This window comes from Sabethes cyaneus, chromosome 3 (assembly GCF_943734655.1).
Source record: "Sabethes cyaneus chromosome 3, idSabCyanKW18_F2, whole genome shotgun sequence".
NCBI lineage: Eukaryota > Metazoa > Arthropoda > Insecta > Diptera > Culicidae > Sabethes > Sabethes cyaneus.
Genome location: NC_071355.1, coordinates 90,627,176 through 90,771,354, shown reverse-complemented (window position 1 = coordinate 90,771,354; position 144,179 = coordinate 90,627,176). Strand labels below are relative to the sequence as shown.

Below are 144,179 nucleotides of genomic sequence, written 5' to 3'. Positions count from 1 at the left end.
CTTTGTCGTTTTTTAGACATTTAATTATTTTAAGGTAGGAGTCGTGCGGGTAAGACCGGCACAGGGGATAAGACAAGCACGCATAGAGTTTTACTAGAATGCATTAATCAATTGTGTTATTAAAGACTCAACATATTTGTATTTATTATTTCAGATGTTTTAAAACAGATCGAGCTTACTATAAATCGTAAAATATCAAAATAATAAACAAAATAAACGCGAGTGTCGCTGATGCGCAGCCCGTTGTAACTTTTCGCGAGTAGGTTTTAAGCTTTATTTCTCAGAAGAAGTTTCAAACTAAATTTTAAGATTTTATATATTCTAGCTAGCATTGTTTTTCATAAGTGAGATTTAAGTAGAAATATGATTAATAAATGTATAAAAATCGTCTTCTTAAAAAACGTGCCTTGGGAGTAAGACCGGCACCTTTCGAACGGGGTAAGAAAGGCATATTTGCAGGTCGCCGGCAACAGTCACAGTCTGCGTTTGTCTCGCCCTGAATCATTTCACACACTCGTTCAAAGTCATTTATAGAGAAAAAGATGTTATTCAATGTTACGGAGAACCCTCATTATGGTTACCGTACATGTACCGTATTAATGACTATCGTCCGATGGTCAGTAAACTGACCACTTTCGTGGAGGTTAACGGAAGTTATTCGGCTCTGGTCATTAAGGTATATGATTTGACTTCTATTGGGTTTGCCATCGACTTCTAGAGTGATTCGAGAAAGTACATGATGGGCTTAGTTAATTTTAAATTCCTTTTATTCTCATAGTATGCATGTTTAAATTATTCTTAATAAAAAACAATATACTGTACTAAATAAAACTTTGGTGGGAAATTTTCAAGAATACAATGCAACAGAGATGTTTTGAATAGACTTCTGCTTAATTCGGATCCATTGCTTAGTAGCTCAAGGCCGATACCAAGAAAAAAAGTAAACCTTTTTCGACCGAAACGTTGAAGATGTTGGAGGCAAATCAATTTCAAACTGAAGAATATGAGAAATGCAGCGACTATGAAACAGAAGACTAGAATGTGATGCTTCTATACGTATACGTACACACCCAGGGCCTTTAATTATCACTGAATTTCAAACAAAACAGAAAATCTTTTTTCTTAGCATACATTGTTTTTTATGCCTCTGAGTTTCGTATGTACAACTGCACAGTGATTTTCATCATAGTATACAAGTTCAATATATCGTGAAAATAGAACAGCAGAAAGTGATTTTCAAACCCAGAAGGTGATATTCACTTCAGGAAAAAAACAATTTTAAATGCAGTAAATGAAAAGAAAAATCTTATGTCCAACAGCTGAACGCAATAGATGCTAAATAACAACATAAATTTTTTTTATTGATTTTCACTGCTCAAACGTGAATATCAGTTTGTTACAATATCACAGGGCGCTGATATTCTATATTCTCGTGCATGAGGTTCATGCTTGCTGTATATAGTTATTATGTACGTTTGATCAAAGCAAGCAGATTTTCAATGCAAGGTAGACTGATAATCCAGAAGTTTGAACGTTATGCTGATGAATATTAACAGCACTGTACACACCTACACATTTACATACATACATACACTTTTACATCACACATACACCTGTACTAGCTCACATACATACATACACACATCCCAACACCTAATAAATCGTTATGTTCTTAATCGGTTTTTTATAAATATAAGAGAAAGATACGAATTGAACTTTACAGGGGATTAGTTGGCAATTTCTTTAACTTCATATGCAGAGTTGGGAAATATTTAATTTCTGATCATGTTTTATCAATAACGACTGGAAAGAAGCAATTTAGAATTTTGGCCAGCTTTTTGGGGCAAATACTCCTATGTGCGGCGTGTGCTAAGAACCATCTTTGGCGGAGTGCAAGAGAGCGGTGTATGGAGGCGAATAATGAACCACGAGCTCGCGCGTCTCTACGGTGAATTCAGAAAGTGGTTAAAGCTGGACGGATACGCTGGGCAGGGCATGTTGCTAGAATGCCGGACAACTATCCTGCAAAAATGGTTTTCGCATCGAATCTGGTAGGAACAAGACGAAGTGGGGCACAGCGAGCGAGATGGCAAGACCAGGGGTGACATTGCGATTCTCGTTTCGAGTGATTTTGGTTCGTTTCGACCACGTTAAACAAATGGGCGAAACGAATCAAAATCACCCGAAACGAGAATCGCAATGTCACCCCAGGTGTAGCAAGCTGTTTTAAATTGAGTCAACTCGACCCCTGGCAAGCTGATGGCAGATTGCCTAACATCCATTATGCCTTTCATACATTATGCCTTACGCCCGTATATGCAACGTCCATATGCCGGTTTCTATTTATTCGAAGACTAGCTGACCCGACAAACTTCGTATTGCCACAAATTAACCTGTGTTGTACATAAATCATGAATCTCGGATGATCTTTGTCACAATCTCGAGTTTTGCCATCCCCCCAGTGGGCGGCGCTTCCGACGGCGGGTCACCGGCAACACTCGCGACCGTCTCGTCCTGAATGATCTAGTGCTACTATAGATAGTTTTTGTGGTCTTGTATTGACTAATGTCTCGAGTCTCGAATTTCTCGAGTTCGATTAGTTTTTGAGTTTCGCAAAAATTTCTGTTTTATTTGTATGAGAGTCCATAACCCCCTACCACAGGGGTGAGAGGTCTCTAACTATCGTAAAATAAATTCAAGACTCCAAAATCTCCCACATGCCAAATTTGGTTCCATTTGCTTGATTAGTTCTCGAGATAAGAGGAAATTTGCATTTCATTTGTATGGAAGCCCACCCTCTTAAAGGGGAGATGGGCCATAACTCGCTTTCTAAAGAAGAGAGGGGCTCAATTCACCATAGAAAAAAATCTTGCGTCCAAAACCACTTACATGTCAAATTTGGTTCCATTTGCTTGATTAGTTCTCGAGTTATGAGGAAATTTGTTTGTCCCCTCTTAAAGTTGGGAGGGGTCCTAATTCACCATAGAAAATATTCTTGCCCTCGAAAACTTTCACATGCAAATTTGGTTTCATTTGCTTGATTAGCTCTCGAGTTATGAGGAAATTTGTATTTCATTTGTATAGGAGCCCCCCCTCCTAAAGTGAGGAGGGGTCCCAGTTCATCATAGAAAAAATTTTTGTCTCCAAAAACACCCACGTGTCAAATTTGGTTCCATTTGCTTGATTAGTTCTCGAGTTATGAGGAAATTTGTATTTCGTTTGTATAGGAGCCCCCCCCTCTTAAAGTTGGGAGGGGATCTAATTCACCATAGAAAATATTCATGCCCTAGAAAACTTTCACATGCCAAATTTGGTTCCATTTGCTTGATTAATTCTCGAGTTATGAGGAAATTTGCATTTCATTTGTATAGGAGCCCCCCTTCCTAAAGTGGGGAGGGGTCCCAATTTATCATAGAAAAAAAATTTGTCTCCAAAAACACCCACGTGCCAAATTTTGTTCCATTTGTTGGATTAGTTCTCGAGTTATGAGGAAATTTGTATTTAGTTTGTATAGGAGCCCCCCTCTTAAAGTAGGGAGGGGTCCTTATTCACCATAGAAAATATTCTTGCCCTCGAAAACTTTCACATGCCAAATTTTGTTCCATTTGCTTGATTAGTTCTTCAGTTATGAGGAAATTTGTATTTCATGTGTATAGGATCCCCCCCTCCGAAAACGGGGAGGGGTCCCAATTCATCATAGAAAAAATTTTTGTCTCCAAAAACACTCACATGCCAAATTTGGTTCCATATGCTTAATTACTTCTCGAGTTATGAGGAAAATTGTGTTTCTTTGGTACAGGAGCCCCCCCTCTTAAAGTGGGGAGGGGTCCTAATTTACTATAGAAAATATTATTGCCCTCGAAAACCTTCACATGCCAAATTTGGTTCCATTTGCTTGATTAGTTCTCGAGTTATGAGCAAATTTGTAAGGAAGCCCCCCCTTTTAAAGAGGAGAGGAGTTATAATTCCCCTTATAAAGAGGGGAGGGGTCTCAATTTACCATAGAATAAATTCTTGTCACCGAAAACACCCACATGCCAAATTTTGTTCTATTTGCTTGATTAGTTGTCGAGTTATGCAGAAATTTGTGTTTCATTTGTATGGGAGCCCCCCCTCTTAGTGGGGGGAGGGGTTTCTAACCATCACTAAAACCTTTCCTGGCCCCAAAAAACCTCTATATGCATATTTTCATGCCGATTGGTTCAGTAGTTTTCGATTCTATAAGGAACATACGGACAGACAGACAGACAGACAGACAGACAGACAGACAGACAGACAGACAGACAGACAGACAGAAATCCTTCTTTATAGGTATAGATTACAGAACTCCAGACTGGGCATAGTATAGATGGTTCTCATGTACACAACAAAGGACGATACTACTAACGCCATCTCTGAAAAAAAATGCGTGTGATATTGATGACGATGTCATTCAAAAATGTCGGTGTGGTAGTGATTTTAGAATGATAGCACATCACATACTAACAGTTGCCACCGTCGTTCGTGGAGGATGTACTAACCATGTTTGTCGAGATTTGATGGAATGCCTAGTATTGGGTTCTATAGTCTTCGATTATTTTTTTTTTTCATATTTAGAAAATGCAAAACATTAACATGAACATAAAATAACATTCCATACTCTTATCCAGCCTGCAATGGTTTCTACACTTCACGCTTCGTTAGCTTCTCTTATATTGGTAGTTGTGCGTACTGCTTCGGGTGCAGGATGCTGCTCAATCACGAGAAAATCGAAGGTTACGAATAACACTCCTGGGACGCATATGTACCACTATGGCGAATGAAGTGTAAACAACCGATTGAAAGCTTTTTTTCACTTGTACCTACCCGCCCGACTAAATCCAAACCTCCCAGCCGATTCCACTATATATATAGTGAGCCATCATTGTGATACGCGTCGATCGTTTCGAGCACCTCAAATCTGCACTGTGTAAGGGAGGCTTTTTCAAGTCTAATGCACGATTCTGTTCACTCATGCGTTGAAAACCGAGCAACAGCATGGTTTCGAAATGTACTGGTATGTAGGAAGATTCATAGCAAATGGTGAAAATTATCCAACCAGGGCCAGTGGCTAATATAAAGAAGGGGGTGATCTCATGAATACGTTGCTACAAAATATGTGTGAATGTATGTGTAAAAATCAACACTCTATCTTTACTCAGCTTCAGAAACAAAAAAAAAACGAAAAAGCTCAACGATTCTGTTTGGCTATACGAAAATCTAATGCCCGTTGGTTGACAATGCGCTTACTGCGTTTTTCTCCAGGGTTAGGAGTCATGGCCACCCAATACCTAACAATTGTTGCAATTTTGGTACCCCTACTGAGATTCTTAGTTTAGAATGACTATGATGATAATGTTCACTGAAGACCGTACGCCTCCATTTCTGCATTATCGTTCTTCGCTGCTTCATCGAAACTATCTCCAGTCCAGCAGAGGCGTTGCCATGTGAGGTCACGAATCGATCGCAAGTCGGGTTACTAGAAAATTGAAATTTACAATAACTTTACTGAATGATGTTAAAAAGATACAATAAGAATTTTCGCAAGCAGTTAGTTTTAATTGATATGCATACCTATTTATATAGAACAAATAAGTCAGGCAATTGCAATTTATTTTTCAACCGAATCAGAAGTTTTAGCTATGGGACAATTAAAATTATTTAAGCAAACTTCGTTTTAGAACGGGACGAAAAACATTACTCATTGCAAAATCCAGCTCGGATGTTCCTCCCGAAAAGGTTATCCTATTTACGCTGCTTAGCCGAAAACAAACCCGTTCACATGGATCAGTTTGGTTAACACAAATTCCAGCTTTCTTGTTCCTCGTTCAGACTCAGAGCATTGTTCAAACCGTACATGTCGTCTCCGAAGAGAATAAATTTACATAACAATTACACTTTGTTTTCCTTGGTGAAGCTTTTGCCGCTTCTTACCCGGTGCTTTGCATTTCGATTCGACAGTTTTGCCTATAGAAGCATTGGAATTTACATGGTGTGCCATGTTGAACAGAGCCGAATATGCAAACGCCGGGAGGAGTTTATTGCTAATCTCTAGTGCCATCACCGCAGAGTTTCGTGCAATTCGGAGCGTATATAGTTTAAGTTGTCCTACCAACAACTATCGAAATATTTAGAGATGAAAAACTATTATTACCAAATACTACTACCCTCAGGTTAAGATTTTCAGCTAGAAACTACTGCCGACATGAACTAAACTAAAAATAAAAAAAATAATTCATAGAGCGCGGACGAATGTTTACGGGTAAACTCATTTAAAAGTGTAGATTACAACTTTTCGTTGTAATCAACACTTTAAACGAGTTTACCCGTAAATTGGTTGGATTTAGCTAAAAATTGGTTGAAACTACTCAATATGCCCTTAAAGTGTACAAACTCAGATTTTGAGTAGTTTTTCTACCAAATAATTGGTAGTAGGAACTTAAAAGTGCGTTATTTGTCACAGAGAATAATTCAATTATCAGTAGCAAGTTGCCAAAATTGGTTGAAATTTTTACCCAAAATTTAAGTTCATACACTTTAACGGCATTTTGAGTAGTTTTTACCAAGTTTTAGCTAAATCCGACCTATTTACAGGTAGAATCTTTCAAGAGTGTATCACAAAGTAGGCCCAACAATCATTAAGAATAGCTTATTCAACTGTTCTCCAGCTAATTCCTATGGAACAAGTGCTTGATAGGCTATTAAACAACAAATATGTTGCTTGGGAGGGTACCGGAGGGTATTTTCAGCTTGCTACTAAATTCAGCCTACATTCTTTTTCTTTTGTTGTGCTTTCCCAAATAAATACTTAGCCGCTATACAACAATTATAACTATTTTATAAAAATGTAAGTAATTTGCTAATTTTTATTCAAAACCGCTGTTTCTCCACTAGCACGTAATTAGGCTGAAAAATAGGAAATCTGCTCTCGATAATGGTTTGGAAAATACAATTATGTTCCTGTTTACTTATTCTAGAAATTAAACGGCTGTTAATACAGTATCACAGAACAATTCCACTTCTTTGTATCGAGAAGCATCATAAAAATTCTCCTCTGATATGAAAATATTATAAATCAATTTTCATTCACTAGCAATTTGCAGCATTTTGCTCTTACTTTCAGCCTAAAAAATTTACACTACTACAAATATGCGAGGCAGATGCGCCTGAAACATTTCAAGCATGTTGAAATACACTCAAATATTTTGTTACACGGTTTGTTTTTTTCGATTATTAACCGTTATGTGTGCAACAGGGTACCCGGGTACCTTTTCAGTTTTAAAATAGTTATAACTCATTCAATTTAAAACATACGTCATTGAAATTTTGCGACATCGTAAAACTCGTTGATCTTAAGTAATTGAGGTTTTTTTGGTGCATATCCATAAAGGGGATTACCAATGAGAGGCACTTGAATGTTTTTATTACGTAGGAGGGCGACAAGGGCACCCGGGTACCCATGATTTGCTATGTTTGTAACTTTGGCTATCTTGAACCGATTTGGATGAAACCAGTGGCATTTGATTCGTACATTTATCCAGTTTTGATTAGACAAAGCATTTGGCCATCAAATGACATGTAGTTCCCGGGAATCAATAATTCCGGAGCAACGTCCGGTAAAGCGTGGGAAGCCGCTTGTTTTGAAAGAATATCAGCTTTCAGCAAAGCTATTAGCTTTGAACTTGACATTGTGGATCCTTTTTTCATCTTATTATATAAATTGGTGACTTTAGATCGCATTGGCCATTCCAGAATTGGGTTCCTGTAGGGTTACAGATGGCCAGTTGGGTGCCTAATCCATTATTAGGATTGGTTTAGCGGATCTTTTAGATGTTTTGAACTGATATGGCCAGTTTAGTACTCATTAATAATTTCGGAACTGGTTCCAAATGTATAACGGATTGTTCTACGTTTTGAACTGTTCTGATAATGCTAAGCATTATCTTGAATCCTGCGGTATGATCTGTGACCCCGTAGAAACCGTTTTCGAAAGACCCAATCAAAATACATCAAAATGTAAAAAATATTACCTCCCGAACTAATTCCAAGAACTTTGATACCCATATTGCTAGGTTTTACCTCCAATCCTAGACTGGCCACCCATGACCCCACAGGAACCTACTCTGGAATGGCCAACCTGATTCATCTCATTATATGAAATAGTTCATTGTATGAATTTTTAGAGTTTTTATATCCGCATGACTGATTTTCCTGCAATACAAACAGTTCCCTACCTCACAGCGGACACTCTGTCGGAATTCCGGATTTTCGGGCCCCGTAAATCTTTTAAAGGCCAAATGGCCACATAATTCAAAACTAGATAAATTAACGAATCAAATGACACCTATTTCATCAAAATCGGTTTAAAATTGTTGATGTTATAACAATATCAATTTTGGGTACCCGGGTACCCTTGTCGCCCTGCTAAAGGTGTTTTTTTTGTCGCACACATAACGGTTAAGAACGAGGTGACATAGGGACCATTCAGTTATTTCTCAATACAGGCCTACACACTTAAATTTTTTTACCGAGCTCTGAGCAGCCGAACGTTCGGTAAAATTCAATGGTGCCAATCGACGTTTACGGATCATTAGTAATGTTTGGAATCATAAAAAAATTTTACCGAACGTTCTGCTGCTCAGAGTTCGGTAAAATTTATGGTAATTTACCGAACTCGGTACTTTTTTTTAAGTGTGTACACACTTAAAACGTTCGGTAAAATTTGGAACAGCTGAACGTCCGGTAAAAATTTCGATGGTGCCAATCGACGTTTACGGATCGTTAGAAATGTTTGGCATCAAAAAAAATTTTACCGAACGTTCGGCTGTTCCAAAGTTCGGTAAATTTTACCGAACTCTGTACTTTTTTTAAGTGTGTACGAATGTCGGGTCGGGCACGTAGTTTGTAAATGGTCCCTTAGTTGCACCGTTGTTCAGTAATCGAAAAAAACACACCGTGTAAAAAAAGATTTGAGGGTAGCTAGTTTTTGAGTGACAATCACTTACTTCTGGCGCTAATGGTCACTGCAAAACTAGTTATCTTCAATGAGCCGGTATGTAGGCAACACCGACACGTAAATCATCTGACTCTCTTTCGATCTACTGTTGAAGTACAGCAATCCACCGGATACGCCCTCGGGTGGTGCTGTTTGCTCATCGTAATTTCCCAGGTTTCTTCAAATAGATATAACTGGTTTTTGGTAGGTGATAAGCCTTTGATAAGCTCCAACAATATGCCAAAAATCAGTTTTATTGTTACTTGCGCAACTAAGAAATTATGGTGGGCGCACGCGCAGTACCACCGATCGAGTTATTCGGGAGATTGCTTTTGATTAACGTATATGGTATAAAGAATATGTTATGGTTTGTACCATAAAGACGCGTTCGACCTACCGGAAATTTAAACAAAACAGACACCACAATTAAAAATGGACATAAAATAATTGCAGCAACTTCATCATTTCTCGCGACTACATCTCAAATTTCAATATTCAGTAAATGTTATCCAACTTACTTACTTAATCAGCTCCAGGCCGAGGTTTCCTCTGCTGTAAGAAGAAGTCGTCTCCATTCCACTCGGTCCGTGGCCGCAATTCACCAGCTACGTAGTCTGCGTAGGGTCCTCAGGTCGCCTTCCACTTGATCGATCCATCTTGCTCGCTGTGCGCTCTACCATCTCGTTCCAGTCGGATCGTTATTGAGAACTTTTTTAACCGGGCTGTCGTGCGACTTCTCACGACGTGCCCAGCCCATCGCAGGCGACTGATTTTTGCAGTGTGAGCGATGGGTGGTTCCCTAAGCAGCTGCTGCAATTCATGGTTCGTTCGCCTCCTCCACGTTCCGTCTTCCATCTGCACTCCGCTGTAGATGGTGCGCAACACCTTCCGTTCGAAAACACTAAGGGCGCGTTGGTCCTCCACGAGCATGGTCAATGCCTTACAGGACTACCGGTCTATTCAGCGTCTTGTAGATTGTTAACTTCGTGCGGTTGCGAACTTTGTTCGATTGCAGCGTCCTACGGAGTCCAAAGTAGGCACGATTTCTTGCCATAATGCGTCTTTGTATTTCTCTGCTGGTGTCGTTGTCTGCGGTAACCACTGAGCCCCGATACACGAACTCTTCTACCACCTCGATTTCATCACCGCCTAAATGAAGCCGGGGAGGAAGGACAGCATTCACTTCTCTAGAACGTCTTCCTTTCATGTATTTTGTTTTCGATACATTAATGACAAGTCCAATCCGTTTGGCTTCAGCTTTTAGTCCGATGTACGTTTCCGCCATCCTCTCAAAGGTACGTGTAATGAGGTCAACGTCGTCAGCGAAACCAAGAAGCTGGACGTACTTCGTGAATATCGTGCCACTCGTGTCTGTCCCCGCTCTTTTTATCACACCCTCCAATGCGATGTTGAACAGCAAACATGAAAGCCGATCACCTTGCCGTAACCCTCTTTGAGATTCAAAGGAACTCGAGACTGCCCCTGATAATCAAACAACACACATTACTCGATCCATCGTCACCTTAACCAATCGTGTTAGTTTATCCGGAAATCCGTAGTAGTGCATAATCTTCCATAGCTGATCTCGATCGATCGTGTCATACGCCGATTTGAAGTCGATGAAGAAATGATGCGTGGGCACGTTGTATTCGCGACATTTCTGCAACACTTGCCGAAGCGCGAAAATCTGATCCGTGCTGGCACGGGCACCCATGAATTCCGTTTGATATTGCCCCACGAACTCCTTTGCAAATGGTGATAATCGACGACATAAAAGTTGGGAGAGTACCTTGTAGGCGGCGTTCAACAGTGTGATTGCGCGGTAATTACAACAATCCAACTTGTCGCCCTTTTTGTAGATCGGACACACGATGCCTTCCGTCCACTCGTCCGGTAGTAGCTCATCCTCCCAAATCTTGACAATGACCCAGTGCAGCGCTCTAGCCAGTGCGTCACCACCGTATTTCAGCAGATCGCCGGGTAACTGATCAGTCCCAGCCGCATTATTGTTCTTCAGCCGACCGATCTCTTCTGCTACTTCCTGGAGGTCGGGGGCTGGTATTCTGTCGTCTTCTGCACGTTCAAATGTTATTCAAGCAATTGGTATAAAAATCAGGTCTCGAATAAATATAGTTTCAACGTTATTCTTGAATACTGTTCACACGCACCATATGTTGGTGTATTAAGCTGAACGATTTCGTAATATAAAACCTAGATAATTTAGATATGAGCTTGGATAATCAAAGAACATAGATACGCCACTCCTCGGAGATTCAATTGTCAGTAAGGTGGCTCCTGACGGCACGAGGGTTTACTAACCTGAACACGTTTGATAATATCATCTGTCACTAACACTTGTGTAAAATGAGAAGGCGAAATAATGACTATGATAGTCTAGCGCCGCCAGTAGATAGCGCTGATGGCATGCTTTTTACTCATGTATGAGGAAATCGGAGACTGGCATATCTAGTTCCTTACAGCTAATACAGCTTACACGCAGCAGTTTTAAAATAGTTGCGATTCCAAAAAAAGCAATAATAACACAACAGTAGCAAAACTGAAATCCAGGAGTACTGAAATAGCAGTAGTACTCTTATTGCTTATGGAAGACTGAATCACTGCGACTATTTTATGGGATCCATTGCGGTATAGTACTAAACTGGTAGCAATACTAAAATAGAAGCAGTACTAAAATTTTAGCCGTTTTCAAATACCAGCAGTATTGTAATGGAGGCTGTACTAAAATAACTAAAGCGATAGTGCGGTATCAGTACCAAAATAGTAGCAGCTACTGAAGCAAAACTCCTAAAATTAATCCATCTTACTTGATAAACAGTACATAGATTGTCTGCTTTAATGGATAACTTTCTGACCTAGTTAAGGTAACATCCGGAGTTCCACATGGCTCTCATTTAGGTCCTTTTCTTTTTATTTTATTTGTTGATGATATGAAATTATACATGGAAATTGCAACTCAATTAGACCTTTAACCCTCTAACGGGCAACATCGTAAAAACGATGCGATCGAGAAAATGATTACTTTATCATGAAAGTACACTCAAAAGAAGCTCGAGTGTTAATTTTCATGGGAAAATATTTATCTGGAGGACCGCTAGGTATGAAATAGTCCAATTTCTCTTTTTAGTTTTTTATGCCTATCGCTCTACCTAAATATTTTTTCAGTTCAAATATCTCACAAAATTGAAAAAAAAAAACATGTAAATTACTCATTGGAAAAGTTTGAGATTGAACGTTTTGTTCTAGATGTCCTTTTTCTTCAAACATAAAATAGGGGATTTTCGCACCATAATTTTTTTCGGAATTTTTCAGAATTCTTGTTTTTGAAAGATGATAACTTTTGAACGCATGGTCAGAATGTTGTGATATTAGTATCAACATGTCAAGAAATCTATTCTGAACATATTTCTCATATTGTCAATTCAAAAAAAAATTCGTATGTGGTTCTGGAGCTGTACTAAAGTAAGAGATTTTAGGGTGATTCTCGACTCAAAACTGAAAAAACTGACATGACATAAGTTTTATTGAAAGATTTAGCTACCGCTTTGAGGACCCTTGTACTATAAAAACTTTCTGCGTTACATACGAAAGATCCATTTTAGAATATTGTAGTCTAGTTTTGTCACCTTACCAAAATATGCATTCCAGTCGTATCGCATTGATATAAAAACAATTTTTATTTTATGCACTCAGGAAGCTGGGTTGGAATTCATTTCTTCTTCCACCTTATGAATCTCGTTGTATAAACATCATCTACCAAAACATTTATGCTTTGCTCCTGTTTGTAAACGATATGGTTTCACAACGTATTAATTCTGAAAATATATCAGAAAACATTAAATTCTATGCACCGGTTCGTTCGCTAAGAACACGTAGTCTCTTTATGTTGAAGCCATTTAGAACCGATTATGCTAGAAACGGTCCTATTAATAGAATAATGAGCATTTACTGTGCTGCTAGTGTCAATAGGATCGTTGCAGTAGTGCCGTAATTGTCTTGTACTCTAATAACCGGAATGAAGATATATAGCCCATATAGTACAACTAGTTGAGCCCGAATCTTGCGATCCGGAAAATATAAATGTCTGTTCAGAAAACTGCAGATACATTTCATTGGACAGTGTTTGCGAAGATGTTTAATTTTTGTATTAGTTCTTTGGGTTCTGAACTTCTGATATTGCATAATATAGCTCTAAGATGTTGTATATAAAAGAGTCTTAGCCGGAAACTGAAACAAATAGTTTTTGTGCTCGCATTGAATTTTATTTAACTGAATAAAAAATTATCTCCTGATTCTATAGGTGGGCACAATGGCTCTTTTGTGTGCGAGGCTTTGAACCGTCCATTTCCTGCCGCGAGCCGATGCATATGGTCAGTGTTAAATCAGGCAGAACCAAGTGACAAAATTCTGACTTCGAGAAAAACGCATTCAAAGTTTGCTGCTCGGTATGGTTTATAACTATCAATAGTTCGAAATCATCTTATAACACTGGCTGTTTGCAACATTTATGTAGTCTGATTAGAGTAAAATGTTGCTTAGAAAATTCTTAATCGTTTGTTGTTATGTATGTATGTTGTTATAACTCATTTTTTAAAATTTTGCTGCTTGATCCGATCTGATTAAACAGCGACCATATGATATCGCGACAAGCAATCGAGTTGAGCAGGCGAGTCGAGCAGTAGAATCAAGCAGTTGAGTCAAGCAGTTGGGTGGAGCAGTTGGATCGGGCAGTCGAGTCGAGCAGTTTAATCTAGTAGTCCAGTCGAAGATTTGAATCGAGCAGTTGAGTCGAGTAGTCCAGTCAAGCGAAACCAACTGCTCAACTAGACTACTCAAGTGAATTGAGTAGTCTAGTTGAGCAGTTGTATCAAGCTGTTCAGTCGAGCAGTTCGACCGAGTAGCTAAGTCGAGCAGTTGAATCGAGCAGTCAAGTCGAGCAGTCAAGTCGAGCAGTTTAATTCAGCGGCCCAGTCGAACACTTTAATCAAGTAGTTTAGTCGAGCAGTTGAATCGAGCAGCTGAGTCGAGCAGTCGAATCAAACAGTTTAGTCGAGCAGTCGGGCCAAGTGGTTCAGTCGAGCAGTTAAGTTTCGCAATGAAATTGAGCAGTTGAGTCGAGCAGTGAAATTAAGCTGTATAGCCAAATAGTCCAGTAAAGTAGGTGAGTCGAACTGTCAAGTCGAGCAGTCGAATCAAACAGTCCAGTCGAGCAGTTTAATCGTGTAGTTAAGTCGTTCAGCCGGGTCGAGTAGTAAGTCGAACAAATGTGTCAAGTAGTCGAATCGAGCAGTAAAGTCGGGTAGTCCACTCGAGCAGTTGAATCGAGCTGTTCAGTCAAGCAGTCTAGTCGATTTGTCCAATCAAGAAGTGGAGTCGCGCATTCGAATCGAACAATTCAGTCGAGCAGCTCTGTTGAGGAGTCCAGTCGAGCAATCAAATCGAGTAGTCTAATCGACCATTCCAGTCGAGCAGTCTAGTCAATCAGTTGAGCAATCGAGCAGTCCAGCAGTCGACTAGTGAGGTGACTGAAAATAGAACTCATAGAACTCGTCCTGTCAGAGACCTGGTTTTGGCTACAGACAAGCCTTTTATATAAATAGATTGCAAGCCGTACAACTCATTAGGATATAAAGCTGTACTCGAAAGAAAATGCAACACTTATTTTTGTGTATCGCTTATTATTATATGGGTAAAAATTGATGAAATTTTGGTTCAAACTAGTTTAGAGTGTAATGTTTACAAGTGAAAAATTTCGTCACAATCTGTCAAGTGGTTATCGAAGAGGCTCTGTAGCCGCAAAGTTACCGAGTCTGCTTTGATAAGCGAATGATCGTGGGTTCGAATCTTAGTAGAATTAGGCCATTCGATGTCAAAGTGACTTTAGCATGGGTTTATTCTCAGGCCCCTAATCACCCTTCCTTCATGCTGAATTCTAAATTATCTCGATAAGGCCTATTGACAGTGAAAAAATGACCCTTATAGTTAAATGCACTAGTTAGCTATGTCAGGGATGGCTAAAATTGGGGACAGCGCTGTCATGTGGAACGAGGTGAGTAAAGTAGAGAAACCATTGAAGGAAGGGTAAAACCCAATTACACACAAGCACGCATAAGCATATCGCTCACTCGTGCAAATTCACTCAACACTCACTCAACAGCGATTATAGTAAAGAAATGCAGTGCGGGTCATACAACAAACACCCGGGCGATATCACAATAGATCACCGATACTGGTCACAGTGATGAGTTCATACAGGAAAAAAAAGTGGTAATCGAAATGGCTTCCAAGCATGAAGGGCTTTGCCAAAAAATTATGGGCGCGGTCGTGCAAAATCCACGCCAGTCACACAGGTGGATCGCGAAACAGCTGGGAATCGACCATTTGACCCTGTCCCATGTGGTAAAATCGTTCAAGGAAAGCCAGATAGCAGCGGAAGAAAAGCGAAGAAGACCGACCCCGAGAAGGCAAAGAAGGTGAGGGATTACTTCCAGCACAATCCGAACCTTTTGATTCGAGACGTGGCTAAGAAGGTCAATTTTTCCGTCTGGTTCGTCCAGCATACAATGAAGCGGACCGAACTTCATGTCTTCAAGGTAAGGAAGGTGCCCAACCGAATCGGCAAACAGAATACGGTGGCCAAATATCGCGCCAGGAAACTGTACCGATAGTGGTTGGTGCAGCCGAAATGCATCGTAATGGAAGATGAAACGTGCAAGCGGGTGCCAAATAAATCCCCGGCCTGGAGTTTTTCGTCAGCAAGTCCCGCCTGGAAATTCCGAAAGAAAAAGGTCGACAAATTTGTAGTACATACTGTGGCGATCTGTGGGTGCGTCAAATTCTGCAAACCCTGCATAACGACCGGCACCATCAATGGCTAAATGTATAAAGACGAATGATTCCTGCAGCGCCTGCTGCCCTTACTCCGGTCCTACGAAGTTGGTACTCTGTTTTGGCTGGATCTGGCATCGAGCCATTACGCGAAATTGGTGATGGAGTGATACGAAGCCAACGATGTTGTTTTTGTGACGAAGGAGGCGAATCCACCAAACTGGCCAGAATTTCGCTCAATATAAAAATTCGCCCAGTATAGTCGTTTTTACGCCTTGCAAAATTCATTGCTCTTTTCTCCCCAACTCATTGCACAAGTAAAATATTCTCAATTTTTGTGCTTAATTGCTTGTAATTTGAAACATAGCCTTAAACATATTGCGATAAGTTTCTCATTTAAATACCTTCATATAAAGTATAATTCTAATCTAGTTAAAAGAATTTTTTCAATATTCGCCCAAACAACTTGTTTTGTTTTACTTAATAGCGAAAAGAAATTTGACGCAAGAAATAAACAAAACTAGTTATATACTGAATGAATTAAGTGCATAAAATTGCAGCTCGGAATTGCCCTGCTTTACTGATGTAGTTTCTCTGCAATCTAAGGTTTCGAACAAATGTTGATGTTAAGCACCGTTTAATGTGTGTAATGTGGGAAAACGGTGGTAAATAAAAAGAGATATTAACCACGAAATAGCTGTCGTTTCCGTACGATACAAATGATAAAGTAGGATAACGTGAATAAGAGCATGCAGCAGCATTGACATCCCAGGCGACGGATGATTGCCTTCGCAACCATGCTGTCGATGCATGCTCACATTAAATCCCAGGTTAAACGCCATTATCCGTTTTGTGTGGCATCACAAGCCGACACTATGAGTGAAACACTGTATGTATGCCCCGAATTCCATATCCAAATTCCGTCGTCTTTAATGGCGATGGAAGCACGCTGGCTGCAGCTGACGGTTTTATGGCGCGTAAAACATGGCCAACATACGATGTGATCCGATTATCCACTCGACGTGAAACGTGAGCTGCAATCCTGATGTTCGACCAGAACTGTTTGTGCCGGTAACGATAGCCTTCGCCAGAAAGTGTTACGCTTTCTAATGGATTGTAAAATCGACATGCAAGTGAGTAAGTACAATGAAGTTTCATTATGCAACAGGGATGAGTGTCAGCTCTGACCCTTACCAAGATCTACTGGTACCTGAACTCTACTAATTTCTCCTATAATTCGAAGGCAGAGCACAGTACAATTGATTGTTCACTTTAAGCAGCAACATTTGAGTTGTTCTGAAGATCACAAAAAAAAAGAACAAAGCTGCATGCAACCGTCAAATGCAGAAGCATATTGCCACTTACTCCATCTCTCATTCCAATTCGTATCAAATCAGTCAACGTCAAATACTTCAATTCTTGCTTTCAATTTGTCAAAACACAACTTGCTTGCAATCGACATTGTAACTACAAGCAATGGAACGAATGCAGCCATCCTCCAGCCTTGAGTGATGGAACCATCGACAGCCGTATCCTGCCAGTGCAGTGCACCGTCATTGCTCAATTCCGAAAGCAGAATTAGAAAATTGTCACAAACCCCCGGACGTCGTTGTCCGCTTCAACGACGACTGTCTGCTACTGCAACTGAAAAGTGAAGATTCGAAATGACAATGTGAAGTAATGCGCAATTTTCCCTCGATCTGCTTTTTCGCTTTTACGATTGGCTCCTACTCGAATGCCGGGCACGGTCTCAATTCGCTAGTCCAATTTCTGCCAATCGGGCGCATTTTTTTTGCTCTTGTCAACACTAAGTACTCACTATTTCGACTATCGAAGTGATTTTTTCTATTCAGCTCATATATTTGTCGGATTAACGATGGCAGACTGTGTGTGTGAGTATGACCCATTTTCCCCACTTTCACTCTGTTAGATTGGAATATCGAACGGCAGTACCTACCAGTTCAGTTGACACAGGGGCATCGTTTGTAGCAGTCCTGGGTCGGCGAAATATGGCAAATTGTCTCGGTAAAGTTACTGTGTCAGTAGGTTATGCGTCCCCAGCGATCTGTTCGAAGGGCTCTTTCGCCATTGCCAAAGTTTGAACTGAGGACAGTAGAATTAACGGTTGCCTGTTTTTAAAGGATAACCGTAAGGATGATGCCGGATCTTATCTGCACGAATGGTTACTTTTGCATAATATATTATCAAAACAAAACCCATTTCAGAGTTGGAAAACGACCCTCGCCTCGACCAATGAAGTCTAGCGTACGGTTTATACTGTCATCCAGAGCAGACTCTTGAAAGCTGGACAAGTTATGATACGCGAAAAATGGAACAGCACTGTACTAGTATGAAAAAAAAAGAACCATTTTCCCCCGATAAGATGGAATATCTGCATCCATCCACCTGGCTTGAAAACAATATTCCTAGATATATTGCTATCTATCACATTCTATTCGATTGAAAGTAATAATTCAATGTGTTACTTTCTCATATTTCTCAAATATAACCGTTAGAACAAGGATCCTTGTTCTAGGTTTATTCTAAACAAAAAAATTCAGCTGTTGGGACGTTTTCGGGCCTCATTGTAGCACATGAATTTATAGATTTAAGGGGGGACCCTACTCCGGAAAGTCGGAAAAATCGAATTTGATTTTTATGCATTTTCGAGACGTTTATACCTTCAGAAATGCCATGACAAAAGGATTTTTTGATATCTGATCTCGTTGAAAACTTGTGGAGTCGCCTCAAGGGAAATCCATTGCTGTACGAAACTTTGAACGCATTTTCCCCAAAACCATGTTTCTTTAGCTGGCGGTACGTCTATCTCAAAATCTAGCGAACCGATTTGGCTGAAATTTATTTTCAGCATGTAAAAATGAATTATCTAAATTGTTACGTAGCCGTTTTTTGATATCTCAATTTTTCAATTTTTTATGAGCTCCTAATTGGCGATTTTTGATGAAAAAACACCTTTCTTTTGGAAAAACTGCTGCCATTTTAGTAATTTTTAGAATTTTCAAAAACCACTATGTAACAATTTAGGTATTGACCCAAAGCTTCAAAACCATCCTTGAAATGCGTTTTACGATACTCCCTTGGTTCCCGGCACGTACCGCCAGTATGAAACTATTTTCTAGAGGGCATTCACGCGCCCACCTGCCAGCAGCTAAATAATCACTATTCTGGTATCCAAAAAATACAAAATATATCTTCAAATATACCTTAACCAATAACCAAAATACCCCAACACTTAACTATAATTCTAGCATCTGTAGAAAATTTACGAAAATCTATTATGTTTCGGTCTTCCAGAGTAAGGTACTCCCTTAACGTGAGCTTAAAGCTAGTTTTATTGAAGAAGAAATTTTACTGTTAGAAGTGTTTTACAATATTTAAATGTTTCAGAGTTAATCAAAGTACGTAAAGTAAAGTATAAACTTACATTTAGTCTTCTACGGATGTTACGAAAATTAGCGACAACACGTCTTTATGAGGCAAAGGAAGTGTCGAAAAAGAGAACGATATTCAACACAATGGAACGAACGTTAACGACCTCGAATTGACGTTCCCTTCAGCTTCAATTATCAGAGTGAGGAGGATTTCGTCATCCGGATTTTTGTTTGTTGTCAGAGCGGAGAACGCAACCTTGACGGATCTAACAAGCCGCTCCCACGACCCACCCATGTGGGCGGCAGACGGCGGGTTGAAAATCCACTTGGTAGTGGCGCTAGTGAATTTATCAGACAGCTGGTAATTCATTTGAAGAATCATCCAGAAAGTTAGTGCCGTTGTCGCGTTTTATCTCCCCTGGTGAGCCCGCCGTATTACAAACCGCCTAATGGCCATCTTACATGTCTCTGTAGGAGGATAAGGAGTGCACAACCTCTAAGTGCACTGCGGGAGCAGAAACTTTCGAAATTTGCCAAGAAATACATTGGCAAATAAGATTGGCAAGCAATCTGTTCATTTGGCAAACGGAGTGCGCCGTTCCTAACTACCGGGACTGTAGACGGGCAGATCTATCTCAAGGAATTTCTATAGAAACATCTGCTTCCTCTGTTGATGTAACACAAGGGCCCTACAATCTTCTAGCCGGATCTAGCTTCGTGCCACTGTTCAAAGGATGTTCTAGAGTGGTACGAAACCAAAGGGGTCAAATTCGTATCCAAGGACATGAACCCCCCTAACGCATCGGAACTAAGGCCCATCGAAAAATACTGGGTTATTATTAAGCAGGCACTACAAAACAGGGCTTGAAAAGGGATCGCAAGTTGAATGTGACTGCCGTGAATGCGAACTTTTCGCATTCAAACTCCGCTTTTTGAACGATCATTTGACTGTTTTTTGAATCCAGTCAATCTGCCGCTTGCGCTGCTGCCGTCTTACAATTCATGTGGCGTCTCAGCAAATGCAAACAGTCGATCTCCCGTTTTGCTTTGCGCTTTGAGAATATAAACTGCAAACTGACTGAATGCATACGGTGATGTATTTTTTCGTTTCTCTTTTTGTCTCCAAATCGGCTGCTCACAGTAATAGTTTGTCACCCTTGCGTCGGTCCGACGCAAGCAAAATATTCGTTTGTATTGGACGGAGTCCGACCGACTTCTTCCATGCACATGTAGTGGTTGTTTTTTTGTAGTATTGAATCATACGTTTGTGCGGTTGCTTTTCGTTAGCGTGGTGACTGCCAGTCATTTGACTGTTTTGCAGTCATTCGCTGCTCCAAACGGCAAAGGCAACTTGATCAAAACGAAAATGTTAAAAAGCTTTAGAACGCGTTTGTTCTACTGCGTGCAATCGGCGTTTGACTAAGCAAACTGCCAGTTGTGTTAGGTATGCATAGCGTTCATATTCCATCACTAAACGGACGGTGTGAACTTGAATGCGCGTTGGTGTGACTGCGGTAGAAAAAAAAAGATCGGTCAAAGCCGTGCTACAAAACCATCCCATGGAGATCAAATCTGAGGAAGACATGAAGAAAAAGTATTTCCTCAGAGAAGAAGCTGCAGCCAGATGTTGAACAGAACCTTATGAGTGGAGTTAAGCGTAAGGTGCAAACACAGGGTTCTGCTATTGTAGTTGAATGAAATAAATATGCAAAAGGCTTACAATTATTATTTTTTATTTATTTGGGTAGCTTGACATCCTAAGATAAAGCCTGTTGAACAAAGTTTTTCCATGTAGCTCGGTCGAAGGCTACCGCTCTTGAATTCCTCGGACACCGAGTACACTCCGCCAGATCTCGCTCCACGTGGTCTAACCATCTTGCTCGCTGCGCTCCTGGTCGTCTTCTTCTTACCGAATTTAAGGCGATCACCATCTTTGCAGGGAAGTTGTCCGGCATTCTTGCAACATGACCTGCCCATCGTATCCGTCCAGATTTGGCCACCTTTTGGATACTAGGTTCGCCATAAAGCTGTGCGTGTTCATGGTTCATCCTCCGCCTCCATACTACGTTCTCCTGTATGCCGCCAAAGATCGTTCTTAGCACTTGTCGTTCGAAAACTACGAGCACTTGTCTTGTACAGGATGCACTTTGTACGAGGACTTAGTCTGCTCGACCGCAATTGCTTGTGAAGCCAATAGTAAGCACGACTCCCGCTGATAATACGTCTCCGAATCTCACGGCTAGTATCATTATCCGCCGTTACCAGTATGCCAAGGTAGACGTATTCGGTTCCGCTGGCCTACGTATTTACCTTTAACCCATCTCCCATAATCTTTTTCTCCTTCGTGCTTTAGTCTGGTGTACTGTTCAGATGTACAGAGGTTCTGCCGATAATACCCATGTCATCGGTAAAGCAGACGAATTGACTAGATTTGTTGAAGATCGTGCCCCGCGTGTTGATATCCACTCGGTTCATAACACCTTGTAGCGCTATATTGAACAGCAGGCATGAAAGACCATCATCTTGACGAAGTTCTCTTTCAAATAAACTTGACAATCCACCCGAAATCCGAACACAGCATGTTACAATGAACAAAATTAGGCGTAAACCGGAGATAACAATAGGTGGTTGCACCCTAAATTATTATGGCTACAGAGCATTACATGAAACGCAAACTTAGCGCAAACGCGTTACAATTGTCATTTGACAACGTCACATTTCCGCTCACTCGCTCGCTCAATACAGATCAGATACCACTGTATTAGACTATAGGAGAACTCAGTTTCGCAGTTAGTCTCCCAGTGTTTAGTCGGATAAACAAGAACAGGCGATCTCGTTCCTGATCTTCACGTGCACAGAACACCATAGTGGAGATAATCAAGTGATACGGCTATCGTTGGAAAACTGCGATAAAGCCGGACACGAAACGTTGGTGATGATATCTGGCTGAACAAGCTCCAAGACAAAAGGCTTGTAAGGCAAGCACGTGTAGCACGCACTTAACCTGGTATAACTCACCAGACTTTCCACGGGAAGAGCCACGTGCTGATGAGGCGACGACATCCATCCTTAGCAGCTAATACCATCCTCGGCTGAGGTAGGCACTTATCGCTTGATGGCATTTAAGATATTAATGCCACTTATTTTAGGGTGTTTTAAGGAGACCTGAAGTCGCGGTACCACGTGGGATGCAGTTATCAAATTCCTAATTCCTCGTTAAGCATCCCAGCAGGACGGATCGTATCCGCAGGAGTTGGCACGGAGTGCCGAAGTGAGTTCCGTATAGCCCTCGTCCCAGCAGGACGGATCGAATCCGAGTGAGTAGGCACTGAGTGCTGAAGTGGCATCTGTTTACTAATCGTCCCAGAAGGACGGATCGAATCCATACGAGTAGGCACTGAGTGCCGAAGTGACTTCCTGTAGATTTCGTCCCAGCAGGATGGATCGAATCCGAGTGAGTAGGCACAGGTATTGCTGAAGTAACCACAGTCGTGTGAACCGATACAAGTGAGCGAGCCGAGTGAAGCGCACATAGCGCTATCTGATGAAAGCGCATTCGAACGTAAACAAAAGAACAAATTCTTAACCAAGTGAACATCAAGCGTGAGGTGATAGGGCAACTTAGGTAGGCATAGGCTAAGCTGATAGAAATGTGAGAATAGATGTAAAAATACAAGCGCTGTTTAATATACTTCCATTGGCTGTTCGTGGATCTTAAAGACTGTTACATTTGCTTAGCCGGGCAAGAACAATGAATGCAACAGGTTGCGTCCACCCAATGAGTTACAAGCACTGAGAAAGTGTTACAAGCATTGTGTTCTATCCATCGTAGATTTAATCAGTTTTATGAGCTTCCTGGGGAAGCTATTCTCGTCCATAATTTTCCATAGCTCTTTACGACCGATGGTATCATATGCGGCTTTGAAGTCAACCCACAAATGGTGCGTGGGAACTCTGTATTCACGGCCCTTTTGCAGGATTTGCCGCAGTGTAAATATTTGATCCCTTGTAGACCAACCTCCGACGAAGCCGGTTTGATGAGTTCCCACAAATCTTTTCGTAATTGGTGATATTAGGCGGAAAATGATTTCGGACAGCACTTTATGGGCGGCATTGAGAACGGTGATCGCTCGATAGTTCTCACAGTCCAGCTTGACGCCCTTTTTATAGATCGGGCAGATAACCCCATCTTTCCACTCCTCCGGCAGCTGTTTCGTATCCCAAATTCTAACAATTAGCCGGTGCCTACAAACAGCCAGCTTTACTGGTCCCATTTTAATAAGCTACGTTCCGATGCCATCTTTCCTAGCTGACTTGTTGTTCTTTAGTTGCATGATGGCCTCCTTAACTTCGCCTATCGTTGGGGCTGACACCTCCGTCCTATTTTTTGCGCTGTCGAAATCGCTTTCCTTGCCGCCATGGTTCTCCACCTGGGCGCCATTCAGGTGTTCGTCGAAGCGCTGCTTTCACCTATCGGTCACCTCACGATCGTCCGTCAGAATACTGCCAGTCTTATCTCGATACATTTCGGCTCGCGTCACAAAGCCTTTGCGGGATCCGTTCACTTTCTGGTAGAACTTTCGCGTTTCCTGAGAACGCTGCAGCCGCTCCAATTCGGCATATTCCTGATCTTGCAGGTAGCGCTTTTTCTCCCGAAAGATTTGGTTTCACTGCATCTTCTTCTGTTTGTGTCTTTCCACATTCTGACGGGTGGCACTGCGCATCTTGGTCACCCGCGCTGCCTTCTTTTTATCCATCACTTAAAGTCTAGTTAGCAACCCATAATTCTTACAACTTTTGGCTTCTAACAACATATAGCTGGTTGACTCTTGTCGTATCAACCATTCCTCTCCACTGTACTCGGTCATGGGCTACTCATCGCTAATTGTTGAGCATCCCAACACACGCAAGTTGGCTTCAACCTGGTCGAGCCATCTCGCACGCAGGGATGCCACATATAATTCTGTGTTTTTTGTTGGAAAAATCTGATAATCTGTACGGCGAGGAAAAATATCTGTGCAAAAATCTGTCCAATGCAAAACAATGAAACTGAAAGAGATAGAGAGTCATTTTGCTGACTATTTCCGTCTCTTTCACTCTCATGTAAAAGTTCAAAAATCTGTTTAATCTGTGTAATTTGGTGAAAATCTGTATTCTATGCATACAGATTCTGTACATGCGATTTCTTTCAAATATCTGTTAAACACAGAATAATCTGTGCATGTGGCAACCCTGCTCGCACGTATGGCCCCTCTATTCCTGGAGCTGGTGGTATTTTTAACCCTCAATTTATCAACCAAAATTTCAACGCAATCTGACCAAACGGGTACACCTGTACCCACTAATCCTTACTGTGCATCTTTAGCAGTTAAAACCTTAAAAGCGTTCTCATTCATCCTTTTTGGTTTCTTTCGTATTTGAACAATGATTATTGATATTGCTGTATCCTTTATACGTTGTTGTGGGGCCATTAACAAATGATGACCACAGGGATGGCTCGATCATTTTGACACAATTTTGATTCATTTGACAGTACTGCCTCAACCAAGCAAAATGTGATAAAACTATATATGGGTCATTTGAAGAACTAGTTATTATCTACAAGTTTGCTGAATAATGCTAGACTGTAACTATAGTGCTATAGGGCTGCAACCCCGTTGATAATCAAATGAACATTCGCTTGGCTACCAGCGGAATAGCAGCACCGAGAGTGGCATCGTAGATACAAACGATACAGCAAAACTTTATTCAGCAATTTTGTAGATAGTAACTACAAAACTCCATTGCACAACGTTGTACGCTAAAGAAGTGGACCGCACCGATCAACAAAAACTATAGAGGGTCTTAATGTTCTCCTTCTTGCTCCGCACGCGAACAAAAACTATGTCTGAGAGTGACACTTTCGAATCCATTTTTACCGATGAAATGATTAATATTATCATAAAGCACACCAACATAAAGGCTAAACTTGTTTATAAAACATATAATACCAATAACCCTACCAAACCACAATTTCAATGGAAAGATCTCACTGTGCGCGAGTTTAAAACATTTTTGGGGATTCAAATAACATCTGGAGTAAATCACTCAATCATTCAGCATGAAATTGATGTGTGAAAAATAAATTCTTACTCATTCAGGTACGGGATGTTTCTAAATTCAGCCTATTTTTGCCCACATACAATATAAATATGTTATAACTATTTTCTTAAGTCTGTAAGTAATCTCCTATTTTTTATAAAAAGACCGTCAAAGCTACCTGTTCTTCCACTAGAACTAGGCCATAGGCTGAAAAATAGAAGCAATCGCTTAATGGGCCGAAAATACCCTTCCGTGCCCTATATCGTGTCTGGTGGCCTGACAACTGGATATTCAATGAGGAACTCCATCGTCGATATCATCAACAGCCGGCAGTAAAACAAATTCTTGAACGTAGGTGACATTGGATCGGACACACCTTGAGGAAAGGAGCGAACGAGATCTGCCGAGAAACACTCGACTGGAATCCGCAAGGACAGCGTAGACCCAGAGGCTCCTGGCGACGCCGCTTAGCCAACGACATCCAAACTGTAGACGAGAACCTGTCCTGGCGACAAGTAAAAGTCATAAGTAGTGGATAGGAAAATTGCAGAGTTAATCATTATCTGCAATATTGGTGAACTAAGTATAGTTTTATCTTTTGTATTAATGGCGCTATTGGGTTGCTCTTCCATTAGTCTCAAAAAGAGCACTATTTTTGTCACAAACGAAATTGCAGTCCTATAGCGCCATAAATACAAAAGATAAAACCGTACATGCTTCAGCAATATTGTAGACAATAATTAATTCTACAATTACTCTATACACTACTTTTCCGAATTTTGTTTGACTAAGGCGCTGAAGTCAAAAGATAAAAATCGAAGCAAAAAGAGCAACGCAAGCCTGACCACGCAAAAAAGTCACGAGTGTATGTTTAGACCACGCAAAAAAGTCCCTAAAGTATATAAAAATCAGTTGTTTTTATATGGTCACTAGCTAACCCGACAAACTTCGTATTGCCACAAATTAAACTGTGTTGTAATAAATCGTGAATCTCGGATGACCTTTCTCACAATCTTGAGTTTTGCAAGTTTCTGGGGAGTTCATGGGTGTTTTAATATACAAATTTTCCTCACAGTAAAGTAGCAAACAACTCCCCCCATCGCTTAGCTTGATAAAATAAAGCGGATAGCATTTAAAAATTCGCTATCATTACAAACCATTTCGCCGAATACCATTTTGCGGAACACCAATTCTCGGTTGACCATAACGCGGAATATAGAATTTCGCAGAATACCATTTCGCGAAAAACCTTACGCGGGATGTACCATTTCACGGAAAATCTTTTCGTACAAAGTACCATTTCGCAGGGGTGACCCAACTGAAGGAAAGTAATAGAGGTCAGTAGATCTAGGAAAATAAATAAACCTAGATAGAGGTGATCTCTACGGGGGGCTGTCTCCCCGCAGTGGCCGGCGAATCCGACGGCAGGTCGCCGGCAACATTCGCGACCTGTGGCCGTCTCGCGCTGAATTATCTAATGCTACTTTTGATAGTTTTTGGTGGTCTTGTTATTGATTAATGTTTTATGAAAAAGTCTAAAATTTCTCGAGTTTGATTAGTTTTTGAGTTACGCAAAAAATTCTGTTTTATTTGTATGATAGTCCTTATCCCCCTACCACAGGGGTGAGGGGTCTCAAACCATCATTAAAAAATCCTATCTCCAAAGCCCCCACATGCCAAATTGGTTCCATTTGCTTGATTACTTTTCGAGTTATGAGGAAATTTGTATTTCATCAAAGTTGTAAGGGGTCCAAATTCATCATAGAAAAAATGCATGCCACCAAAAGCACCCACATGCCAAATATGGTTCCATTTGATTAATTAGTTCTCGAGTTATGAGGAAATTTGTATTTCATTTGTATGGGAGCCCTCCCCCTCCTAAAAAGGTAAGGGGTCCTAATTCATCATAGAAAAATTTCATGCCTCCAAAAACACCCACACAATATGGTCCCACACCCACACAATATGGTTCCATTTGATTAATTAATTCTTTAGTTATTAGGAAATTTGTATTTCATTTGTATAGGAGCCCCCTCCTAAAGCAGGGAAAGGTTTCAATTCACCATAAAAAACATTCTTGTCTCCAAAAACACCCACATGTCTAATTTTGTTCCATTTGCTTGAATAGTTATCGAGTTATGAATAAATTTGTATTTCATGTGTATGGAAGCCCCCTCCCTCTTAAAAGGGAGAGGGGTCATTATTCCCCTCCTAAAGCGGGGAGGGGTCTCAATTCACCATAGAAAAAAAATTGCCTGCAAAAACACCCACAAGCTAAATTTTGTTCCATTTGCTTGATTAGTTCTCGAGTTATAAGGAAATTTGTATTTCATTTGTATGGGAGCCCCCCCCCTCCTAAAAAGGTAAGAGGTCTCAAATCATCATAAAAATAATTCATGCCTCCAAAAACACCCACATGCCACATACGGTTCCATTTGATTAATTAGTTTTCGAGTTATGAGGAAATTTGTATTTCATTTGTATAGGAGCCCCCCTCCTAAAGTGGGGAGGGGTCTCAATTCACCATAGAAAAAATTCTTGTCTCCAAAAACACCGAAATGTAAAATTTTGTTCCATTTGCTTGATTAATTCTCGAGTTATGCAGAAATTTGTGTTTCATTTGTATGGCAGCCCCCCCTCTTAGTGGGAGGAGGGGTCTCTAACCATCATAAGAACCTTCTCTGGCCCTAAAAACCCCTATATGCAAATTTTCACGCCGATCGGTTCAGTAGTTTTCGATTCTATAAGGAACATTCGGGCAGACAGAAATCCATTTTTTTGGGCATAGATTTGTATGGGAGCCCCCCCCCCCCTCTTAGTGGGGGAAGGGGACTTTTGCCATCGAGAGAACCTTCCGTAGCCCCAAAAACCCCTGTATGCAAATTTTCACGCCGATCGGTCAAGTAATTTTCGATTCTAAAAGGAACATACGGACAGACAGACAGACAGACAGAAATCCTCTTTTATAGGTATAGAAGATAAATATATTATGTGATATGATGAACAGTTCCCATTCTCATCCTTTTTACATGAAATGGGTGAGTGGGTACAGGTGTACCCGGTTGATCAAAATCGGAGTATTTAACTTTGACGATTAAAAACTCAAATTTTTTTCTAGACACGTTTTCATATAGAGCAGTGGTTCCCAACCTTTTTTTGGTTCGCGTACCCTTGACAGATTTCCCTATACTATTCTGCAGTGAACTAAAGTTTTGGCGAACCCCCATTTGGGAACCGCTGATATAGAGTAAGGAGGGGTAAAAGTACGATGCGGGTAAAAGTGCGATTCAATGATTTATCGGTGCAGATTCCGAGTAAATTGTCTACATTGGCATGGATGGGTGACTACTTTGACAGCTTGAATCTAACGTAAACTTTGGTTGCTTACGAATCATAGTTGCTGAGTTATGTGCAAATGTTATTTTAGGGCGATTTTGATGTAATTTTTCGTTATACGGCAAATACGATATCAACAGGAGGATATTACTTGTTGAAAATTTGTAGCAGCGTTTTACATCACTCACATTCAAAACAGATGAAAATACGGGGAAAATAATTTACAAAATATATTTCGCTTTTCCGTAATTTAATCTAACCCCGTCAAGCGCCAAGCGGGGTAAAAGTTCGATTCACGGACGGGGCAAAAGTGTGATTCATGAACGAGGCAAAAATGTATAGCTAATTATAGTCAGCTTTAGGCACTATATTACAGATAGTAGAAATGAAAGATCTGCAGAAAACTGTGTGCTCTACAAATGTTGGCCGAAGGCAAACAATGTGTTTCCGTTGATGAAACAAAAAACAAACGTTTGGAAAAGTTTCGATCTAACGGAGGCTGCAATACACCAGCGCATAATAGAAAAGGTGCAAATTGAGAATATTCCTTACCGAAACATAACGCAGATTGAAGATAATATGGTTTTGTTAGCTACTGCTGGGCTAATTTCATGGATTCTAGCCTCGAACTTTTGCCCCGCGGTATTCGCACTTTTGCCCCGCTAGTGGGGTAAAAGTGCGAATCTGCACTTGATCAGAAGAAAGAAGAATTTATTTTGCAAAACACTATTACCGCAGATGATTTATAGTTGAATGTGAAGACATTGACTTACTGCATCACTGTAAAATATATTATGTTGTTGTCCTTCTTTATATCTCACGAAAATTGATGTCAACTTCAAACATCGCACTTATGCCCCGCCCTACTCTGAATGGTTGAATTTATGAGTTATCGGCCAAGTAACGAGTATTTGGAGTCTTTTCGCGTTATTTCAAAAGGATCATGCCGAAACTAGAACACAAAACCTGAAAAAGGTACAGGTGTACCCGGTTGATCAATTGAGGGTTAAAGTGAACGGATTTTACTGCACAGTCGTTCAGCGTCCTTGCGACGTGGCCGGCCAGCCGTAGTCTCCCAAATTTGCCAGCTGTACGATGGGAATTTCTCTAAGTAGTGCCTGCAGCTTGAGGTTCGTATGCCTACGCCACTTTTTTCCGTTTGTACTCCGGAAATATTAGTTCGCAATACTTTTCGTTCGAATTTGGTAAATGCCCGTATGTCTTCCGTCAGTAAAGTTACGGTCTCGAGTCCGTAGAGGACTTTTGGTTTGATTATTGTTTAGTTAGAAGTTAGGCAAAAATGTCCGAACGTTCAGATTACATAATGTTGAATTAAAATGTTCAGTATTAAATTTTATAAAAAAGTTGCGGCACATGCTCCCATGTGCCTCAGTCTGGGCACGCCAGTTGTTTTCATCTTTCTTTTTCCAGACCTTGTCAGGTTTCTTTTACTTTGCCGAATCTGACTATCTTTATCTGATTTCGTTTTCTGCTCACTAAACAATTTCGAATATATCATATTTCAATTCTCGAGATTCAATTGCTACCACTAGTCTCGTAAAAATTAATCTGAATAAAAACTATCGGTTTGATCAGATAAAGGATCACCCCCGATTATGTATCAGATACCGGACGGTTTTTAAAATTTAATAAAATCTTCTATCCGTCACAAATGCTCTTTGGCCACTGGATCAAATATTTGATTAAATCTGAATTGCCCCATTATGGTTCGGTTTGTCTTAACTTCAGACTTAGCTCTGTCAGAAATAAGTATTTTAATCGTGGCAAACTTAATTTATGCAAATTACTCCATAAATTGCTTCATTTTTTTCTCTGCACGCAATCCGCAAACTTTCGCCATACATCTGGTCTCTGAATCCTGCGAAAATCGAACCCGAGTTGAGCCGTACTCATTATCTTCTTTGTTCGTGGCGGTCGGTCCTTTACAAGTCGCTGTCGTACCTAGCGTCGTCGTTTTTAGTCACGCTCGTGAAAACAAATATTGCACCAGTGAACCAGCAAAGTTAATTTCAGCAGCGAATGAAATCCTGGAGTTTTTTTTCAGTTGAGCTTCTTCCCTGCGGGAAGTTTTGATGCATATTAAATCCGGAACCTTTTTCCCTCTAGTCAATTTTCATCGTCCCCTTTCGCTTCGATTGGAGTGAGCGAGGAAAGGGTTTGCGGAAATTTGCATGTGCAATCTAGGTCGCAAATGGCATCGAACGAGAATAGAGGCATCAAATATTTAGCGCGAACAAATAAAAGAAAATTTCCTCGCGTTTGTTTTGTCGTTACGCTTTGCGACAATTTTCCGGGTTTTTTTTCTCTCTCTCTGTTCGTTAACGGGGACACAGCGATATTTTCGGCTATCACCTCTTTATGGGACCAAAAGTTTCTTTTGTTCGACGGTTTTTCTTCGAGCGTTCTGCATAAGTTATTGCATTATGGTGTCTGCATTGCACCATGGCTTTTATTTTCGCTGGGAGTGGCTTTAATTTCCTAACAGTTCTCGTCTCAATGTGTTTGGAATCCTATAAAAAATTCCACTCGGGAAGAACATGGTAATGAAGCGCTTTGCAGCGTTCACTTTTAACGGGCATCGATATTTTTTTATTGACAAGTGAAACTACGAGCGAAATGCAGTGTATTGAATATATTTATAGCCTATTTATTCTGTGATTTTTATTCGTTCTTTAAACGATGGCAAACAGTTGTACGGATTGATGCATCCGAGGTGCATTCCATTGACATTCTGGGTTAGCATTAACGATAAGAGTTGATTTTTTTCATGGATTATAAAATGTTTCAGTATTAATTTCATTCTGAAATCAAACGAAGAGCAAAGGAAACGATATCTGACTGCGGGACAAGCTCTGTCTAATATTTCTAAATTATTTGGACAGTGGACACACGATTTGAAAATGATATGGCATAACATAGCAATAAAAGTATAATTATATTAAAAAGTTAATAATTAATAAAAACGACACAAACAAGTTAAGCAACGCTTTATTTCCAGAAAGGTTAATACAATATCAAATAATTATTACTCACACAATGGCAGAGACAATTCGTTTACAATTCATTCACAATTTTGTAGTTCATTCTATTTGTTTTAAATCCCTATAATTTCGAATTAAATACATTGCCTCACTCGTAAGCTACGTAAGCGAAATCGGGATGCATGGAACTCGTATTAAATCCAGAGAAAGAACAGCAGACAATGCTGCTGCTTTGTTTCCGGATTCGAATTTCGATTACTTGCTCGGAATCCTGCTGCATGTGCATTCACGCTTTTAAATAGCCACTGGAACGAACGGAAGCATTTCATGTTCAGTTCTCCCAGCTCGGTTACGGTGGACTTCGTAGAGCTGCTTTGTCTCTCCTGGTTCTAACTGACTGGAACGGCAAAAGCACAAAACCGCAAAAGTTTCTCCACTGAAAGGGTGTTTTAAGTTAAGTTTTATATTGCACGTGCTGGATAATTTTGCGAGCTCAGAGATAACCTTTGGGACTGAAACAAAGCCATAGTATTGCGTAACGAGGTGCAGTCAGATACTATCCGGAAGACTTTGCAGTAGATGAGCTTTTTGCTACAATTTACGATCTTATCGCGTTTTCTAATTTCTTCTATGTTAGAGGGAATGATATTACGACCATAGTGTTGTTAAATCCAGAAACCATGTTCTGTTCAGCTATTGGGCTGCTTCGTGCATATTTCCTTGTTTGATACTTATTTTATTCGGAGAATATATTAAAATCTTAATTGCACTAACCATGACTACGTCTCAATTATGTTGAATCCAGTACAGCTGTGAACTTTTGTGATAATCAATTTGTTTAACCTTCAATTTTCCGCTTTTTTCTTTCTTCCTTCTAGGGGTGGACCTGGCCTAAGATGGGGAGCGTGCTACTCACGGCTGTGTTCATAGCGTTACATTTTGCTACCGGCCTGGCCAACCCAGATTCTAAGCGTTTATATGACGACTTGCTGAGCAACTATAACCGATTGATACGGCCCGTGGGCAACAACTCCGATAGATTAACAGTTAAAATGGGTCTGAAACTTTCGCAGCTCATTGACGTGGTAAGTAGTTTGCTGTTTGTATTCTATTTTCTAAGCTTGTAGATGATTTCCTGTTTGTTCGTGGAGCTGAGAAAAGGATTATTCGATTGGGAATCAACAGAAACTAGATCGTAAAATTCTGCAGAAGTGAAATAAATCTTCTTTACAGCCTCATAAAAATACCTCAAGTGTATTGGTACGGGTTTTCACAACGATGACAAACATGCTTTTAGTGTCCATCGCCCACATCTGCTTGCAAGCGATCGATATCACCTAGTTTTGAGTTTATGCCGTTGGTGAGCGCCAATGGGGATTGAAAATTAGCAGCAAAATTATCCGGAGTTGTGGCTATGTTTATGAAGAGTACATTTACCATCAGTGTTTTCTTCCCATATAGTCTACTCTCTGAATAGATTCATCCATGAAAACAGTACTTAAATAAAATAAAAATTTCACTTATAATGCAACTTAACTGCATCCCCTTTTGCATTATTTCTAAATCAAAGAAAACTAGGTATTGCACTATTAGAAATAATCAACACACAGTTCTCATAGAAGACACCAGTCAGCAATGGCATAGGTTTAGATCCCACTGCTGTCACCACATTGTACGGTTCGCACGGGAACCTACGAAAATATACAAGACCAAAGAGGAGGAACCAATTCTTTATATTGCGGATGATAGAGACCCGAAACTCAACTCCCTTTATTTTTGACAATACATAATTTGTTATACTAGTCTATTGTCTGTCTACTGAACCGTTCGGCATGAAAATTTGAATGCCGGAGTTTATGAAGCCGGGAAGCCTCTTCCCTCTAGGTGGGCTCCCACACAATTCAAGCAAATGGAACCAAATTTGGCGTGTGAGGATTTTTGAAGGTCGTGGTCATTGGGGTATCGCTCTTCCCTTATAGAGCAGCACATAATGTCACGAGTGTTTACCACGACGGCCGTACCAAAAACCGAATTGACCACATCTGCATCAGCAAAGTGAATATATTGTATCCTACCATAACATATCCAACGACGGGAGGAAAAAGATGAGTTTTGTTACGGCTTCCTGGATTGGAGAATCCCGAGGTAAAGAATGTCGAGCAACTAGAGTCCTGAGTTTCGGAGCTGCCACCTGGTAAAACTATCGAAGAACAATAAACGACGATGGTGATGGACTAGAATCAAGAACGCCTTCACCACGATCAGTGACGAAACCTTTAGTAAAGTGCGCAGTGAGTGGAGGGAGTGGACTTCGGATGAAACTTGGAGGACGGCCGACGAACGCAGAGAGACGAAAGCCGGCATTGAAAGAGCGTGAACCAAAACTGCTAAGATAGCTATCCGTTAACGATGCGTCGAACTGGAGACGGCTGATAAATAAACTTGTAGGCGGAACAAGAGAGCTTAGACTAACTCCCTAGCCGAAGAACTCTGAGCTCTGAAGAACAAAATTAGCAGGACGTAACGCCATTCGTTAGTTCGTTGCAGCAGCGTAAAGCGCTATCACTGAATCAGATTAAAATAGCAATCAAAAGTAGAATCCAGCAGAGTGCCAGGGATAAATTGCATTTCAACTGTGTTCGTGATCGTCGTTAAGGTAGGCCAGTTACCAACGGTACTGGCTTCTTCACACAGTAAATAAAACACGTGATGTCTGGAGACAACCATCCGCCTGCGGCGGTGGCTGCTAGTGCACTGAATACTGAATGCTATTTATTTATCGCCTTTTGTACTCTGGTAGTAAATAGATTTTTTCCACGTTCAGAACAATAGCTCCTGCGTATCACGTTGGGTCGAACGAACAATAATCTTCTGTGACTAGATTCGGCTCTTCAATAGAAGTTAACTGCGAGCCCTACTAGCACAGTTGTTACAAACCAGTTGTAATAACTGAAATGTGACTAATTTCAGTCGTATTTGAGTTGCTGAAACAAGAATGGACAAAAGTGTGCTGCTTGGGAGGGAATATTACAATGCGGCTTTCTGCCGCAACAAGCTGAAATGCTCAAAGTTGACTTTGCCAAACCATAAGAAATGAGAAACTGGTGGACTGGATACAGGGCGTATTGGTCAAAGTCCGTAACTAGTGAACACTGACAATTCCACCAGCTTGAGGAGAGGAGCGAAAGAGATTTGTTGTAGTGAATTACTCGACTGGAATTCGCAAGGACAACGAAAAAGAGGCAGACTCAGACGCTCATGGTGACGCGGTATAGCCAACGACATTCGAGTTCTTGACGAGAAGCTGCACTGGTGACAGGTGAAAGCCATAACGGGTAATCGTTGGCAGTGGAGGCCTCTGATTTCATCCCGTTGTTCTGCCGAACCAGGACCAATAAGTAAGTAAGTCGATTGACATCTACAGCAGTTTTCAATGAAGGTTTTGCTCAGTTGAAGTCGCTCAGTATAGAATCAACTGATTCTACCATGCATAGTCACACCATTTTTCCTTTGGATATTCGGTTTAGAAAACGATGTAAATATAGGATCAGAGACATCTCATAATGCTTGATTTATGGTTGGTGAATGGCCGGATTCAAGGCGCAATACCGTTTCCACTTAGTGAACCGTAACCTTCCAGTTATTGAATCCCTACCTTCTCGTGATGTCAATTGGAATGCGAATAACCAGAAGATTCAACACCGAGAAGATGAATTAACTTGATCGTCTACTGACGCAGTCCTAGTCCTGCTAGCGTTTTTAGTTTAACGGGAAATTAGCAGTCATTGATTTTTCGTTGGAGAGCCCAGTTTTGGAAGCAGTTTTTGGGCCCAAAAACGGAGTTCTGATTGTAAAAATGTAAATTCTGCATTCTTCTTGTCAATCTGAACACAGCGAATATATTTTCATGACTAAAATTTTTGTTTCAAACAAAAAAACTGCTTTTGGAATTGGCAGAATCGATGACGACTAATTTCACCTTAACTTTGGTCCTACGAGGCAGTGTAGACAGTTCTTCCAGCTTCTCACTATCATGGCGCTCCTTCTCAGTCTGTTGCGTCAGCTATACAGTCAATAAGTCAATAAGAAACTCGTCAATATGGTCTGACATTCATTGATCAGCTCAACCCAAGTAACAATTTAGGTTTTATTACAATTTTATAAAGGCTTCTATGATGAAAATTGGTACTGAAACCCACAATTAAAGCGCAATAAAACTTGTATTGTTACTTGGGAACTAACAATGCAAGTTTTATTAAACTCTTATAACGGCAGTAAGAAGCTTCGGACCACTAATCCTCGATAAGGCTCCGTACAAAAATTACGTAACGCTTAGGGGGGAGGGAAGAGGGTCGACCTTGCGTTGCTTTTTGTTACATAGTGGGAGGGGGAGTCATGAGAATAGTTACGTAACAACCCAAGTAATTGTTCAAGTTTTATTACGTTTGTATAGTGGTTTTCATGACCAATTTAATAAAACCGCTAATAAAACTATGAGCTCCACCAGAACTTTCTGATGACCGCTGTAAAACTGCTTTCTGATCAAGTGGCCCACTCCTCAGAATGTTTTCATAACCGCTATAAGAATCAGGTTATAAGCTCAAGTAGTCGTAACACGCTCTGCTGAAAGCAGTAATAAAACCGGCTAAGCTTTCGCTGCTTGACAGCCATCCCCATAATTTAAAAAAGCTTTTCGCTTTTCTGGCAAAAGCTAAATAAGTTCGCTAGGTTTGTCAACTAGTAAATATATCCGTGAGCAGAAAAGTTTAAATTTTACTGACAGATCGTTCTGAACGATATGGTTTATAGCGATCAGAATAAAATATCCCATAGAATATTGATTAAATTTTAAGCAATTTTGTTGGTTTGCAGCATGTGCGCATTTAATTTCATCGTGCATATTAATATGATAGGTCGATAAAATCAGCGCGCCACTAAAATTTTGCAATTTTCGAAAACTGGTTGTTTTAACAAATTGAAAGTATTAAGTTAGGCAATCTCAATTTCTAGCAAAATCATTTTAGTTGCTTCCTCTGACAGGAAAACCGATTGATAATAACTTTCTTTCTGCAAAATACTTTGCTTTGATGAGCTGACCAAATCCTAGAATATGGCAATTGGTGGGTCATTTTGTATTGCTACACCACACTTATGGTAAGTTTATACGAGACGTGGTGCAGCCAACAAGTTTTAACGTGGTAATAAAAGTAACCACAATGAATTTGCTTTATTAAAAGTTTTATTATGGATTTCTAGCTAGCTATAAGTGTGTTTGTACTCGTTTCCTCTTGGTATTGCGCAATACCAGAATAAACCCAGAGGTAATGATTAATACCGCAATAAAACCTTTATAAAATTCAAGTAAAACCAAGTGGCTTTAGAATTGTTACTTGGGAAATTTATGAATACCAAAATGGCAGTTGCCAAAAAAAGGAAAGGACGTGTTGGAAGTGGAAAAGAGTGAATCTCTTTATACTGATGAAAATTCTGATACTAAATTATGGTTTGTAGCTGATGAAGATAATCCTACTAAATTTCCAGTTATTACGGTTCAAGACCATTTCAGCCATGGATCGATGCCTGATGATGGTTTTTAATATGAAGATACCATTTTTATTCAATGTTGAGGAACAGGGGGGGGGGGGAGTTTTGTTTAACGTTACGTAAATTAAAGGGGGGGTATGCCAAGCGTTACTTAATGTTACATAGGGGAGGGAGGGGGTCAAAAACCCGGATTTTTTGCGTCACGTAATTTGTGTACCACGCCTAAGCTGCAAAAAATCGCATCGCATGGCTATCTTGGTGTGCATATTATACATACTGCGCATTTATAGATTTATCCATATTTTCACCTATATAATGTATTCATTAAAAATAGACTGATTTTACATGCTGAAGAAAAATTACAAAATTAATGCAGCTTTATGAACTGCTTAGCCTTAGCCTCTTATCTAGCGATTCCTATTCCTATCTCCTCGTGGTACCAGCCGGAATACGAGCAAACTTAACAGATATCGGGTAACCACCCCGGTTGAAACTAAGGTCGTATACTGACAAAGAAGGGGCACTCATGCGGACGCTGAGCGTAACAACGAAGAAAAGCCTTGTCAACCTTAAGCATCCCCAGCCAGCACCAACTCGTATATCAATGTACGAAAATTATCGTAAATATCTTTTAACAAATTTGGATTCGTAAATAAATCCTAATAAAGCGCGCACAAGTTGATATTCTATCGTTTATAATGCTAATAACTGACAAACATACGATTTTCAGCACAAAGTGGTATAGCTGTATGAAGCTGGGCGTGTTTAATTGGATCTTATCGTATTGAGATACCTATATAAGTGTATCGATCAAAATTATTCCTCAGTTCGTATATCGCCTCCAGAATGGTACGGATAGGCGGCTTTTGCGCGTCGAATACGATTTTGTTCGTTACATATCAGTACGTAACTCTTATTTGCAATCTAATTATGCATATAAAAATGCTGACTGGGTCTGTTCCCATGTCAGGCTTTCTCAATCAAGTGCGCGGTTTACTCCAGGTTAGGCGCGGCTCACGACAGCGTTTGATCCGAAGCGGGCGGCTGAATTAAGAAATGTGTCGTCTCGTTACTACACCTATGATGGTAGCCACATCACGAGACTAGCAAGCGTGTCCTAGTAAGGCAACCTACCCAAGTAGCAATGTGAGTTTTATTGCACTCTTATTGCGGTTTTCATGGTCAATTTTGGTCATAAAAGCGATCACAAGATTGCAGCTAAATATACCCCAAGCAACAATGTGAGTTTTATAGTACTCTTATGGTGGTCTTCAAGACTAAGACTTGGTCTTAAATGCCGTCATAAGAGTATAATAAAACCCAAATGGTTACTTGGAACGAAATTCTAATTGAAAAATTTGGCATGATGCATGAACAAAGACGACGAAATCAGGACATGGAATGGATGCTTGGTACCTGAAACTGCAGATCACTTAATTTCATGTGTAGCGTCAGAATACTGCTCGAACAGTTCGGAATCGTGGCACTGCAAGAAATCTGTCGCATAGGCGAGAAAGTATGGAGGATCCATGGCGGCAAGCCCCAATTTAACCCTACGTGGTGTGGTGGACTTGAAACATTACCTAGTAACAGTACATGTGCGCTCAAAACTATTGACAGTATTTACCTCGACCTCCTCGGTTAAATATTCGGCAATTAGATAACCCGCGAATTGCCGTGAACTAAGCGTGCCTACTACAATTCGTAGTGCAGGGATGAGGAGGAAAACCTGGTCACAAATGAGTGCGAGGTGGCCCAGCTAGCATTTTCATATGTATAAGAAAGGCAATAATCAGCATTACGTACAGATATACATGCTAAATAAATCGTATTTCATGCGCAAAATTGGCATGTCCGTTCTATTTTGGAGGCGATATACGTGATTACGAATAATTTGGAGCGTTACGACTATATAGGTATTTATATACGATAATATCCGATTAAGCGCGAGTCGCTCCATACTACTCTACGATTTTGTGCTGAAAATCGTATGTATGTCAGTCATTATCATTATATACGACAGAAAATCAACTTGATTCCACTTTATCTAGCTTTAGTTACGATTTCGAGTTTGTTAGGAGATATTTACGATAGTTTTCGTACATTGATATACGAGTTGGTGCTAGCTGGGGGATGTTAGGTGGAAGCAGTTTTGCGATGGGCATTTCAATGGTGATATAACCGAAGGAGATGGAACAGAAGTTAACCTAGGAGTGCCCTCAAACGATAACAGCGTGTCGCCTCTCAATCTCTAAGAGATCCAGCGAGAAACCGCAAGAAAAGACGGACTTCCGTTTGAACTTAACAAAAATGGCACAGAACAACTAGCGATGGCACTTCACTGGATAATTTCAAGGATTCAAGGGAGGAGGAGAAACTAACGAAGGAATGAATGGAAGGTGTGGTTTGTCCCAAAATCCCCCAAAAGGGCGATCGGCTCTACTGTTGTAATTACCGTGGTATTACGCTGATCAACGCTGCCTACAAGATACTCTCCCAGATTTTGTTACGTCGTCTATCCTCAATAGCAAAACAATTCATAGGGCAGTACCATGCGGGTTTTACGGGGGCCCGTGCCCGTGGATCAAATTGTCATTCACCGACAAATCTTCCGTAAATGCCGGAAGTACAACGTGCCCACGTATCATATTTTCTTGGATTTCAAGGCAGCATACGATATAGTCGAGCTATGCGAACAGCTATGGCAGCTATGCACCAGAACAGTTTTCCAACAAACTAATGCGGCTGATTAAAACTACCCTGGAGTGAATGATGTGCTTCGTTGGTATTTCGGGGTCACTCGCGAGCTTATTCGAATCGCGTAGAGGGTTGCGATAAAGGAGAGGACTACTCTATATGTTATTTAACATCGCTATTGAAGGTGTGATCCAACACGCGGGCATCGAAACGAGAGGAACGATTTTTAGCAAACATAGACAGCTTTCAACCTTTGCAGATGACCTTGATATTACACAACAAATCAATGAGTCGAAAACCAAATATATATGTTAAGAAGAAGCTTCAGAGAAAACATCGTTCACCTAGCACGGACAGTGACTATTGACGGTGATGAACTGGAAGTAGTTGATGTATTCATATATTTAAGATCTCTGGTCACCGTCGATAATAATACAAATAAGGAAATTCAACGACGCATTCGAGCCGGAAGTCCAGTCTACTTTACCCATACCCATACGCTGCCGTACAAAGCTGAGATATAGAAAATGTTGATAGAGACTGTAACTTTGTTTACGGAAGACATACGTGCTCTTGCCCTATTTGACCGAAAAGTGTTGCGAACTGGTTTTGGTGGAGCTCAAATGAAAAACGGAGAGTGGTGCAGGCGTATAAACCACGAGTTGCAGCCACTACTTGGAGGGGCTGGAACCGAATGGCCGAAGCATAAATGGCCGAATCACGAATGGCCGAAATCCAAATGGCCGAATTCCAACAACAGTCACAGAAGGCCGAATCACGAAAGGCCGAATCACGAATGGCCGAATCACGAAAGACCGAATTTTCCCGGAATGCCCAAATCAACAACATTTTTATTGCTCATGTTGTGAGACCTTACACATTTTGAATAAATTTGTTCATCTATTTCTCTCCGCGAATTTGAAACAACCCCCTGAAATACCTTTAAATTTTTTCCCTTTATTGTCTTTAGTTCCACTCGCAGCTCTGTGATGATCCGCTGATAGGTGAAGGAGAAAAGCTTTTCGTAAAATTCTGTACCTTAGTTTCAGAAAAACAGGACATACTCTGCGTCTTATTTTTAATTTTGGTAGATAGAGTATAGATAGATTCTTTGTTCCCCTAAGCGCGAATTATATACGTTTATTATAGCGTGCGAGACCTATTGATCGAGTCGGTAGCAAATGTTTCCTAGATGATTCAGGGCGAGACGGCCGCAGGCTACGAGTGTGCGCCGGTGACCCGCCGTCGGAAGCGCCGGCCACTGCGGGGGTGCAGCCCTCCGCAGAAACCATTACTATTTAGGTGCATGCATTTTCCTAAGTTTACTAATTAGTAGGGATTATCCCTTAGTTAAGTCCGAACGAGTGGCAGCGATTAAGGACAGCATATACCCAACATTTGTGCAGGCTGAAGGCCGTGACTATTTTCGGCCGAATATGACATTCGGCCATTCGTGTTTCAGCCTTTTGTGATTCGGCCATTTGTGATTCGGCCGTTCGTGATTCGGCCTTTTGTGATTCGGCCGTTCGTGATTCGGCCATTAGATATTTTATGCCATTTGTTATTTTGGCCATTTGTGTTTCGGCCATTCGTGATTCGGTTATTTGTGTTTCGGCCATTCGTAGGTAATCCACTTGGAGAGATTACCATCGTATACCTGGTGAAAGTTGCGGTGGGCTGGCTACGTCGCAAGGCAACCGGATGATTGTGCAGTAAAACCAGTTCTGTTCAAAAGCCCCACCAGTATCAGGAACAAAGGGGTCTAACGTGCTAGGTTAAAGCCGACTTGCGTGTGTCGAGGCACTTAATGATTTGGCGATGAGTAGCCCAAGACCAAGTCAGTAGAGAGGCATTTTTGATACGTCAAAAGCCACTCCGGTACTATGCTGCTAGAAGAAGAAGCGCTTTTTCAGTAGATCTTTCTGTGGTCGCCCATCCTACGTACATCCGGCAAAGTTTTCGTAGTGCAACAGTACAAATGTAACGGAGCTTTAACTGATTCACTAATATCCTGTCACCATTAGGGAGGTTTAGCGATAAACAGTTCCAAGTACCGAGCTTCCAATCATCCTCCCTAATTCTTCGCTAAGGTTATTGCGGAATATTTTAATACGTATTTCCTATGTATTATCTTCTTTAAATCATGATGCCATGCTAATGTAGCGATGCTTGTCCTCGCGACATGGTTGCCGTCTTGAGTATAGCTGGCGAGGCACCACATTCTATTTTTCAGCCCTTCCTCGTGAAGTACAGAAACATCAAGTTTTGAGCTAAAAAAGACTCAACTCAAATCGTCTTAGAAAAGTCATCACTATTAGAACAGTTTTTGTTGAGTCCATTAGGCATCTCGATTGCAAAATATTGCTACATAAGTTTTTGGTTCGTTTCGCCATTTCGAATATCTTCATCCTGCAACGCTTATAGTTGGAGGTCAATAAACTTTTTCCGAGCTTCCCTTAATGCTAAATAACTGATCGCTAAACTCGACCGGCTACTGAAATTGTGCTGCCAGTCTACAGCGAAAACGGCAAATGATACAAAAAAAGATTAAACATGAAACATTAAGCATAATTTATTGCTACTTTCATCTGATACTAGTACCATCTCTAAGCTGCCGTCTGTTGTCCTGTTCGTGGTAGTGAAGATTCCGCAAATAATAAAAAAATAAAACTGAGCAGAAAAACTGTACACTGCGGCTGGTGACGTTTTTACTTGCATGGCTAGAATCGTGAGATTTAAGTACCTGAAAACCATAGCCATAGCTCGGACGGACAGTATAGGGGATATTTCCCCTGCTAGATGGAGAAAATATTGGCATCATAAATTATGCTATCGTCTTGCCGCTGTCCGTTGTGCTTTTTCTTCCATCGAAATCGGCGGTTTTTTTCTGCCTAACATAAATTTGGCCCGAGGAAGAAAAATGGCATCGAAAATTTACCGAATTCAATCTTCGGCTCTTGCGGCAACCATGCGGAAGGGTTGATCATTTCGGGTAAACTTAGAGGCTGTAGATGACCAGAGAATAAATAAGAGTGGAAAACGAAAATCCCGCGCCGCAGAAAGGGAAAGAAGGGGGGTGGGGGAAGGGTCCTCTAGCACTGCTGGAACAAATGCTCGACATGCTGTTTGTCGAGTGGATACAGAACGACAGACGAAGCATTATCATTTAAATCTATTCAGCCTGGCGGCGACACAAGTGCCACTTTTGGCCATTCGGCTTTCCGGAACAGGCACCAGAGAAAATGTTCCTGAAAATTAGTTCAGCCGGATGAGCTGTTCATTCGGGAAACTTTCATTTAAAAATCCACTTGTGGCTCCGATTGTAGATGTCAAATAAATTTGTATTTAATTTCGGCTTTTGCATGGCCTGTTCCACGGTATAATTGAATCATTTCTGCTGACGTTATTAATATTAATGAGATCATTTGGATTATGTTTCAGAATTCTTGCGGGTGATCGAAAATGTGATCCTTTCTTTTAAACTATCAAATTTTTTAGCCATGAAACCCGATTTCTATTTCCAATTTATTTTCCTTTCTAAATTTGATTTTCGCTCAGATTTGTTCTCATGCTACAGTGGATAGCGGACGGCAAATTGATATCCTCTGGCAATATGTTATTCTCTTCGGATTTTATTTGCAAAATTCGTCCGGGAAAGTTTGACCGGTTATATTGAATACTGTGTCTTCAATATTGAATAAGAATAGAATTACTGCTGTATCGCTAATGGAAAGAGTTTTGAAAACGTATAGTTATTTATGAATTATTCAGTTCCAGTTGCGAAGAAAGCAATATTAGACAATGGTTTAGACCAAGCGTGCATACGTGCCACACTAACACCGTAACGACAAAACCTACACTCATGTCGTGCTAAATTTCAACCGATGGAGCCATTTCTAGGATTTTTATTTCCTTCAGTAGAACTGAGATATTGATTCATTGACTATTCACGCTGAATAAGTGCCATAACAGCATTCCTCTCGAACCATTCGAGGACGGTTGGATGGCAATTTGTATGCTAATATCATTCAATGGGAAGGGAAAGCTTTTAAGCATTCGACAGAGGTTTTCTTTTCTCCAACATACTCACCTAAGTGGAAATGCGTATTAGAAAGTACAATTTTCAGGGGTCATTTATAAAAGACGTCGACAATTGGAGTGGCAATTTCAGGTCAGTTTTATTGTTCAATGAAGCTTCCAATGTGAAAAGAATGTTCGGCAATTGTGTTCCAAGAACCGTAATCTGCTCACGTAAAATAAAATTCTGGGCCAGATGTATCCGAACGAGGTGCACTATGTGGTACGGCTTAATCGACCGTCATGTCTCCAGAGTAATGAGCTGGAAAACCACCTCTGAGTTTAAAAACCAGTCTATGTTGATGTCCTTTGTTTTTTATTCTTCAACACGTGAAAAGTTTCTTTGGGTTCTTTTTCTTTTCACTAATAACTTTAGAAAACATTTTTGGGTAAATCAGGATGTATTTGTTCCAAGTTGTTTTCAACAGGCATCTGTTCTCCGCGGTTTGCCACTTGCTGGTCCACCGACTATATTTTTATAGAATGGAAAAAAGTATTACAGGTGTATTTAACAATAATAGCTGACTAAAGTTACCATTTAGTTTTATGTTGCATTTTTCGCAATTTAATATCGTTCTTTTTTTTCTTCATTTACAGAACCTTAAAAACCAAATCATGACTACTAACGTGTGGGTAGAACAGGTAAGCATAGCGTGTGATTATATTTCCACCATAGAAAACGCCAAAGTTGGCTTAGTTATGTTTCCCTGTACGCTCTTGTTGCGAGAGCAAATTAAAAAGTTTCAAAGCACCCCAGAGAAATTCATTTAAGTCAAAATGAATATAGCATAACAAATGGTTCCCACATTGGCGATATGTCTAATTTTGGGTGTTGGAGAATAAGTGACAGCACGGAGCTGCCAACGTTTCTTCACCGACCTCAACGTGAATGATATCATCATGGCTGAAGCAGTAATTCTAATTTATGCCTCCATGGCGATGCGAAGTTATAGTAAATATAGTTTTAGAGTGTTCGCTGTTGAGAACATAATGACTAAGAACTTAACAAGATTGTGGTTAATTAGAGAGTGATTATTTACGTCACTGTGATTGAATACAGCGACTTGCACTGCCGGAAGTGCATTAATTCCAACTGAAATGAACAACTTTGAAATGCAAACAACACGTAAACTAACATCAAATTCGGCACAAACTGAATTCCACAGTTAAATATATCGATCCAAGCTAAAACGATGAAAAGAGGTAAGAAAAATAAACTTTCTGCCACGACTTTCGTCTTTCGTTTGTTATTTTTTTTTATTTTGTATGTTTGAGTTTTGGCTATTCCTAACGGTAGTCAAAATAATGAACTGGGATGGTGTGCGATGAATTTTCCAGTCCCATGAAACAGGTTAGTTTAAAAACAAAATTTAAATTAGTCCGCTTTCCCGCTTAGCAGTAAGCCTAGCCTGCATAGTGTTATAACAATCGATTATATGATTGTGGACAGTGCCCCACGAATCTGAATAAATATATTATTAAATTAAAAGAAATCGAGCTTCGTTGGCCCTCCGGCGAAACAGGGGGTTGGTGCAGCAGGCTTTGCAAGCCGTCACCACGAAAAATACTAAAGCGCGGAACGAAGAACAAATAAATTCTTACTGGAACAATCGGAATAGACCCACGCGACGAAAAAGGACTATGAATTGGAAACTCGGGACGTGGAACTGCCGATCTCTCAACTTCCAAGGGAACACTCGAGTGCTCTCCGACGTATTGAAGAGCCGCAAGTTCGACGTCGTAGCACTGCAGGAGGCGTGCTGGAAGAGCTCAACGGTACGTACGTTCAGAGATGGACATACCATCTACCAGAGCTGCGGCAACACACACGAGCTGGGTACAGCTTTCATAGTGATGGGCGAGATGCGGAAACGGGTGATTGGGTGGTGGCCAATCAATCCTCGAATGTGCAGGTTGAGAATCAAGGGCCGATTCTTCAACATAAGCATCATCAACGTGCACAGCCCTCACCTCAGAAGTACCGATGACGACAAGGATGAATTCTACGCGCAGTTGGAGAGTGAATACGACCGCTGCCAAAACATGATATCAAGATCGTCATCGGGGATTTCAATGCTCAGGTCGGCCAGGATGAGGAATACAAACCGGTGATTGGAAGGTTCAGTGCACACCAGCGGACCAATGAAATGGGCCTAAGACTTATCGACTTTGCCGCCTCCAAGAATATGGCCGTACGTAGTACCTTTTTCCAGCACAGAATCCACCGTAAGTACACCTGGAGGTCACCAAATCAGACAGAATCACAGATCGACCACGTTTTGATCGACAGTCGGCACTTCTCAGACATTATCAACGTCAGATCCTATCGAAGCGCTAACGTTGACTCGGACCACTAGCTAGTGATGGTTAAGATGCGCCCAAGGCTCTCCGTTGTGAACAATATTCGGTACCGACGCGAGCCTTGGTTAGATCTCGCGCGGCTGAAGCAGCCAGACGTCGCCGCAAACTACGCGCATTCACTCGAAGCTGCGATGCCGGAAGAGGACGAAGCCCCTCTCGAGGACTGTTGGAACACTTTCAAAACAGCCATCAGCAGTGTAACGGAGAGCTCCATCCCGGAATCAGCGGAACGATTGGTTTGACGATGAATGTAGGAGGGTGATGGATGAGGAGAACGCTGCGCGGGCGGCCAAGATGCGGGTGCGGGCGGCCAAGAACGTGGAAAGACACAAACAGAAGAAGATGCAGCAAACCAAATCTTTCGGGAGAAAAAGCGCTACCTGGAAGAACAGGAATATGCCGAGTTGGAGCGGCTGCATCGTTCTCAGGTAACGCGAAAGTTCTACCAGAAACTGAACGTATCCCGCAAAGGCTTTGTGCCGCGAGCCGAAATGTGTCGGGATAAGACTGGCAGTATTCTGCGGACGATCATGAGGTGATCGATAGGTGGAAGCAGCACTTCGACGAACACCTGAATGGCGCCCAGGCGGAGAACCATGGTGGCGGGGAAAGCGATTTCGACGGTGCAACAAACGGGAAAGAGGTGCTAGCCCCAGCGATAGGCGAAGTTAAGGAGGCCATCATGCAGCTATAGAACAACAAGTCAGCTGGAAAAGATGGTATCGGAGCGGAGCTTATTAAAATGGGACCAGAAAAGCTGGCCGTTTGTCTGCACCGACTAATTGCTAGAATTTGGGATACGGGACAGCTACCGGAGGAGTGGAAAGATGGGGTTATCTGCCCGATCTATAAAAAGGGCGACAAGTTGGACTGTGAGAACTATCGAGCGATCACCTTTCTCAATGCCGCCTATAAAGTAATGTCCCAAATCATTGTCCGCCGTCTATCACCAATTGCGAATAGATTTGTGGAAACTTATCAAGCCGGCTTCGTCGAAGGTCGGTCTACAACGGAGCAAATATTTACACTGCGGCAAATCCTCCAAAAGGGCCGTGAATACAGAGTTCCCACGCATCATTTATTCGATGACTTCAAAGCCGCATATGATACCATCGACCGGAAAGAGCTATGGAAAATTATGGACGAGAACAGCTTCCCCAGGAAGCTCCTCAAACTGATTAAATCTACGATGGATGGTACACAGTGCTGTGTTCGGATGTCGGGTGGATTGTCAAGTTCATTCGAATCACAGAGAGGGCTTCGTCAAGGTGATGGTCTTTCATGCCTGCTGTTCAACATAGCGCTACAAGGTGTTATGAACCGAGCGGATATCAACACGCGGGGCACGATATTCAACAAATCTAGTCAATTCGTCTGCTTTTCCGATGACATGGATAGTATCGGCAGAACATCTGTGGCGGTGGCTGAACAGTACAGCAGACTAAAGCGCGAAGCAGAAAAGATTGGGTTAAAGGTAAATACGTCTAAAACAAAGAACATGCTAGCCAGCGGAACCGAGGCCGAACGACTGTAGGCAGTAGTATATTGATCGACGGCGATGACTTTGAGGTAGTCGATGAATTTGTCTACCTTGGCTCACTGGTAACGGCGGATAATGATACCAGCCGTGAGATTCGGAGGCGTATTATCAGTGGAAGTCGTGCTTACTATGGGCTCCACAAGCAATTGCGGTCGAGCAGACTAAGTCCCCGTACAAAGTGCACCCTGTACAAGACGCTTATTAGACCGGTTGTTCTCTACGGGCATGAAATATGGACAATGGTCCTCGAGGAGGACCTGCGAGCGCTCGGAGTTTTCGAACGACGAGTGCTAAGAACGATCTTCGGCGGTGTACAGGAGAACGGAGTATGGAGGCGGAGGATGAACCATGAATTCGCACAGCTTTATGGCGAACCCAGTATCCAGAAGGTGGCTAAAGCTGGACGGATACGATGGGCAGGACATGTTGCAAGAATGCCGGACAACTACCCTGCAAAGATGGTGTTCGCCTCAAATTCGGTAGGAACAAGACGACCACGAGCGTAGCGAGCAAGATGGTTACACCAGGTGGAGCGAGATATGGCGGAGAGTACTCGGTGTCGGAGGAATTGGAGAGCGGTAGCCCTCAACCGAGTTACATGGAGAAACTTTGTTCAACAGGCTTTGTCTTAGGACGGCAAGCCACCTAAGTAAGTAAATTAAAAAAATTAAAAAAATGTGTTGTTTCGATATTAAAACTAAGGGGATCCGCGGAGGCAAGGCACAATTCTATCAGAGTGGTGGAGCGACTAAGCAAGTTAGAGTGATAGGCAGAATGCATAATTGCGTGATGGCTATCAACGAGAGAATATGTATGTTAAGGATAAAAAGTCATTTCTTCAACTACACGATCATAAACATGCCACTGTCCACGCGACCGACAGCTGTTTGCCACGTACGTGCGTTTGCCACGTACGAAATGTATGACAGCTGTTCGCATCGAGAATATGAACGCCCAGGTCGACAGAGAAGCGATATATAGACCGGTGATCGGGTCCTATACCCTGCACTCCGTCAGGTAGACCCTCGAAGATAGATGGTATGGAATACGCTCGGGCGTCAACGAGGCCGTACCGCGGTTCTAGGTGACGAAACCCCGTGTGCGCGAATCCTCCAAAATAATCAAAGCGGCTGGTGAGGACCGCCTGTCGGCAGAGCTTTATAAACTTGGTCGAGAAATGCTTGCAACGGCTCTACAATGGGTAATTTCCAAGGGAGGAGGAGAACCACAGCTATTTCGGCATTGTCTCGTATGATGTCTAATAGCTCTGTGGTATATGGCAGTAAGCGAAGGCTTTTAGCCAACGTGGTCCAGTCCATACTTAGGTATGGCGGACCGGTATGGTCATCGGCGTTAGGAATCAAAAGCTACCTAGGTAAGCTGGAAAGTACCTATCGTCTCATGTGCTTGAGAGTGGCGAGTGCGTATTGCACAGTTTCATATGACGCAATCTGCGTCTTAGCGGGTATGATGCCTATTGGCATCATCATCAGTGAGGACGTTGAGTGCTTCAACGTACGTGGAACTACTGGCATACGGAGTACCACAAGATCGGCCTCGATGTCCACCTGGCAGCGGGCATGGTCTGATTCCACAAAGGGCCGGTGGACACACCGACTTATTCCGGAAGTATCTGGGTGGGTCGACAGGCGCCACGGCGAAGTCAACTTCCACCTGACACAGATTCTCAGTCAGGGCATGGTTGTTTTAGACAGTATCTGCACAAGTTCGGGCATGCAGAGTCCTCCGCGTGTCCCGAATGCGTGGATGTTGAAGAAACTGCAAAACATGTTTTCTTTATATGCCCTAGTTTCGTGGGCGCGAGAAACGGTGGAAAAAGTGTCATCAGTTTTTCACCAAGTGGCATTAGTATTCAAGTGAATTCTGTTACGTTTTATAAATCGTTTTATTGCCTATAAATCGAAGTTGGCGCGAGTAATGAAAGGTTAATCTCATGAACCGACTTTACAGAAGTTAGGAGGAAGAGAAGGTAGAACATAAAGAGAGTATAAAAATAGACCTTAAAGTGCTATTTTATAAACTTTTGACAAAGTTTCTTTAGAAGCTGCGCTTAGCGTTCTGTACAGCGAACTAAAGGCAACTTTAAAGTTCGGTTAATTACAAAGTAAAGCTGGTTCGCAAGCTATAAGATCCACATACCGCCACATATCACATACCGCCGCTGAATTCGAACCCGAGCGTTCCACGTTGCAAGCCTATCCTGATGCATTGCGTCAAAGTGAGTGTCCACTTACCTTTTTAAAAAAAAATTCAAATTAATTGAAGTCAAAAACGGTAAAAACACACGAACAACAGCGGGTGCTTTCCAGCGCATGTGTTCGGCTGACGTTCTTACCTAGGTGCCGCCCGGAGTGGTCCGAACACACGTCGCTCCTAGCCAAATAGAAAAATTTGGCACCGACGTGCCAAACGTGGTTCGTGTTAGTTATGTCAGTGTGCCGACGTGGTTCGTGTTAGTTATGATTAGAGTGCTTGAGCACCGCTACCGATGCGGTGCGTGTATTCACAAGTCTACCTGTGGCCACCCCACCCATAGTTCTGTTATTGTACTTTTCAAAAAAAAGTAGAAGGTGCAACAGTGTTTCTTCCATGGATACATAAAACCTGTCATTCCTTTCATCTCACTTCAAGACAAACTTATCTTTTTTTTTTGTATTGTTTATGCAGGGAGAAAATCTACATAGACAGCACCTTCGCGGTGCCGAATAGGATTCACATGGTGCCAACATGCGCCTACCTACTAAAAACTATCCTGCTGCCAGTTCCTGAACCCCTCCCGGAACTACCGTTAGGTTTTACTTAAGGAGGGAGGACGTGCCGAAGCACTTCGACTTGTCCGTTGCGTGTGTGGGTTCACACAACACCCTTGCCCTTGCATACCGCCACTACCCTTCACCTAGGACCTGGGCTGCCCAATCAGCCCATTACTGACCCTAGCAAACTATGTCAGGCCCTGTCGTTGCAACCGTTCTAGCCGTTGCAACTCCGTTATCACCGCCGTTGCCGCCCTATCGACGGCACCCCATGCGCGCTGCTCAGCGCACATTCTCTGCACAATGTTGTCGGCGTTGGTGTCTGGACGATTATTTTGGAGTGGACGTAAACCGCGGGCAGTGGAAAATCACATGCTCCGCCGTTTCCTCGGCTACCGTACAAACGGGGCAAAAGGGCGAATCTACCCGCCCGCGTGTATGTAGATACATCTTGAAGCATCCATGACCCGACAGAAACTGGGTAAGGAAAAAGTTTACCTCACCATGACCTCTGCCGATCCAGGACGATATGTTCTGGATCAGCCTATGGGTCCACCTACCATGGTCGGTGCGATCCCATTCCGCCTACCAACGCCTAATAGAGTCCAGCCTAACTCTGTCCCTAGCGCCCCTGACGTTCCTCTGCCTGTGGCACTCGATATCCTCACCTAGGAGTATGCATATTGGAATCATGGCTGCAATAACCCCAATCGCATCCAACGATATGGTACGGTAGCCGCACGCAACGCGCAATGCTAACAGCCTGAACACCTTGTTTAGACATGCCTGATTGCGCTTACTCTCCAAAGCCGGGGCCCACGCCGGTGCACCGTATCGTAACACCGACATGGCAACGCTGGCCATCAGGCGTCTCTTACTGCTGCTAGGACCGTAGCCGTTCGGCATGATCTTAGACAGCGCAGTGACCGCCGTTGACGCTTTACCACAAGCATAATCCACATGGCTGGTGAAGTTCAGCCTGTTGTCTGTCATGACACCCAGGTACTTCACACTTCGTTTGGAGACAATCACCTGTCCCCCAACGATTATTTTTGCCTCTAGGGCCGACTTACGGTTGCTGACCATCACAGCTTCCGTCTTATGGTGGGCCAATCGCAGATTGACACCCGCCATCCAACCCTCTATTATGCTTATGGCGTCTGATGCCAGCATTTCCACCTCCTCCAGAAACTCGCCTACCACTGTAAGGACGATATCATCGGCGAAGCCAGTGATATCGACCCCAGTGGGTAGTTCGAGCCTCAGCACCCCATCGTACATGGCATTCCAAAGCGTGGGGCCGAGAATCGAACCCTGTGGAACACCCGCTGTCACTCTGTACCTCTTCGCCCCGTCCGCCGTGTCGTACACTAGCGTCCGGTTCTCGATGTAACTCTTAAGCAGCCTGCATAGATGATCCGGTACCCTCATCCTATGCAGCGCTAACGCAATTGCACCCCAGTTAGCGCTGTTAAAGGCGTTTTTGACATCGATTGTGACTATGGCACAATACCTGTCGCCTCGCCTTTTCCGTTTCATAGGCTTCTCGGCCCTCTCCACTACGGATTTTATGGCATCTACAGTGGACTTCCCCTTACGGAAGCCAAACTGCGTGTTTGCCAGTCCGACATCACTTTCCGTCACAGGCGTTAGCCTGTTTAGGATTACCCGCTCTAGCAATTTGCCTAGCGTGTCCAGTAGGCAAATTGGCCTGTACGACGAGGGATCACCAGGCGGTTTCCCCGGCTTTGGCAGCAGTACCAATCTTTGGACTTTCCATTTGTCTGGAAATTCGCATACCTCTAGGCAACTCTGAAGCATCTCTCTAAACATATCGGGATATGCTTGGATCGCCGCTGTGAGTGCCTCGTTCGGAATCCCGTCAGGACCGGGCGCTTTCTTCGTTTTTAGACCCCTGGCAATTACGATGAGTTCCTCATTCGTGACCGGATTGAGGACATCATTCGATTGACCGTACGGGGTCGGAGGCCACCAAACTGGATCGTGTTGCGGAAAGAGCCCTTCCACGCTGACTTTCAGCTTTTGGGGGCAGGTTTCCTGCGGCGCAGATGTACCCTTCATCTTTTTCATTACCACCTGGTATGCACCTCCCCAGGGGTTTGAATCCGCATCGCGACATAGCTCCTGGAAACAGGATTTCTTGCTACGCCTAACCTCTTTCTTAAGCGCCGACCTTGCCGCTCTAAGATCAACTCCCCGAGCTTCAGCATCTGCATCGGTCCGGGCCCTCTACGCTAGCCTTCTCGCTCTGTGGCACCTGGAACGGAGCTGGGCAATGGTATCACTCCACCAGTATACCGAGCGACGACCGTTCATTGGCTGCCCCGTCCTAGGCAAAGTGGTATCACATGCCCGTACTAGGACGTTGGTCAGCTCACGAGAACTCAGGTTCGAGCGGGTGCTCTCTGCACTGAGTGCTTCAACGAACAGGTCTTTGTCGAAGGACTTCACTTTCCACCTCCTCCCTGTCGACTTCATCCCGCGTGGCCGTAGCGCCCGTCGTTCAATCGTGTACCGTATAGCTTGGTGATCGCTATGCGTGTACTCATCTGACACCCTCCAGCCCATGTTGGCAAGCAACGTTGGGCTGCAGAAGGTGATGTCGATGATCGATTGTTGTACCCCCCTACAAAAGGTACTGACGGATCCCACGTTAGCCAGACTTACATCTAGCTTGGACAGAGCTTCCAGCAAGCTTTGTCCCCTCGGAGTAGTGCACCTGCTACCCCATTCGACAGCCCAAGCATTGAAGTCTCCTCCAATGACAACGGGCTTGCGGCCCGTGAGTTCGTCGGTGAGCACGTCTAGCATCCGGTCAAACTGCTCCGGCGACCACCTAGGTGGAGCGTAGCAGCTACAGATGCAGACGCCATCGACCACCGCGATCACGAACCCCTCTTGGTCGGACGACACCACCTCCTGGATCGGGTATCTACCCATCACGGCGATCGCTGCCATCCGACCCTTATCGATAACCCAGTTAGCGCCTCCACGGGGGACCCGGTAGGGATCCGCGATAATGGCAATATCGCACCCCGTCTCGGCTGCCGTTTGCCAAAGCAACTCCTGTGCCGTTTCACAGTGGTTTAGGTTAATCTGTATAACCTGCACCCTTATCGTTGCAATGCCCGCCTATAAGCCGCACACAGTGGGCCACCTGTGGCATGCTTATCTCCCGCATCGACTGTGCAGAGCATGCACCTGGGGGGTTTGCTACATCCCCTGGCGAAGTGGCCATCTTCGCCGCACCGCCTGCACAGCTTGGACTGATCGGGGGCCTTACACTTGGCCGCCCGATGGCCAAAGCCCATACACCTGAAACAGCGTTCGATATGCCGTTTCGACACCAGTGTACACACTGACCATCCTACCTTAATTTTGTCAGACGCCAACATCTTGTTGGCGATTACCTCTAGCACGTTTAAGGTCGCAGTTTGCATATCACCGTATGCCTTCCTCAACCGGATGTCTGCGGGTGCCACATCAACCTTAAGCTGATCCCGCAGAGCATCACTCAGGTCCACTGTCGTCGTAATCTCGTCGAGGTTTTTGCACTCGACCAGAACACGCTGCGACAGCGCCTTTACCTGGCCCGCTTCGCCCAGGGACTGCTCTACCAGTTTCTGGTAATTCGAACTCTGGACCGTTGGGTCCTTTTTGAGCTCGAAGAGCATATCCCCTGCCTGGGTTCAGCGGGTCTTTACTACGTTGGCCCCAAGCTCCTGCAACTTGGGGTCTACTCGAACCTTACGCAGTAGTTCGGCGTACGACAGCTCACCTGTCAGCTTCACTACTAAGGCGTCGCCCTTATGGACGCGCCTTGGCTTTGGCTTTGCAGCCGCAGCCTCGCTCGGTTTCGGCCTCGGCGGTTTAGGCGGTTTACGCCTAACCACCTGCCATTCCTCCTCCTCGGTCCCGGAAGCACCATCCGGGACCGCCTTCGCGCGTTCGCTGGTAGAGGCGCGAGCCGAAGTCCGCTGCCTCTTGGCTACCAGCGTTGGTCCATGGTCGGGCGTAGCCGCCTTGCGCTTGGCAAGCGGCGTACGCGCCTGACTAGGCATGGCCACAGCCTTAGCGGCTATGACCAGAGCTTCGGCGATTTCGCATCGCTGCAGAAGCTCTTGCCTCTCCACCTCGGCAGCTATGACGGTAGAGCGGAGGCTCACCGCCAGCTTTTTAATGTCGAGGTGGACATTTGACCTAGAGTTGATGAACGAGTACTACTCGTCCACCAACCTTTTGGCTTCCTCCAGCTTGCAACTGGCTGGAGGAAGCCCAACTTCGCCCTCAAGAGGGTGCACCACGCCCTCCGTTGACATTTGCCTACCGCTGTCGCTTGCCCTCTTGGCTGAGCTAACAGCGGTGGCCACCTGCGTTCTAACTGGGGTGTTAGACTTTGGTGGAGTCAACTTCCTCTTCGGTATCGCCCTCGTTTTCGGGGGGCTTCCCTGTATGGGCTGTGCCCCCGATTTCGGCGGGCTTCCCTTCTTGGGTCGCGCCCCCGATAACGGGGGGCTACCTGTCTTTGCTGTTGGTGACCTGGCCAACTTACTACTTTTGGCAAAGATGTCATCTTTGCCACTAGTAGCACCCGTATTCGCTCCCTCTTTAAAATTTAAAAATTTGTCCTTTCGAAAGGGTCCCAACTCTAGGCCGCTATCTCCACTCGTAATTGTGTAGTCGCCCTAACGATCCCATGGTGATCTATGCAAGCAGGGAGACCATGGCTAGGGACACTCCCCCCTACCCTTCATGGGGGCAGGGATGTCAGCATCCGATCAGCGTTAGTCAGGAATGTATCATCTGAGCCTACACCACCGCACTTTGACGTGAGTGACGAGCTTTGAACGTACCTAGAGACCAGCTACGGTTTTAACGGGACGGAAGGCAGCTGTACCATTAGCCTACTCGCCGTTTCAGGAAGGTACCACCCTTCCTTACATAAGGTAGTAGAATAGCACAGCCGTCAGCCCTGTAGCGCCAAATCCAAACGTTTATTCCCGCCCGTCCAGTACACCGTAATTAGGATCTTCCTGGAACCGATCCTAATGTGCCCATGGCACTCCTGACCCGGTTTTTTGCTTAAAGTCCTGAGCTCTAACAGGACGCTACTACGTCCGCAGCTGGCTTATAGGAATTGAGCCCCGCTCGCCTCTTTACACCACTACGCCACGCTACCCTCAGGCACAACGTGCCCCCCTTTCCCTGTAAGCACACAACTGAGGGTGCAACCAAAGACTGGTATTTGGTCGACCCTAGGCCCAGTTGCGTCCCGGCCGGTACCGCGTGGAGGTAGGGATAAGAGTTCCCGCTCCCATCGTAGTGGCTATACGGAGTCGCGCAAAGTCGAATGCGACTTTGTTCGGCGCCTTAACCTCGCTGGGTTAGGGCCTTAACCGGCCAGACAAACTTATCTTGAACCCCTTTATCAACCCTCCAGTGCTGATTCTCAAGGAACATGTGTGCCAAGTTTGGTGAAGATCGGTCAATGCGTTCTGGAGTTATGGTGAAACATACAAACATACAAACTCACGCTCACTTTTATATATAGATAGCCCACTGTATAGTCGTAGCCACCGTTTCTCGATTACGTTTATATAGCTCTGTCGGTAGGCGGTCCTTACAGCGGCTTTGTTGGTCTTCATCAACTCGATTTCTCGTTTGATTTCTTGGAAATCAGGTTCTGGAACATTACAAACTTCTATGGGCATTCCTAGGGTAACTTGCGTTCCGCTTTCTTCTACAACTTTTCCATTGAGGTGTTTATCGGTGTTTATCCACCTGTACACTACCTCATGCTCGTTTGTAATAAGATTTGCTCCCTTGTTCCTACACACGTCATAGGTTTTAGTTTATAGCTCCTAAGCGTTGGGTTCTCGTCTTTCTCGTAAAACCATCAATCATTTATTTCATTCAAGGCATTAAGGTGGAATTAGCAGTCATCGATTCTGCCAATTTCAAAAGCAGTTTTTTTGTTTGAAACAAAAATTCTGTTCATAAAAATGTAATCGCTGTATTCAGATTGGCAAGAAGAATGCAGTATTTACATTTTTACAAACAGAACCCCGCTTTTGGGCCCGAAAACTGCTTTCGAAATTGGGCTATCCGACGAAAAGTCAATGATTGCTAATTTCCCGTTTATGGAAACCAGGGATGGTTCGATCACTTTGACTCAATTTTGATTCATTTGACAGTAGCGTCCTAACCGAGCAAAATTTGACAAATTGATGTATGGGACATTTGTAGATAATAACTAGATCTACAATTTTGCTTAATAAAGTGTTGCTGTATCTTTTATTATTACGGTGCTACAATGCTAGTACATCATTAGTAACTAAATGAACGTTCATTTAGTTACAAAAGAGGTACTAGCATTGTAGCGCCGTAACTACAAAAGTTACAGCAACACTTTGTTTAGCAAAATTGTAGATCTAGTTATGATCTATAAATGTCCCATACATCAATTTGTCAAATTTTGCTCGGCTGAGACGGTAGTGTCAAATGAATCAAAATTGAGTCAAAGTGATCGAACCATCCCTGATGGAAACTATACAACTGTGCAATATAAAAAGTTTTAAGTTCACATTTTAAATATGTATGCTATTGGAGTTATCGGCCTCACCCATTTCCTCTCAGCGTTTTCCGCGGCAAAATTGTAGGGCTCAATAGGTTAAGTGCCTTGTTGTAAATAAAGCCGAACACATTACAGTAAACAATGGGAATGAGCCGTTACAACCAAAAATAAAAAAACGATAAGTACCTGCACTGTATGTGGAACGCAGTATTAAATATATATTGAGTACTCTTACCTATTAACTTGAAAAATCGGTGCCTGGACCCTACGCTTATGTGCACTTAATTTTTATACTGTGTTTTAAAGCACTGCATATTTCCGGATGATTTTATTGGAATCATTTCTAGTAATAAACGAAAATTCTTTTCGGCACACAATATAAAAAGTAAATACAGCGGACAACACGGCTGTATTTTTACAGTAACCAGTGCTCACAAACCTTCTTGTTCGTTGTCCAAAGAGCGTCTGATACTATTTCAAAATGATAATGCTGCACAGCATTCTCAATATAAATAAAAGCTCTGCTTGGTGGGAACTCGTCGTATCCAGTTCTCGTTTGCCCGAAGGCTAATTTATTTTATTTATCGAAATAAAACAGAATACAATGCAAAAATTGTGCAAACTTCCCTTTAGCAGTAAGAGTTTTTTCCTTACTGCTGCGCACCAGGGCTGTCCAATGGAGGTTTTTTTTTCTGTTTCTGTGCCGGATGCACTGTCGCCCCTCATTTGTTCTATATTGTTTCAGAGTGCATTTCGATGCGTTGACCTCAAAAACAAACCGCAGCATGGCAGCTGGTAGTCATATTAAGTACGGTTCAGCAAAACGGAAAGAAACCACAAATCACATACGACTGCAGTTGTGTGCATATGGAGGTTGAGTGAAAAAATATTTGATTCACCTAACGGTGAAAATATGCCTTTTTCAATTGCTATACGCATGTTTATTAATATGTCCCATACATAATTGTAATTCTCAGATTGTGATGCAGGGACACGTTTCATTAATAACCGAAATAATAAATAAACAAATTTATATTGTTTCTAATCAGTATTATACTACTTGGTTTTGAAGTAACGTAATAATAATTCGTAATCATGTAGTTTTTCTCTGTTATATCACCAGATACCATGTGACTTCATTAAAATTTCTTTTTATAAATACTTTTGAACTAAGCATCAAATTAGAAACATATATTTAATTGTAATCGAGTACGTTGTAATACTTCTTTCAAATGCAATAAGCAATGCTAATATAACCCAAAAAGTATTATTGGAATCGAGCGAGGCCGATATACACGCGCAAATAAACCCTGTCTAGTACCTCTATGCAATGTAACTATATTGGTTGGTTTAGCAAAAAAAAACCAAAAAAGAGCTCATTTTGTAGCAAAAACATAACCTTTCCGCGGAGCAGAAAGCAAAACACCGAAAGAGCGTGTAGGTTTGCTGCACAGCCAACGTTGGAAGCAGGAAATCGTGCAATCGGGCACAAACATTTCACTAGGCGTATTGTATTTTTCAAGTAAAGAGGTTAATAGAAATGCCATTGGCAGACTATGGCTCCCACTGAGTAAGGTGAAATTATGGCTGGTCGTCGAAGCGACAGCTGCACCTGCGATGTAGATGGAAAATCTACCTCCCTTTTCTTCGTTGCAGCATTCAGTTCTCAATACTTGTGGTTAAGGTATTCAGTTTCCTAACAAGCGATCCCTTCTTCCTTTAACCGGAATGCGGTTCGAAGTGCAATTCAGCATTGACAATTTGTAAGGAAGTATTGTTTTGGTTCATTAAATAAATTCATGGTACAGCCAGCAATGTTCTCTAATTGCAGGTGGGAATGCGGGATGCGACTGCGGCTGGGTTGTGTAATTTCATGCTTGATTGTTACTTTGCTATTAAAAAGTGCTCGCAGGGTAATTGATTTTTTTTCTTATATAATCCATGGAAGATTAAAATAAGAGGATAATCGTACATTGTGGGGCTGACAAAAGGAAGGTGGCCTTTGACAAAGAAGGGACGATCAAATAAGTAAAAAGCGCATCGTTTCGTTTGCAGTTTTATCGATGAAACCAAATGTACAGGTGGTTGGGAAAGAAAATGATAGTTTGACAGGATTGTGGGATGAGTGATTGGTGAAAATGTTTCATGAAATGGGTACTGAGGTCAGTAAGTGTAAGATAACTCATTTTCTAGGTTTCTAGCTTATGTTTTATGAAAATACATCGTGAATAATAATCATGATATCACGAACTTCATACGGTACAACACAACGCAAGATCATGAGTTATTATTCATGATTTTGCGCTGTCTGATATGACAGTTCAGTCATTATTTGACAGCAATTCAAGTTTCATGATTTCATGACTTCATTCATGGTATCGGAATCATATTTCTTTCCGTGTATGGAGAACTAGGAGCTATCCCATACTTTTGGGTCCGAACGATCGCTAGCGAGTAAAGAAAGCATACGGCTTCAATAAGACAAAGACTGCGGGTCAATCCATCATTTTTAATATCTTGATCTCAATTTGACCAAATCTCGTGATTTTAGTCATGACCTTGAAATGCGGCCAGGCATATATTAATATTTTTTGAAACGATGGTTCTACAATTGATGAAGGTACGGTAAGGGAAAGTAATGAAGAAGAATTTTTTGGGAATGGAGGGAAAAGTGTGGAAAGGAAGGGGGGGGGGGGGGTAATAGGTAGCTACACTTAACAAGTTGTCGTTGTGACTCCTATCTTTTGTCCAATGCTGGAAGGTGCATCTCAGATTATAGTTCGACCCACGCACCTTCCAGCATTGGACAAAAGGTAGGAGTCACAACGACAACTTAAGCGTAGCTGCCCATTACCCCCCCCTTCCTTTCCACACTTTCCCCACCATTCCCAAAAAATCCTTCTTCATTACTTTCCCTTACCGCCCCTTCATCAGTTGTAGAACCATCGTTTAAAAAAATATCTTATTCTCATCCCTTCAAATAATGCATTTACTATGGAACTATAAGTATTATAAAATCCAATATCCTAACAATTCCTATTCTGTTTACGTTTTCGTTTACAACACAAGGGAGGGCAGTTCAAGAACAAGTCTTTCCAAAGCTGAAGAATGAAGTTGATGTCCAAGTTACAATTCTAAAACCAAAGCCAAAGCCTGGGTGCTAATTCCGTTATCGAAATTTGACCTTCTGTTTTTTTATACGACAGACTTCGCAACCAGCTGTTAGAATACCTATTAGATCCTATTAGATTAGAGATTAGTTAGATCCTATTGACTCTAACAGCCTCTCCCAGCCGAGATTCGAATATATGACGACTGGCTTATTAGACCAGCGTGTTACCTCGAGGCCAACTGGGCATATCGCACAATTCTAAAGCCGCATGGTTTTATTTGCACTTCTTATGAAGTTAATAAGCTTATTGGGGCTTTCAGTCCAAATATGACCAAAGGGCTAGTTGAGGTTTCAGCCCCAAGGTTTTGATGATGATGATGATGATGATGATGATGATGATGATGATGATGATGATGATGATGATGATGATGATGATGATGATGATGATGATGATGATGATGATGATGATGATGATGATGATGATGATGATGATGATGATGATGATGATGATGATGATGATGATGATGATGATGATGATGATGATGATGATGATGATGATGATGATGATGATGATGATGATGATGATGATGATGATGATGATGATGATGATGATGATGATGATGATGATGATGATGATGATGATGATGATGATGATGATGATGATGATGATGATGATGATGATGATGATGATGATGATGATGATGATGATGATGATGATGATGATGATGATGATGATGATGATGATGATGATGATGATGATGATGATGATGATGATGATGATGATGATGATGATGATGATGATGATGATGATGATGATGATGATGATGATGATGATGATGATGATGATGATGATGATGATGATGATGATTTGCTACTGTCGAGACGCTCAACGAATTGGTGGCGAGTAGCCCAGGACCAAAGGTCTCTTATGCCTTATTTACGAAAAGGGCCATCGACTCGAATGCATCAATTACCGAGGCATTGCTCTCCTCAATTCTTCATACAAAATTCTCTCTCGCATCCTGTATCTCAGACTGGGCCCGTTGCAGGAAAGCTTTGTTGGCGAATACCAGTGTGGGTTTCGAGAGGGACGCTCCACGACCTACCAAATGTTCACCTTGCGACAAATCCTCCGGGAATTCAACTTGTAGAATTCACCATATGTTTATAGACTTCAAGGCGGCGTACGATTCAGTTAAACGAAATGAACTGCGGCTGATTATGCTTGAAAATTTGTTTACCTTGTTTACCTTGGTACGTTAGTGACATGTTTACAAATTTGTTTACCTTGGTACGTTAGTGACATGTGACAACGATGAGAATTTTGAAGTAAAAGGCGGGTAGCGGCTGCCACAGGGCTTCCTACGGATTACGTAGCCAGTTGAGGTCCCGTAGCCTGCAACTCCGTACAAAACTCGCGCTCTATAAGACGCTAATTCTCACGGTGATCTTTTACGGCCACGAAGCATGGACGTTGAAATAGAGCGACCGACGAGCTCTTGGCGTTTTTGAGCGTAAGATCCTGCGATCGCTTCTTGGCGGCATATTAGACAAAGGAGTAATGAAATATACCAAGTATACAAAGATAGGGATATTGTGAAGTGACTAAATAATGGGCTGGCCACGTAGCAAGGATGCCGGATGAGAGACCAGTGAAAGTAATATTTAGCAGAGAACCCGACAGAGGCCGATGACTTCGAGGACCCCGTTGCAGTTAAATGGGCGCTGTTGACGTGGATGATAGAGCAGCGGGTGTTAGGGGCAACTGGAGAGTGGCAGCCCAACACCGAGAAACGTGGAGACGTCTCCTGAATTCGGCATGGATTCGATAAGCGAATTGTCACCGAAAAAGTAAGTATGTAAGCCAAGGACCAAATGCAGCGAAAACTAACTATAGATACAGCACGCGCCATCCCAGCTGTGCTGCTAAAGGAGTAAGAGGAAAGTTTTAAATTAACCGCTCCAGTTTTTTTTAATGTAGCCAAAATGGCGCGCCCCTAAAAGTGGCGCTCTAAGCAGCTGCTTGTTTTGCTTAAGTGAAGCGTCGGCCATGTTTGAAACAGAAGATAAACAGGAACCCAGCTAGCACCAAATCGTATATCAAACTATAACTAAAAGTATCGTAAATGTCTCTTAACAAATTCGGAATCGTAATTAACGTTTGATAAAGTGCGCGTAAGTTGATTTTCAATCGTGTATGATAATAACCGACCTACATACTTCAGCACAGAATTGTATTGCATCACGTAGCGAGTCGTGCTTAATCGGATATTATCGTATAAATCGTTATAAATACATGTATAGTCGAAACGCTTATAATTATTCCTAATCATGTACAGGGTGTTCAATAAGTTCGAATACACTTTAAAATTGTGTTAAAAATGAAAATACTAGATATTCTTTTTTGAGTCAATTTTTATTGAAGCAGTGTTTATTGAGAATCTTTACGACATATCTGAATCACACGCGGCACGCATCTGGTCCATGGGCATCTCGGCCCAGATCTAGGAAATGAGCTTCTTAAATTAGTCCATAGTACTCACTTTATGTGCGCTCTGTTCGGTCAGCATGTATGACCATACATAAAAGTCCAGGGGATTAAGATCCGGGGAGTTGGGAGGCCACAAAGTCTTATCGAGAAAATCAGTCAAATTCTCCCGACACCACGCTTGGACGATATTCCCCGTGTGGGCCGGTGCGTCGTTCTGTTGAAAGACGTAATGATCTTTCCCGTAGAGGTCACGAAGTGCCGGGGCCACAACCTTCTCCAGAACCTCGGTATTATAGTACGCGGAGTTGATGTTCACGTTTTTCTCGATAAACACCAGTGGAAGCTTCTCACGCTTGGATACGGCCCCCCAAGCCATCACCGACGCGGCGCTCGGGAACGGCGGGATGTTTATGTGTGACGGGGGGATACTGACCAACGTCGGCGCCCACAATGATCGGCTATTGTGGACATGAAGAGTTTCTCATCAGAAAACACGAACTTCTGACCAGCGTGCTGCGAAAGTATCAGTTTTACTCTGTCCAGCCTTTTCTTCGTTGTAGCCTTCGTAACCCCGTGAACCGTGCGTTTCTTGTACGGCTTGCATCCCAGGTCCTTCGCCATGATGGTGTGGGCAGTCCCGATTGACTCATCCAGATCAACAGCGGTGTTTTCGAATCGAGTGGTTTATTTTTCGACGAACCCGCTCTCTCACCACCTTGATGGCTGCTGGCGTCCTCGCCGAACGCGGCCACCCGGATCTAGCACGTTCATTGGCCGAGCCCGTCTCCCGGTCCCGACGGATGGTGTTATAGACAAAATTGCGCTTCACCCCATGGGATTTCAACCGCCGAAATATGTCGCCGGATCGCTCACCTCTCGCAAACAACTTTACTACGGCGTTGCGGTACTCCTTCATCGCGCGCGGTTAACAAATAACAAATGACATCAAGTCGATACCATGCACTTCGGTTAGCCTATATATAAGACTAAAGCTGACACCAATACCAATACACAGAATGCACATGATGCGCACTTACACAACGATGAAAAGTTGTATTCAAACTTATTGAGCGCCCTGTATATTGCCTCCAAAATAGCGCGGAAATACCAGTTTTCCGCATCAAATCCGATTTATTAGCACGCATATCTGATTTTTAACTTTTATATACCCATGAAAATGCTAGCTGGGACAACGAATTGAATAATTATACCAATTTTGGTTGAAATGGTCTGCTAATGGTCAAACAGTTTGTACGCTTGAGATAGAACGACCCATATTTATAGGGAAAGCAATGACAGAACAATTTGAAACGTAGTATACATCAACAAACGATTGATCTGTTGTAATTTTCTACCGATTGAGCATCTCTTTTTAACATTTCTTTGGAATTTATGAAAACTAGAGAAAACTGAAATGAAAGAATGCCCATAAAAACTCAATAACTCGTTACAATAGCCATTGGTGATGGAATTTTTAATGGCGATTAAGTACTCGCGAGCTACTGAGTTGCTTTGACCAATCTCTCATTACAGTTTTCTCTAATGAAAGCGTTACAACGGCTACAACGCACGTAGACACCCCCTCTATTGGAACAGTTGGAAATAATCAAATTATTAGCTGTTGAAGCTATCAAACAACTGACTTGTTCAATAGTTTTCTCTCTATGAAATATAATATAATTAATAGTTTGTGAAATCGCTAACGTCATATCGTCGTCACAGCGCCACTGATTATTGGTACATGAGACGCCTCCGTTTCCGACCAAAGTAAAGGGGACGCACGGTTGTTTATTAATTTGCAGTACCGAAGTTCAAAAATTGCTTCTAGAATTATACTAAAACCAACATAAAATAAAATACGATATGTTTCAAAATCTAACATAACATATCAGCAGTGGAGCCGTTTTATCTCGATAAAGTCGTCGCTCAGAAAACCGAGCGAGTTTAAATGGGGCAGCAATTTGCATGTAGCTTAGTTTTCGAAACTGGGTTAGATTGATATGTGTGATATATGTGAGTTTGCATACTGAGCTTTATTTAAAAAGTTTTTCTTCCAAATGGAGTTTTTCCATTGCTTCAATGAGCAAGACGAAAAAACTTGTTATTTATCGCTCGTTGCTGGTTCGCCATAGCACAGTATCTTCGCCCTAATAAAAATACTTGTCTAGACTATCTTAACTTCCACCCGGTTCAGTATTAGTAGCAATGTCAATTTTTATTGATTGGTGGCATTACGAGGGAGAAATTGGTTTTGCATATTGAGAGGCACCGGATTGATACTGTGGAAAATTCGTGATATGAAACCGAAAAACGAAACCCAATGTCAATCAAGAAAAAGTTGTTTTATGTTTCGATACACGAAAACAATGCGATGTATCTGTGAAGGCACCTATAGAGGTACAGAGTTTCGATATTGCCTATCAATCTTATTTATTCTGTTTTTGTAAGGGCTGTTTACATTGAATTCATCACGTTTTGCAACTTATCGGCCACAGAATTCCATGAATAATGCGTTGTAGTCTTATTGTTCGATTTCAATTGAGAATTGGTATTCTATTTTTAATTCGGCATTCAATTTTTGCTTGCAGGAATGGAACGATTATAAGCTCAAATGGAATCCAGATGACTACGGTGGAGTGGACCAGCTCCATGTGCCATCGGAGCACATTTGGCTACCAGATATTGTGTTGTATAATAAGTAAGTCGCTTTGGTTCCAGCAATACATTTGGCGTTGCGATTGGTTTGGCTTCGGGCGTTGTTCGGTGCCAAAAATGAGCGGGGCGGTAAATGGAAAATAACGAAGGCGTTTTTCGACTGATTAAGGTTGGTGGTATTGATGGTTTGCCCATCCATTTGCGCAAAATTATACCGTTTTGACTGCTGTAGTAACATAATTACAGACTGATGATTACCAAGCTTCCAAATCAAATGCCATTCGGTTGCTACTGGAATGGAAACACATTTTCGTGTTTAATTAATCAAATAAATTTAATTCAACGAAAGCTCACATTTTGGCTTTGCATTTTATGATCTTTAGCAAATTTTTCATTACTGAAACTATTCCAATTAGAGATATTGAAACAAAGTAGTCAATTGACGGATTTGGCACCGTACAATATAGACTTGATTGGTACCGAAATAAATATATTATTATTTTTTGTTTAAATTTGGTTGCGTTTAGCGTGGTTGCAGTTTGCGACAAAATAATCAAAAAATAAATATTGAGTGAACTCTTTTCTGTAGAGAATATTTTGGTTGTATGTAACATTAATTTTTGTTAAGAATATCGATTCGATTTCGTTAGTTTTTTTTACTATTAATCGGGTTATGTAGAGATTTTCGTTATTCAATTATAATTACGAAAACACCCTTTTTCGAGCCACCCATCGATTGCACGATGGCAGTGAACGGAATTGGGCCGAACACGGTTTTAAATTTCCCGTGCCATTCTGCGCATTTGGTCATGTTGATGAAGTTAACCTAATTTCACATGACTGCCAAAAAGTTGTGGCACCGAAAGGCCACCGAATCGGTTGTTTATTGTGTGTTGTGCCGGTCTCACTGCTTCGCACCGACTGCCGCAGCAGAGCATGATTGCGACTTAACAATACCGGGCCGTGATTTCCCAACCGGTACCGGAGACCTATTACGAACAATGGCCCAGTTAGAGGATTTACCAATCGCAACGTCTAAATCAATTGATTGCACTGCCCTCTTTTCCGAAACTGATGCACTCGATTTTCTCTCCATTGTTGCTGCTTCCGGAACGGTACATCCTTCGATCGCCAACGCTGATGAACGTCCTGCAATGGTTTCAGTGCGGACGGTAACTATGAGGTGACAATAATGACAAAAGCAATTTTACATCATACGGGTAAAGTAGTATGGAAACCACCTGCCATTTATAAATCATTTTGTGAGATCGATGTTGAGTACTTTCCATTTGACGAGCAAACATGTTTCATGAAATTCGGCTCGTGGACGTATGATGGATATTTGGTAAGTATGCTTCCCTGCAGGGAGCAGGTTATAGTATATAGTTCTCGTTGCTTTCTGCTAGGAAAAGCTTTACTATAGTGCACAATGCTGTGGGAAATAAATGGAGCTGATTGTGATTGAATAAGAAGAATGATTGAACGACGAGTGATTCGACTCGTTGGTGGTGCCTTTGATGTGCAGTTTTTTGCGATGCTGTATTTACGATTAGCCTGACGTGTTGCTCGTTTCTTGCAGGTGGATTTGCGCCATCTCCAGCAGACGCCAGATTCGGATCGCATCGAAGTGGGAATAGATTTGCAAGATTACTATATATCAGTTGAATGGGACATTATGAAGGTGCCTGCCGTTAGAAATGAAAAATTTTATAGTTGTTGTGAAGAACCATATCTGGATATTATATTTAATATAACGTTAAGGAGAAAGACACTTTTCTACACCGTAAACTTGATCATACCTTGCGTTGGGATATCGTTTCTCTCCGTACTAGTGTTTTATTTGCCCAGTGACTCCGGCGAAAAGATATCATTATGTATAAGTATATTACTGTCACTCACTGTGTTTTTTCTACTGCTGGCTGAGATCATTCCACCAACGTCACTAACGGTTCCGCTGCTAGGCAAATATTTATTATTCACGATGATGCTAGTCACATTGTCCGTAGTTGTTACCATTGCCGTACTGAACGTTAACTTTAGGTAAGTACTCATAACTGTGTCAATGAAATTCATTTGATGGAAGCAATTCTAGTTTCCCTGCATTGCATAGCCAAATAGTAGGTAGCACTGACATGATGCGCCATATTTATTGAGAAAAGTAGTAAATGTAGGAGATTACACTAATTGACTAATCAATTTCATAACCCCGATAATTTAAAAAATGTTTCAAGGTCATTTAGTTAGTAGTTCAAAATTTATTTACTACTTAAAAAGAATAATAAGTACTTCACTACTCTTCGCATATGCTTGTAGCAAATAATAGCTGATGAAGCCATCAACCAACCAACTTGTTCAATAGTTTACTCTGTGCGAAATATAGGGTAAATGCATAATATTTCGCCCCTAGAACCTAATTTTCAATTAACTTTGAGAGTTTAGCTAGCTTAGTTTGGATTTTTTCAAATTTATGTTACCAATTTCGGTCAATTAAATTTTTCTCTACAGGAATTTATGATTTTTATCATTAATCGATTACGTTGTATTATTGGAATTGGGCATTTAAAATCTTCAAAAATGTTTTAATCTTCGCCCCCTATATTAAATTTTGGTCCCCCGTATGTACTAATTTTCGCCACCATGCGGAAAGACGCGTTGTAAACCGTTTTTTCATAGAAATATTCAAATTTAATTATTTTGAGGATATCTGGACCTTAATATGAATGAATAAGACTCGCCTTTCTTTTTTTCCCCGATATTATTCGATTTTTGCACGGCAATTGAATTAGTGCTTCCATACATTTCCAGGGGTTGTCGTTATCACAGCATCAGGTTGCTGTGATAACGACAACCCCTCAGGTATTTCCTGGGTCATTTGTAATGGAATAACCTATATGATTTTATGAAATTATCACTCGCAGAAATTTAGTCATTTTGCACATTTACTTGCATTTGCATTATTAACATATAAAATAGGCGATAAAATATAAAAACCAACTAATTATAGGCAGCCACTAATGATGCCGTTCAAAATCTATAGCGATTATTGATAAAGTTTTCTTATTGTTAACAATTAATAACGATAATAAGACAGTATAAGCAAAAATACATAAGAAATAGAACAAAAATGTTAAAATAATAACAAGCCAAGAAGAAGATTTCACTTTAAACCCTCCAATTTTCGATATTCTTCCGTGATGATAAAGTTTGATGGTATTATCGATATAAGATTACTAGCGATAATATCAGTAGCACACTTTTCATCACAGTTTTGAAGGTTGCAATTTATAACTGTGCAGTCCAATTCTGGCCTTAGTTTTCAGAAGGTCGCATAATGCATGCAAAAGGGTTGATTATGCGACCTTTTGAAAACTAATGCCAGAATTGAGTGCGAAGAACGCAATAAACACGGGGACGAAAGACTAAAACATCGAATTTTTGTGTGCTATTTTTCGCCCCCTTTCCAAAACAATAAAATTTCTTCAAAATTCACCATTATTACGCGTTCATGCACTTCAAAATGTTTTTTGTGTTATTTAAAAAAACCCCGATAATACGTATCGTAAATAGCATTAATTTATACTATTTCCCAGCATTTCAGAAAAAGCTCAGTTTTCTTCATCCGAAGAAAATAGTGTTGTTTAGTGTGAATGTAGTGGCGACATTTTAAAGTTCAAAATTTCAACATAAATAAATTACAAAATTCTACGCAATTGATGAAAAATGAAAATAGATTTGATGTTTTGAAAGGAGACATACATTTTGTTGCAATGCCTAAAGGTTGAGATAGGTATATAATAAAAGCAACTTTTACTTGGGGGCGAAGGCTAATGCATCTTCCTCAATAATTAGTACAGGTCGGACTCGATTATCCGGGTGAAATTTTTTATTAAATACGTTTTTCGAAATGTGTAGGGTAGATGATCCATTAGTTGCGCCACTAAGCACAATATAACTTCATTTTGCTTGTTTATTGAGGTATATGCTTCAATTAATGCTTGTGGGATATAAATTTATCAAATACAAGGTATTTATCACAAGGCAAGACAATTGCTTTCGTTGTACGAATAAAGAAAAAATGATATGTATTGTATGTATTGTATAAAGAAAAAATGAATTTTCCGATTCAATTATATTGTACCAACAGTTGCGCTAATGTTTCCTTAATTAAGTTTGATGTTTCTTTAATTGTGTTATTCCATATACATTGCTAGGTTGCTAAGTGAAAAAACATCGTAGCAAAACTATAGATGAGCGCCTATAGTTGTGCGCTCCAACTGCGCGTTAGATTTTGGAAAATTGGCATTTTAGCAAATAATGCTTTAATTTTAAATGGTGTAGTCTAATTACCTGTGGTAATTAGTCTAATTACCTGTGGTTGGTAAACGGCTAGATAATGCGGAATATAGACCCCATAGTGGTCGTTAGCCTCTTATCCAGCAACTCCGATCCCGACCTCCTCGTGGTACCAGCCGGAATACGAGCAACCTTAGCGGAGATCGGGTAACCAACCCCGGTGGAAACTAAGGTCGTATACTAACCGGGAAGGAGGTAGTGAGTCTCGGCACTATAAGATGGCAGCCCCATCACGAGACTCGGTAGTGTTGCCCCAGTACGGCTACACACCTAAACAACACAAACTAACAACATTCAAGCATATTCGGAGCGGAATATTCGGTATCGACCTAGGCGACGAAATAAGGACGACGAATGGAGACTCGGGACTTGGAACTGCAGATCGCTAAATTTCGCAGGTTGCGAGCGGGTGCTGATTGAACAGCTGGAACCCCGCAAACTCGGCATCGTAGCTCTGCAGGAAATCTGTCGCAAAGGAGAGAAGGTATGGAAGATCCGTGGCGGAAAGGCCCAGTTTTACCAGAGCGGTGGCGCTACCAACGAACTGGGAACGGGCTTTGTAGTGCTGGGCGGAATGCAGGATCGCGTGATAGATTGGAAGGCGATCAACGAGAGAATGTGTTTATTGAGGATAAAGGGCCGTTTCTTCAATTATAGCATCATTAACGTACACTGCCCGCACGAAGGTAGACCCGACGATGAGAAAGAAGCGTTCTACGCGAGGCTGGAGGCAACGTACGACAGCTGCTCGTCACGGGACATCAAGATCGTCATCGGGGATATGAACGCCCAGGTCGGTAGGGAAGAAATGTATAGACCGGTGGTAGGACCCCATAGCCTGCACACCGACACAAACGATAACGGCCAACGATGTATAAACTTCGCAGCTTCCCGAGGCCTGGTGATCCGAAGTACCTTTTTCCCGCGCAAGGATATCCACAAAGCCACCTGGAGATCACCTGACCAACGTACAATGAACCAAATTGACCACGTTCTCATAGAGGGCCGGTTCTTCTCTAACATCACGAACGTACGCTCCCGTCGGGGTGCGGATATTGATTCTGACCATTACCTAGTAGCAGTACATGTGCGCTCAAAGCTGTCCACCGTATACCGGACACGTCAAAGCCGCCCTCCTCGGCTGAACATCAGGCAGCTAGATAACCCACAAGCTGCCGAGAACTACGCGCGAGTACTGAATGAGGCACTGCCTTCTTCCGAGGAGTTAGGTGCTTCAAACCTCGAAGACGGTTGGGGCAGAATACGCTCGGCCATCGGAGAGGCCGCTACCGCGGCACTAGGTATTGAGCCTCGGAGTACACAAAATGATTGGTTTGATGGGGAATGCCAACAAGCGGTGGAGGAGAAAAAAAATGCTTGGAAAAATTATCTAAGTATTGCCACTAGAGAGAACCTGGCCAAGTACCGACGAGCTAGGAACCAGTTGACCACGATCCTGAGGAGAAAAAAGCGCCAAAAGGAGGATAGAGATCGTGAAGAATTAGAGAAACTATTCCGAGCTAATGACACGCGCAAGTTTTATGAGAAGGTGAACCAAACTCGGAAGGGCTACACACCGAAACCTGACATGTGTAGGGACGAGGGAGGGAATCTAATTACAAACGAGCGCGAGGTGGTCGACAGGTGGAAGCAGTTCTTCGATGAACACCTCAATGGCGAAGTCGCAGAAGGAGGCGGAACGGAAATTAACCTAGGAGCGCCCATGGAAGATAGTGATGTCCTAGCACCTGATCTCCAAGAAGTCAAACGAGAAATCAGGCTGCTGAAGACCAATAAAGCCGCTGGGAAGGACCGCCTACCGGCAGAGCTTTATAAACATGGCGGAGAAACGCTAGCAAAGGCTCTACACTGGGTTATTTCGAGGATTTGGGAGGAAGAAAAGCTACCGGAGGAATGGATGGAAGGAGTGGTTTGTCCCATCTACAAAAAGGGTGATCGGCTAGACTGCTGCAACTATCGTGGTATTACGCTGGTAAACGCCGCCTACAAGGTACTCTCCCAGATCCTGTTACGCCGGCTGTCTCCGATAGCACAAGGTTTCGTAGGGAATTATCAGGCGGGTTTCATGGGGGCTCGCGCAACTACGGACCAAATGTTTACTATCCGACAGATCTTGCAGAAATGTCGGGAGTACAACGTGCCCACGCATCACATCTTTATCGATTTCAAAGCAGCATACGATACAGTCGATCGAGACAAGCTATGGCAGATAATGCACGAATACGGTTTTCCGGACAAACTGACGCGACTGATCAGAGCTACATTGGATCGAGTGATGTGTTTCGTACGCATCTCTGGGACACTCTCGAGTCCCTTCGAGACGCGACGAGGGTTGAGACAAGGTGACGGTCTATCCTGCATGCTGTTCAACATCGCTCTTGAGGGGGTGATCCGACGAGCGGGCATTGAAACGAGAGGCACGATTTTTACCAAGAGTAGCCAACTTCTAGGCTTTGCAGATGACTTCGATATCATTGCCAGGAACTTTGCGACGGCGGAGGCAATCTACGCCAGACTGAAAGCGGAGTCTAGGAGAATTGGGCTAAAAATAAATGCGTCGAAGACCAAATACATGAAAGGAAGAGGCTCAAAGGAAACAAATGCGCGCCTCCTACGGACGGTAACCGTTGACGGCGACGAACTAGAAGTGGTAGAAGAGTTCGTGTATTTGGGATCGCTGGTGACCGCGGACAACAACACTAGTAAGGAGATCCAGCGGCGCATCCAAGCGGGAAATCGGGCCTACTTTGCCCTTCGTAAAACGCTGCGATCAGGAAGCATACGCCGCCGCACGAAGCTAACAATGTACAAAACCATTATTAGACCGGTAGTTCTTTATGGACTTGAAGCCGTGACGGTGCTTACGGAGGACATACGCGCCCTTGCCGTGTTTGAGCGGAAAGTGCTGCGGACGATATTTGGCGGAGTACAAACTGAAAGCGGAGAGTGGCGGAGGCGTATGAATCACGAGCTACAGGCACTGCTTGGGGAGACTTCCATCGTACATCTAGCGAAAGTTAGCAGGCTACGGTGGGCCGGACATGTCGTAAGGATGCCGGACGACAGTGCGACGAAAACGGTCCTCTTCAACAACCCCACCGGCACCAGGAACAGGGGGGCCCAACGTGCACGATGGCTCGACCAGGTCGAAAGCGATTTGCGACTTCTGAGACGACTAGGAAATTGGCGACGAGTGGCCCAAGACCTAGTTGAATGGAGACGAGTGCTTGAAACAGCACGAGCCACCCCGGCTCTATGCTGCTGAAGAAGAAGAAGTCTAATTACCAATACTTCTAAAAGCCTGTTTTATATAATGAATGTAATTGTTTTATCTAAAATGCTACGGTGACAAAAATATGCATTAATAACGAATAGTAGCGCAACTATTGGTACTACCACAACTATTGGATCAACTACCCTATACGTTCAAAACGTGTTTAACATTATAAAAAAAAATTTATTTCACCCGGATAATCGAGTCCGACTCGTAGTTTGTAAAACCGCTTGTCATATCGTCGTCGCAGCGATGCTGATTATTGATACATAAGGCGCCTCCATTAAGACCAAAGAAAAGGGGACGCATGGCTTTTTTATCAATTTACTGTAACATGGGTTGAACAAGGTGAAATTAGCAATCATCGATTCTACCAATTTCAAAAGCAGTTTTTTTGTTTGAAGCAAAAATTCTGTTCATGAAAATATATTCGCTGTGCTCAGATTGACAAGAAGAAAGCAGTATTTACATTTTTTCAAACAGAACCCCGCGTTTGGGCCCAAAAGCTGCTTCCGAAATTGGGCTGTTCGACGAAAAGTTAATGACTGCTAATTTCCCGACCATTTACGAATTACTGCAGTCCTATTTATCGACAGCTTCCGTACACTACTCATATGTGTGTAGCATAAGGAATTGTTTTGTGGTAAGTGAGCTTATAAAAAGTTAGAGCTTTTGTAAGCAACAATGCAAAAACATATTAGTTCAAGTTTTCTCAGATGACTCCTCCAATTTAGAAATAATCATTAGCAAATAAAATTATTTTACTGGAGCTTCATTTTTGCTTCCACAGATGTTCTTTGGTCAGAAATTATAAACATAAAAGTGTGCCAGAGGCAGAGAAGGTTCGATCATTTTGACTCAATTTTGTTTCATGTTTCATACGTAGCAACCAGAATGCATCACAACCAGGGATGGAAGATCAGTCATTTTGTTAAAATCTGTGAGTTATCGCCACACGCACAGATCACGATCCGTACAGATCATGACAAACAGTGAATCTTTAGCGTTGATCACTAGATTTTGTTCTCTAAACAGTCTCAGCAGTCGATCACAGTTTTACCTAGCTGCGAGAAAAAAGGTCACACAAGTTGTTTGTATTATGATTCATACGATGTACACAACCAATCGTCTGTATCTGTTATATTTCTCAACGCAATTATGCAATGAACTTGATCTGACATGAGGTTGGTAATAATCTGTACAGATCGCGACAAAGTGTTTGTCGCTTACAACTAGTGATCCAGCTAGTCAATGAATCTGAATCTGATCGCTTCTATGATCTTGATCGCTAGAAGTGATTTTTTCCCATCCCTGATCACAACAAAATAAAGGGACAAACAAATGTTGTCTCGCGGGTATGAGTAGGATAACTTTCGATGAGAATATATTTCGATACACACTCGCTCTCACGAGCGCTTGGTTTGGTGTTACAGGTTTACGTGTTAAATACGTGTTTGTGGCAAATCGGCTGGTTAAACAAAATACGTTATCAGTAACTTGAATAAAAAGGATAACCAGTAAAAAACTTAAGAAAAAGACTAGCTTGCTTTGACTAGCTTGGCAATCTGATAAGTACCTGAAAAATGAAACACGGAGAGCTTTTTTTGGCGAAAGTCGGTCTTATTTTTCAACATACTCTCCTTTTAGGTCGATACAGCGAGTCCAACGATTTTCTAACTTTTTGATACCGTCCGAAAAGTACTCGATCGGAAGGTCTCCAAAATACGCCTCAGTTTCAGCTATGAGCTCCTCATTTGAGTAAAAATGCTTACCGGTAAGCCATCTCTAGTAATAGTCGCTGGGGGCCAGGTCTGGTGAATACGGTGGCTGAGGAACCAATTCGAAACCGATTTCATGCAATTTTGCTTGTGCAACTAAGCGTGAATGAATAGGCGCGTCGTGATGATAAAGCGTTTTTTTCTTCTTCAAATGCGGTCGCTTTTCGGCGATTTCGATTTTTAATCGGACCAATAATGATGAATAGTGTGCTCCGGTTATGGTTTTACCTTTTTCAAGATAATCCACGAATATTATGCCATGTGCATCCCAAAATACGGAGGCCATAACCTTTCCGGCCCATTGTTGCGTTTTTGGACGCTTCGGAGCACTTTGGCCCGGTAAAGCCCACTGTTTTACCTGTTGCGTTGACTCAGGAGCGCAGTAATGGATCTAGGTTTCATCCATGGTTATGAATTGGCGCAAAAACTTGGTCGGTTTACGTGAAAATAACACCAAATTCTGCTGGGAAGTCGTCACACGAATTGGTTTTTGGTCCACTGTTAGCAAACGCGGCACCCATCGCGCGCAGAGCATCTTCATGCCCAAAACTGAATGCACGATATTGCCCACGCGTTACAATGACATGTCTACAGCATTAGCTACCTCTCTCAATTTCACTTTTGGATCATTCAACATCATATCATGGATTTTTTCGACGTTTTCTGGTGTAGTGTCCTCTTGTGGGCGCCCAGATCGCTCAGCATCAACTGTGCTCGTACGGCCACAACGAAACTCGGTAAACCACTTATGAATCCTTCCAATCGCCAGTGCAGAGTCCGGGTAATACTTATCCAGCTTGGTCTTGGTCTTGGATATCGTTTTCTTGCGTAGATAGTAGTGTTTGATCAAAGCTCGAAACTCAAACTTTTCCATATTAAAAAAAACTCGGAGGTTAGTTGATTTTCAGTGCTGTAACTTGTTAATGCGTAAACATAAATGACTGAAGTTTTGACAGGCGTCATTTGATGGATCAAGCTCGACAAAAATGGTTCACATTACTGAATACTAGTGCCATCTCTTAGAATTTTCAGGTACTTACCAGACTGCCTAGTACCACTAGTAAGTTACCAACGCTACTTTGGCGACTACCAGACACTGCCGCTGCCGACACAGTGTGACATGATCAGGTTTTGTTGCGTACAATACATATTGCATATAATACAATTTTGCATGCAACAGCATGGTTATCATGAAACATCTGTATCCACGATAAACAGCTACGATATCTTTTTTTATACGATTTTTTTACCGATAAACAGCTACGATATCATAACTTTGAAACTGCTTGTTTGTTTTCAATAAAACTTCCTGAAAATTTTTATGATAACAAGAGCTTTCATTTAATAGTAAGACCGTTGAAACCGGTTGTGTGATTCCGGAGAAAACCGTATCACGTATTTTCACATTTTTGCTTGTAACTTTCGAACGAAACATCGGACCACAAAATAATTCGAAAGTGATATAGGGTAAGGAACGAGTTAAGCAGTGTCACCTATTTTAATCAGTTGAAAATAAATGAGCCGAAAATGCACTTTTTTTATTCATATTTTCAAAATCTTTTGATAGGATCATCTTCACAAATCACTTAACCATACATTTGATTCACACAAACACAATTTACTGGGTTTCCGACAAGAAATATGAACTATCGTGTTGCCAAGATACTGTTTCGGTTCTGGAAATAAGAATTATAGGTTTGAAATTAACTGAAACCTCCAATGGTGAAAACGTGGTTCAATACTTTCAAGAGAAATGTATGTTCATAATTAATTTTTCTTTATTAAAAACAACAGAATAGACAGCTTTTTCAATAATTTTCGAAGATTTTCTCAGTGATTTAATGAAGCAACGATGTGTTTCAATGTTATTTGCTTTGACAACACTGTTCTGAGTCGGACCGTGCGTACTGCTATGTTTACCTCTTTTGTTCTCCCACCATCCTTATGAACAGCGAGTGAGACGTCAAACTCGCAGTTTCCCATTAGAACACTAGAGAATAAAAGAGACGACGAATACCGTTTGCCGAACGGTGCGGTGAGTGTATACCCCGATAAACAATTTAGACAGATGGCATTTCACGCATCTATGCCGATATGCTATGCCGATTACGCATCAGATGCCGATTAGTAGGTCGCGGATAGGAACGCGAACTTACTGAATAGTGGGAAAAGTTCGAGGGATTTTTTACGGGGACGTAAAAAAATTCAGATTTCAGGATTGCTTAAAAAAGCACCTTGAGGGTGAAAATATGTTCGGTCTGATCAAAATTAGTTCCACCGCTCCAACTTTTAAAGCGGAAAATCCAAAGTTTAGCACAACAATAGTGTCTTCCAATGGTAACAGCTTGAAGAACTAAAGATAGCAAGAAGATTGGTATTTTGATATCCCCAACTTAGTCAACCCAGCGCTTGTAATAAGGTAAAACAATCAGTGACCCGCTTAGACTGCTTAAAATCGGTTCTTTACCCTACTAGGCATTATTAAAATCGGTTCATTCATGCGCTTTTACTTTTGTTTGAGAGGTATTATTGCCTAGTATATCACTATTACATCTCCGAGAAACAGGCGATAGAAAAGAAACGTTCCGCACACTTTGTGTGACTTTGTGGTTTAATTATTTACAGAACTACAAATTAGGCGTGTAGGACGCTATATCTCTGCATTTTAGTGTTGGTAAGAGGAGATGCTTATCAACTTAGGGTCTATATTGCCTCGTTTCAATATGCCTGATTGTTGCTTTCAGGTATAATAAGTTCAAGTTGTCACACGGCTTTAGAGCCATAAATATCGGATGTGCATAGTATTGGTCGATATTAATTAACAAATTATAGTTGTTTATGAGTTTACATTGAATTTTCAATAAAAAGCTATATTTTATATCTCAATTTTCGTAATTACCGGCTTTACAAGAAGTTTTTCGAATATCCAGGTTTCATATAATTGGTGCTTACATACTTACGGTATTGATCAGCATGCAGGGCCCTGATAAGGTTGCACAATGAGGAACAGCATGCTGCCCCAAGTATGCTTTTTCCAGCCATCATTTTGCAATTTTCATCGGTCCTGGTCAATAACGGAGTAGCAGCACACGGGCGATATCCTATACTTATGCTTATGCCTATGCTTTAATTCTTTATAGAACTACAAATTAGAAGGAACTGGAACACAAGGACAGGATACAGGCATTTGGAAAGTATAAATATAGCAAATTGCGGTCATTTATACAATTCTACTATTAACTACCTTATTATAAAATGTTTTTGACGATTTACCGAATTCAAACAAGTGTTCCACCAAGGAAAACGCACCGATACAAGCAGCGGTAGGTTCGTTGAATCCAAATACAGTACGATGCGACTGAGGTTGCAGTAATCTCGCGGAACGGAGAGAATGTAGAGGAGCACGAAAGCCAAGCAACAAAAGAATGTTCGGAGAATCGATTGTTCCGTTGAACACTTTAGCGACATATACATCTTGCTGCACTTTCCAGCGCCATTCTAAGGTATCAAGACTGATGAGGTGACACCGATCAGGATACGACGGATCAGGTTCACAGGATCACGCCAAGGAAGATCACGTAGTGCTAAGCGGATGAATCTCTTCTGCACTCGTTCAATTCTCAGAGTACAGGAAATTTGATAGGGAGATCAAACCAGGCATGCATTTTCCAGTTTCGGTCTCACCAGAGAGCAATACAGATCTTTTAAACAGCATGGATCCTTAAAATCCCTTCCGATTTTGGATGTAAATCCGAGCTGCCGCGTTGCTTTGAATATGACAGTCCAGCGATTAACGTTGAAGCAGAGCTTAGGATCAAGGACAACGCGCCAGCCGTTGACCTTATCAGCTATCTTGAGTACATGCCCATCAATGTTGTACTCGAACAATATTGGGCTGATAGTTCGGTGGAATGTCATAACCTGACACTTTGCCGTGCTTACGATGAGCCGGTTCTTACGACACAAGTTAGTAGAAATTGTTTCAATGGGGTTTGATTTATGAACTATGAACACAACGTTACAACGGGTTACCTTCAATTACAAATCGTCGCTTATCAATGAAGCAATGCAGCTTTGGTTTCAATTGAAGTAGCACCGCTTGGCTTTAAAACGGGCTTCATTCTGCGTCGGTGAAGCAGGTTTCATTACATCATGACGATAGCTTTTAGAGCTTAATTTGTACTTTTCTATTAAATATTTAGTAGACGGTCAGAAACTGAATACAAATGAACTGAAATTGATTAATGCATTTTCTATAATGTAAAGCTTGACATTATTAACCTAGTCAATAATGATAAATCGTGCCTGCCTTTCAATCGCCGTCAGCTGCAACAATTAGCAATTTCAATTAAAGCTTGCTTGAAAGTTTCTTTAGAATAAATGAAACAAGTCGCTCCTTGTGTGAAGCAAAAGTAAGAGAGAATCGGCTTTATTTACTTGTTTCGACGATGTCGGGGCTTACTACGAGCTTCTGAAGTAAGATATGTTCGTAGCCCCTTCCCCCTCCCTCTCTGTCAAAACCTGTCACAAATTTCAAACCCCCCCCCTTCCTCCCATAAACCGTGGACGTCATTATTGAATGATCCCCAAGCTTTATTGCTTTGTGGTACAAAGCGAAAAGCTTCATTAGCTTATGACAGTTGCTGTCAAGCTGCGAAAAATATAATTGGTTTTATTGCTGCTTTCAGCAGAGTGTGATAAGACTAGTTGAGGGCTTAAAACCGGACTCTTAAAGATGTTATAAAAACCTTCTAAAGGTTGAATTTCATGAGCTCTCAATTGGCGATAATCGATGAAAAATAGACTTCTCTTTGAAAAAATGGCCGTCATTTTGGTTATTTTCCGAATTTTCATAAACCGCTGCTTAACTAGGTTGCAAAATCATCATTGATATCCGTTCGCCAATACTGCGTTTGTTCCCGGTCAATCACCTTTACACGGTCAGCTTTCGAACGCAATTCTGATCATGAAAGTGGAACCATTTATCCTATTTCTGAGTTTTCACTTCTCGGATCTGTGAATCGCTCTTAATTTGTCAAAGATTTTGATCAACGTAACGCTCTTCTAAGGTCATGTGAACATTCCCGCAATCATATTTCACCAAAATCATCTAGGAAGACGTATAATCATGCTGAGATAAAATGTATTTCTGATTACCAGACATTAGTGAGCTACGAAGTAGAATCATCACTAGCCGTTATCGTTTGTGAAAAGTATGTCGGTTATGAAGCCATATCACGGACTCATTCATATACCTATTTTCTTCCAATCTGTTCGTTTATATTCCTGGTGACTATCTTCATGTCCTGCGGTGAGCAGTGCAGGAGGCAATACTTCGTTTTTATCCCCGGGCTTATAAATGATGATGGCTTAAAAATTGATGAATATGATTTTTCCAGCAGTTTAGAACAATGTATTTGTATCGTGCTCACTGCAGGTGTTTGTAGAATTAGCAATATAATTCAAAAATCTGTGCGATTACTCTATACATCATGTCAGTTGCTAATAAAAAATGCTAGTATGCTGTATTGCAAGCTAAGTCCCCGTAATATAATAATCTAATATAATATTTCACTCGTTCATCAGGTCACCCGTTACGCACAAAATGGCACCATGGGTGCATCGAATTTTTATAGAACTATTGCCTAGGGTGTTATGTATAGAAAGGCCGAAGAAGGACGACGAACCATCCGAAAACGAGGAGCAGCCGACCGAGGTGCTGACGGACGTGTTTCAGGTGCCTCCGGATGTGGAGAAGTACGTTGGCTACTGTGGGAAAGATTTCAGTACGGATTTTGACATTCCTGGTGAGTAATTCAGGCATTATGCCCTATCCCGGAATTTAGAGTGCAGTGCACCATGGATAACTAATCCAACTATTGTAATGATTTTACTCTTTTCTTTTCTTTTTTTCTCTTTCTGTGAACTAGCACTGCCACCGTCACGTTTCGACGTAGCCGCGTCGGGTGGCGTTGGTCCATGTTTTGGCGAGCCACCGCTACCAGCACTGCCATTGCCAGGTGGAGACGACGATCTCTTCAGTCCAACCGGCAACGGGGACATGAGTCCGAACTGTTGCGGGGATCTAAGCCCAACCTTCGAGAAGCCCATGCTGCGTGAAATGGAGAAGACGATAGAGGCTTCGAGATTCGTTGCTCAACACGTTAGGAATAAGGATAAATTTGAGAGTGTAAGTGGCATTACGAATTCAGTAGAGCGATGTTTTTTTTTCTTTCTTCAGTTTCATTTTGAGACCGAAACCGAAAGCGATATCAATAACAGAATTTCCGATTAAATTCAATTTCCTTCAGTTTCTATCTTGCCTAATGCTTCTTTTATTCGGCATCCATTTATGTCCATAGCGTAACAAAAACAAACTGTTCGGGAAATGCTTATTTTATCTTTGAACGAATGCCTTCTCTTCGTTTCTCCGCTAAACTCATTATGCTTTGATAACGCAGGGGCAAGAGAAGCAAAGAAGAACCCATCAATGCGACAGCGCAACCCCTGCCAGAGTCGATTTCATATTCAATTAGGCATTCAATTTATCACCCCTTTCATAAAAGATAAACTCGACTAGCCGTTACTAAAACAGTATTAGGCCGCAACCGAAAAGCCTGCAGCAGAGCGGCGACGGTCATCAACGCTCGTCGACCGCAGCGCTGCGGGTCAGTGAAAAGTGAAGCGTAAATAATTATGGCGACGTTGCGTTGATAGGCTTCGGTGTTTCGGCCAGCCCGAAAGAAGGTCGTCCTGCTGCCGTACGGGTAACACGGCGAACGATGTTGGAGTTTCGAAAAAAAAAAATTCCTTTGAATTTTTTTGGCTGTCTAATGAGTAAACGAACGGCAGATATTAGATGTCTAGCAGGGTACTGCGGTAGACTATTTAAAGTTTGTAGGTTACTTATTTGATGGTTTATTTAACTTAAAGCTTAATATGTTGATATTATGATTTGAAGCTTTCCTTTGTAGTAGTCTGTAGTGTTGATCACATCTTAATTATGGTTGAATTACTTCGCTCAACTAAGTTGGTTGTTTACTTGGGTATGTAATGAAATGTAAAATAAAAAAATACTGCTCCGTGTAACTTCTAACGTGTAATATTTCATGGCAGTATTAATCCAAAACGGCAGACAGTTCTTCATGAAGACATGTGTCAATGAAGGCAAATGACAGATGTTAGCCCAACTTTACTGCAGGTAATATTTGGGTAATGCACAGCTAGGGTTGCCAAGTCTGGAAATTGCAAAAACCGGCCGGTCCTGCCTTCTTCAAAAATGCGTGGGGGGGGGGGGGGGGGTGTCAGTATATTGCCGGATTTGCAATTTGGCTGAAAGTGAATGGCAGGACATCACAGTCGCAACCACAACGAACATTGAGTCGATTATTGAAGTTACCGCCAGAAGCAAAGTATTGTTAGCTGGTTATCTTCAATGATCCACTGCTCAGGATTGCTAATATATTTATCAGAAAAATTTACAAGGCAAAAAGTACAAATCCGGTTTCATGTGTCGGAAAACCGGCCTTTTTGCCAGATTGACCGGCCACCGGCTTTAAGAGTGAAAAACCGGTCGGGCCGGCCAAAAACCGGCCACTTGGCAACCCTATGCACAGCAACCAGGGATGGTTCGATTACTTTGACTCAATTTTGATTCATTTGACAGTACCGTCTCAGCCGAGCCAAATATGATAATATTATATATGAGGCATTTGTAGAACTAGTTCTAATCTACAATTTTTCTTAACAAAGTTTTGCTGTATCGTTTGTAGTTACGGTGCTACAACGCTAGTAGCTCATAAGTGACTAAATGAACGTTCATTTAGTCACTAATAAGATACTAGCATTGTAGCGCCGTAACTACAAAAGATACAGCAAAACTTTATTCAGCAAAATTATAGATAATAATCTCTTCTATAAATGTTCCATATTAAACTTTGTCATATTTGGCCCCGTTAAGACAGCAACTACTGTATCAGTCGGTAATAGTCAATGACAAGAACTCTTATTAACTTATTAACGATAACAAAGTGGTAGACCGATAATCAAAGCGTCAAAGACCCATTTTATACACTAGCAGTAGAGATACGTAGGCTCTTACAGAATTCTCAACTGTATATTGCAAGAAAAAAATTTATCTACATAAAATTCTTGTCCGTCACGGCTTGAAACAATTTTCTTTCACGGACTGAGTCATGCGACATAACCTCTTTGTCGAAAACGTGGCTATGTTTAGCAAATTGTTCTGCGCAGCATCCCATTGCAGCTCACCGCGAGCTACCGAAGGACGTTTCTTTCCTTCTAAAAGTGACTGGTCTTTAAACTGCTCCTAAAAGCCGGAGTCTTAAAACTACTACTGCTAATTTACTATCGGAACGTACATGGACTTCGAACCGAAATCGATGATTTTTTTTATTGCTGTAACAAAGTCCAACTTCAATATAATTGTTTAAGCGGAAACCTGGCTTGACGAAAAGATTCACCCCCAATCAGGAATGGAAAATCAGTGATTTTGATCAAATCTGTGAGTTATCACCACACGCACAGATCACGATCCTTACAGCACATGACAAAGAGTGAATCTTTAGCATTAATCACAAGATTTTGTTCTCTAAACAGTCTCAGTAAACGATTACAGTGTAACATGTTACCTACTTGCGAGAGAAAAGGTTACTCATGTTGTTTGTATTGAGATTCATATGCTGCACATGACCAATCGTCTGTATCTGTCATATTTCTCAACGCAATCATGCAATGAACATGATCTGACATGAGGCTTATCATAATCTGTACAGATCACGACAAAGTATCTGTCGCTTACAAGTAGTGGTGTCAATGAATCTCTGCTCCCATCCCTGCTTCCAATAGCTATTCGGGGGCATATTTTCCGTCATGAAACGTGATCGCGGCCAGCAGAACAGTAGAAAATCCTACGGCGTAGGTATGTCCATAACAAGCTGAGTTGTTCTGCCGACCTATCTCTAGTTTATGAAACACTTTATCAGCTAGTATCCGATCGTTCTATGAGCATTGGTGTAAAATATTTATCCCCTAGCCGTAGGACGACGTTAGAAGTATTAGCGAACATATCGACAATCACAATCAGCTGGAAAGATATGCTCTCATCTAGCATCGAAGGACTTAGCGCTGCTGTTCGGTAATTGTCACCAGTGCGGCTTAGTTTGGAATGTTTCGGTTGCTCCAGCTTGGAATACCAACACTCTCACGCTTCCCCTGCTTGCTCCGCAGTGTTAGACGGTTTGTTTTTACACGGCATGACACAGAATAACTCGGTGTTAAACAGGAATGATCGCTTACTAGATCTCATACTTGCTAATCATCTCGCCATACAACATTGAGTGATCAACGAAGGGGCTGGTCGGGCCATTTTGCACGTTGATCACCCCTCTTCCTGGTGCTGGTGGGGTTCTTGAAGAGAATTGTATTCATCACACTGTCGTGCGACATCCTTACGATGAGTCCGGCCCACCGTAGCCTGCTGACTTTCACCAAATATACGATGGGCATCTCTCCAAGCGCAGTGCCTGTAGCTCGTGATTCATACGCCACCGCCACTCTCTGCTTTTAGTTTGTATTCCGCCAAATATCGTCCAAAGCACCTTCCGCTCGAATACTGAAAGGGCGCGTATGTGCTCACTGAGCAGTGCCACACCTTAAAATCCATACAAGACTACTGGACTAAGAAGGGTTTTGCACATTGCTATTGCACAATGCTAAGCATTATCTTGAATCCTGCGGTATCATCTGTGACTCTGTAGAAACCATTTTCGAAATAACCAATCAAAATACAACGAAATGTAAAAAATATCACCTACCGAACTAATTCCAAGAACTTTGATACCCATATTGCTAGGTTTTACCTCCAATCCTAGACTGGCCACCCTAGTCCTAGTCCGGAATGATCAACCTGATTCATCTCATTATATGAAATAGTTCATTATATGAATTTTTAGAGTTTTTATATCCGCATGACTGATTTTCCTGCAATACAACCAGTTCTCTACCTCACAGCGGACACTCTGTCGGAATTCCGGATTTTCGGGCCCGGTATGTCTTTTAATGGCCAAATAGCCAAAGAATTCAAAACTAGATAACAAAACGAATCAAATGACACCTATTTCATCAAAATCGGTTTAAAATTGTTGATGTTATAACAATATCAATTTTGGGTACCCGGGTACCCTAGTCGCCCTGCTAAAGGTGTTATTTTTGTCGCACACATAACGGTTAAGTAGCACTTAAGGTGACTTAAATGCTTATTGGCTTGCATTTGAATAGCATTGGAAATGCTTATTGGTTACCTGGTTGGTTTCGATCGACTGTATCGTATGCTGTTTTGAAATCAATGAAGATGTGACACGCGGGCATGTTATACACCCAATGTTACTGCAAGATCTGCAGCATCTGTATGAATTTCACCATTCGAAAATCTGATCCGCAGAGCCCGCCTGATAATTCCTCACGAAACCTTGTGCTATCAGTGACAGCTAACGTAACGGGATCTGGGAGAGTACCTTGTTTGCAGCGTTTACCAGCATTTTGCTGCGATATTTACAGCAGCCTACCACCCTTTTTGTAAATGGGACAAATCACTTCTTCCATCCATTCCTTCGCTAGCTTCTTCTCTTTTCAAATCTAGGAATTAGCCATTGCCAGCTTTTCTCGGTCATGTTCATAGAAATCTAGTCGGTATGCGGAATTTTTTGGTTGACTTCTTCGAGATCAGGTGCTTGGACATTGTTATATTCTATGGGCACTCCTAGGTTAACATCCGTTGCGCCCCCTTGTGCGACTTAGCCATTGAGATGCTCATCGAAGAACTGCTTCCATCTGTCGACCACCTCGCGCTCGTTTGTAATTAGATTCCCTCCCTCGTCCCTACACATGTCAGGTGTTGGTGTGTAGCCCTTCCGAGTTTGGTTCACTTTCTCGTAAAACTTGTGCGTGTCAATAGCTCGAATAGCATCCTCCTTCTGACTTTTGACTCTTCAGGATCGTGCCCGCTTCGGTATTAGGCCAAGTTCTTTCTAGTGACAATGGTCAGATAATTGTTCCAAGCAAATTTCTTTCTCTCCATCGTTTTTTGGCATTCCCTATCAAACCGATTATTTTGTATTCTCCGCTGCTCTACATCTAGTGCCTGCGGTACCGGTCTCTCTAATGACCGAGTGTATTCTGCCCCAACCGTCTTTGAGATTTGAAGTACCTAGCTCACGCAGTAGTGCTGTTAGAGAAGAATCGGCCTTCTATAAGAACATGGTCAATCTGGTACATTTTACGTTGGTCAGGTGATCTCCAAGTGGCATTGTGGATATTTTTGCGTGAGAAAAAGGTGCTTCGGATCACCAGGGCTTGGGACGCGGCGAAGTTTATACATCGTTGGCCGTTACCCTTCGTGTCGGTGTGCTGGTTATGGGGTCCTATCACCGGTCATTTCTTCCTTATCGACCTGGATGTTTATATTCCCGATGACGATCTGGATGTCCCGTAGCGAGCTGCTGTCGTACGTTGCCCCCACACCTCGCGTAGAACTTTTCCTTCTCGTCGTCGGGTTTATCTTCATGCGTGCATTGCAGGCTGATGATGGTTTAATTGAAGAAACAGACGCGTTCTCTCGTTGATCGCTTTCCAATCTATCACGCAATCCTGCATTTTGCCCAACACTACAAAGCCCGTTCCTAGTTCGTTGGTAGTGCCACTGCTTTGGTAAAATTGGCCCTTTCCATACCTTCTCTCCTTTGCGACAGATCTCCTGCAGAGCTACGATGCCGAGTTTACGGAGTTCAAGCTGTTCGAACAGCACCCAGTCGCCATCTGCAAAATTTAGGTATCTGCAAGTGCCGGGTATCATCCTAGTATTCGTCATCCTTGTTCCGTCGCCTAGGTTGGTTTACCAAATCTCACTCTACCTAGTCTTGTCACATAGCTCGCTGTGCTTCTCTTCGCCATGGTCAATCTAGTGTTAATACGATTCTTGCAGGATAGTTGTCCAGTATTCTAACAACATGTCCGGCCCAGCGCATTCGTCTAGCTTAGGATACTTTTTGAATGCTAGGTTCGCTGTAGAGACACTCGAATTCGTGGTCTTCGTCTTCGTCACCGTTCTTCTACGCTCCGCCAAAGATGGTTCTTAGCACGCGTCGTTCAAAAACTGTGAGTACTTGCACCGTCGAGCAAGGTCCACTTCGAATGCCCATAGAGAACAACAGGTCTACTTAGCGTTTTGTACAAAGCTCGCTTTGCACGGAGGTTCGGATTTTTCGATCGCAAATGCTTGTGGGGTCCATAGTTAGCATACCTTCCTTTGATAATACGTCACGATATAATTTCACGGCTGGAGTAGTATGCCAAGGTAACCGAACTCATTGACAACCTTAAATTCGTCCTCGTTGAATGCTGAGGTACTGGCTTAGCGGGCACTGTTTTACTCTGTTTTCCTTCACTAGCATAAAATACTGCATTTTAGACGTATTTATTTTACTACCGACAGCATCCAAGTCATCAGCAGGGTAGATAAATCGACCGAATTAACTGAAAATTGTTCCCCGCATGTTGATCGCCGGTAGTCTATTTCTACATAGAAGTAGGCAGGAAAGACTGTCACCTTGTCGAAGTCCCCTACGAGATTCGAAGGATTTCGACAGTTCACACAGAATTCAATTGGTCAGTGCCGGACCAAGTCGCAAAATTTAAAAAAAATGAATTAATGACAGCAAACGATCAAGAATTTTCTAAGTTACATTTTACTCTAATCAGATTACATAAATGTTGCAAACAGCCAGAGTTATGAGTTGATTTCGAACTATTGATAGCTGTAAACCATACGGAGCAACAAACTTTAAACGCGTTTTTCTCGAAATCAGAATTTTGTCACTTGGTTCAGTCTGACTTAACACCGACCAATTGGGCGTATGCATGATCAGCTTCCCCGGAAAACTGATTCTGCTCTTAGTGGTGGTAGCTCTTGTTAGTTTACACCATCATATGCGCCTTTGCAGTCCATGGGCAGACAGAATTCGCGGCACATTTAGAGGATCTTCCGCAAGGTAAAGATTTGGTCCGTCGTTCACGGACTTTCCACGAAATTGGCCAGATAACATACCAGGAGTCTATTGGCCAGTGGCGACAGTCGACGGAAAAGCGTTTCGTTGGCGGCATTCAGTATAGTGATTGCTCGGTAGTTCCCAATACTTTCCTTTCTCCGGTAGTCGTTCCGAATGCCAAATCTCCAGAAAGCCAGACAGTTTGATTGAGTCCAATCGACTGTCTAACCGAAAGTACCGGCAATACCGAAACTGGTTATAACGGGTGGCAACTAAAATTTTGATTTTTTTCTCAAGCTGTCAAAAAAAGACAAAGATACGTGAAAAAGATCTGATTTACATTGATTAGTGTGCATTTGAAAACGGTCCGTAATCGGCTGTTCGGCGAAACTTCCGTTTGATATCGGTACAGGAGCGTTGTACGGCCATCATGTCAACTTTGCGAATGCATCTCTTGATTCTCCCAATTAACTGTTTGCAATTCATGGCTCTCCCGTTATTTTTGTACACCAAGGAACTCAAAATCCCAAAGATATCTTCAATTGGGCCTACTGAGACAGATTAGGAACGTATTCAGGAACGATTGTGTTTTTCTAGCGTAATGCGGTGATGCTCTATCCGGTCAAAACACGTATTGTTCATCGGCATGATGTTTTTGTAGAAACGGGATCAAAATTTTCTGCAAACATTCGTCTGGTGCATCTTAATTGAACCAGAGGGCTTGTTGTTGAAGAAACGAGAAAGAGAACGATGTCCTTCTGCGTCCATAATTTTGGCTGGTCTTCCACTACCTTGCTTGCGAATAGTTGTTGGGCATCTTAGGATATGGTAAACAGTCGAAACCGCAACATATTTGTTTTTTAGATGTTGCTTTTTGTCGAGATTTCTGTTGCAGTTCGTAGAAGTGTACAACGCGCTCCCGAAATGCTTCTTGCTTAGACGCCATTTTTAGCAAAACTGGGCAAGCATAAACAAAACAAAAAATATTAACAAAAAGAGGAGAGAGAGAGCTAACACATACATACTCCCATTTCGCTCTGAGCCCGTTTGTTGTTGAGCATAAGGGCCGCGAAAAAATTCCAAAATCTTAGTTGCCACCCGTTATCGACCAATTTTAGGATACCGAAATACCGGTTTTGGAAAGGTAAAACGAAGCGTTTGGGAAGGAAGAATGGTAGACTGGATGATATTGCGAAACTTCGATGTGGGATCAAAAATACATTGCGTAGTTCAATTACTTCAATTACGCTACTTTTAATAGACTGGAATGATCGAAACTGGCTGTCAAATTATCTCATATGGGGTGTCGTGTGCTGATAGTTTAATTGTCAAAACTCTTGGGCGCAAAACGAGAGAGTGTGGGTTAGAGTCTCACTCACCAATTGAACTACGCAATAAATTTTTGGCCCCACATCGAAGTATCGTACTGCCATCCAGTCTACCATTGTTACTCACCAAACGCTCCTGCACCTTTTATAAAAAATACTGAAAGTTACAATACCGGGATTTTTGAGAATGGTTAAAAGCGAGTTTCCCTATTTCTTTCTTTGAAAGTGAGGAAGTATCTGCTGCGAAGAATTATTTCGTGGGCTTTCAAACGAAGTGAAAATATTGGTTTTGGGCGTCATCTTGGATTTTATTAGAAAATCGAGTTTCTCTCTTATGACCAACCACCAACCGGTTTGAATTTTAAGCTTGTCATTGGAAAGCTGAGGAAAATGCTACATGAAACTTTCATCAAATTAGCTGTGCATTGGCATTAACTAAATGAAACAAGTAATTATCTGTAACAAAGTTTGAAATTCTCCTATAATGTTAATACTTGCCATAATAGAAAATTGACTGTTTAGTTGGATTAATTCCACTACCTATATGTATATCATTTTTCTCAGCTTCTTAGTGGTAAGCTTTAAATTAAAATCAGGTGGTGCGCTCCTGGCAAAAAAGAAGATTTTGTGATAAAATCCAATATGGCGACCAAATCCAAAACGGCAATGTTTCTGTCAATTCGTACAACTACGCAGTAAGGCATTGTTGTGTGCAAGGCCCACAAGATGTTATTTATAATTAATCTTTCTTTAATGGCATGAACATTATGATTATGATCTGCTTGTTCTACCATGCATAAAATGATACAGCTGCTAGCGGAATTAATATATGAAATAGTTACGCTCTGTAACATCCGTAATGCTTTATTGTTTCACTTCCAGAGCAGTTTAGCTTAACTATATCAACTGTGCCTTCCGGATTTGATTAGCATCATTCATGTGCCGCCAGAGTCTGTTTTTGTTCCTTATAAGCCATGTTAATGGATTTCTTTTTAGCTCCTCTTGGTTTCGACCCATTTTAATAAAAGTTTTACCCATATAAATATTATGTGATTGAACTAAAAATCTATCGAATATTTTACATCCAAAAAAGTGTGTTAAGATCGATTTTTTTTTCTCTGAAACATTTTAATTTTAAATCCCATTTGCCCTGAGTACTCTTAAACGTCGCCTTCATTTTGACCCTTATGTTATGTTTAATGCAAATTGTGAAATTGGGCAACGCACGGTGTTTTGTATGTAACTTGATAATACACAAATTATGGTTACCTACTATCAGAAAAATATCCATTTTTAGGAACGCCTGCGACCAAAACGTCATTTCTAGAAGGGGAGGCGTCCAACTTGCAACGCAAATTAAAATTGACGCTCAATTTTATTGTTTGGCATGCAAATATAATTTACATGTTTGCGTTGGAGTTGTATCTGTCATTTTTAGAAAGGTCCAGTTGGAGAAAATGAGTTTGAACCGAGTTATGTGCGCCATTCGTCCTTACCCCGTATTCTTACAAGCCCCAGAGTACCAAAATTTAGATTTTAAAATTCTCGTTAATGATATTCTTTATATTTTATGGAACATTACGTATCTTCAAAATGTAACGTGGTTATTACATATACATATAAAACTATTTTGATTCTCTGGGGAGAGTTTTTGAATAAAATGATGCCTTCTTGCAAGTAATTCGGGGTCAAAATTAGGGTATTTTTATAGTAAAAGTTCTATAGTTCCTAAACAAGCAAAGATAGAGGTATACTACATTCAGCATTATTGTGTATTTTTACTATTTGTGCAACTTTCTAAAACATGAAAAAATCATAGAACAGCTATAAAAACAGTTAAAATAGAAAAACTGTATTTTCTTTCTAATTGATAGAAAAACTGATTTTAACGATTTTTCTATCTTTGGTGAAGAGATAGAAAGTTACAGTCTTCAGCAAAATTTCTTGTAATAATATGCTGTAAAACTTTATAGAACACATTAATGTGCTATATTGAAACAGAAGAAAAACAAATTTTTCATTTCACTTTTAGGGGGATTTATCAAAAATTGAATTCTGTTGGACGATAGAACTTTTAATTTTAAGAAAGTCTTTTAAAGATCCCATCAACCCCTCCTCGTTTTCCCGCTCAAAACCAATGCGCACCAAAAAAGGTTCTGGACCAGTGTGCTGTGCCCGGTTCATTGAGCTTTCGGTTGACCAATTGAGGGTTAAAATTTAATTTTTACTAGAAGTTTTCGATATTGCAAGGTTTTAAGTCTTGAACTTTGAAAAAATTTTCGAAAAAAAATTTCCCGATTTTGTCAGTTTTCCCATTTTGTCAGCCCAAAATTCAACATGGGGCTGACAAAATCGGAACATTATTGTATTATTCAAACTATTTTACAAATAAAGTCTTTAAAAGATCAGTTAGACTAATTCCAAGTACAATTTTGCTCTCTTCCGTTGCCATTGCAGATAGAAGAAGACTGGAAATACGTAGCACTTGTCCTAGATCGCTTATTTCTGTGGATATTCACGATAGCTTGCGTAATGGGAACGGCTCTGATCATCCTGCAGGCACCCAGCTTATACGACCATACCGAGCCGATCGATGCCATGTACTCGAAGATTGCCAAAAAGAAGATGGAGCTGCTCACGATGGGCAGCAAGAATGTATAGCATCAGCCTGGGTTCACATCCGCCGTTTGGAAGTACATTCTGAACTGGATGCGAACCATGGTCAACGAGGATCACCATTAAGAAGCATCCTGACAAACAGCAACAGCAAAATAAAACGAAACAACAAAAATATACAACGCCCCTAAATTAAAAACTCTCGCATTCTCGGCATGCCACGGGAAGCAGAGAGGGAGAGAGAGAGACAGACGACAGATAACCCAACAAAACCAAAGTTACCCCACTCGCATCGTCAGTAGAAGTGACGCTGTTGAATTTTGGGGGCCGCCCCGCTGCGGTACAGAATCACGTACATCGTTTGCCGCACTGCCATCATCATCATCGCCGCGGCGCGTTCGAAGTTGTTGAGAAAAGTGGGAAAGGGTGTAACGATGGGCGGAGACGGCATATGCACGAAAAATGATTTCTTCTGTATCCATCCAGCAAGATGCCAACAGGGCCCTTAACAAAAACAGACACACACACATACACACACGTACACTCAATTCACGACCGATTTGCACCGTCACCCTCAGCAACAGATGGCGCTGCTGCCTGGAAATTCCAGCGAATATTCGTCAGTCACGTGAGTCAACAGCGTTATATACTGCTACTGATTGTCTGTTTTGTGTTTTCTGTTTGGTTTTGATTTCTCGAGAGAAAAGAATGTCAATAACAATCAAATTAATGTTAATATCACGCGTCAAACTGTAGTTTTTAATAAACAGGTGAAAAAAAAACTTTTTACACGACGACGAAACGACGGTGAGTCCATAAGTAGAGCAAATTGCTTTTGGTCTTAACTTTCCGGTTTTCAGCGGCTATTTTTTCCGTTTCTACAGAGCAATATCCGTTAGGCTGTAAATCGATTGACGTTGGTGTAAATAAGACGGCGAAAACATTCACTGATTCCAGTTTTGGTTTAGAAATGTAAAACAATAAGTAAATGAAGGAAGATACGAGTGCAATGTGATTGATGAAAATCAGAACTTAAGATGTAGATTAATTTGTTGACGCAGCAAACCAATGAGCAACTTGGTGTAAATAATTGACATTTTGTTGAGTGATCTATTCTAGCGAAATTGGGCTATGCTTAAACTAAAAGGGAAAAGTGGAATCGAATTCTTACGATAGTTGGTATTTTTTTATATTCACACTAATTATGGTGGACAGAAGAATCGATATGATAGTTATTTTTAAGTAACAAATATGTGTAAACAAAAAGAAGTAAAACGTCATTTAGTTAGACATTGAATTTGCGTAAACTTTTATACACTCAGACGGGGAGGAAAGACGTTAGACTTGGTTTATTCTCAACGCGACGTAAAATGACACACGTTTTGCAGGACGACATTCGTTGCGTTCATCACTCCATGGCAAAGCATCCGCTTGCCATTTTCCGATGGGAGCAGGATTGCGATTGTTACAACAGCTCTACTATCGCTGGCGAACTAAATCGGGATTGGCAGTATTTCAGTGTGTTTTTTAGAAAAGAATGCAAAATGCAAAATCTTCCTACCGCTGCACTGCGTCCAAATGTGGCGCCGTAGAACAGTCGGTAGTATTGAAGTATGTGAGCGGAAAGCGTGGCTAATAATGGCCCAGCGAAAACAGTAAGTAGAATTGAACTGGAGCAGATTAACGAGTAAAAGAACAATCAGCATGCACGTCTGATAATAAAGTGTCTTATCTACAGGAAATTCTACCAAAATTCCCAATAATTGAATGCTAAAATTACTGCAGAGCAAATCCAGTGAGAACGACCGAAATTGGTTACCTATTCTTGCATCTTTGAAATTGGTATCTCGGTAGCAATCGACAAATTGCCCAAATTTCTTAGATTGATCGGAAAATTTCCTATAATCACTAGATAAAACAAGACAAGAAGTAACTGAAAACAAGCGTGTATGTATTTTATATAACACATTATTACTGGAGTAAAGCAACATTTTCGTAAACTATAGGTGTACATGTAGCTAGATTTTATATCATTGAATGAATTGAAGTTATACTAAGAGCAACGTGGTAACAAACAAGTATCAAAATAGCGCAGTCAACATGCAGAGAATTGTAGTTAATATAATTAACAATGAATTTATTCGTTCTAACAAACGGAAACACTGCGTCATGAATCTACTCCCATACATTTACACAAAATACAGAAAAAAATAAATCTCAAACGACCTTATAGGACGGTTCAAAGATTGATTGATTACACACATACACTCCCAGCTCGTATAAAGAAAATATTTTCTTTTGTAGCCACAATAAAAAAAACTTAACAAAAACCACTCACTAAACTACTGTACTCTATGTATTCCACTTTCGCAACCTCACAGCTAGCTGGTGGGGCGATGGGTGGCGAAGCTGAAAGCAAAAAAAAAAAATAACAACAACAACAACAAAAACAACATTAACATACAAAATCGGAAACTTCTCATAGTTAACAAGAAAACGTTAGTCCATATAGAGAGAAAAGAAACTAGTGACGTACTATTTCAGGCATGCTACGATTGTTGTTCACTCTTTCGTTTGTTTTTTTTTGTTTTAATTTTGTGGATGGGTTGAGAAATGTTTACATTTGGTAATCTTACACGCTGAACTCGCCGTAGCAGATTTGTCCCAACCCAATTGATTTACTTAACTTTTATCACTTGTTTTTCATCAGTTTTCGTTTCGTGTTTTGCCAGATACCTACTATTTTTGTTTTCAACTGTTGCGATATTTCAATTTTTTTTTCGGTTTTATGCTACGATTAATCAACTTCTACTACAGTTGAATGAACTTCAGTCGATGGTAGCAATTACAGCTAGTGAGTTAGTCTGTACTATAAAATAATGCAAAGTAACTAGAAAAAAATGTACTGCCCATTAATAGGAGTATTTCAATGAACTGTTTCCACTTGAATTTGATCTGGTCTTGGCTACTACTGATGCTGCGTAATTTCCTAGATATGGTCATAATATTAAATTTCAACCCTTAAATGCGCAATGTTGCTTTAAAACAACATAGTGAAAAACATCCTCAAAGTAAATTATGTTTACTGCCTTAGACAAGCAAGTTTTTTTTAAATGAATTTTTTCAGCGTGCGCATTTAAGGGTTAATATGAATTAACATATAACCAAATTTTCGCACTTTATTTAAATTTAGTATAATTTATTTTAGTCTCCGGTGCTCTGGCAGTTCACACTCGCGAAAGTTGTGGTACTTTTCTATCAAAGCGCAGCATTAATGATTTCAGCTTAAACGGTGCTGTAATTACATAGCGAATACTATTCCTCCGATTTCATTTCATGGCAGCAAACAGTAGCACCTGACACGTTCCAGCGCTACGGGACGCCATGCTCACTCTACTAATCAGTTCCCATTTCTTCAAGACCCTGACATACCAATGGAAAACTAAGTTATTTACTAAAAATTTGGCGAATCTGGAACAAATTTACATAACAAAAATAGTTGCTTATTATGTTCTGCAGCGTTGCTTATCATCCATACTGCAAACCCTCGGTGTAACATTTTAGGCATTCGAAAATTCTTTATAAGTTGCTTGATAAGTACTGGACTGAATGTCAAAAAATTTCAATCTTTTGACTATCGATTAATCGTTAAGAATTACACTCATAAATCGATCTGGTAGTATTCGATTGAGAACCATTGGAATAGTTTTTTCTTTTTGGAAAGGGGGGAAGTACCTGATGCAAGGAAGGATTAACTGGATGAACTGAAAAAATATATCAGGGCATTGGAAGGCGGGGTTCACACCCATGTTCTCTCGGTTAGTACCCGAGTGTTTTCCTAACTAAACTACCGCCACCCGCTATATTAGGTGGTCTAATACCTAATTTTGTGTTATTCTACCTTATAGGCATCACACACTACCCTATGTGACGATATTATTTGTATAACTGCTCTTTGTTTCTGCCGCTGAGAAGATAGATGTGATAGAAGCAAAGCGGTGCGTTCCCAACGTTCGCCAACGCAAGTTTCGGATTAAATCCACCATCGGGTGTATTTTTTCTCATAAGAAAATCGTATCGTAAGAAAATACACACTCGGCATTGGAATAGATTTGTGGTTTCCGCATCATTCTAAGGTACCGTTCTAAAATATCTTCATTCAGTTGAATTAGCAGAAGGATTAACGAGCATCTGTTATCTAAAATGCTTTAATTTTTCATGCCTCTCGGCAGTCACAAGTTTGTTTCAATCTGGTCGAGCCATCTGACTCGTTGGCCTGGTACCAGTAGCGCGCTAGAAGTGCTATCATTCCGATATTCTCGCCATGTGGCCAATTGCTTGTAACATCCCAACTATCATCATATGCATAATATAGACTGTACTCGGAAAAAGTGCGATGTATGTATGTATGTATGAGGACTACCACCTATCTTAGCAGAACAACTGTTCATAGCAATGGGCCTATTTTGACAAGAGGAATTGTACAAATATAACGATTGGTCACGTTTACCAGTTCCTGTATGAAGGGCCAAAAAGGAATCGGTCGGTAAACAACATCACTTGCACGTACCAGGGGTATTTAAGAATCTGCTTCCAGAAACTAGATCACATGAGTTATTCGTTAAGTAAGCCCTCCCAATGCAGAATGACCCCAATAGGTGGGGAGAAGGGCCTGCTCATTATCTACAATGTGTTGTTATCCGGGCCAAGTTTAACCTTAGGAAGTTGACCACTTCACTCTCCCTAAGCACACTGCTTCAAACAAGTACCCTGATGGACCCTCTCATTCATTGTACTCGGAAAAAAGTCCGACATACAAAAACTCATTTTAGGTAGGATTTTCTTCAAACTTTTAGGGAATGAACTACAACATTATGGTTAAGTTTCTACTTTGCTGCTTTATTGGATCTCCTCTCCATAACCGAATGCTAGCACCGTACCCTTGCCATCACTTATAATGCTTCGGGTAACGGTTGGACCGACTTCTTTTGATGCTTTTACCCCCTGTTGCTACAAAGGTAGCTTGCTTTTCAGCACCTTGGGAACTTTGCGAAATCTGGCCTTCATGATGGCCCAAAACTTCTCAATCGGGTTAAGTTCCGCACGTCCTAGTAGATTTGCCCTTTAATGGTACCGGTCATGATGCACAGCTTGTTCATTCTTCTACACCCACAGAAAGCCTGTCAAATCAAGAACGACGCATCCGGTTTCGCCAGCTATTCTCGGTACAGCATGCACGCGCATCCCGAATCGAAAGCGTTGCTTATCAATAGTTCCGGCCTAATGTTGTAAATCGAGCGAGAAGCAACGCGCCGGTGTTGTGTACAGACATTTTGCTACCTACACACTCGCGAACGCACAGCCTAGTAGCGTCTCTCTGTATAATCCACTTACGAGGCAAACAACTCATGAGCAGCCAGCTGCCCGTGATGCACACTGGGATGCAGATTTTGTATTACTTTTTCTTTTCTTTTTCATCTAGCACCTTCAATTCTACGCGCGGGTGAGAGTGCAAGTCCTCACGGGCGATCGGTGTCAGCTGCTCTAGCTAAAATGACGAGTTAGACCGACGAGCGTGATTGTTATCTAAATACACACTCGCACCCGTCCCTGGGTCGCCTGGCTCTTAGCCAACCATGGGCTCATCAAATCCGACTGATTTATGCATAATCTAACGCTGAGACCCTGGATTTTGCATAGCATCTAGCAAATACGCACGGTTTCTTGCTATCGTAAAGAAAAACTTTTAACTGTCATGCTGCAGTTGTGAAAAGTAACAAAAGTGAGGCAACCGAGAATACTTTGCTGACTCGAAATAGTAACGATAACTGTGTCAATGGTAATGAGTGAAAAATCTATGCTATGCGCAGTTAGGGTAGCAACATATCCCCCCGCTTGCAGAGCTGCAAGTCATCTCAGAAGGAGATTATAAGCAACTGCTAGCTGTTGGGCGCTTTTGCGCGATTTGAGATTTTTAATCGTTGGAATAATAGGGAACCACAGCAGCAATATCAGCTATTGGCTGCCCGTTCAGGCATCGTCGTTGATGATTGTTGTTAAGTATACAGCTGACATCCTATCGACTTCAAACTTCATTGGGAACCTGTTGGTTCACTGCACACTTGGCTAGCGGCCTTTCTTATGTCAAAATGGTTGATTGGACAATTTACAATTTACAATTTACATTTACATTTCGATCCTCACTCGCCGGATTTTATCCCCAAAGACGATATTCAATAACATATACGATAGTTCATCCCTTAGTCTAGCTCTAGATACTATGCATAATTATAATGAATTCGAGTGTTCCCAAAACGCGCACCTGCTACATCGTTCGTTCCGAAGCATCTTTGACGACAACAAAATTTGAAATATCACTGTGAGCGAGACGTTGATCAGCACCTTGCCGATGTCCCTTCAGGTAGATGGGCCAAGTTATTACTGTCATCCATTTCTCCGGTAGTTTCTATTCTTCCTAAAAACTTAAATGTAGGGTTTCTTTACCAACTTTGTAGATCTCTGGTGGGACTCGACCCTCTCTGGCGATTCTTCAGCAGCCTGATTTCTCATCTAAACTCCTTGAGATCGAGTATTGTAACGTTAGTATCATTTGTGAGAAAGGTTGGTTTTCATAGTTAATCCTTTTATTGTATTTCTATTGAATATCTCAATACATGTTAGGTTTCGGTGTATAGTTCTCGTTGGATTAGTAGGGTATTGTCGTTATCGTCGGGCCACTGTTATGATCGGGCCATCACGATTTTACAGTTTTAGTAACTCATGATATCTATGATACAACCATTGTAAAACTTCTTACTGTGATAGCTAACTTTTTACAATATTGTGAGGTTCAATCATGTATTCAAAACACCCGTACTGAATGCAGTGGCTAAATCTTACAAAAAAAGTTTTCCAGGCGCAATGAACTTTTCTTCAAGAAATGACTCATGAAATGCAACTATCGAGATATATTTTGAAAATGTATGAAGTGTCTTGTGCTGCACACGAAGACTGTAGAAAAATCCCCTCCAGTAAGGTGTTTGGGAAGGTTAAGGTGAAATACTAGAAAAGCACTATTTGTAAAGGTCGGGCCACTTGAGTAGTCATGGTTGGGCCACCATAATTTCAAGCGCAGAAGCGCAATAATCGCTAGAGAATGTCAGTCACGTAAAATGTGGTGAAATACAGCAAAATTAATACGATAAAAACCTAGATTTTTGTTGTTTTTTAATTGCAGTTGTACACTTCGGAAAAGGCGATTGTGGCAATATTGATTTTACAAAATCGCTAAAATTTCACAAAAACGCAATTAAAAATAGGGTATTTGTATCTATATGAGTCATTGTTCACGGAATTCATTCTTTTCATGTCTTTAAATAGAATTTCAATACGTATGTCTTTGATTTTCTGTGGTGGCCCAACCTGTGAAACATGGCCCGACTATGACAACATTTTTTGTCTTCACGTAAATGCTTATAACTTTTTTATTTTTCAAGCAATCAGTTCAAAACTTTCCGGAAACATAGCTTGTTTTTAGACCTTTGCAACGATGTATTTAGATTTCCAATATTCCTTTTGAAACGAAAGTTATGAGCGAATGCCAAAACGTGACAGAACGACAACACTCCCCTACTTCTATTTTTACACCATGGCCGTGTCATTGCAGAATAATTGTTCTAGTTTTCCTCATTTCTGACCCCCTTGCCATTTTGCAGCGCTCGTTTTATTTTTACCAAACTTTTATTTCACTTTGTGTCATTCCTCGTCGAGCCATCCTTATTAACAACCTAGAATTCCTGCTCTCAAAATCCCAAGGATTGCTATTTGAAGTTACCGGTATCCATGGACGCTGGCAACGGCTCTATACTGGGTTATTTGCAAGATTAGGGAAGAAGAGAAGCCACCGGAGAAATGGATGGAAGGAGTGATTAATCCCATTTACAAAAAGGGTGGTCGGCTCAAATGCTGCAACTATCGTCGCATAACGCTGGTAAACGCCGGCTACAAGGTACTCTTACAGATCCTGTCACGCCGACTGTCACCGAAGCATAAAGTTTCGTAGGAAATTACTAGGCTGGCTTCATGGAGACTCACGCTATTGCGGACCAGATTTTTACCGTCCGATAAATCTTGCAGAAATTTCGGAAGCACAACGTGTCCACGTAACACAACTTTATTGATTTCAAAGCAGCATGCGATACAGTCGACCGAGATCTGCTATGGCAGATAATACACGAAAACGGACTGCCGCGACTGATCAGGGCTACATTGGATCAAGTGATGTGTTTCGTGCGCATCTCTGGGACACTCTCGAGTCCCTTCGAAACGCGGTGAGGATTGAGATAAGGTGATGGCTTATTTTGCATGCTGTTCAACATCGCTTCTGAGCGCTCCAAATGCGTGCTTCCCACGGACGCGAACTAATTTGAAGTAGTAAATGAGTTCGCGTATTTGAGATCGCCGGTAACCGTGGACGACAACATTAGTAAGGAGATGTAGTGGCAAAGTTGGAACTGCTTTGCACTTTGCAAAATGCTACGTTCAAGAAGCGTACGCCGCCGTACAAAGTTGACGATATACAAAACCCTTATTAGACCATTAGTTCTTTATGAACCTAAAGTTGTGGCGTTGTTCACGGAAGACATACCCGTCCTTGCCGTGTTTGAGCGGAAGGTAGTGCGGGCGACAGAGATTCCCATCGTACATCTGGCGAAAGTCAGTAGGCTACGGTGGGCCGGTCACGCCATAAGGATGCTGGACGACAGTACGACGAAAATAGTTTTCCTCATCAATCCCACCGGCAGCAGGAATAGGGAAGGGCTCTACGAGAAGATAGCTCGACCTGGTCGAAAGTGATTTACGACTTCTGAGATGACTGGAAAATCGGGGACGAGTGGCTCAAGATCGAGTTGAATAGAGAAGACTGCATGAAACAGCACTAGCTGACCCGGCTCTAGCCTTCTGGCGACAACGACGACGAAGGTTTCCAGGGAATTTCAACTGATGGATTCTTATACAGGAATCCTGGTTCTATAAGCAAGCCATTCCATATGATTCAGAATGCAGAATTCCTCCACACGATTCCCGTGCGAGGAACCTCGAAGATTCTGTACGACTCTTTTTTGTTCCCAATCCTGTACCATCCGTCTTCGAGAGGCGATCGTAACATCTAGCTCCACAGAGGACATTAGTGCCGCATCCAGAGAAAAATCGACCAGTGACGAGACCGTGGTTTGTTACTCGTTTAACAAGTGATTGCTGGGTGTCCTTGTGGATATTTTTGTGGGAAAAAATTCTTAATCAGCAAACTTCGGGAAGCTATAACTGTTGACAGTTATCATGTTATGACAGTTATTGTGAAGTCTTGTGTTCTGCGCGAAGCGATCTATTCGTCGGCAGGTGAATCTTCGTGTAGGCAGAACATGATAACAATGCTGCAATTGAAGAAACGAGCTTGAAAGACACATCTTATTTTAGGTTTTCATCATCACGTAATCGAGAAATGTCTTAGCATTACTACAGATTCGGTTTCTAAGGAAATTAGGGATGCTGTTGTGAGCCACTCCAGATATGGAGCACAGACACGCACTTGGGGAGGAAATGCTGATCCGCATTTCAATGATACCGCCGTTTCTAGAGTTATCCCTGACCTGATCACTACCGCTCAACAGTGCAAACATAGAATAGAAAAGGAACAAAATTAAAACGCTTCCATGCTACCTTTGCACAAATACAGTTGGCCCTGGCGGTGAGCGTCGCACACACGCACACTAAACCATATAGCTGAGAAAGAGAGCAAGCATTCTTCTTATATTGCTGTTATTGATTTTAATGCGAGAAAGACAAAATTAGTAGTGTCCGCGTTACCACTTTTTGATCGTCGCGTTGTTCGAACTTCCACTTCTGTTCTGTGCTCCAAAATGTTTTTCAAAGCAAAGGAGCAATTGCTGCACATTTTAGTTAGAATATGCATGTTTTATTTGCTACAAATAGCTATAAACGTTATCTTTCATTATATACGTTTTCATTAATTTAGTATAAGAAAATAAAAGAAAAGTTGCATTTTTTGTGATTTTCTATGTTCATTTTGTTGGAATCAACCATAATTTATTCGTTTGAAAACAGAATATTATGACTCTCTAGGCAGCACCTGTAGTAATGGCGACACAACTTTGTTTCCCAAACAAAACTTAGTTCACCAACAACAACAATTATTCACCTCACTCCACTCCACAATTCGCCACTCGGTACGAACTACTTTACATCGCATTACTATACAGGTGACGGTAATTTACAGTAATAACTTTTTTGTATAAAAAAAGCTCATGAAAATCGAAGAAAAAATCGACTTTGTACATAGATAAGCAACAACAACAACAAAAAAACTAACCAGTCACTTCACTTGCAACTAGGTTTAACAAGTCGTTTTTAATTATTTTCGTACGAAAACTCGAAGAAAACGAAGCAAAAAAAAGTTTACACAAAACACTACTCTCAAGACGTGAGAAAAAGAACCGAACAAACCGGCAAATCATGCATCATAATAATAATAAAAATCTAAATAAACGAGGCCAACTCAAACTGAATCCGATAACGATAAACAAAAAACATCCGAAAGGGGAAGTAAATCTATTAAACCGCAACATTAAAAATGTGCTCAAAGTTAACATGTACAGAAGACGAATGAATTGGTTTACTATGTATAGAAATATTTGGATTTATCTAGTCGGCGACTAATCGCCGATTTTGAATCCAGGTTAGTTTGTTGGAATAGACTAAATGGTTAAAGCAACAGCAAGATGTGAGATTTCAACTGTAATTTAAATAGACAATTGATTGTTACGCTCATTGTCATTGCGCGCTAGGTCGCCATTTTCGTTTGAGTATATTGTGAAGCCCACGTGGCAGTCTATTGCCCTACGAAGAAAGAAGTACGTTGCTCGGGTGCTAATAAATGTTTTTGGAATATGGTTTTGTCTGTTACATTATGTTTATCCAAACCAACCAAACTCGCGATTAGAGGCAAAGAAACCATACCGTTGAAGAAATCAATTGATTCGTCCATGTTGTTTAAATAAAATGCAAACATAAACGTAAACTTAAAGCGAAAGAGTGTTTGAAAATACGCGATACAGCTACACAGTTTAGCTTAGACTTACAAGCAAGTGAATTGGTAACCAATGACATATATCTATTAAGTATCCTCAATTCTAGCCATTAGTTTCATAAGTGTATATTGTACTAAGGCTCAGTCTTACGTCGATCCTGTTTTCCATTATTCAAGCGATAATCATGGTTCGAAAAGTCGACTATAAATTTGGATTGAAATTTTAAACCAGCTGAGAAATTCAATAACGCCGCCCTTTGCGTGCAATGTTCCACGGTAGGTTATTCCTGTACAAATGAGGTACGCAAATTACGCTTGACTTGATTTCAGTTTGGCCTCTTTTCGGTTTTTATGCTGGTATGAACAGAAAATCGATTAAAAGCATATTTTCATTGTCGTTATTATATGACACGGGTCCTGTGTCACATTAAATGGAATACAAGAGCGGAAAATGCATATAAATTGTGTCGCTATATTGCATTTAAAATTAAATGTATAAATAAGTACAGCAAAAACAACGAACGCATATTTTTGTAATTCATGCAGTGTAGAGTATATTAAAAATGACAGAAGTATCGTTTGGTTGACGTTAATTAGTTTTAATTTTTAAATTTACACAACCCAAACTGTTTCGGTTCCACCACAGACATATTCGCTAGATTTAACACACTCAGTAATAAAGCAAATCAACAACTCCTCAGCCGTTTCGCTTAATCGGTACAATGAATTTGTAAATATGAATAACCACATGAAAATCAATTGAAGACAAAAAGTAACCAGTAATACAATTTTTGAACATTATGGCATGACCCTGATTTCAAATCGAGTGTCTTCCAATCACATGTGTATTTGGCTCTTACCCAAGAAACAAAACAAGAAGAAAGCAAACGAGGATAAATTCAAAACCACCCCATCAACAACAAGGCAGCGAAAACCGCTTTCCTAGCAGCAGCAGCAGCAGAAGCAGCATCCCCTTCCCATTTTTCCATTGTCATCCTTTGGCAGTCCACCCACGACCTACGACGCTGTGAAACAGCTCCCACCCAACTCACCTCGTTAACCCACTGAGAGCAGACTGACTGGCAGACTGAAATACGAGATACCCGCCCAGCAAATGTACGTGTGTACCTACACACCTACACATACACACGCGCGCACACCGGTTTGTGAATTTAGTCGTCGTCGTCGACGTAAGGTGGGGTGACTTCGTTCTGCGGATGGAATCGTTTTTGTGTGCCCCTTCTGGATACTTTGGATAATCGAATGCAGGTATTCCCTTTTAAATCGTTGTTTTTTCTGTGTTTAGAAAAAAAGAAAAAATGCTTTTGATGGAAACGCTTACTTTAATTGCTTTAGGTAAGAGTAAAAATTACCATTTCGAATTTTATTAAGAAAACAGCGTCAGAAGCAAGTTGTTACTATGGCTCGGTTCTGTAAAGAAGAAGAACAGGGCTTGGAGTAAAAAATTCTGAATTTTGAATGTTTCTTATAGCATTTTTTCTCGCTTTCCGATGGTGGTCTTGAAATCAAAATCGGTTGGAGGGATCATGGCGAAAATGGCGATTTTTTGATAAAATCCACCATGGCGATCAAATCCAAGATGGCCGCCAAATTTTTTTTACTACATTTGAAAGCACCTGTTCTTCTTCTTTACAGAACCGGGGCATTTGTTAGTTGTTTCATAGCAAATTTATGAAATATCACATGATATGGATCTTAACTCTCAAGGCTTGCACAAAATTCAACTTTTTTTGATACTGTTACGCCCCTTGGCTAATGAAAGGTCCACTATTTTGAGTTATTAAAAGTGTAATTCTTATTTTTTAACCATTTGCAACCAATTAAGCGCAATAGTTTCAATATTTGAACACTTCGTGTCAGTAGTGGGCCCGTTTCAGCGAGAATTACTCATCTAAACAACTCCTCGGTTACTCTAACGTAGTTTGAGGATCCGTAACAAATTACTGTAAAATGGGTAATACCGTAGATGATTCGAAGAACATTTGTTAAAAATCATTCTATGCAATATCAAAGACAACGAGTAATACTTATTCGTGGTAAAGTAATTTTCAATGAAAGTGCGCTTTTATTAGATGGTTTTGAATACTCAACTGTAGTGACATGTCATATCAGGTACGGGGTTTACACACAATGATATATTCGAAAAACTATGATGTAGCGTTATTTAAGCACTATTTAAGATTTTTAAAATGCTATCTTTCTCGATCACACCAACGCTGTTTGATGCTTGCGCTGCTTCGGCTTTAAGCACCAAATTTTTCGCAGACCTGCAAAGGCTGCTCCGGGCCTTTATGATTCGTGTGGCTCTGTATCAGTTTTGATTCGAGCGTTGTCAGTTTTGATTCGAGCGTTGTCTGGCTACTATGATATTGAAAGGCTTCCACCTGCTCTACTTATTGTATCGCTATGGTCAAGGTTAGTCAAGAGAGGTTTTCTAATATTGAAATTTGTTTTTCACCCCCGCTGGGTTACCCTTGACGACCACCGAAATTTTCAAAGCGGAAACTGTTGAATGTAAAAAAAATGTCGATGGTTGCTAACCAATCGTTCCGCGCACTTCTGTTCTACAAACTGTGAAAACTAGATCACCTATTTTAACTCACCTTGGCTATGGTGAAGTTGGTGGAATTGTCAGTGTTCACTACCATAGACTTCTCACAGCTTTTCCACATTGACTACCTGAGAGCTCTCGGAGAGGTCCTAACTTGCTCTGCATATCGTTTCGGCGTTGTGCGAGCAATGCAATTTAGCTGCTTCATCACTGGAGGAGGGCCAGCGGCCAGGACAATCCTCGATTTGGTCTACTTGCAATATCTTCAACTAGTGTCTCATCCATAACGTTGAGAAACAGAAGCGGTGATAAAATGTAGCTCTGTCTAACGACAGCAGAAACCCTTTAGGGTCGAACAAGACACCATTGTGCAACACCTTGCACGAGAATGCCTCGCATTGAGGCTCGATGAATTGGACTAGCATATCAGGAACTCCTCTGCGCCTGCTCCAGATGTCGAGTCGGTCAAACGCCTTTTCAAAGTCAACGAACACCAGCAGGGTCAGTCCCGGTGTAGTGGTTGGCATTAACGCCTCTCTCGTCGAGGACCCAGGTTCAAGCCTCAACCCCGCAGATGTCACGAATGACCCTAGCTGTTAAAGTGACTACAATCTGACCAAAAAACGAACACTAGCAGAAAAGAGTCGTGGAATTCTTTGATCTATTCTAATTCGATTCGTTGTGATATGATCTATACATGATCGGCCACCACCGAATTCGGCTTACTGCCGCCGGAGAGTAGCGTCGATCTCCTCCTGGATTCGGTGGAGGATTACCCATCAACATACTGTGAGAGAGATATAGAACAACGTGATGCCTTGCCAGTTACCGCATTCAGTTAGGTCTCTTTTTTTAGGAACTTTTACTAATATGCCCTGCATCCATTCCACCGAAAAAGTTGTGGTTTCCTATACATACTTACTTTATTGGCGACGGACCGTCATCGATTCTGCGCTGACCACCGCATTATGGTTCTCCAGTTCTGCCGGCTTTGGGCTGACATTCTCCAATCCCTTCGAACACCAGCTGTCCGTGCGTCGTCCTCACCAGCGTACATCCATAGGGCGCGAGATCTACCTCGAAGCTTACGGCCTCTTCCTAGTTCTCTACAGAGAATAGTTTTGACTACTGTTTCGTCAAGCATTCTGGTCATGTGCCCAGCCTACCGCAGCCTGCCACAGTGTACTACCTTCACTATATCAGCATATTTCCCAAGTAACAATTTGGGTTTTATTACACTCTTATGATGGCATTTAAGACCAAAATTGGTCTTGAAAACCACCATAAAATTACATTAAAACTCACATTGTTGCTTGGGTGGTATACTTGATACAGTTCGTGGTTCATACGTCTGTGTCATACTCAATTTGCCATTTTACTACCAAGTAATGATCGCAGAGTTTTACGCTCAAAATCCCCAAACACTCGTCGATCAACTTCCTTGAGCTTTATGATTTATGCCCGTACAGGGCCACCGGGAGGAATAGTGTTCTGAAGAGCGCCAGTTTTCTGCAAATTTGCAAACAACGGGACTTCAGCAGGCTACGTAATCTGTAGAAAGCCTGATTCGCGGCTGCAATTCGTCGTTTTACTTCGCGGTTCACATCGCTGTCACATATCACAAGCGTACCAAGGTATATGAATTCCTTAACTACTTCAAATCGTTTCCCATCCAGTTCCACTTCGGCACCAACACTGTTTGGACTCGCACGTTCCTCCGCAACAATCTAATTCGTTTAGACGGTGTTATTGGAAAGTCTCATTTAAAAGGCCTAAAGGTCTCTTCCACTGTTTTACGGTTGATTCCTTTGATATCAACGTCATGTGCAAACCAAGCAGCATGTGAGACTTCGTGATGATAGTCCCATTCCTTTCCACGTTTCCTTTTCGTATTGCACCTTCCGAGAAAATGTTGAATGGTAGGTTAGAGAGTGCATCTTCTTGCTTCATACCATCTAACGTCACGAAAGCGGCTGAGGTCTCACCCGCTATTCTGACGCATGATTTTAACCTATCCAGCGTCTCACGAATCAGCGTAATTAGTTTTGTCGTAAAACATGTTCTAGTATTATCTGCCACAATTCATTTCGTTTGACTGAATCTTGCGTCGCCTTAAAGTCCACTAACAGATGATGAGTCTGCAAGTTGTACTTTCGGAACTTGTCTAGTAACTGACACAGGTTAAAAATCGGATCCGTCGTGGAGCGATCCGCACAAAAACCGGCTTGGTGCTCGCCGACTAAAGACTTCGCCAATGGTCGTTGCCTACAGAACAGAATGCGGGAAAGCACCGTAGGCAGAATTGAGCAAAGAAATCCCTCGATAGTTTTTACACTCGAGTTGATGTCTTTTTTTGAAAATTGGGGAAATGACGCCATTCAACCACTCCTCCGTCATTTGTTTTGCTATACAGATCATGACAATGATCCGGAGGATTGCTTCGTACAGCCGCTCGCTCACGGTTTTAGAAGCACAGCCGGGATGCCGTCCTTCCCAGCAGCCGTTCTAACCTCTTCTTCTAACCTCTTCGTGACTACCTTCTTAGCCTCTTTTGTGTTGGTGGCTCCACAGCTTGGCTATCGCTTACAATTCTTATCCTTTAAAAGAACATAGCGAAAACCATCCCCAAAGTAAATTGTTTTTACCGCCTTTAGATAAGTAAGTTTTTTTTAAAATGAATTTTTATCAGCGTTCGCATTTAAGGGTTAATGCATGTATGCGGAAACTGATTAATATTTAAGCATATTTTTGGAAGTGAAATATTTTGCCAAATTCGAAATCCCACTGTATTACTTTCAAAATCTATGCAATTGCACTGAAGCGATAGGTTTTTGTCTATCGAGCGATTTGTGTTTGCTTCGAGAATAAAAACACTCGATCAAATGTTTACGCAATGCCAAATTTCACTCGAAAATCTAGTACCACCTTATGTCATACTCGTTGTCGAGCTCGAATCGAATTCGGCAATATCAAACGTGGTCGAAACGAACCAAAATCACTCGAAGCGAGATACGCAATGTCACCCCTGTTTCTTCTGATCTTCGTGCTTAGTTCTGCATTCAACAACATCTGTAAGTGCTCCTTCCAACTGGCTGCTACCGCCATTCTGTCAGTGAGTATGTTGCTACCACCTTTCTCGCGGTTGTTTCAATAGTACCATAGTGGTTCCTCCACAGCCCACTTACGTCTTCCCTTTCTTTCTGTTGTTCTGCGATTCGTTTGTCAAGTTTTCTGGCATATTCCACTGCCACGCCATTTTCGGGTATTTTTTCAAATAGACCTATGTTACAATGAGAGATTCTCTTCGCACCTCCTCTCTCTTCTCTCGAAAGAAATTGTTACCGTCAATCGCAGGATGTTGAAACGTAGCGTACTCTCAGTGCGAGCATTCGCCGCGTTCGACAACTTTGAGCGAATCTTACACGCGACAAGATGGTGGTCAGAGTCAGAAAGGTTTTCCATACGTTGCTAAATAGCTAACACATCATCTGGGCTGACAAAGATGGGACTGCTTTGAGTAACTCGGGTGAAATGTAATCAATCCCTGGTGTGCTGTTGAATTTCATACCATTGATTGCTACTTGAATTCCATCCAGAGATGGCGCCTGCGTTTGAACTCAATGCATTCGACTCTCTTTTCTCGTTGATCATCGTTGAGATCTCACTTGAAATCTCTGAACCGTTGGCTAAGCTTGGACGAGGATTTTGTCACTCTTTCAGCGTTGATCCAACCCCCTTCGACAGTTTCACTATTCGGAAGCGCCTAGGTTGGGGTTCAAAGCCCATTTTCCCCTCAATATTTTTCAGTCGGTGTCATTAGAAAAATTCGTAGAACAATACCTGGTGGTCTTTGTGTAGGCTCATTCTACCAAATTTTTATGCTCCTACAAATCCTAATGAAATGCCAGGAGTGCAACGACGAATGTATTACCAGGTGAATTGACGAAGCTGATCAAAGCTACCCTGGGACAATTGATGTGCTTTCAAAGATACTCTAGAGTCCCTACGAATCGCGCCTTTGATAGAGAGATTCGGCAAGTGAGCATTAAATCGAGAGGTTCGTTTTTCAGTATGAGTAGCCAACGCCTGCGCTTCGCAGACTTCACTGTAACCACAAGGAACTTTGCGACGACGGAAGCAATCTGCGCCCGTCTAAAAATGAAGGATAGGAGGATTGTGTTAAGCATCAATGCGTCGCTAATCAAAGAAGTAGAGTCTCGGTTGAAGACAATGATCGCCTTCCATGGACAGGGATGAACTTGAAGTGGTTCATGAGTTCATATATTTGTAATATCTAGTTAACGTTGACTACAACACCAGCAATAAGATTCAACGAAACTTTCATGGTAAAAATCTGATCTACTTTGTAATTTATCAGACGTTCCGATCAACGAGCATACGTCGTTGCACGAAGCTGACGGTGTTCAAAACACCGGCAGACCTACCATACCGGTAGTCCTCTACGGACTTGAGACTACATCAATGCATATGGAAAACTTACTTGCACTTGTTATATTCGAATGAGTGCAGATGTGTTGCGAGTTAACGTTGGCAGGGTACAAACTGAAAAGGAATAGTGGCGCAGGCCGATGAACCACGAACTCCCATCGTCTGCCTGGTGGAAATTAAGAGACTACACGATGGACCGGGCCATGTCACGGAGATACCGGACGAGAGAACACCAAAATCGGGTCCCTTTTAGAATGTCACCGGCCCCAGGAATACAGAAGCCCTAGGTGTGCTAGTGTACTCGACCAAAGGGATCGCTTGAAAAATTGTGGAGGTGAATTCTTGATACGAGACAAGCCACCTCGGGTCTACGTTGTTAAAGGAGAAAAATAAGAAGAAGAAGACTTGTGATCAGTTTGATCCAATGTTGCAAATCAAGCGAGAAGCAAACGATGCACTATGAGATATCAGGCGGACAAAAATCAGAAAACTGACTTTCACTAATCCGCTTAATGAAATTTTCTCTTGATAGCAAACACTTCAATTAAGAAAAATCCAAAAAAAAGTCGCTAGTCGATGTTGTTTCTGAGATAGAGGCTGTCAAAGTTGAAAAACGATATGACATATACGCTTTTTGCCATTGAAACACGTTTACTTTCAAATCAATTTTTGAACACTATTTCCGAAATTAAATCTTATGTATTATATATCATTCGAAAGGTAATGAAATGAGCTTTCCGAAAAACAAATGGTTTAGACGGCTAGAGGAGAAATTATAATAATCAAAAGCATGAGAAGAAGGAAAATATAAAAAAATAAGAGAATTTTCTGCTTTCTTAGTCGAGAACTTTTTTTCTCCAGATATCTCCAGGTTAATTCCTGCTTCTGGGTTAAATCTCAGGTATATACTATCAACTTATGAAAGAATTACGTGCCACCATGCGCCACTCTGCGAAATATAGTGTTTTGAAAATTTCTAGTCATCATAGGAGATTTCAAGATTAAATATATTTCCTGCGAATAACACACACATACACACACACACACACACACACACACACACACACACACACACACACACACACACACACACACACACACACACACACACACACACACACACACACACACACACACACACACACACACACACACACACACACACACACACACACACACACACACACACACACACACACACACACACACACACACACACACACACACACACACACACACACACACACACACACACACACACACACACACACACACACACAAACGCGCGCACAGGTAACTGATCAACGTGAAATTATGTCAACAGAAGATGCATTTAGTATAATCATATTTAGAAACTGGGTTAAACAGATTTCAATATGAAGTCAGGGGGGTCACCATCGAAATTTCCTCCATACAACGTTAATGGAACTATGAAGAAAACATGCGCCCCTCCTGTTAAGTTCATCGAAGAAATATCTTCGAAAATTTTAAATTGCAATCCATATTGAGTGGGCTGAATTTTTAGAACTATGGTCTATTTCAAGATATGTTCTAGATCTGCTGAACTTATGGACCAATTTCGGTAAATCTTACAAAGTTTATATGGGACGAATGAATAACTTAACTGGCCTGATAAACTCCATTAAGTTAAAATATTTTTTTTTAATTTTTTTTAAATAACCCGCTACCCCCACACCAAAAAGCTCCAAGTACGAGCCCCCTGGTAATGGACTCGTCACTCATATTGTTAAGAATAGGGGAAAATCAGCAAAACTTAATACTTTCCGATGACAATTAAGGAAGGGGTGGTTACCATGAGATTTGCCGGAAAATTTTACATAAGGTCAGCAGTTATATTTGATCAATTGCCAGGCAGTTTCTGAATTTCGTTCGTTTTAGGCTAGGTTTTCCCGTAGTGCTAATAAAGCCATTTTCAAAATTACTTCGAAGTTTCGAATAACTTCTGAAGTGAAATACCTTAATAATTTTACCAGTGAAATGCATTATATTGCACAAGTAAATAGCACAATTAAATAATAGAACTATGAAAATTTGTATGAAATTATTACTTTTATTTAAATACATACAATAAATACAATAATCCAGAACATCAAAATTTATTATGTTGATTCTATGTTGAAAATGCATCTTTTTCATTAAAATACATTATTTAGTCATAAAAATGTCTGGAAGCTTCAGGTAAACGTATTTAAACATACTTTTACTAATAATTCAGATAGAATAACGCATGCCCCGGATATTCAAAACACCATATCTCCCAAACTACCAATATTGTCTTTTCTAGTTAAGTGATTCTTATGTAGAATTTGTCTGGGGAACATTTTGAACATATTTATTTGAAAATAAAATTGGGGATGTTTTGAGATATTCGCATTTTTGGTTTTAAATTGCAAAAAATGTATGATCTTGACAAATTAGATAAAAACTGATAACATCATTCGATTGCGCGTTCAAAAACCCATAGAAAAAGTATATTGGCATGTCTTCACATTAAATTGTTGCAGAAAAATTTAAAACCGAAAAATGACTTTATTTGAAAATCTGTAAAAAAAGGAAGCAGCGCCACTGCTAGGGGAATTGATCAATCGGCGTAAAACTTCGGGAAATTGGTTGTGGGGTCGGAATGAACAAATATGCCAACTTTGGTTAAAATCGCTGATGGTCGAATCCAAACGTTTGAGATGGAATGACCCATGTTAGTTTTTCACATATGACAAAGGTAAACAAATAAATTTTTTGTGCAACGTAAGAGCACCACAATCACTAGACACAATCGCGGACAAGACACTTCTAACTCTTACAAAATGTTAAAATAAAACAAATTACTTTAAACTTACACGTCGACCGGTTTCAGGCATCATATGCCTATCTTCAGGACGAGAGCCGATGTCCAACTAAGGTCAAAGGTAAACAGTTAAACCCTTTTCAAAATGTGTTCGTGAAATGTTTGCAAATGTACTCTAACAACATATTTTAATCATATCAACTAGAAAAACATCAAAAATCCTAGAAAAAATTCGAAAATATTTTTGTCCGCCTGCTTGTATGGAAATCCCCCATAGTGCGATGCCTACTCTCACATGAGAGAGTATGAGAAATATAGCATTCAACGCTTACGCCGTTCACGCAAGCGTAAGACAAACATTCGCAGTTGCTGTGTGCAGACATTTTGCTACCTACACACTCGCGAATGATCAGCCTCATATCATCTTCCTGCATAGCTTAAGGGCCAGACAGAATGCTGCGTCAACGCATCCGTTAGTGTCAATTTGACAGTAAACCCATGGAAAACTGTCAGAGTAACGTGTCGTGTTCGTTCGCCGGCGTGTTCGTTAGAATGAGTACGCATGTATGAGAAAATTAGACCTCACGAGTGTGGGCTTCGCAATATTGGTTTAGTTACCATTCTGTCATTGCGGGAAATACACGTGATTTATACGCTGTTCAATGGGGAAGGAGCGATATACCGATAATCAGCATGTTGTTGTTGGGACAAGAAAATCCGTAATAATCGATCTATAGCGAGCTCCATTGTCTGTAATGTACAGGTCATCGTCATAATTAAGAGCCATGAATGAGCTTCATCGTTAAAAACAATTTTAGGTGAGAGTTTTTTTCAATTTTTTTTTATTTTGATTATAGTCACTTTACTAGCTTAGACCATTCGTAATTTCTGCGCGGTTGGAATTTGAACCCGGGTCCTCGGTGTGGGAGGCTTGAATGCTGAGCAATACGCCGAGATTGACCCCTTTTTCCCAATTGATTTATGTTTCGGATGTTTGGATATATGTGAGTTCAAATTAATTAAATTACAGAACTGTCGGATATAAGTTTTCCTATTTCATCCTATAAGTTTCAAGATATTAGCTTTCTCTTTGAAAAAGATAATAGAAGAAAAGTGAGAATTGACAGCACTTTCTCTTCTACAAAAATAAATAAATTTTAAACGATCTTATTGTACGTATTTGCATATTCAATTACACTGCTACAAAGTTACCATCGAGAGTAAAGCAGAAATCCTACACAAAATCCTACGCCTTTCGCTCTACAGACCGGATTCACATCCGTTTATTGTTCTGTCTAGATGTGTTCGTACATGTTTATGTGCTAGCTCACGAGGGTGTTGTATTTCACCCTACACACGACGGCTAGATGTGAGGGGCACCATTTTACCTGAGTTTATCTTTATCGCACTGTTTCTACACTTTTTACGAAGTTCATTCGGTGTTAAGTGCTTGGAATTTGATCCAGAGTAGAAGGCAGTTTTCGGCTTTCGGGTTGATGCAGGGCAATTTATATCGACATTGTTCTGATTTACGGGAGGCGCCGGTTTCATATATCTTTTAGAATTTACTTTGTTCTGTTGTAGAAAGTTTTTAAATGATTATTCATCAATTACTTTCGAACGTGCAGAACAATATTTGCCGGAAATTTTCGGAGTAAATATTTTTCCTTTTTTGCTAACATTGAAACTATTGCCGGTGAAACTGTACGTTGAACATATGGCTTTATCGGTTATATGCTCTTCAAAACTTGCTAGTCTATCGATTCATATAGCCTCTGCATTGATTGTTTGACTTATGTCCTACCGAAGTGTACCCCATTCTCTAGCGCAGCATGAGTCCATTCGCTGAGCTTGAAATTTCCATAAAATTCAGTAAGCCGCCGACGAGAGCGGCGTAACGAAATTCATAAAAATGAATACCGGCTCGAAACACAGCAATAAAAGCTGGTGATCCAATAAAATATGCAATCACCAGAAAGCTCGTCACACATTACTTTAGAATTGAATATATATTGAAATTCCGGCGATTCGGAAAGTTCAACAACAATATGCCGGTGTCCTTGCCAAGGGCCGAGTTGAACCGACTGCTACTGGTGGAGCAACCACTTCTGTAGGTTTGACCGGCACCAAAACAACAATGGCCAGAGATAATTTCAATCAATCGACTATCATGTTTGTCGACAAGAGCTGTTAGAGTGAAGTGCTAGCAGCTTCGTGAGGACTGCATAGGATTTTCCCGGATCATGCAGCGGCATCCCCCGTGGCGTCAATTGTATTCGCCCATTTGTTTCGTCCGCTTTCTTTCGAGCATCCTATTCGCAAAATTCGGTTAGAAATTTAAGAGTTTTAGTTGACTGTTTTTACTTCCTAAATTGACTATATTTCGTGGTATTCTTGCTTTTTCTCGTGTTCGACTGGAAACTCTGCGAGAGGTTGCTGGCTTGGTCGGACAAACTGGCAAGCTCAATTGTGGTTTGTTGACTTCGGTTCGGTGAAACCGCTTCACACCACAAATTGTATACGTACTTCATGGGCACAGAACATGTCAGGGTGCAATTTATGAAACTGCTGTCAACCGCAGTCATGTTAGTGCAATTAAAAACGAGCATTGAAGTAGATACGAAGAGGCGGAAGCCGGAAACTGCTGACAGACAAGTATGCATATGATTTTATTTCTCCCATCAGTATGGTTACGGATTGTTATCGAATTGAGGGTGACTGTCATGATGATTATGGTTTAGGCACAGACACTGTGGTTTAGGTTTTGAGGAGCAAAAAAAAACTAACATGGGAATCGACATTTTAAAATTGGGGGTTGGTGGTATAATTGGAAACGCACTCGACCGCCAATCAAGAGTTGTGAGTTCAAGTTCTTCCTACCCAATCAATTATTTTTCACAATCTATGTATGTATATATCATATTTTTTCCAGTTCATTAAATGTATCGTTTTTTCACGACAACATTTCCTCCCTCAATAAGAATGTTAGAACCAATTTCAATCATTTCGTTCTATGGTTTTCAGCATGTTCACTGGAAGCTTTGCATTGGTTGGTAGCAAGCAAGCTGTAGTTTCTTGCGTAACCACTGAATATCAATCAATATTGACTATAATCGAGCCTCATATCCACCGTTGTGTAAAAAGTAGCTTTCTTAGTAGTTTAGGTAGCATCTACTTTTGATCAGAAATCAGCAAGCCACACGTACGGTTGTTGGGATAAAACCATTAGGAATCTGTTTACTTCGATTGACCTGATTACGAAGCCAACTTTGTTTGCCTAAATCATAGAATTGAGATACAATTCCAGGAAGTACGCCTGCCTTCTTCTGTCTTATGAGTAATTTATCCATCCGGCGATTGATGTGTTTGCTTTTCTTTCCGTACCGACTTCCAAACCGGCCAACCCGATCCGGAAGACAATCGGTCGGTGCTGTTACACAAGGTACAAGGTTGGGATCTCAGATAATGTACAAAGTGTGCTTACATCGCTAACTCTTTGAGCAGAGATGCGTATTGAGCAGTCATAATACATACCAGACGGGAAAGGTTCACGTATGTGCGGCTAACATAGACGGTGCTGATAACTTGTTTGTTGTAGCCACTCAACGACAGAAATGGAAGAGAAAACGAATGCCACTGGGATTGTTTACCCTTCCGGTAGTTTACACTGAAAATAATTGTTGCCGTCGAATGGAAGTTTTCATCACCGTAAGTTTTGCAATATTTTTACCCACATTACAACGTTCACTAGATGCAACAGCCATCACTCGTATTTGATAGCACAGTAAATTCCTAGTGGTTTGTTTTCCAGTGTACACCCACAAGCATCCACTGCACCGCCTGGTATGGCATGGATGGGGATTACTAGAGTGTGCTTGCTGTGCAAACAGGGTGGAAAGTAATAATTTTCCCTATTGGACTCAAATGGAATGGAAATTCTCGAGTGCGGAGGAAAAATGCTTTCGATTTTTCCCGATGCTATTTAACCGCAGATTTGAGTTCACTGCCGTCACGTTCATCGCCGCCGCCATCGTCATCGTCATCGTCGTCACCGGCGATGGAAACGATACCGTACGAACCAACCTAATGTTGATTGTTGGAAAGCGAATGGAAAAGCTGCTGCTGTGGAAGGAAGCAAGTGGATGCTAAAACTCATTTCATGCCCAACCGACTATTGAAGTCGGTCATTATTATTGGGTGGAATTGGGTCTACTAGTTTAGCGTATCGAACGGTATTTTTGGTGTTGCTTTTTCCGGAGGGAGTTCTGTTGTATGATGGATTAAATCGTTTGATTATACGATCTTTGTTTATGTCTATATATGTCGCTAGTCACAGATTACAAGTCATGTGAGCTGTGTCATAAAAAACTTTGATTGTTTGAAATTAATTAGTCACTGAGAGCAATCGGAAGCAGCTGTGTCTGAAAGAAGAGTGAACTGCTGCTGGTGATGATGACATCAATGACGATTGCTCCATTTCTTTTTTCAATAAACATTCAAGGATCTAGGGTATTAAAAGATTTATTTGTCGGAAACTTAACGATTGTGGCAGATAAATGAACAACAAGCTAGCTATAAATATCCAGAATTAGATTCCCAAATAATTTCAGTATTGTGATAGGTTGACTATGCCAATATAAGTCCTATTACGGACACCAGACAATGGAATGAGGAAGCAAAAAAAGAAAAGCCTAGTTGCTACATTCCGTTATCAAAACTTGACCTTTTGTTTTTTTACGACAGACTTCGCAGCCAGCTGTGAGTGCAGGACAATTGCAGGGCCAGTTGCTACGATCCTATTGACTGGTCGACATGCTAGATTTCAGAACCATGGTGCTAGTAGTTAAAAATCACAGGTGAGACGAATTGGGTCTAAAGAAATAATGGAGCATTTTTCAAGATTTACATGAAATCAGTTTAAGCTACACCAATCCATACAGGTGTCAAGCTCTCGTTGAAGACAAATTACATCGACGTTGAAGCGAATCCGCAAGTAAATATTCAGATTGTCAGCGTAGTATAGACGAGGGCCTTTAACCCTTTATAAGGCCGTGGCAATTATTTTGCCACCAGCGAAAAATATTTGTTTTGTGTCTATAATGACATCAATATAATTATAGAAGCAAAATAAAAAATATTTGTTGGTGGCAATATAGTTGCCACTGCCTTATAAAGGGTTAAGAACGTGGTTGACCTTGACATCATAGTAGTACAGCAGGAAGATGAACGATCCCAAATGACTGCCTTGTGGGATTTCAAGCGAGGTCGGAAACGGATTAGATTGAAAATCTTCCACCGTCACAACCAGTTTACGATCTGCGAGGTGGGAACTAAACCAACGCAACATACTCTGGAACCACTTCATCGCAAAACATTCGCACGAATTTATCAGCAATGAGTTGACAGATCTACTGAGGATCCAGAGCTACCTCACAATTGAGTGTCCTGGTTGCAGGAAGACCCGATTGCTAACGCTGATCGCTAACATACTTCCAGAAAGTTTTCGGTTTTACCTTCAGATTACACTGAACTCTTTGTATCGCTGGTGTCGTCTAAAGCATTTCCGATAGGTTCCCTTGTATACAGCGTTCAGTCTTATGTAATGCTCACGCAGCGAAAGGAAGTAAAACTTGAAAAATGTCCTAGCCGCAGCGCTTTTTTCCGTCTTCAGCATGCGTAGCTCGCGGGTCAACCAAGGCTTGTTGTATGGCGAATATACTATCTTAGGTACATGACGGTGTGCGAAAGCGTCAATGTTGCGTTGTCGGTATCATCTCCGCCAAGAACCCCCATCCAGTCGATAGTGGGTGGCAAAGAATTCCACAATGCTTCGGTGATCGACATTCCGAAAGTCATACAAAACAGGTGGGATGATTTTCGTTTGATCAGAATGATGGTCGTAAAGGACAAGGATGAGTGAAGGGTGGTTACTAGCTTAACCAGAGGCGGTGGAGCGAGTGAAATTACTAGGGCAATATCCTGTACGCTGACGAAGCAAAGATCCAGACTGCGAATTGTCAATAGTCATTTGTCATTTATTTCAACATTTATTCAACATAAAGTGGTTTAAATGAATACTAATAATAAAATTATTACAGAAGCTTAAATACAATTACATCAAACATTAAGAAACATAACTATCGTCTTTGAAAAGTTTCGATGAAGATGCCAAAACTGTAGACTGTGTTGAACTGGGCTGCATGTACTTTGTTGGGTTAAACATACCGTAGTTGATTCTTCTTGCCTCAACATGGAGGAAGTTCCCCGTTCGAATTGCTCGCTCTGGGAAAAAAATTGAGCTGTTCCAATAAAGTATGGTAATCAGTTTGTCCGTTCAAGAGCCCAGCATCAAACAACACTTGACCGGTCTTACGCCTTTTTTCGAGACATGAAACGAGCACCAGACTACTAAGCAGGACTCGAGTATTGAGCGTACTAAGGCGCAGTAGAATGATCGGAGACAGTGGGGATTCTTGGGCTCATCGGCAATAATTGAGGCTTACGCCTAGGTCATTAATGTTTGTTGTAGTTTCAGGCAGTCAAGTGCGGATTTTATAAACAGTTATACCTTAACGTCGTCAGCATAAAACAAGCGGCATCCAGCTGGTAATACGATACAGAGCTCGTTGATTATTAATTTAAAAAGCCGGGTCCTAAAGTGCTTCCTTGAGGAACTTCCGGTAAATTGCCAAACAATTCCGATTCTTCAGGACCGATTTTGATGCATAAACTATGATCCATCCATCTTGTGAATGTGGAAGAAATTTCAAGCTTCTTCATCTGATTCAACAATATTTCATGGTCGACACGGTCGAATGCGGTTTTGGAATCTGTATCTATTGCATCTTCTTCTAGGTTATTGAAACAGAGCGAAGCATATTGCGTGAAATTCGTGGCGATAGATCTTTTGGGGATCAAATCGTGCTGATCTGCTGATAATGTGAACTACTAGTAAAAAGTACAAAAGCAAAGTCGTGGGCTTAAACCGTCATTAGACATTACCCTTCTTTATCGACAGACTTCGCAGCCGGTTGTTTAGAGTACAGAAAAATTACGGGGCCAGTGCAACGATCCTACTGACTCTATCAAGCAAGCACCGCCTAGCCGAGATTCGAACATGCGACGACTGGCTTGTTAGACCAGCATCGTACCTCGAAGCTAAGTAGGTGATGCTGCAATAATTTTCCAATCTCCCTTTGTAGGTACGGGAAACACAATGTGGGAAATACATTCTGTTGCAGTAAAGAATTAAATAACATGTGGTACATTTCTTCAGACCACATGAAGAAATTCCATCTGATCTGGGATTTTTATTGCTTTGTGGTTACTATTCGCTATATTAAACAGTGGGCAGCCTCAAATTTGGCTACAGGATCTACTACTTCCTGGATTGAGCAAATCGGAGTTGCACATTCATTTACACCAAAACTAAATCGATAAGACCAGAGTTTTTGTTGACTACCGAATTAACCAGTGCCAGACCTTGGAGGTAAAAGCCTTCCAAAAGAGCAAGTTCATTTCATTTGTACTAGAAACGGCAAAGAATGAGCAGTATATTGCATCAATTCAGGCGTGTTGCATAAATTGAACATGAGTTCTTTAAGCACCAGCTGGTACAAATGATGAGAAATTCCAGACAAAACCGAATTGGTTATAGTCGCCGAATAATAGTATGAGATGGGAAAGGCTTATGTCCGAATAAACAGTTTCGTTAGAATAAATGTGATCCTTAATGTTAACCAGATCCGCTTTACGGTCGGGAGTAAGGTAAATACTCCGACTTTCATTGTTTGGACAGGCAACCTTACTCTTACCCATATTTGTTCGCGTGAGTTGCAGATGGGAATGGGATCAATGGAAGTATTTAGCCTTGTAGAAACCGCAATAAGTATTCCGCCGCATCGTGATTTGTTGCTATATAGGCTCCGGTTACAGCGTAAATCCTTGAATGTGCCGCCGAACAGCTGCGCAGAGTAGATCTTCTCGTCGAGCCAAGTTTCAGTGAGAACGATGATGTCAACATTCGATTCCGTCATAGTAACGAAAAATTCGTTGACTTTGGTGCGCAATCCTCGCAAGTTTTGATAATATACCAACAGGTGCTCTTCAACGTGTTTTGAGTGGGCGGAGCTTGTGCGGTTGCTGATAGCGGACGGAACCAGTCGCTGGAAGATATGGACACTTCATACAGTAAAATGTCTTTAGACGATGAGTACTCCACTAGCACAGTTGTTACAAACCAGTATTGGTAACCGACTAATTTTAGTTATAAATAGCTTTCTACAACCATAAGTGTGAAAAATATGTTGCTTGGGTACTTGTCTGAACTCAAGGGCGGGAAGATCCCTTCTCCAGTTTAGACCACAGGACTGGGAAAGTTGTGATGAACGTGGGTTGCGAGAGACTTGACGAGGTTGATTGGATTAGGGGCTTCCGAAATGCTGTACACATTTTGTCTCGGTAAAGATGTGCATGTAGCGTGAGAGTCGCCAGTAATTCACGAATATGGGTTGGTATAAGTATTATTGCTGAAATTCATTAAACCAACAGGATGCGAAAGATGTCCAAAAGCAAAGCGGTACTTGTCTGCAATAACGAGTTAGAAGATCTGCTTCATGTTCATTGCCGTAAATAGTCACTATCCGCGGGAGGCGAACGTTGTTTTCTCTAACACATCTCCCTATCGTATATCTAGTTTCCGAAGCAGCCCAATTTTCCTAGCCTCCGTTTCTAATCTGGCGTCCATCCCCTTGTCACAATTCTCGGCGTAATTCGTAGGGACTGCAGGGTCCCGCGAAACACGCACGTAGCACATCATACGCTCCAAAGTAGCTTTGGTCAGCCGCGTCAGTTTGACCAGAAAACCGTACTCGTGCACTATCTGCTACAGATCTTTGCGCTCGTTTGTATCGTATGCTTCTTTGAAATCCACGAAAATATGATGCGTAGTCATGTTGTACTCTAGAAAGTTATGGAGAGTTTGGCGAAATGTGAAAATTTGATCCGTGGTAGCATGGACCCCCTGCCACTGCCCTACAAAAATTCTTGCTGTTGGATATTGATGACGTAACAAGACCTGGGAGAGCACGTTGTAGATGGCATTGCTTAATTTAATGACGCGGTAATTACGGCAAGCGAGCCGATCGTCGTTTTTGTAGATGGGACAAACTACACCTTCCATGCGCTCCTCCAATAGTTTTTCCTCCTTTCAAATCCTGAAAATTATTGAATGAAGTGCCATTGCTGGTGATTCCTAAGTGATTTTTGAAGAGTTCCGCCGGGAGTCGTTCTCTACTGCCGACTCTATTAGTCTTCAGCTGTCCAATTTCATTGTCATTAGTAAGTACTCTCGCGTTTACTTTTGTTCCACCCAAAATTTCAACAGGAATATCACCCTCTGAAATGGTGATGGTCCAAAAGACAATCCGATCGCTATTGCAGAGGGGACATTCTATCCCGCTTTGTCAGTACCAGTTGCCTGACCAGCACGGCAGTTCTAGCTAGCTTCCGCTTGGACCGATATTGTAAGGTATTTAAATAGTGCTTTGACCATCGACGTCAACCTACACTAGTTGTTTCATTTTATGTACGCGGGATAGCAGATTAATGTCGTCATAGTCGTCGTCGTCATCAGCATAAAGCTACCCAGGGTCGTATTGTTTCAAGTAGGGGTCTCCGTTAGACCCTTCTGTTCTTGGTGCCGGTGGACTTGTTGAAAAGAACTGGTTTCATCGCACTAATTTTCGTTAAATAACATTGGCTCTGGGACAGAGAACACATGATCTCCAACAGAGAGACACCCTGGGGCTACAGTGAAATGCCATTAGGAGAACTGAACTGAGGAGGAGCCAGTGGACAGAAGTTAAGGAAGTTTGGTTGGAGCTACTACTGTCAAGATATGATCCGTAGTGAATGCCCTATAAGACATTATATGACGAAAAAAAAGCAAAGTCTTCCGAAGACTTGACCCTTCTTCATCGACAGATTTCGCGGCCGGCTGTTAGAGTACACGACAGTTGCGGGGCTAGTGCAAAAATCTTGCTGACTCTATCTAGCAGCAACGCCTAGTCGAGATTCGAACATATGACGACTGGCCCTAATTCGGCGGTTTATATGATGAAAATCATGTTTGAATGATTTGATGTTGTCTTCTCATAAACCACCGAAGTGTAGTAAGCAGGTCATATGCAGGAATACGTATAAAATTGCTGCCTCTCACTCATCAGCGCCATTTTAAATTAGACATGCAGGAATTGTACCGAAAACAAGTCCATTTCTCCACAATCGGAGCGGGTCAGATTTCTTAACAACGCGGAGTGTTGTGATATGGTCCAGTCATGAACGACATGCAGGGATTTTTGTTTGCTGGCACTGGAGAGTAGCGTCGATCTTCACCTGGATCCAGCTAACGGACTCCTGGATCCTTGCAGAGTACTTCGAAAGATTTTCTTAGGGACTTTGGTCGGAAAATTTACAGTTGTTCGTATATTACTGAATAGCTAATGCATTACTAGGCTGACAAGGGCGGATCCGCTCCGCTGAAATGTAGTTTATCTCTCACGCTCTGTTGATTTTTATGCTCTCGTTTGTTGCTTTAATATCAACCAGCAGCTTCAGGTCATTAAAGCGAAGAACTGTTGGCACCACACGCTGTTGGTTTCAGTGCTCTCTGATATTTGAAAAGCACTAGCCTGGTCTGTCCAGGTATTTATTCTAGTACCACTGTGTCTGTACCACTAAGACAGCGGAAAAGGTCGTATAAAAAGTGGAAATAACCACTACCGGCAGTGTTTTCTTGATCTTTTCTTGAGCCAGGAGCGGGTCCAGTGTGTTAAGTCACAAAGAGACTACAGTGTGTGAAGACACAAAGGGAGAGTTAGTCTACAAGATTGTTTACCAACCAACTCGAGTTCGGTGTACCACAGACTTTCATGCTCTCAGCTTGTTGATCTTCCTCTAGGTGTCAATCGAAATACACTCCCTCCACCAGCTGGACACTTTGCCGAGGATTTCATCACTAGTAGTGATACCAGCGCTCTTGTTGCCGGTCTTTTGTTCTGCGACAGTTATACCAAGTTGCAGGTTTGAGGCTGAGCTGAGCTGAGGATTCCAGTTGTTTGGTATTTATCAACCTTATATTTCACCTTAAAATTCTAAAATCGGTGAACGCTGTAGCGGCATCCAACTCCTTCCATCGCTAAACGCGTGTGACTTTGGTTATAAATGGAGTATTGGAAACCTAATCGCCCTTAAAGTAGTACGTTTGTGACTTCACACACTACCTTTAGCGATGCCCAGCTCCGTAGCGTGCGGTTGGTCAAATTGGTCAAGTGGGTCAGAACTTCAGTAACGTAACCATTTAAATGGAGTAACTTCATTTGGCGATGAAAAAAAAATTAAGAAAGATAATGCAGTGGATCAAATTATCCCCAAATCCTACGTTTATTAAGCCTTCTGCAAAATACTTTGCTGCTGGGCGGACTTGCGGCTGTTGGTTGTACACTTAGCGGCAACTTCCAGCAGGTTCATCTTCCCGTTCACTGCAAGCCCCGAAGGATAGAACAGCGGCTTGCATTTTACCTTCTTGCTAATCGTCAGCCGCAGAAGGACCTTCTTCGGGAACTTGGTGTGCGAAATATATTTGATGTTATCGTCTAGCTCTCCTCATCGTCAGAGATGTTTGCCGCGTACGTCCACTTTGTTCAAGCACTTCAAGCAAGGCGCGGAACGATGAGGCCACTTTGCTCTTGATCTTCCTCTTAAGCTTAAGCTTCGGCTGCACTTTACGATCGCACTTCAGCGTCGGGCGGCCGTTCCATGGAACGCGCTCGCCTTTCTCCAGAAGAGAGGGGATGTTGTAAACATCGGTTTGGCTATTTCGCGGACACGAAATGCCATACGGTATCCAACTTCTTCGCTCCGTGGTGAAGATGGCAGTACGAATAAAGCATCGAACGTAGTTGGTTGATAATTTTCGCCTTTGAAGTTGCAAATCAAATGATAGTGCTGTCATTTTTTGTACACAACAGGGTTGCTACGATTGGCAATGGTGGATTCACCAGGATAACCGCATGGAAAATCTCTAAAATCAGCTTATTTTATTTAATGCATACGTTAGGTATAACGAAGTACTGTAGAGTGTCCATTAACTCTGCGAATTGTGCATGATTGTACAATTCAAAAAACCATATATGTGGAAGGAATACTAATTTAGCAAACGAAGGGGCTCCAAATTGCGTTTTCGCCAAGGGCGCCACAATGTCACGCTTCGGATCTGGCAATGTCGTCTTCATTTTCTAGAGTCACGTTCCTTTCAATAACCTGTTGAATTTGGGATAGCCTCAAGCCAATTGCACAATAAGGAACGAGCTGAACGACATGTTCTTTTTTTTAAAAAAAAGGTCGAAATCTAGTGCCAGGAATGTTCTTGACTCCAGTCTCTTGAGCTAGATAACATCACGTAAGTGAAACGCCTCTGACAATGAAATTATCTTTATTTCAGGTTTTAATCATAATAAACTTATTTGTTAGTTTACAGTATTAAGGTACCTAAATCGAAATGACATTACTGTCTGCTCAGTCGAACCTCTCAGATCATCCTTCCCCCATTCCCAAGCCCGCATAGGAATCAACAGCTGCACGATCTGTCACTAAAAATCAAACGCTAAATAAATGTGCGAAAAAATGAAAAATTCAGAGTGATTATTATTATTAACCTAACTAAAAATCATAAGCATAAGTAAAGAAGCAAAAAGAGGTTGTTTTAATTAGTGCAAAACTGGAATAACAAAGCGATAAATGTACATTCAATGTGTGTGTAGATATCAAAAAACTATTACGAGCTAACAACCGATTACAATTTCACCACCACATGGGTGTAACTAACACACGGCTACTAACACAGTTAGCAAAAAAGACATAAAAAAATCAAATCAAATTGTTTACTACATCTACAATCAATCTGTGACAAATAACGATAGCTTAAAAAGAATTTCTTTCCGAGAATGGAGTTAATTGGTTACGAAAAATAGACAATCGCTTGAAAGTGTAGCAGTTTGGTTCCGATCGAAATATGATTCATGTTTCGTTTTCTCATTGGCGCTGAACTAGGTTATCCTTGACGGAAACATAAATTGAAAACCTGACAAAAGAAAAAAAAAAACGAAAATAGATCCAATCTGTACTCAATCCTCCAACTCATCGTGTTGAATATAGAATACACATGCAACATAAGTAGTGACAAAAGGAAGAGCTGTACAAAATGAACAACTTACAGATTGCAGACAAAAAACATGGAAGACACTGAAACCCATAACCCAAGGCAAAATAAAGCAAAATAGAACGGTCAGTTAATCAGTCTCAGCAAACGAACCTATCATTAAAACAAGTTAAAGAACTATATTGAAATCACAAACGAATTGACGTGTAAGAAAGTAAGCGCAAATTACCTTTTTTATAAGACAAAAAAAAGTGTAGCATTAAGTAGTATAGATATAACGAACAAACATCTTATATACACATCCATTTTCAAATTCACGCGTTTTTTACGTAAACAAGTTATCTTTTGTAAGAAAATAAAGCCAAAAACATTAAAAAAATGTGACACTCCGCTAGGTGATAAACGATGTGTAGTTATTAACGAATAAATTTATGGAACTAAAATTCCACTTTACACCCAGACATTAAGCAACATTTATGCATCGTACAACCATGAGTGTATATTCGCATTACTAATACGACGTAGACCGAGAGTGAGAGTAACAAACGGATGATGATCAACCGTAATGTAGAATTTCAATGCAGCTGCTGGAAAGCTTCCATTAGTTAGAAATTTCTAAACTGCAGTTTAATCCTGTCATTGTAATGTCAGCTTGCACTCCGGTCGCTGTCGTAATTTCTCATCATTCATTAGTAGTATCACATAAGGAAAAAAAACTTTATTTTCATTGTATTTATTTTTTATGAACACGCATTTCGTACAACTTTTCAATTAAATTGATCAAATGAAATTAATTGAAAATGGAAACAAAACATAAACCAGAGCTGTGAATCTTAATCGATGATGTTGCGGTTTTACGAACCACCCTATCAAGTCGCTGAAGCTGGGGTTTCGTTTGCTCGCGTGGTCAACATTGTCCAGCTCTAAAAAAAAAACAACCGGCCGGGCAAGGGCAGTCCGAAATTTCTATTTTTAGTAAAACTTTACCACCCGCTTTTATAGCAAATCACCAAGGCTGATACAAAAATGAATAAACAAATAACAAAAAAAAAAAAGAAAATGAAAATACATCATCTCAGCATCGTTCTTGCGCACGCAGAGCCACCCCGGTGCTGGCCGAGCGACATTCGGCAACCCCGGTCAATGCTTCCTAGGGTTAACAAGACATCACATTGGATTCTTGAACATAGTAAAGTTGTAAATATATTTTTTAAAACGAAAGTAAATAAATTTTTATAATTGTTTTCGATAATAATTTATAGTAAGATTTAGGATATGATAGTGTAAAAATATGGTTAATTATTTATAAACAAAATGTAAGTAACGGTTTTTATCAAAAGAAAAAATAAACTACCAAAAATTAAACATAAACTAATGGAACGTCTATACTAAAACCAACCTATACCTACGGCAAAAAGGAAATTGAAAACAACTCCGACGTCTGCAGAAATGAGTTAAACTAATACTACAATGATATTAAATTTATAGATAAAAGAAAAATAAAAGTAACGCATAACTAACAGACAAAAAAACAAACGGAATCTTAATCATAACAGCATAAGTATTGTGATCATTGATTAACTTAATGTTACTGTCACATATTAAAAAAGAAAACAAATCACTGGAAAACACCATACTACAAAACCAACTCGCTAACTTGAAATATAACAATGAGACAACAGTAATGGATGGTACCGAGAAAAAAAAAGTTGTGCACATTCTCACACAAAACACACAGACACACTTGTCCCCGATACCCATTCTATCAGTCTACCAAGACGTGAGACTACAATTGTGTAACGGCAACTATATGCAACAGCACGCAACGCGAATAAAACTATAAATTTAGAAAACACTGAATTGAAAACATGCTGCCGATAGTGCAGTCAAATTTCGAAAAAAAACGAAGCTAAAATAGAAACAGGAAGTAAACACACGAGTGAAACTACACGCAGCACGAACAGTCGAGGGTAGTAGGATGGAGAAAAGTAAAAAAAAACAAACACGTCAACTGACGTGATTGAAAAGGACAACATTAGATTGTATATTATAGAAATTTATTAATATATACATATATAAATAAATGTTACGCGTTATTAATAAATTATAAAAAAAAAACTTTGTGTCAGTGGTTTTCTTTCATCCGAAAATGCACCACTTATTTTTTGTGTAGTGTCATAAAGTGTCAGACTACACAGGAAAGCAAAGCAAAGCCTTGCGCTTGAACGTCTTTCTGAGACTTGACCCTTATTTATTGACAGACTTCGCAACCGGTCATTAGAGTACAGGACAATTACGGAACTAGTACAACAATTCTAGCAGCACTGCCTGGCCAAGATTCGAACATACGACGACTAGCTTGTATTGATTTATAAACCAATCTTCCTAGCCTCAATTTTTAGTCTGTCGTAGATTACCTTCGCCGTCACAAAGTCTCTAGTAATGATGTCCAAGTCGGCTGCGAAGGCTAGGAATTGACCACTTTTGCTGCAAGATCGTTCCTCTCGACCGATACTCTCTCGCTGGATCACCTTCAATAGCGACATTGAATAATATACAGACCTGTCCATTCCCTTGTCTGAAACCTCTGCGTACTTCGAAGGTACTCAAGTGTGCCCCCGGAAAACGCACTTAAAACATCACTCGCTCCTGGATATCTTTGATCAGCCGTGTCAGTTTGTCCGGAAATAGCTGTTCGCGCTCGACTGTATCGTATGCTGCACTGGAATCTACGAATTGCATGAGCACGTTGCACAGTAGTCCACTTTTTTCACACCTTTTTTCCTAGTGTCTCTTGTTTTCACTTGTCTCTAGGAAAGGTCCTAGAGATTTGCAATGTTCTGCTAAAACGTGTATTTTGAGTCCTTCAATAATCGCTTAGAACCATATAGTCCTGTAAAATGCAACCAACATAAGCTAAGTACGAAAAACTAATTTTTAAAGAATTTCCAAAGAAAATGCTCTATAGCTCTGCACCCGATAGGAATAGAAATTTCATTTCTTTAGCAAAGTTGTTTACCTTTATATTTTCCATAACTTTGCCGAAGAAACCATGTGTCTATTTACGAACACAAAAAATGGACGTGTATCGAGCCTTTTGCGAACGCGAAACACATAAAACGTATGCTTGCCGTACTCTCATTTCGGTGGTTGGGAACAAGTGGAACCCATACAAGTTTATAGTACTTAACTTAAGCTTTAAGATGAAGTATTGATTTCATAAATCCGCTTGCCCCATTTTACTCCATGGGCTCTTGAAGCTATGGAAATTTAAAGCTTGAATAGGCGATAACTCAGCAAGTAAGAGTCCAAGAGATTTGCGGTCTTCTGCGAAAACGTGTATTTTGAGAGTTTCGATAATTGTCTAGGATATTGTATTCTTGTAAAATGTAACTAACAAAAGCTAAGCATGAGAAACCAATTTCTAAAGAAGTTTTAAAGAATATGCCCTATAGTTCAGCACTCGATAAAGATAGAAATTTCATTTCTTCTGCAAAGTTGCTTGTTTTTATAATATTTACAACTTTGCTGAAGAAACTATGTCTAAATTTCTTAACACAAAAAATTTATTTTTTTATTTTCATTATAGTAAGCAATGACGAACTTTTGACAGTTTTAAATTAAGGGGGATATTCATACGAACATAAGTGCTGAAGACCATAAATGATAAACTGAAAGCAAAAGACACTAGGAAAAAAGTTCCGCTTTTCGCCCTTTTGGACCACTGTGCGTTGTATTTCCGACATTTCTGGCGGATTTGTAGGATAGTAAAAAATTGATCCGTAGTAGCACAGGAGCCTGATATTACCATACGAATTCTCTTGCGATTGAGGATAGACGACGTAACAAATACAAATACGTCGTAGGAGGTGTTGACCAGCGTAATGCCGCGGTAATTACAGCAATCCAGCTTAACGCCCTTTTTGAGACAAACCACACCTTCCATCTTCTTCTCCGGTAGTTTTACCTTCTCCCAAATCCTGGAAATTATCCAATGAAGTGCCGTTACTAGCGGTTCTTGTCCATTATGATAGAGTTATGCCTGTTCTTTTCAGCGGCTCTAATATTCTTCACCTAACCGATTTCTTGCTGGATCTCTTCTAGATCGGGAGCCGGCACACTATTATCATTTGTAAGCACTCCTAGGTTAACTATCATTCTATTTTCTGTTATTATATCACTTTTGAGATAGACCAGCCTCGCGATTTTGTCTTGACCTTTTAATGAGGTCTGGCATAATCTTATACTATTTTTAAAATGGTCTTTTTTCGGATGGTGATAAAAAACTAAGACAGCTCATTGAGTTTGATAAATTTCACATGGAAGCTAATTATATTAGCTTACTTGGAAAAAATTCTACGCCCTTGCGAGCGGCCTTACTACAGTTAACCGGAAAGTTCTTCATAGCGAACGAAAACATGAATGTAGGCATGTTTTTGAGTTCTTTTTTCGTTTTATTTAGCAACTAGCTGACCCGACAAACTTCGTATTGCCACAAATTAACCTGTGTTGTACATAAATCATGAATCTCGGATGATTTTTGTCACAATCTCGAGTTTTGCAAGCCCCCCAGTGGGCGGCGCTTCCGACGGCGGGTCACTGGCAACACTCGCGACCGTCTCGTCCTGAATGATCTAGTGTTACTATAGATAGTTTTTGTGGTCTTGTATTGACTAATGTTTTATGAAAGAGTCTCGAGTTCCTCGAGTTCGATTAGTTTTTGAGTTTCGCAAAAATTTCTGTATTATTTGTATGAGAGTACACAGGGGTGAGAGGTATCTAACTATCGTAAAATAAATTCAAGACTCCAAAATCTCCCGCATGCCAAATTTGGTTCCATTTGCTTGATTAGTTCTCAAGTTATAAGAAAATTTGAATTTCATTTGTATGGGAGCTCCCCTCTTAAAAGGGGAAGGGGTTGTAATTCACCATAGAAAAAATTTCTGCCATCTAAAACTCCCACATGCCAAATTTGGTTCCATTTGATTGATTAGTTCTCGAGATAAGAGGAAATTTGCATTTCATTTGTATGGAAGCCTACCCTCTTAAAGGGGAGATGGGCCATAACTCGCTTTCTAAAGAAGAGAGGTCTCAATTCACCATAGAAAAAAATCTTGCGTCCAAAACCACTTACATGTCAAATTTGGTTCCATTTGGTTGATTAGTTCTCGAGTTATGAGGAAATTTGTTTTTCATTTGTATAGGAGCCCCCCCCTCCTCTTAAAGTGGGGAAATCCATAGAAAATATACCATAGAAAATATTCTTGCCTACAAAAACACCCACATGATAAATTTGGTTCCATTTACTTGATTAGTTTTAGAGTTATGAGGAAATTTGTATTTCGTTTGTATGAGAGCCCCCCCTCTTAAAAAGGTAAGGGGTCCTAATTCATTATAGAAAAAATGGTTGCCTCCAAAAACACCCACATGCCAAATATGGTTCCATTTGCTTGATTAGTTCTCGAATTATGAGGAAATTTGTATTTCATTAGTGTAGAAGCACCCCCTCTTAAAGTTGGGAGGGGTCCTAATTCACCATAGAAAATATTTTTGCTTCCAGAAACCTCCACATGCCAAATTTGGTTCTATTTGCTTGATTAGTTCTCGAGTTATGAGGAAATTTGAATTTCATTTGTATAGGAGCCCCCCCCCCCCTCCTAAAGTGGGTAGGGGTCCCAATTCATCATAGAAAAAAATTTTGTCTCCAAATACACCCACGTGCCAAATTTGGTTCCATTTGCTTGATTAGTTCTCGAGTTATGAGGAAATTTGAATTTCGTTTGTATAGGAGCCCCCCCCCTCTTAAAGTGGGGAGGGGTCCTTATTTACCATAGAAAATATTCTTGCCCTCGAAAACTTTCACATGCCAAATTTGGTTTCATTTGCTTGATTAGCTCTCGAGTTATGAGGAAATTTGTATTTCGTTTGTATAGGAGTCCCCCCTCTTAAAGTGGGGAGGGGTTCTAATTCACCATAGAAAATATTCATGCCCTAGAAAACTTTCACATGCCAAATTTGGTCCCATTTGCTTGATTAATTCTCGAGTTATGAGGAAATTTGCATTTCATTTGTATAGGAGCCCCGCTTCCTAAAGTGGGGAGGGATCCCAATTCATCATAGAAAAAAATTTTGTCTCCAAAAACACCCGCGTGCCAAATTTGGTTCCATTTGCTTGATTAGTTGTCGAGTTATGAGGAAATTTGTATTTCGTTTGTATAGGAGCCCCCCCTCTTAAAGTGGGGAGGGGTCCTTATTTACCATAGAAAACATTCTTGCCCTCGAAAACTTTCACATGCCAAATTTTGTTCCATTTGCTTGATTAGTTCTTCAGTTATGAGGAAATTTGCATTTCATGTGTATAGGATCCCCCCTCCTAAAACGGGGAGGGGTCCTAATTCTTCATAGAAAAAATTTTTGTCTCCAAAAACACCCACATGCCAAATTAAGTTCCATTTGCTCAATTACTTCTCGAGTTATGAGTAAAATTGTGTTTCTTTGGTACAGGAGCCCCCCCTCCTAAAGTGGGGAGGGGTCCTAATTTACTATAGAAAATATTCTTGCCCTCGAAAACCTTCACATGCCAAATTTGGTTCCATTTGCTTGATTAGTTCTCGAGTTATGAGGAAATTTGTATGGAAGCCCCCCCTTTTAAAGAGGAGAGGAGTTATAATTCCCCTTATAAAGAGGGGAGGGGTCTCAATTTACCATAGAAATTCTTGTCACCGAAAACACCCACATGCCAAATTTTGTTGTATTTGCTTGATTAGTAGTCGAGTTATGCAGAAATTTGTGTTTCATTTGTGTGGGAGCCCCCCCTCTTAGTGGGGGGAGGGGTTTCTAACCATCACTAAAACCTTTCCTGGCCCCAAAAAACCTCTACATGCATATTTTCATGCCGATTGGTTCAGTAGTTTTCGATTCTATAAGGAACATACGGACAGACAGACAGACAGACAGACAGACAGACAGACAGACAGACAGAAATCCTTCTTTATAGGTATAGATTGCGCCTTAGTTTTCGCGACAAAATTGTTGGAGAAAATCTTACGCTTCAGGTTTGCCCAGGAGTTCTCGATGGGATGCAGCTGGGGGACGTTGGGCGGGGGTCGCCGACTTCGATATTCAGTCGCTCCATCTTCTCCAACGATCACTGTGAGTAGTGGGCCGACGCCAGATCCGGCCTGACCACCACGTTGCCATCCAGGGTGAGAAAGGTCTCGTCGTCCATCAGCACCGCTACGTCGCGATTCGCCGGGAAAATCGTCTTGACCATCTTATTCAGCCGCTGTTGCTGCGTCATTGCTTGCAGCTCCGAGACCAGTGGACGAAACTGCCGCTTCCTGACATGTATGTCCATGTTCGCCAGGTACTTTTTCACTGTTTGGCCCATTTCACAGACCTCCTTGCTAAGCGCACGCAGCGATGTAGCTACTTTTCCCTAGGTCTACCTCTTCAGCAGCCTTTGGATTTTCTTGTCGTTCAGGATCCTCGGCCGTTCGGAACCGGGCTTTCTTTCGATGCGCTCATTGATGTCCAAGAGTGCCAAAATGTAGAATGAGTGTAGAATGCCGGAATGAGCGTATCCGGTGTACACAAAGGGCCGCACGATGTCCGTTTTCAACGAGGCGGGGTACCGTTCTTTGAACGCGCACACTTCTAAACGGAAAAGCTTCACTGTTTCCCCATCGCGGTTAGAGTTCGACTGAAAAGTGAGATAAGGCAGGGCCACTGAAGCGACGCTTAAGAATTTATCTATCGGTCCTTTTTATCCAAGCTGGGGGACCCCTTGGATCGAGCCAATCGGAGCCCATTATAACCGGATTTGAACCCATTTTTTTCCCAAGCCCTGTGGATCACAGGTAGTGATGAAACTTAGAACCATAGCGAACTGGGCAAAAGGGAGACTCCATAACAGCCCGCTTATTAAGCATGCGACGTATTTCAAACTCCACCAATACTGGTGGGTTGAATTATTTCTTTAGACACAAATTGGGGCATCTTTTGTATCTTTTTGAATATCCGTTCATCCGTTCATAGCAATGAACCTATCATGTCAAAAAGAGTGGAGTGGAACATATTCAACGATTGGTCATGCTTCCCAACTCTTGTATGAAGGGCCAAAAGGGAATTGGTCGATAAGCAACATCACTTACACGTACCAGGGATTTAGAGAATCTCCTTCCAAGGGCTAAGTCACCTGAGTCAATCGTTGAATAAACCGTCTTAATGCAGAATGACTCCAGCAGGTGGGGAGAAGAGCCCGCTCATTATCCACGACGTGTTGTTAATCGGGCCAAGATTAACCCTAGAAAGTTGACTGTTTCACTCTCCCTAGGCCCACCGCTTCAAACAAGTGCTCTGATGGTCCCTCCCTCTTCCCGATTCTAGTTTATTTATGAAATGTGGTATATATGGGTAAAAATAGAAAAATCTCACCAGCAGTCCTTCGAATGGAATAGAGTTGCGTCCGTTTAGTTTCCATAAGTGCTTCTAATAATTAATTTGATTTTTCTTCTGGTATCCAATATCCATGTGCAGTATTAACACTCGTATTGGCTAAAGTTTTCACTATATAGCAGGAAATGCTTCATAAGCTAAAACGAAAAAAATAATTAAAATAGCTTATATTATGCTTACCTATTATCAAGATCGTGTGGCTCCGCCGTCTGCCCAAAACCTCGATTATGAGATCAGGCAGCCGGGAACCACACAGTATCGCACCTCCTAGCTTGGCTACTAAATAGAGCATTACCGGGTATGGCCACGTGGAGGCGCTAGGTCGGGGCTTGGTAGCTAGAGCTATATTGGACGCTCCTTATTTGCCTTCCCCATTTCATACCCCCACCTTTTGTATCTTTTTCAAACCAAAAACTAAAAAGTTTAATCTACCTCATTTTACTGACGGGACGACGAAACTGAACAGACACTTGCTACTTACAAGGTAGGGATGGGAACTATCATTGAAAATCGTTATTGATAACTGTCAGTAGTTTCCAGTACGTTGCTATAGGTAAATATCAGTAATTTATCACATCACGGCGTTGAAGCAAAATAATAGGAAATTGTAAAGAAGAAGAAAACAAAAATTATTTATATCTCTTAATTCTACTAGTATGTAGTACTACTACGTTTTTGTTTCTTCTTTTTTATCGACGCACAAATAAACATTAGTTAATTAGGAAATTGTAACATTATAACTGCGTTATTCATTGTAAGTTTACATTGTAATTTACAAGGCGGGCTTCATAGGGGCTCTCGCAAATACAGACCAGATTTTTACCATCCGACAGTTCTTAGAGCAATGTCGAGAGTACCACGCACCCACGCATCACAGCTTTATTGATTTCAAAGCAGCATATGATACAGTCGAATGTGACAAGCCATGGTACATAATGCCCGAAACCGGTTTTCTGGATAAAGTGATGTAACTCTGATCTGTTACATCACTTTATCCGGAAAACCGGCTGCATAGGAACGAGTGAAGTATTTTGCGCGTTTCGAGGACACACTCGAGTCCCTTGGAAACGCGACGAGACTGGGTGATGGCTTATTCAGCATGCTGTTCAGCATCGCTCTTGAGGCGGTGATCCAACGAGGGGGCATCGAACGAGAGGCATGATTTTCATCATGGGTAGCCAACTCCTAAGCTTTGCTTTTGATGTCATAGGCAGGAACTTTGCTACGATGGAGATAATCTACACCAGACTGAAAGCGGAGTGTAGAAGGATTGGGTTAATAATAAATGCATCGAAGACAAAATATATAAAAGAAAGAGGCTCAAAGGAAACAATCGCGTGCTTTACACAAACGGTAACCGTTGACGGCGTCGAACTAGAAGTAGTATATGAGGTTGTGTATTTGGGCTCACTGGTGAGCGCGGACAACAACACGAGTAAAGAGATCCAGTGGCGCATTCAAGCGGGTAATCGCCGGACCTACTTTGCTATTTGTTAATCGTCATGATCAATAAGCATACGCTGCTGTACGAATCTATGTACAAACCCCTTATTTGACCAGTAGTTCTTTATGGACTTGAAGCCGTATTCGAGTGGAAGGTACTGCGGACGATATTTGGCGGTATACAAGCTGGAAGCGGAGGCGTGTGAATCATGCGCTACTTGCGCTGTTTGGAGATTCCGATCGTACATCTGGAGAAAGTCGGTAGGCTACGGTGGGCCGGGCACGTCGTAAGGATGCCGGACGACAGTGCAACGAAAACAGTTCTCTTCTCAACTCCACCGGCACCAGGAACAGTGTGACAGTGCTCAACGTGCAAAATGGTTCGACCAAGCCCAAAGTGATTTGCGACCTTTGAGATGACTGGGAAATTGGCGGCGAGTGGCCCAATATTGCATAGAATAGAGACGTCTGCTTGAAACAGCACGAGCTACTCCGGCTCTAGGCTGCTGAATACAACTACGATGTAATGTGTCATTCTCGTTTATCGTGCCCAACTAGCGACCAATAAGTTTAATCTGACTAATTTTTCAAACGAGACGACGTATAACATACAGCAATGTTACAGTCATAGTCGTCAGCAGCATAGAGCCGGGGTGGCTCGTGCTGTTTCAAGTAGTCATCTCCATTCAACTCGATCATGGGCCACTTGTCGCCAATTTCCCAGTCGTCTTAGAACTCTCAAATCACTTTCGACCTGGTCAAGCCATTTTGCACGTTGCGCCTATCTGTTCCTGGTGCCGGTGGGGTTCTTGAAGAGAACTGTTTTCATTGCATTGTCTTCCGGCATCCTTGCGACGTGTCCGGCCCACCATAGACTATCGGCTTTTGCCAGATGTACGATGGGAATCTCTTCAAACCCATCATCAGTCGAGATGATCACCCTTTTTGTAGATTTTTGTAGAGAAATTGCTCCTTCCATCCATTTCCCCCGTAGCTTCTCCTCATCACAACTCTCGGAAATAATCCTGTGTAGAACCGTTGCCAGCTTTTCTCAGCCAGATATATAAAACTCTGACTGCAAGTGGTGCTTACCAGAGGCCAAAAACTTGGTTGGTTGGTTTTAGTCTTCAGCATCGTGTTCAACGAATGCTGGCTCATTGGTATTTGGCCAAGTTCTTTCTCTCCACCGCTTGTGTTCATTCCCCATTCAAATCAATAATTTTGTAGTTTCCGCGGCTCTTTATCTAGTGCCGAGCGTATTCTCCAGCCGCCTTCGAGATTTGAAGTACTAACTCCTCGAAAAAAGGTAGTGCCTCATCCATTATTCACGTGTAGTTCTCGGCAGGTTGCGGTTATCTAGCTGCCCGATGTTCACCCGAGGAGGACGGCTTCCATGTGTCTGGTATGCGGTTGACAGTTTTGAGCGCACATATACTGCTACTAGGTGATGGCCAGAGTCAATATCGGCACTCAGTAGGGAACGTATGTTCGTGATGTTAGAGAAGAATTGGCCTTCAATAAGGACGTGGCCAAGTTGATTCATTGTACGTTGGTCAGATGATCTCCAGTTGGTGTTTCAGATCATCAGACCTCGGGAAGCTGCGAAGTTTATACATGGTAGGCCGTTATCGTTCGTGTTGGTGTGCAGGTTATAAGATCCTAGCCCCGGTTCATGCATTTCTTCCCTGTCAACCTGGGTGTTCATATGACGATGACGATGATGACGATGACGATCTTGATGTCCCGTGGCGAGCAGTTGTTATACATTGCATCGAGCCTCGCGTAGAACGCTTCCTTCTCGTCGTCCAGGGTGGGATTTCAGAGTTGTGGATTCAAAGTTTCAAGGTTACCCCCAACTCTCAGATAATCAGTAAATTATTTTTCACAGTTTGCATATCATTTTTCCCAGTTCTTCCAATATTCCTTTTTCACAAAAAATACATCCCTCATAAGCAAGTACAAAATAACTTGTCAGTATCAAAATGTTAAAAGTTGTATAAGTTATCTGTGCAACTTTATGTTGAAAGTTGAATAAAGAAATCAATACTATGTTAAAATAAAACAATACTGAATGAGTCCAACATTATTTTTTTCTAAAGAAAGCTGTTTCTCTCGTACTAAATTTTTAAACATTAGTTTTTAATTTTTTGTTTACTGGAAATATTCTAAGTATTATTCTAATCATAAGCATTACTTTAGAAGCGCTAACTATTCAATCACTTATGTATATATTACCCGTATTTGTAAATTCCACAAACAATCAAAACTCATTTCACATAAGCACATGGCCCCCATAGTCTATGGGAGAGCTCCTTTGTCAGCGAAAACACCAGATGTTTTGCGATTGCTAGCATTTTATGCGTACATCATTCACATAAACCGCAAGGGACTTGCATATTTGCCTAGCGCCACTTCCAATAGCGAAAACCTACAAACTGGATACATCGATTCACACCTCACTTGACTCTTTCCTTTTCGATGAGCTTCATCGTAAATCCTTATATCATCGGGCTCCATCGAGAGAACTCTAGTCTTTGGAAAACTGAACAAGCTTCGTAGCATTTCTGCCGCCATGTTTGAGCCCTTTTTACCGAAAAACTGGGAACTTTCGCACAGTGCTCGCAGAACGCATTCACGTCCATTGTAGCCCATCCTGGAGGGAGAAAAAACCGGATGTATGTTTCCATTTCCAATTAGTGTTAATCTTGACATTTACCTATTTATTGCCATTTCCATTTTTTGATACAGATCTCGACGGTGACGTCGTTGTGCCATCGGCTTTGGTTCCATCATATCACGCTGGATGCTTATCGTCTCGTTGGGCAAATTGTACGCAATGCCCCAATTCACCGCCCAACTGAACATGTTGTAGTTGGGATTGCCGTACACTCCGACCGTCATACATGCTGCGACCTATAGTGGTGAGAAATTCAAATTTTTATATGCCAGTCATACAACACAACGAAAGGAGCCAAACAAACTTACCGAAAAACTGGAACCAAGTGGGAAAACAAGGAATCGTTTTTTCCTGGAAAGTATTTTTCTAGTATCGTCTTGCACTATCAAATTTGTCTGATTAGACAACGTGCTTAGTATAGCTTCATCGTAGGTTTGTGATAGTAATAAACCTTCCTTCACAGCAACAATCCAAAAAAGCAAAACTTGAAACAAGGATTTCTAGAAACAATCAACAATTAAAGTGGGCAACATAAGAAGGTTAATTTATAAGTACCATCCTGTGGCTATATTTTGCGTGCAATTTTCGGAACGAGCTTTCTCAATTAGCCCAAGATGCAAAACTTTGAAGCAGCAGCAGTAGAACAACACTCATTGATTTTTAACCCCGTCAGTTTAGCACAAAGTGACCACTTCAATATTCAAGTACATACTACCGACCAGGATCGCGTAACTATCCAGCGGGAAGAAGCTACGAGAAAGTAACAGGAAAATTAAACATTTACCGGTCCAGAAAAGCTGCTGCTCACGCCACACCGGAGGAAGCTGAAAGAGAGCATAAAAGGTGTTCGATCCACTTAAAAGGTATGCAAAGCGTGAGCTACCAGAAATTTCCCTTCAAAAAAAATTTACGGTAAAAATAGCGTTATATTAAAATAGCATCGGTATTGTCCTATGATTGTAATCTAAATTTTATGGTAAATTAGACAATTTTTTATATCTAAATATATTGTACCGGACTGTGTATATTCATTTCAATATAGATTGTATCACCTTTCTGTGTGGCTATAAGTAGATGAAGAAATCTATTCGGAGGAAAAACTTTGCTATCCATCTATCAATTAGAACGTTGCTGGATGGTAAAAACGAATGACTCTCCATTTAAAACAATTTCTCGCGTGATCGACTTTCCCGTGTATTGCTTTCTAGTTATAAAAACAACCTACTGTTTTAAATGGGTTATACTCTAGAAAAAAGGAAAGAGTCTTTAGGTTAAATCAACTGAAAATAAAGCATAGTGAATTAGTCCGGAACAGCAAAACTACCGGGTAAAACCTGTTATTCTTTACGAACAGGTGGTAATGAAAAGCAGCGACAATCACGGCCACGGGACAGGTAGAAATAAGGATCGACAGCTCGCTGCTCCGTTAAATGCGATAATTTTCGCTACTCGTCACCATGCCAATGCAGTGCAATGCACTGCTGGAGGAAAGTGGTTTTGTTTCAACTTGGTTTCAATGGCAACGTAGTAGAACAAGAAATACAGTTTTAATTAGCGTGTTCATTTGAATGGAAAGTTAAGTTCCTCACTACCTGTTGGTTTCTGGACACCGTCAATTAGCGGTCAATACAAAATTTCCGTCGTCATATTAACTCAGCTAAAAGAATAATTTTGAGCTCTTGATGGTATTACAGTTTTAACGATAAATGACATCTCAACAGATTGGCAAAAATTGGCGCGATTTTTAAATATTCCGCGATTCTGCGGTAATTTGACTGGTGATTGGCTCTACCTTATTAGAATGCAATGAAACTCTTCAGATGTACGGAAATTGTTCACAGTTGAACAGTTTTTTGATATTTGCAATGGGAAGGGAAAATAATCTGCAAATGTTTTTGAAGTGGCGTGTGATGGCAGAAGCGATGGTCAAGTTAACTTTCATCTCCTTTCATCTTTTCATCTAACTTTCATCATCATCAACAGTTAACAATCACCACCATAAATACATTTATTATTGGTTTCATCAGTAGGTACACTTCACCTGTTGAAACGTGCTTCGTTCCGGAGATGGCGACAACTCAGATTTTCAAGCTTTTCCGGTCATCCACGTACGGTTTGTTCGGTTCAATTACAGTAAAGCTAGCACATTGACGGCTTCGGCTATCGTCTCTGCCAATCAGAGCCGGCGCTCCCCTTAAGCAAAACAAGCAGCTTGTTGTGGCGTGGCCGGGCCACCGTAGACTCCCGACTTTCGCCAGATGTAAGATGGGCAACTCTCCAAGTAGTCCTGCAGCTCGTGGCTGATACGCCTCAACCATTCTCCACTTTCCGTTTGTACTCCGCTAAAAAAAGTCCGTGTTCAATGTTAGAAAATTACTTTATATTTTCGGCAACAATTCGCTCATCCAATCTGGGCCGAATTTAGGAGTCTTCTCCACGCTTGTCGGTCTTGGGCTATCACTCTCCAATCGCTTCAAACACCCAGTATTCTAGCATCCTTGTCAAAAGGGCTCATCTAACGGATACGGGGTCTGCCTCGGAGTCTACGGCCTATTCCTGGTTCTCTGCTGAAAATAGTTTTGGCTATTCTTGTAGAACATTCTGGCCACGTGCTCAGCCCACCGCAGCCTACCACATTGCCACATACCACTAACTTCACTATATCAGCATATTTGTATACTGGCACAGCTCGTGATTCCTGTGTCTACACCACTCTCCATTTTCCATTTTGCCACCAAGTATGGATCGCAGAATTTTACGCTCAAAAACTCCAAGCACTCGTCGATTAGCTTCCTTTAGCGTCCATGATTCATGTCCGTAAAGGGCCAATCGGAGGATAAGTGTTGTGTAGAGCGTCAGTTTTGTGCGAATTTACAAACTATGGGACTTCAACTGGTTACGTAATCCGTAGAAAGCCCGATTCGCGGCTGCAACTCGTCGTTTCACTTCGCGGCTTACATCGTTGTCACATGTCACGAGTGTACCAAGGTATATAAATTCCTCCACTACTTCATATCGTTCCCCATCTAACTCCACCTCGGCACCAACACCACTTGAGCTCCCACGTTCCCTACCAGCAACCATGTACTTCGTTTTGGCGGTATTAATGGTAAGTCCCAATCTCGCAGATTTCCTTTTAAAGGGCCTAAAGGCCTCTTCTACTGCTCTACGGTTGATTCCGATGATATCGACGTCATCCGCAAAACCAAGAAGCATGTGAGATTTTCTGATGATAGTTCCATTCCTTTCAACGTTTGCTCTATGTATTGCACCTTCCAAGGCAATGTTGAATAGCAGGTTAGAGAGTACATCACCAACGTCACGAAATCGGCTGATTTGGACTAACGCATGATTTCGACCCATCCAGTGTCGCACGAATCAGCGTAGGACTAGTTTCGTCGGAAAACCATGTTCTAGCATTATCCACAGGCCACACACATCCACAGGTACGGCCACAGCTCATTTCGTTTGACTGCATCATACGCCATCTTAAAGTTCCCAAACAGATGATGTGTCTGCAAGTTGTACTCCCGGAACTTGTCTAGTAACTGACGCAGGGTAAACATATGATCTGTCGTGGAGCGACCCTCGCGAAAACCAGTTTGGTACTCGCCAGCGAGGGACTCCGCTAACGGTCTCAGTCTGCAGAACAAGATACGGGAGAGCACCTTATAGGTAGAATTCCGTTTTTCAGCTCACTGATTACCTTCTTAACCTTCTCCTGTGTTAGTAGCTCTTGGCCTTCGCTTACAATTCTTATATTGTCCCTGCTGATCTCCGCGTTTACCTCTCCGTTCAACAGTGTCTGGAAGTGCTCCTTCTACCTGGCTGCTACCGCCGTTTTTACAGAAAGCAGGCTACCAGCATTATTATTGCACATCACACGCATGGCAAAATTGCTGCATCTCACCGTTTTGTAGAAACTCCGTGTGTCGTTGCTGGCGTATCGTTTCTCTATGCCGGCGAGCGCGTGCTCCTCGTACTCGCGTTTTTTTAGACGATGATTTCTTTTTTCCCCATCCTTAGTCTCCTTGTACCTCGCTCTATTTTGACGCGTTGCCGCTTTTCATCTGTCACTCTCAGGCATTCGGCTTCAAACCAGCTGTTGCGCTGTCTTCTACGCGTCGTGTCAACCACCTCTCTCGCAGCTGCTTCTATGGCACCATGGATGTTCCTTCATAGCCCATTTATGTTGTCTCCTTCTACCTGATGTTCTGCGATTCGTTGATCAAGCTTCCTGACGTACTCCACTGCCACGCCATCTGCCGTCAACCGCTGGATGTTGAAACGCAGAGTCCTCTCAGTGCGTGTCTTCGCCATGTTCGACAGCTTTGCGCGAATCTTACTCACTACGAGATAGTGGTCAGAGTCGGTATTTTGTTCTTGAAAAGACTGTACATCGATGACATTCGAAAAGTGTCGACCGTCAATCAAGACATGATCGATCTGAAAGCTAGAGTTTTCATTTGGATGCCTCCAGGTGTGTTTTTGAATATTAAAACGTGGAAAGTAGGTGCTACAGATGGCCATTCCTCTAGTCGCGGCAAAATTTATGAGCCTTAGACCATTATCGACAGATGAAGACTGTGTCTTCCAATGACTAGACAGAAGAACTTCTCCCTCTCGATCTGCGCATTTGCATCTCCGATGATGATTTTCACGTTATCCTTTGGACACTCTGCATAGATCCTCTCGAGCCTGTCGTAGAAATTGTCCATAGCATCATCTTTTTTTTATTTTTCCTTCTGTCCCAGAAGGCTGTATGACATTTTGGGTATTTTGGGACTCCCTTTCTCCGGAATTCGGCCATCGAACTTCTTGTATAGCAGTCCACTCCGAGTCGATGCAGCTCTCGAGCAAGCAAGCCAGCTCAAGTCGGTTCGAACATTCCAGGCACCAAGTTTCTAATCTTTATCCATTATTCGGTTCCAGTTCCTTGTCGTTCCCTATAGAGCAGTTCCACGCCAAATCATTTGATAAGAGAAATATGCACCTTTCAAAGATTTTGGCGCAATTTTGATTCAAGCTTCATTTTGAAGTAGGACTACTTCTTTGATTTCTATATTGGGGTGCACTTCAGAAAAACGAAAAGGAACATGTAACGAAAAGTGGTTATGGTTTACACGCTTATAACTCAGTCATCCCTCAATAGATTCTAGAGATATTGGTATCAATCGATTGGAAATTTTTCAAAAAATCCATTTCTACATAGTTTATTACATGTTTCCCTAACAGACATGTAATAATTAAGAAAATATTAGACGAACATTCATTAATTCAATATTTTCATTTTTTTCCCTCCCCACGTCAATGCTTCCCAAGCACAGATGACAGAAATATATACGAGATGAGCTATGGTTTAAGCTTCCTTTGATTGTATATAGTTTACGCCTTGTAATAGAATCCGTTCGAAAATTGTTAGGCTTTAGCTGTTGCTGCTTGCTGCTTCTCCGGAATAAGGCATCGAAGACATCCAAATTCACTGAGCGAGACGCCAAC

At 41.5% G+C, this 144,179-nt stretch overlaps 2 protein-coding genes across 2 annotated transcripts in view; one reads left to right on the top strand and one right to left on the bottom strand.

Moving 5' to 3' along the window:
- The first annotated feature begins 32,566 nt into the window (after positions 1–32,566).
- LOC128743167 (acetylcholine receptor subunit alpha-like 1) lies at positions 32,567–91,995 on the top strand. The gene is made up of 8 exons (XM_053839691.1): positions 32,567–32,755; positions 44,586–44,630; positions 65,450–65,559; positions 66,681–66,861; positions 67,096–67,556; positions 80,529–80,749; positions 80,873–81,132; positions 91,792–91,995. Exons 1-8 carry the CDS (start codon positions 32,567–32,569, stop codon positions 91,993–91,995), a joined length of 1,671 nt encoding a protein of 556 aa, XP_053695666.1.
- Positions 91,996–138,373: 46,378 nt separating this feature from the next.
- Positions 138,374–144,179, bottom strand: part of LOC128739871 (uncharacterized) — a 14,255-nt gene continuing 8,449 nt past the window's right edge. Inside the window, exons 2-4 of the mRNA XM_053835372.1 lie at positions 138,989–139,135; positions 138,720–138,916; positions 138,374–138,656 (exon numbers count right to left, since the gene is read on the bottom strand). Of these exons, the coding sequence (XP_053691347.1) occupies positions 138,374–138,656; positions 138,720–138,916; positions 138,989–139,135 (627 nt within the window). The remainder of the gene's footprint in view (positions 138,657–138,719; positions 138,917–138,988; positions 139,136–144,179) is intronic.

What these genes read in the sequence shown, in the direction of transcription:
- LOC128743167 (XM_053839691.1), top strand. Translation starts at nt 32,567, where the DNA reads ATGGGGAGCGTGCTACTCACGGCTGTGTTCATAGCGTTACATTTTGCT. An exon ending in CTAACGTGTGGGTAGAACAG is followed by an intron (nt 44,631 to 65,449) that starts GTAAGCATAGCG and finishes TTTTGCTTGCAG; the next exon opens with GAATGGAACGATTATAAGCT. An exon ending in GGACGTATGATGGATATTTG is followed by an intron (nt 66,862 to 67,095) that starts GTAAGTATGCTT and finishes CGTTTCTTGCAG; the next exon opens with GTGGATTTGCGCCATCTCCA.